General features: G+C 47.2%; 1 protein-coding gene across 2 annotated transcripts; it reads left to right on the top strand.

The window, feature by feature from the left end:
- The first annotated feature begins 29,066 nt into the window (after positions 1-29,066).
- On the top strand, positions 29,067-126,068 carry LOC142579724 (uncharacterized). Of its 2 annotated transcripts, none has more exons than XM_075690233.1 (9): positions 29,067-29,671; positions 51,374-52,214; positions 61,672-61,837; positions 72,526-72,643; positions 76,793-76,971; positions 114,392-114,571; positions 116,116-116,238; positions 122,775-123,083; positions 124,761-126,068. In XM_075690233.1, the coding sequence occupies exons 1-9, from the start codon at positions 29,664-29,666 to the stop codon at positions 124,781-124,783; spliced, it is 1,947 nt and encodes a 648-aa protein (XP_075546348.1). In that variant the 5' UTR covers positions 29,067-29,663; the 3' UTR covers positions 124,784-126,068. The 2 variants fall into 2 exon arrangements, with proteins under 2 accessions (XP_075546348.1, XP_075546337.1); XM_075690222.1 differs by having other exon boundaries at positions 114,389-114,571.
- The last annotated feature ends 18,111 nt before the right edge of the window (positions 126,069-144,179 follow it).

Below are 144,179 nucleotides of genomic sequence, written 5' to 3'. Positions count from 1 at the left end.
GGCGCAGTGATGGAACCTCATTGTGATCACGAAATCGTGACTTAGACTCGGAGCGCTAACTTGGTGTGCTTGAGTGTGCTCAAGTGTTTCTTGCTAAACTGCTAGACACACGCTCCGTACCACAGAAAACCCGCGCGCATTACACACAACTGTTTGGTGTTTTCTGGCAAATAGAAACTGTAACAAGAGAGAGAGAGAAACGAAGAGGGAAAGGTAGGGAGGTTAAGGATGTGCCCGGTTGGCTACCCTACGCCTGGGGAGGAGAAAGGGGAAGAATAGATAAGGAGAGAAAAGCAAAATAATACTCATTTACTGTCAGTCGCAGATGAACCTCCACTGTCACAGGCGTTCATACAATAGTTGCATGGTACCATGCCGCATTCGGAGATATGAATTGAACATGCAAGATTGGCGTAAGTAGCTTGAAGTCAACACAGAAATGTCACCAGCGACGTGGGATAGCGAACGTCTAGAGGACATATACCGCTCAAAACGGCCACTTGGTGATGTTTAATATAGATCCGGCAGATGTCCTTGCTCCTAATCGGACCCATTAACCTCGACAGGATATACGCAAGAGTAGCTAGCCGTCTTTACGAGTAGAAAAATGAAAGAAAATGAACTTGCCCAAGGCTACGACTGTTTTCAAGTTTTTACTATAAGGGTAGACCGAAAGCGCGAAGGTTAGATATTTTATTAAGAAAGGTTCAATTAACTACCCACTGTGACAAATATACCCCACGCACAGCGTTTCCACCAAGGAGGCTAATTTATGTGTGTTCAGCAAGTACGTTGGAGGTAACGTACTCGGACGAGTGGCAAAAGACAAGGTTGAAGGTGGCAGTTTAGACGAGCACTAAATTGGCTTCGCGGTGGCTACTACAACCCGGCATCGGTAAACTGCAAGGGTTGCAAAAATCACTCGTGACGCACGCAGGTTTTACGCGAGGGCCTGAATAATTTGGCCTGCGGTAAATTTTCTAAAGCAACAACCAACAGCAGTGTTTATCCATGGCCACATAGTTGTTTTCGAAAATGCGCAAGAACGGAGCTTGTGAGCGTTTTGTTTGTTTTGGTTTCTTTGAATAAAACAATCAATGTGTTTACTTTGTTTCACGACTTGGCAGCGTTGTGTTGGCAATGACAGATGCTAATGCAGTCGGCGCTTATCTATTTTGGAGCGCTGAGGTTTGTTGAACATCAGGAATGATGATGAGTGCTTCGGGCGCATTTTGCGGCAGGCGAGCTACGTTTGTCATAATGTTGAGCTTTCGGACAACAATAACTTTAAGCCGCTTTCCTTCTATGTTTCATATATGCTGTCATTTCGAAGGGTTTCTGAATGGTATGGATAAGGAAAGAGATAAGAGGAGCACCTTGTTAATGCAGCTATCATTGAGACATTTATTTTATTTTATTTATTGATTTCGTGATACTGTCAATCCCATCAGGGATTTTTACAGGAGTGGGTTAGAAGGATCTGTAGACATTGTGGTACAGGCATTTACATAAGTATACAACAGGGTACCTATAAAGTGTTAATGATAATGGACCTATGTTAACTGCATTGAGGTTGGCAAAAAAATAACGCACAATCAACTTATTTAAATTACATATGATCTTCTGCAAAAAAAGAAGGGGACAAGCATATCAGATATAAAATGGATAACATCATCCACAATTTCACATCACAGATTTCCAATATACCTGGTAAGTAAAACAATGATAAACCCTATAATGATAACATCACTTACTCGTTGCTGACAGTACAGTTTGGGCAGCAAGTTCAACAAATTTGTCAACAGTCGGCTGAGCGACTACCGTCTGGGCTAAAGCATTCCAGTCACGAATAGCTCGCGGGAAGAATAAAAAACAAAATGTATTGTTAGCGCAAAAATATTCTTGGAGTGTAAGGTGATACTTATGACGGGTTTCTCTGGATGTGTTATAGAAAGAGTAGGAGTTAGAATCCACGTTAACCTTATTATGCAGCAAGAGATATAAAAAACTGAGTCGGTACAGCATCGCACGACTGCTTAGTGTATGAAGACCGATCTCGGATAGCATCTGCGTAGGCGAGTTGGTGCACCTATATCTGTTACAGATAAAATGCGCGGCTTTTCGCTGTACAGCTTCAAGAGTAGCTATTTGGTTTCGGGCGAAGGGAAACGACGCCACGTTCGCATATCCTAAAATAGGACGTATGATCGTCACATAGGCCAAGAGCTTGGCTTACTTCGTGGAGTATCGCAGGGCCCGCTTTAATAGCATTAGCTTTCTCATCGCTTTGCTTGCCGCGTGCTCTACATGAGCAGACCATCCTAAAGCTGATGATATGACGACGCCCAAGCACTTACACTGAGTGACAGTGTTAAGTATGGTGCTATCACAACCGTATGTAAAGATATATAAGTTTGGATTTCTTTTTTGTTACTGACATTGAAATTGTTTCATCAAAGTTGACGGCCATATGCCATTTTTCACACCATTGGGCTATCAAAGCAAAATCCTTGTGAAGACTAGTTTGATCTTCTCGATTTAGTACTCCTCTGTAAGGACGCAGTCGTCTGAAAATAACCTTATCTTGGATTCAACCTGACTAGTCATGTCGTTTATGAGTAAAATAGATAGGATAGGGACCGAAACGGTACCCTGGGCTACCCCTAGAAAATACTGGCACAAATTCGGAAGTGTGGGTGCCTAACTGAACAACCTGGCGGCGGTCAGATAAGTAATAGCTAATCCAAGAAAAAATTGGCCCACCTCCTATTATATGTGCTGACTTTAGAAGTAATTTAGTATGGCAGACAGGATCAAATGCCTTTGAGAACTCTAGGTAAATTACATCTATTTGTTTTTGGTCGTTAATTGCTTTGGCGAAATCGGGTAAAATCTCAACAAGTTGGGTAACGGTAGACAGACCACTCCTGAAGCTATCTATGTTGGTAGGGATGGAGGACATTATTTGCCTCAACGAACTCTGTAACACATTTTAAGATAATATGTTCGTACTCCTATTTAGGAGGCGTTGGCTGGATCGAAGACCTGAGACACTTTTTATAGCATTTGTAGCGTTTTTGTAGCACTTTTTGTAGCACTTTTTGTAGCTGCCGGAGCAATCGATCATCAGGCGCCTTTTTTGTGCTACGTATTCTACAGCATGCCTCCGCTATCTAACACGGGCTCGTCGTGTCTGGGCACGCTGAAGATCTTCAGGCGCAAACACTGTGCATAGGCCTTGGCTTGCCACGCGTCACCCCGACCAAGGGCATGATAGCGGAAACACGGGTCTGCCCAGTCGACGTATACAGGTCCTGTGAACCTGTGTGAACCTATCTTCGACTGCTTACTAGACACTCACACCACACTTTGTCATTACTTCCAAGAACCAACCCGGACTGCGAGTTATCTAAGGCAGTTAGTTGCATGTCATGTGAGAATTATACCCGCAAGCTTCCAGGCCACCGATATCCCCGAAACACTTCCCTGGACCAATATCATTAATGAGGCTTGAAATACCTGTAATTATGAAGGGGTTCCACGTTTCTTCCATTGGCCCGAAACAGCTCGGCATGTCCTATATATTTTCCGTATACAGATTATCCCACGTCGTCATCATCGCCATCGTCAGCCTGTTTTATGTCCACTGCAGGACGAAGGCCTCTCCTTGCGATCTCCAATTGACCCTGTCCTGCGCCAACCGATTCCAACTAGCACCTGCGAATTTCCTAATTTGATCCCTCCACCTAGCCTTCTGTCGTCCTCGATTGCGTTTCCCTTCTCTTGGTACCCATTCTGTAACCCTAATGGTCCAATGGTTATCTAACCGGCCCATTGTATGACCTGTCCAGGTCCATTTTTTTTTCTCTTGATCTCAATTAGAATATCGTCTATACCCGTTTGCTCTCTGATCCAAACCACTCTCTTTCTGTCTCTTAAAGTTATGCCTAGCATTCTTCGTTCCATCGCTCTTTGCGTGGTCCTTAACTTGTTCTCAAGCTTCTTTGTCATTCTCCAAGTCTCTGCCCCATATGTCAGCACTGGTAAAATGCACTGATTGTACACCTTCCCTTTCAATGATAATGGTAAGCTTCCAGTCAGGATCTGACAATGTCTGCCGTATGTGCTCGAACCCATTTTTATTCTTCTGTAATTTACTTCTCATGATCAGGGTTCCCTGTGCTTAAGTGACCTAGGTAAACGTAATCCTTTATACACTCTAGAGGCCGACTGGCGATCCTGAACGCTTGTTCCTTTTCCCGGCTATTTATCATTATCTTTGTCTTCTACATGTTAATCTTCAACCCCACCCTTACACTCTCCCTGTTAAAGTCCTCAATCATTTGTTGTAACTCGTCCGCAGTGTTGCTGAATAGAACAATGCCATCGGCAAACCGAAGGTTGCTGAGGTATTCGCCGTCGATTCTTACCCCTAAACCTTCCCAGTTTAATAGCTTGAATACCGCTTCCAAGCACGCAGTGAATAGCATCGGAGAGATTGTGTATCCTTGTCTGACCCCTTTCTTTATAGGTATATTCCTGCTTTTCTTGTGTAGAATTAAGGTAGCTGTAGAACCTCTGTAGATATTTTCCAAGGCATTTACGTAAGCGTTCTGTACTCCTTGATTACGTGATGCCGCTATGACTGTTGGTATCCTTACTGAATCAAATGCCTTTACGTAATCTATGAAAGCCATATAGAGAGGCTTATTGTACTCTGCAGATTTCTCGATAACCTGATTAATGTGATAACCTGATTACACGTCCCACGTAACTTGTGCCAAAATTTAAAAATATGCGAGTGCCACGTAGCTGGACAACATCAAGGTGATTTTGTTTGCCGTCGCTTGGAGAAAGTCATATTATTTTGTGTATTTCTCATAATTAAATAATTAGTTATTCTTAATTAGTTAACTTCACAGACATTATAATCAGCGCCAAATTGTCAATCAGAAAATTGTAGACCCTCATGAAAAATTTCCGATCCATCATTCTGTTGCTATATAAGCTAACGAATACATAAAAGTTGTTTCCGAGAGTAAAAGAAAGCCTGCAAAACAGGAAAAATTGCCGCGTGATAAGTCGCGCGGCACTTTTCGCGTGCTTTCGCGGACTTCTTTCAGGCCTGGAAAACGCCTTTGTTTAGCATGTATTGAGCAAGAGAAAGGCGCTCCATCTGCCACGATGGCTGAGTCTGCAACCCCTCAGCTGACCATTACCATTACCCGGTCTTTTCGATTGGACCACAAATTGACATCTACGGATGCAGAACTGGCTGCAGTACAGGAGGGTGTCCGTTTTTTCACAGCACAGACACCCCTGAAGTGGACGGTGTACTTTGATACCAAATCAGCCTTGCAGGCTCTGGAAGGCCTTTTGAAGGGACGACCCTATTTTACCCTCGTACTAAATATCGCAGACCTTTCTGGCAGTGCCCAGCAAAGCGGCCACACCACTTTTGTATGGGGGCTTGTCAGTGTGGCGTGGTCGGCAATAAACTCGCTGGCACTGAGGCAACATCGGCATCATCTGCGTCTGTAGAAGTGCGCATTGCCTCTCGCGACCTGCCACTTGGATCTTCCCATTACAGAAAACTTCGCAAAACTTGTTTGGTCCCATAGCCTGGCTGGCTAGTAACGGGGCCAATTGTTCGACGTACCTACGTAGGCAAGCGGTTACTACAGTGACAAAAGGAAAACAAAACTGAATACAAATATTAGAAAACACATGATTCAATTATGCAGCGGATAACAGCAAATTAGTTGACCATTTGTCCAATTATAACACTTATCCACTGAACATGAAAAGCTTCATGGCTGCGGAAACATTGTGTCCTGCTTTCACATCTCAGTCGGTATGGCATCCCAAATGAGGGCTCCGTGACACTACTCACTGATCAACGAGAAGAAAGGGGGTTAACCGAGGGGCCCGATTTGTATTGGTCATATTATAAGAAGCCAACAAACACTGACACCAAGGACAACATAGGGGAAATTACTTGTGCTTAATAAATGAAATAAAAAAACGGTAAATTAATGGAAATTGAAGTGGATGAAAAAACAACTTGCCACAGGTGGGAACGGAACCCACAAACGCATTTCGCGTGCGATGTTTTTCGTCCACTTCAATTTCCATTAATTTGTCGTTTCTTTATTTCATTTAATAAGCACAAGTAATTTCCCCTAGGTTGTCCTTGGTGTCAGTGTTTGTTGGCTTCTTATGATATGACTCACTGATCGAGGCACTCACGAATGCGGAAACACCCGTGTACCTAGATTTAGGTGCACGTTAATGATCCCGAGCTGGTCGAAATTTCCGGAGTCTTCCACTACGGCGTGCCTTATAATCGGAAAGTGGCTTTGGCACGTAAAACCACATAATTTAATATACGCCAGAGAGACGGACGCTAGACAGTCTCCTAGCCAGCGCTAGCTGGCAATCACGGTCGCAGGACGCTATTCTCGGCCCATGGTCCGATACTGCAGCTGCAAAGCCGACAACGAAAATATTGTCGGAGTTCCTGCGGGGCACATGTAGAGCTAGACGAGGGGCTTTAGTAGAGCACTTTCATTCCACAAGGGACTAACTGCAGGAGTATGCATCCCGTGTGCAAATCTTGAAGGGTACGTGTTAAATCCCTGGTTGGAACGAGAAAAACGGGACGATGAACGGCAATAGTTAGCCTCCGTGCACCCCGCTGTTTTCCCACGTGTCGTCGAATGAAGCGGCGGAAACGGTGCGTCTGTAAATCCAGAAACCGTAAATATTTTCAAGTTTATGCCTTTTTTATTGAACTACATACAGGGCAGCACTTTACCTCTTCTTCGGAAAATTCATCGTGGAATGCAAGTTGGGGAATACAACGAGCCAAGCACTCCATGTGCACAATGAAATAAATGCGCGATACCAATTAAATGCGCAAGTCATTGGTCCGCTGGCAAACGTTTTCGGTCAGTGGCTTCAAAGTTGCTTCGGTTCTAAGGAGATCACAAGCGTAACTGAAGCAATTTGTAACGCAAGGAGGGCACGCAAGACGACAGTTTGTCTTCTCTGTAGTCCTGCGTGCCCCGTTTCCGCTATTGCAATGTGTCCCAGGTTTAATCATCCGAAGAGCAATCGGGCAGCTTTCTTGCAGTCGAATGTGGTTGCATGCAACGCCAGACTCTTTCGGCTTAGCATAAGCAAAGTGACTCGTCGATATTGCATTGCCGAACCTGCGCTGAGTTGGTTACCATGCTCCTGTACTATAGTCTGCCACCTCGTGTTTCTCCTTTTATTCCCTTTACCCCTTTCCCCAGCGCGGGGTAGCCAGCCGGCACTTACATTGGCTAACCTCCCTGTCTTCCCCCCCCTCTCTCTCTCTCTCTCTCTCTCTCTCTCTCTCTCTCTCTCAACCAAGCTGCTATGGTGTACAGCATGAGCTTCAAATAAATGCTGCAAATACGCGTTGCAGTACTTGCAGACGAAGTCGTGAGCAGTGCGACACTTGCAGTACATGAATGATACAAGCAACTAAGAACACATTGCAAACTGAAGCACGGCTGAATACGGACAGACTGCGCCTCTTCATGACAGACAGACTGCCTCTTCAATTAGCTTTACAGCTTTACAGTGTATTTGTTCAAATTCTCCGGACTAATGAGGGTTGCTATTTCGATACTGTGAGATAGGATACTCCAAAATAGCGTAAATATTTTTACATTGAATATTGTAATCAAGAAAAAAAGATATCTGCAGGCCGCGGTGTAGCGGTTGAAGCATCCGGTTAGCGAACGCGAAGGCACGAGTTGGAATCATATTCTGGTGGTGATTGTTTTTTCAGCCGAATAGTTTGTTTATTATCGTATAAATGGCCATTGTTAATTGCTCCTTTGGCGAGCATCGGGGAGAGAACGTTGCTCCCTTGAGAAGCTTCAGAAAAGCGCAACTGTTGGTCCTCGAAAGAGTAAGCACATGGGGAGTATCAGTTCAGCCCCTCGCAGTTACGCCCCAAAGGGACGAATGATTGTCACTTACTCTCCAAAAGGTTAGACTAACCTCCATAACCCATGTACTCCCTTTTTTCTTATATTGTAATCGTGACACAGCTTTCCAGGGGTATATATACATTGACTATTTTCAGTGTATTCATATAAACAAACATTCACGACCGTGCGATGAGTTCAATGTGTCCGTGCATGTGTACCTTACGTGCATAGGTGTACACTAACAAATAAAAATAGCACAGAAGTGCTACCTTACCGTAATGAAGCCTTTATGCATGAAAAAGTAAGGTCTTTCTAATCCAGACCTCGGTTTGTTTTAATTCAAGACTCGGCTAAGCGCAGCAATTTTACAAAATATGTAAGGATAAACCACGCTAAATATTATCTTTTCACAGCAGTACCGTGGTAGATATAGTTTATCTGAAAATAAATGAGTGCCTGGGAATACAGATACGCTACAGATATTAAGAAACATCGCCTCAAGCTCGCAAACGAGGTGGCACGCAATAGTAGGAGCAAAAATGGGATGAACGTGTGGTAAATGAAACGAATCTCTTGAATTTCATAGAACGTCAACCCTATTCGATTTGCCTAATTTCTGTAGCCTGCGTAGTTTCCTTTGTGGAGGGTTTCGTAAATAATTCTGCACACCTCGTTTTTGGGCTTCTCTGGGGCGCCTTGCCTACACACACAGAGAGATTGGTGGCGAATTCTCGCGTGCGTTCTTTGTGCCCCATATATAATGCAAGGACAAGGACGCAAGCAGGGCTCCATATATTATTCTACGATTATTTTTTTTTCTGCATACGCCTTGGTCCCATTTCCACCGCCGGCTCATCCGCTCGAGAGACATCGTCCGCCACTGGTTCGCGGAAAAGAGGGGAGACGTGTGACGGAAAACACATTGCCGCGTCTCCTCCCTGGCAACGAATACACGGCAGCCTACGCCTGACGTGGCGTCAGACTAGCAGTCTCCAGTTCCCAAGCGTACACAAACTGCCCCCTCCCCCACCCCCATACACAGAGAGACGCACAGACACGCACACACACGCGCATGCACACACTTCCAAGCTTTTGCCCTATACGAATCATGGCGACGCCATTGCCACTCCGTAGCAGAGAGGGTGTTGGTGACTGCCGAAAGAGAACGCTGCGTTTGGAAGTGTCTCTCGGCGAAGCAGCTGTCGCTGGTCGCGAAATGCACTGCTTCAGACGACCGTCCGTGCGGACCAAGCGCATCGCTCCCGAAAAACGTCGAAAGCTTAGCAGAATTTTCGAGTGGCGACGACGGAGGCGGCAGCAGCAGTGATGCCTCGTGCTGACGACAGCAGGTTTGTAAGATTGCGTTTCAAACCTCTTTCAAGCGTGAAGCAGCTCCTGCGTGTTCGTATTATTCGCGTTGGCTTTAAGCGGCTTTCAGGTAATCCGTCGGGAGATGGATGCCCGAGAGTACTGCTTCTGTACAACAGGACGTCAAAAAAAGAAAAAAAAAAGAGAAAAACTCAACCGATACTTATAGATGTGCCCCTCGGGACCATGAGAAAGAAGTTGAAGAGGAGAAGGTGGTAGGAAAGGGAAGTTAGAAGGGAGAGGGGACTTCTAAATAATTGCACTTGAGCATGTCGAACCTCCGACTGCAGTAATTTTGTATGAAATTCTTGTAGCTAATGGGCTTACACTTGATTTTGTTCTTTTAGTATTTATTCTCCTCGCAAATTCAATCCTTAGTTTTTGTGCTTCGCTTCTCAAACTTCACCTACTTGACAAATACTGTCGCAATCAAAATTATACACATGGGGATACGGGTCGAATTAGAGCTGTGAATAATAAACTCGTTTTCGTAGTTCTTTGGCCATTATACATGGCGTCAAACTCGGTTGATCTGCAATATCGCGAGAAAATGTTATTACACGTAGAAAGAAAGAAAGAAAGAAAGAAAGAAAGAAAAGCACGAAGCCTCTGGCTGCCTGCTGATTACAAAAGTTTTCGTTTCGCCTTTCATTGAGACTTTAGGGCCTTGAGGTCCCCAAGTGAGACTGACGTGATATTATTTTTAGCGCTTTTTTTCTATGGTGCTTCTACATGTCTTCTTATTCTTAGTTTCTTGCGCCGTTATGTTATTTGAGCGCCTATTATAAAATACAGTATTTTATGTTGACTGAAAGTGCAGTTGAATCTTAACTGATACATGAACTCTGGTTCACATATATCATTATATATCAACTGAATAGCGCCGAAAAACCCGAGTCGGGAAATGCATAACTCGTCCATCCCTTGCACTCTCTTGAAATGAGCAAAAGAGCAATGTTGGCTGCTCATGAGGCTGAGGGCTTGCAAGTCCAAGAGCAATGATCATTGCCCCTACGATTACCCTCCACCACACATTTCTCATCGTGGTTAAGGCTCCCGTCACTACTAAGCTGAGCAGTGCAACTCGCATATCGTGTCCTTAACTCCTTCGTGACCACGCCTTTTCTAATCGGTCATAGGTGGTCGAATATTAGAAACGTTGAAACCTGTTCTAAGATACATAACGATGTTCGGTACGTAGCCCAGTGAAAGGGAGGGCTTTATAATATGTTTAGGTTTTGTTTTTGGGCCAAAACTATGATTTTTGATGCAACTTTCGGTAGACTGAGGCATGCGCATTGTGGTAATAAATTTACGTGGCCTTTGCTCTTTGCAATGTAAGAAAAAAAAGGAAGAAACGCACAGCTCGTGGTTATGGCGCATAAGCATACGCTTTTTGTGATCAGAGCTTGAGCAGTAAGTCAGAGGGCGACATTACATCGTTAGATTAGCGATCTCACAGCACTGAAGGCTGTTAAGTGTAAAACAAAGTCGGCAGTTGTTCGCCAGTAAGTCCGGGTTTCGAATATGAGCGAGCGTTTGCTCTCTAGTGCACTCGAGGTGGTCTGTCGCACGTCCTATATGCAGTACTAGGCATTCTCATAATGTTTATAGCAGTTTCGGTTTTATTGTTTCTGAGCCGAGTTATTCAAAATTGAGCTCTTCCCAATGTAGCCGAGGTTTGCGAGTTAAGGTCCCAAATACCTTCATTCTCCAAAAATAAATACGAGAACTTCAACATCACATCAAGAAGAGGCAAAAGAGGCGAAGCTTCAAGATACGCTACCTCCAGTGAAAAGTCGAACAAAAGACGAAAGTTTGCTGCCGAAAGTGCTGTCTACCTTTGCCTGACGAAGCCAATAAGCCGCTTGATGGCAAGGCATGGACACCGGAAACGATTACCTTTTCCGGTTCGTTGTCCAAACGAACAGTTTTGTGCGGAAAATTTTGTTTCGTTTATTTTTGTTTTATTTATTTTTGTTTGTTTTGTTTATTAGTCCAAACGAACAGTTTTGTTTTATAGAAAATTCTGCCTTGCAACGTCAATCTGGGAGGCGTATATCTTGAAGTTCCCCTATCTTTACTTATGTATTGTTTTTTCATGTCATGTAGTCATCATGTCGCCTTCGCGAATTGTCAGTCATTTACTTTATTTATTGCAGCTAACTATGCATTTGGAAGCAACAATTAGTCTTCTAGAATTTATAATGCTGCACTACGTGCTAAAGCGTAGTTGGTGGCGGCAAAAATTGTTTTTTTCTTAGACTCAAGAAAATGGTCTTTTTTTCCTGCGTTAACGACAGAGTTAAGATGGAAGCAACACGCTGCTCGTCCATTGTCGCGTTCCCACTCTGAATGCACGTACTATCACCGATGAATTCCTTTTAATATTTTGAAGACCACTGCACCCCTGGACAAGAGTAACGAATATCCTTACCTGAACTGTAGAAAAAAAATATAAATTAAATTATGGAGTTTTACGTGCCAAAACCACGACTTGATTATGAGGCACGCCGTAGTGGGGGACTGGAAATTTGGACCACCTGGGGTTCTTTAGCATGCACCTAAATACACGTACACGCGTATTTTCGCATTTCGGCCCCATCGAAATGCGGTCGCGCCGTGGCCGGGATTCGATACCGCGACCTCGTGTTTAGCAACCCAATACGATAGCCACTAAGCAACCACGGCGGGTGCAACCATAGAAAAGCTGGCAATTGCTTCGCTATAAGGATACTACTCAAGCCACATGTCTATGCCGTAAACAGTGTGTGTTTGTGTTTGTGCGGGTGTGTGTGTTTGTCTGTGCGTGTGTGTGTGTGTGTGCGGGGGGTGGGGAGGAGTAGAGAATAAACGCCAACCACTGCAATGCGCAATCGCACGTGGAAAAGTTGTGGAAGCGAGTTCCGTTATGCTTGCACGTGTTTGTGCATTACAGAACCTTGGCTGAGCGTTTCTACGGTTCAATTCTGTCAAAGACCACGTTCAAAGCTTGAGATAAGCGCTGGCTAGACTTAACTGGGTTTTACAACAAATTCATTAGGATAGCGCGGTTGGCGCGGCTGCCAAATTAGAGGCACGCCGGTGGACGCTCGGGGTTTCGTTTTAATGGCCAGTGGTCCCCGCAATCCCGGCTTTGAACTAATCGCGCGCGCATTTGCCTTGCGGATTAAGGAACGGGCAGAGCGAGGCTTAAAAGCCCTCTGCGGAAATGCGCTTTCTGTTACTACCTCAAGTACCCACTCACCGCAAAGTCGACGAATGCCTTCGCGGGCCACCTCCTTGGGCGTTTGGCTTGATCACTCTTCGCTGTCCACGCCGCATCATACTCGGGCGACAGAACGTTTTTTGCCAGCGTCATTATATTGCAGACACGAGCGTTATCCGCATCCGTCTTCGGCAAAAGTGGTGAATTTTTGCTAATAAATGCGGCGCCGCGCTTGATTTAACGAGAAATGATCTTCCGAATTTTTTTCTCCGCCTCCACAGGCGCTGATGCACGTTATTATATCTTGCCGTTGAGTGCGGGAGTTGGCCGACGTTGAGGTAGACTTCGAGAACGGAAGGCCTATTTACCTTATGTACAGGATTAAAAACAGGTAAAATCACAGTAAATGTTCATCGACGGCCGGCAGCAAATCATACGCTGCGGCCCGTGGCAAGAAGAACGCCTCCCCCTTTCCGACGATTCTCTGGCTTATATACCCATTAATTCCTCGGGGTCACGTCATTTTCAGCCATTCCTCGAGTTGGTGCAGGTGTCGTCAGTTTCATCCAATCGGCGAGCTTGTGTAGGTGTCGTCATTTTCATTCAATCGTTGGGCCCGCACAAGTGGCGTCATGTTTGGCCAATGGGGACGCTCCCTGGGCTCTATCCTGCGATGGCCGCATCCGTCCGGCGTTGCCTGCTCGCCTGGTCGTTCTTGAACGGTCGTCCAGGATCTCCTGGTCGTCCATTGCTGCAGAGAAGCTTTTCTCGGAACTATAGGTCAACTACATCGAACCGTGCCGGCCTCCAGGTGCGCGTTCGGGAAGTGTAACACAGGGGAAGGGAGAGGGGGGGGGCAAAAGCTCCACGCGCGACACAGGAGGGCGGGATAGCCAGCCTGCCTGCCGGGTTCGGTAGCATGGTCGACGCGCACCGGCGTACCATAATTTGAATGTGACGGCTAAGGGTTGCGCTTGGAGAAGTTGACCGATGCTAATTAATAGTCCGTATCTAACAGTGTATACACATTTACGCGCACAGGCGCACGCTTTCTCTTCACGCTTATCTACCTTCCAGATTCATGCACGGGCTTTTCTCACAACAGCGCGTGCCCTCCGCGATCTTGCTCTAACTTTCCACAACACCCGCAATCTGTCGACTCTAGCGGCCGCGACCATACACCACGCTACAGGTGCCGAAAAAAAAATTCGAATGAATAATTGACTGTTGCAGCAAGCGCCCATGGTGACGAAACTGCTGGCAGTACTTATTTCATGCGCAGTGCAAGCTAACGAAAGTGGATGTCGGCCTGGCTTGGTTGGTTCCTTTGAAGTGAACAGAAAGTTGATTGTGTTTGCAGCCAACGACACGTAAGAAGAGAACTGGCTTAATCAACGCCGACGACTGTTCGCGATAGGTTATAGCCTTCGTGGCTCAAGTATTGGTATCGCGATCGTACACGGGCGCGAATACGACTTGCGGCGCTCTGCTATGTATGTGTGGAGCAGCGTAGCACCAACGCAGTCGGGCTCCTGGTCCATTCGGAGGACCGTGAGTGTCCTGCGGTCGGGTCAGACTAAGAATCGGGCAAATCGATTTAATTATTTTAACGCACGTGAAGGCAGTCTGACCACTGCGCTGCAGCGGCGCACGAGCAGAAAGCAGCGTGGCGGTTTCGCGTGTTCGCACGTTCCTCACTCGACGTAGAAGATGGACTACTCAAAGGGCAGCATGATACGAAAATCAGCATACACACAGTGATCCCTGCGGCTCTGAAGTCATTTACTGTGACTGCAGCAAGCTCTCCCGGCGGACACCACCTTCTTCTCGCGAACAAGTTCTGCCTGGCGATGCACGCAACGTCGTTCTTGTACGCTACAGTACAGCTGTTCGGGCCTCAATAAAAAAAAGAGAAAGAAGAAAGCAGTAATTTATTTAAACGATATGACTCTAGACTTACTGGGGGAGTGGGTCAGGGCAAGGGCGATCGGGCTAAGTGTGGCTCATTGTGAAAGCTTCACATGAGAGTTCGCACGGTGAGTGGAATGCTGTTACGATTGGCGTCTGGTACTACTTGCAGAAAGGAATTTCACTCGACCTTCTCTCACTATGCCTCGTCGAAATGAGGCGTGACTTCTCCTGCTACGGTTGGCGTCCCGCACATCGTGCGGAAAGGACTTTCTCTCACCCGACCTTCTTCGTCGAAATGAGGCGTGACTTCTCCTGCCACGGTTGGCGTCCTGCACCTCGTGCAGAAAGGACTTTCTCTCAGCCGACCTTCACCCACCAGGCCTTGTCGAAATGAAGCGTGACTTCCTAATTCACCATGACCATTTCCAGTCTCTGCCGGTCTGGTGGAAGCCACGCAGTGTTTACAGGCCTCTTTTGTGTGTGTGTGTGCGACATTAGAGGGAGCCTTTCCTCGAACGGCCGAACTCTACAGGAGAACTTCCACGAACCAGCAACGCTCAAAAGAGACGGACGAACGTCTACAATTCCAGGAGGCTCGCTACCACCAGAGGCGTGGTATAACGGGAGGGGGGCCCTCTTTCCGCCAATCCGATTCTGTGCCGGTCAGGTGACGTCGACGGAAGCAAGATCCCTCACACGATTGTAGAGAGACTATTTAAGGGGCTCCGAAATGTACTTTTGATCACTTCATTCTCTTCTCATCTTCTTTCATCAACCTTTCAATAAACCGTGCAAGTTTCGCACTAGAAGTCGTCTCGTCCTTGCCCGGTCGCCATGGTCTACCGGATGCCTGCAGCCCGCCCACAACGCCACGCTACCCAATAGTAACGTCGGTCGAGCTTCGATAGGCAGGCGTCGCTACAACTCGGCAGCAGTACGATACGCTACCCTGGAGTACGGAACAGCGTCTCCTTAACATAAGCCCGTGGCCGGGACCTAGTCCTCGAAGGACGTCACTGCCTCGGGCAGACATAATTGTCCCGGAATGTCCTTAGTCCTACCATACGGCATGATGGACACTCTTGCGGTTACACTACCTTCACATGTGCGAGTGAAAGGCCTCCAAAGCACACGCACAGACGCCAGCAATCTCTGAATCTGTGTAGGGCGCACAACCCGGCACACATTACGAGAGCCGTAGCTGCGCTATAGCGCCACGGTCCACCCACTCCCAACTGCACATTGCCGCAGGCACATGAGTTTGAATCCCATTGGTGGCGGTGGTGTTTGAACCCTCGTTTTATTTCGCCCTGGAGTGAGAATGAAGCTCGGGTGAGGGCGGGGCCCAGGGACGACGACGATGGTACAAAGACGCCTGTGGTCGTCGGCGCAACGAAAGGGAAGAATGCGGGGGACGCCGGAGGAAAACTGGATGCCCCTGGGAGGACTACTATTCATGTGTGGACAGTATATATATATATATATATATATATATATATATATATATATATATATATATATATATATATATATATTTATCAAGTTGTTACAACACACATTAGATGTCAAAGAACATTAAGCTCATAGGACATTAAGTCAAGCCAACATACTCTAGACGTCCTGGGTTTCTCTGGCAAAAAACGTGCCTGTCTGTGACGTCTAGCAGATGTGTTCTTGGGCTTCGACATTTCGAGCCAATTCGTACATCGCAGAAACATTTGTGGTCTTACTGGGCAATGCGGTACATGCGCGCGCGTGTTTGAACCTCTATTCAACCTCGAAGATCAATTGTGTGTATATATATATATATATATATATATATATATTCGTTACGTTGCAACATTCGCACAGTAGTTTGCCTAAGTTGTGCTTTCGTACCAGGGTTATTCCATGCCAAGTGTCCGAGGCCATCTCAAATTTTCCTTTTAAAAGTTATGGCTATTTAATGCCTTGCTCAGAGTAATTTCGCAGGTTATTTTTGCTGAAAAAAAGGTTTCCTACCAGTTGGAGTGCTTTCGACGTTTGTCAAACATGGCTCTGCAAGAAAATTAATGTATATGTGACTTATATTAGTATATTATTTTTATTTAGCTAGCTCTGAAACCCCTAACGCTTCACAACTTCGCCTACTGAACCTAACCTAATCTAAAAGAATTTCTTTTCAATATGTGAAAGTGCGTATTGGCAACTTTGCTCATAAAATATCCCTCAGGTGTCCCAAATTTTGACAAAAATGTAGCAAATACGCCATTTTTTCCCTGGCAAAACTATTATAGATTTGTTTATCGTAAATATTTTTCGTGATTGTACGAGAACTGTAAATTACACTAAAATTATTTAAGCGCCCGTACACTGTAGGAACACTCTCAAATTTTATTTATTTATTTATTTATTTATTTATTTATATATTAAATAACATGCAAAACACAAAAATTTTCGTTTTTGACCACTTCGATACACGATTTTCACAATGAGGTAGTCTCCGGTAAAAATATGACACAAAGTGCATTCAATAATAAGGCTGCTCATTGGCGTTCGATTTTCGTCGTTAGCTCATTTCGATTTTTCTTTTAAGCGAGATATCAGTTTTTGAATGTGGCTCCTGGGCTCTGCATAGTTCCATGCTAGCACTTCACCGCAAAGCGCAGAGCTTGTCGGGCTTCAGGAAATCGGCGAGTGTAGTTTTGTTGTACAACGCTGCTTTCCTCAGCACGTGAGGGCTCAACTGAGTAGCCCAGTCTCATTAACTATTATAAAATTTCTAATTTTGTTGTCGTTTTGTCCTGCTTGCCAGACTGCGCAGGTAGCTGAGAGGTTGTGCGAGAGCTTTCAGAGCTGACTTCATTTATTGGGCCCTTCGTTATTTTTTTTCGTACGTTGCGATTAACGCGCTTGTATATGAATGTTGAGGACACACACGTAGGATAGCATTATCGAGAAACTTTAGTGCACATGTAGTGTTTATCTACGATAAACGAGTAGAAAACGGCGAAATGGTGCCAAGAGTATGTGGAAACGGCGAGTAGGGGCAGTTGGGGGGATGCCCGTGGGTCAGTTAAACTGATTCTAACGTCACATTCAAGGTAGCTTCGTAATCGTCGTCTTCATGATCGCCATATTTTTCTTGCCTTTATTTGGCTACAGTACAGAACGAAGGCATCTTTAATTTCTTCTAAGGAACTGTGTCCTGTACGGAACGAACACACTACTATAGTACCGCAAGTTTTCACGTTTTATTTAGCCAGCTGCAACCCGGTTACAGACTTGAATATTTGACTTACGTTTGCTTATAAAAACTCAATTTCAAGCCAGTTATCTGAAAGCGACGTTTTTACTTCGACCCTCTATAGTCTTTTTTTCTTCCGCCGCCTACAACATCAGTCCCGTCACATGAACTCAAAGCCCACGCCTGTTATTGCGCCTGAGCCGACGGGTAGCCGATTCTTTCCATTGACCCTAGGTACACGCGATACTCAAGTGGTATCGACTATCGAGCTTCACGTAGTTGCCATCACAGCATTGAGCCGAAATGGGCATCTATCGTAGCCCGTAGCCGCCGTCGTCCGATTCTGAGGAAAAGAAGAACACTCGTTGGTGATGCTACGTAGTTTCATTGTTTGTAGGAACACTTCGATGCGGCTACTACAATACAAGAGACACTCGCCTTCTCATTAGCGCGCCTTCTAATCACCTTTTGATTACAGCTGCGGGCGGAAGAGGTAGCCGTCGCTGCCTTTCTGCTCATCCATTTGGAATAAATACGCACTCGTACTGTATACATAATCTATTCGTACGGGCGCTCAGGTGTGTGTTTTGAAGTTTCTGAGGCAGGAGTGTGCAGAGGAATGTAAAAAGATAGGACACTATAAGAGAAGTAAACTCTGAGAGCTCTCGCACAACTTCTGAGCTCCTTGTGTACTCCGGGAGGTACGACAAAAAAACAACTCAATGAGAAATTTTATAATAGTTAATGAGGCTGTGCAACTCACTCGAGCCCTCACGTGCTGAGGAAGGTTGCGTTACACAACAAAACTGCACTCGCCAATGTTACGAGACCATCGTAACAGCTTGGGTTCCGTTCTGCTGTTTAATTCACCAAGTGTTCAAACTAGTATCTGCAGACAGATTGCGTAGCTACCGTATTTTCGCGCTTCTAAGCACCCCCCGATTGCGCGCTTGCTCGCTCTGTCATCGAGCCGGAGCCGTCGGAGTCCCGAGGTGGAACGGCGTCCGCGGCGCGATCTTGCCGCAAAGCCGGACCGCAGAGCCGCGCGGACTCGCGAGTGGCAGTGATAGTGACTGAGCATCCGACACAAGCGGTGCATTCACTGTCTGCACCGATTTTTCTTTTTGATGTTTGCAAAATAAAATGTTATTTTTCGCACCCGTCTCGTCGTGATGTCGCAGCGAAAAGGGGGAGGGGGGTCATTCTAGATTTTTCGAACCTAAGCACCCCCCCTCACTTTGGGCATCGCGATCATGAAAAAAGGGGGTGCTTGGAATCGAGTAAGTACGGTAGTTAGTCAGGAAGAACGCGGGTTTCGTTCCCGAATAAGGTGCTCTTGCTTAATAAGACAGAATTCTGTGCAAACTGCAAGGTGATAGAAAACTAAATTTCTGTTCGCTCTTTCTCGGCCCGTCCTCTTTGGCGCACCCACGATTTATTTTTTTCGGAAGTTGTGTCCTCACAAAGAGTTGCCACAGTCTTTTTGTCTGGTGTCCATTCGATATTACTGCGTTGCAGAGCAAAGAGCGCACGCTGAAGCGCAAACCATCATGTTGGTCTACTGTAGCCGCAGTGACCACTGTGTTGAGCCACACCATTGGCCTCAGACAGGAAGCCCTACGTAGACCTGCAACAGTAGATTTGAAGTGCTTGAGTACGATACAACTGGTTGATGCAGTTATATTCACGCTTGACGCCAAGGAATTTGTAGACTTGTATATAACCTCATTGATTGGCGTTTATATGTACCCGGCTCGCATCGAGTTGGCAGTATAAGGGCACTTTTATCTTTCAGTTCCAGCGCCAAGCGCTTAGACGGTGAGATTTTCTAGTCCACGCTGGCAATCCACAGACACCGCTGCTTTTCACGTCGTGGGGAACCAATGCAGCCAAAGCAGCTCGCATCCACGCGCATATCGCGGCTGGTGATGTATATACGTAGCACGTTTGCGCAGACGACCTAGCTTACGTGCATCACCGCCTCCAACAATGACTACTTTCTGTGGTAATTGTCGGAGCCAAATACTACACAGTGGCTACCTGACTCGTGCGAGCTGGCAACACGCAACTACCTCACAGAACGAGCTAAAGAATCTCAAAACTGATCCTCACTGCGATGACAACGCATTCAAGCTGCGCCGGCTCGTACAGGCCAAAAAGAAGGAAAAGCTCGCCACGCGCTGGTTGCCAGACCTTTCCTGGTCGCCCAATAAATAAGTCTATAAGGAAACACACGTTTCTCTCTGGCATAGTCGCATAGGGTGGAACACGGCGGAGCCTCACCGTTTAATAGCCATATAATATCCAGAGGTGGTCCGTGCGCACTCGGTGAGATCGTTCAAGCATCGATCAATGCAAATATAACAAATCGGAGTCGATTCAAGGAAAAGTAAATTAAGCGCATGTCGTGCATATCAGGCTAATGTCGAATGAAAGGAACAAGCGACTGGACAATATAGCATAATAAAGTTAAGTATATAAGAGAAACAACAAAGACTTCATTGAGAGACATAACAAGCGACAAAGTGACTGTGGTCTCCTTTCTTTTTTCTCGTCTTCGCCACAGAAGGAGCGTTTGAAGGGCATTTATGGATTTGCTATCTTCATCTTTCTTTTCGTTGCGTTTTCGCTGTGCCTCAATTATGGCACGTATATCCGCAACAGGGGAGCGAATTGACATTCGTGCGCCGTGAGAAAATAAAATAACAAAAAACGAGAAAAAAAATAAGAACAAAATAAATATTTTATTTCAGGTAAAATATTATTGCACAATTTAATATGGAAATGCGCATTATAATTAAGAAGGATTAGCAAGCGGGAGAAGCTTATCTGAAATTATTTGGAACATAAAAAAAATTGGCAGAGTTACACGAAAATATAGTGTGGTAATCATTTAGTTTCTTGTGGGAAATCGGATATACGTGGTAGTATCATAAACACCTTTGCGGATGAAACCTAAGGCAAAGATCAAGAGGAAGAGCGCAGCGCGAACATGTAAACTTTGTTTAACCTGGCGAAGCGAAGTTCCGAGAAACTCCGTTCTCTTCATTAAAAAAAGTCAGAGGCAAAATAAAAAGTAAATGTTCGTAGATTCAATTACATTTCTTGTGAGATTTGTGAAGCAATGTCTTCACATCATCGTCCTGTTCACCTTCGTCAGGACCGGGTGATAGCCATCATCACTCTCGCGCACTCATCACATGTGTGTACACAACCAGAAAGAATAGTAACAAAAACCGTAGTCATGTGATATATGCGCGTGCGATGTCGCATAACTCGAAGAAAGTAGCCGGCAGGTTAACCAAGGTAAATATACCTGGTAGCGAAGCTTCCATAGGAGCCCATACGTTCAAAACATGGCGGTCCATCGGAGGTTCATGGGGCTTAGCGCCATCTGTATGTGGTGGGAACACTTCCGGCGGAAGAAAAAATAATGTGACGCCATGTCCGTTAAAAGCAGAAATGACGTCATTTTGTTTTCGAAGGCGCGAAATTTGTTTTGTTGTCCTTCCTTTGGAGCTATATATTCAAATGCCCCGCCATTCGACTTGATGGGCGTTTCGAGCTTTCAGCGTGGAAAGCGATGCAGGAAGAGGGCAGCCGTACGGTTGTCGAAATCGCATCCCTGCACAGAACATACTTTCTTTGGAGGCCGACGAAAGCTTTAGGTGTAGAGTGCTGATCCTATTGTCGGATGCCAAGCCCGTCGGCCAGCGCAGTCTCACGAAAACAACTACACAATTATCTGGCGGTCGTAAGCCACTCCTTTTAACTGAACAGATTAAGAAGCGATGAAGCTACCCGCGTCACCAAATTCAGACAAACTTCGACAAGCAAGAAAGCACAAACTGTGAGGGGGGCGTATTTCAACAGGTGAACTTTACGAGTGCGCCTTTCTGCCCATTTCAAGACGTGCATTGCATTGCGAGTGATAGTGGCGTCAACGCCCCCTGTAGAGATGGGCGCTGAAAAGAAATGCATTTATTAATAATAATAAAATTAAACTTGTATTTTCTTAACTCGTCACGAATATATAAAAATGACTAGGAATTTTATTTTCGTTGAATGAATCTAACTGTGTCTCGTTTGAATTAAAAAACGCGTTTTTCTTTCCTAATGTTTGTTCCCTCCAAACATAGTCGCGCTTCAATTGCTGCTCCCATAACCCGCCATGCTGATGTCGGTGACAATCTGTACTGAACCGCTTTTCGCCCGAAGCTTCGCGACCTATTTGAATCGACCTTGGGTTAACTGTGAATACAGTGTTTTCCGCGCTTCAAAAGTAGCGAAAAAGCTTTAAATTCGCTTACATTTTGCAGGGTCACGCCTCGGATGCGCCGAGAAGCAACATTACAGTTCGTGCTGTTTGTCCGTAACGACGTTTATCGGCAGCCTTCGGCGCGAGCACGGGGAAGTTTATGTATGGGTCGGACATGCACAGTGTTTGAACGGTAGGTAAAGGGAGCGTAAACCAACTGCCGGCTGCTATCAGAATGAGTGTACTTGTCAACGCAGTGTCGCGAATGCGCTTGGAAGTCGTCATTTAATGATCCTAAAAATTAATTCTGGAGTTTTGCGTGGAAAAACCACAATATGATGATGAGGCATGCAATCGTGGGCGACTCGCATTTTATGTTGACCACCTGGGGTTCTTGAACGTGCACTTATAGTCTAAGTACACGAATGTTTGCATTTCGCCGCAAAAAAAGACGCAGCCGCCAAGGCCAGGATCGAAGCCGCCACTTCAGCAGCACGACGCCATATCCACTGTACGTTGGGCATGTCTGTGCACAAAGGAGACTGTATACAAACAGGGTGAAACGGCAGAAGCCGCTGCAGAATAATAGCCAGTCGGATTTTTAAAAAATTTTATGCGGAGGAGATGTGTTTTCTTGATACAGCAGGCCCTTAAATGCTGATTTTTTTTACCTTTAGGCGCGTTTGAGTGTATCGATTAGGAGCCCTCAAATAAGTCTGCATATCTCGAAACAGACTGCAGTTTCGAGACGTTGAACCCGATTATTTTGTTTTATTTCCTCTTTCGCACATGTACATGACGGGTGCCTCAAGTAAGTTGCCCCGCATTTCGTGTTTATTTTTGTCCTCATTGTTTTAGTTTGTCGAAAGTCCGGTGAAGTATGCCTCGCTGCCAGGCGATACCGTGGTATCCCTGCAAGACGACATCCTTAAAGATGACAAATTCGCCTCGACGAGTTATCAAATGTGTTAGCTAACGATGGGTTGGTTGCTTCCCAGCGTAACTGCGCAACCCACTCCTCTGACAGCGGAGACAACAGTCAGGCGGAGGAGGGCTCAAAATATAGATGTGATGAAGTTAACCGCACTTTCCTTCTTTCTTTCTTTCTTTCTTTCTTTCTTTCTTTCTTTCTTTCTTTCTTTCTTTCTTTCTTTCTTTCTTTCTTTCTTTCTCTTTAAGAACGTATTGTAATATGCCACAGGGGATTTGACGTTTATGAAAAAATCAGTATTCATTTCTTCAAAGGCTGGAAATTTCGAACTTATTCCTTAGACGGTAGCGCTGTTCTCTTACGTATTGCCAAGGAAAAGCTCATTAGCCCTCAAGGTGTTTTATCTATGGAGCAAATGAAGTTCTGGAACAAAACAAGTTGCTCGGAAATAAATGCTTTCTCCCCTTCGCTGCTTTCGTTGTCGATTGGGTTCGCCTTGCACAGGGTACACCAAGCTTTGAGTCTACAATATATAGACGGTGGAGGCGTTGCGGTATAGACGCCCCCACGGCAACATCTTTCATTGAAGCAGACCAGTCGTCATGTCGATAGCCTCCGGGAGCAACAGGTTGACGTGGCCACTCTGACCTGGTGACATGCGTGTTGTCGTCATTGTTGGGTCAAAAAATTGGCATGCACCAACTTCGGGGGTTGGGCCAAGAACCGGATGCTAGGAGAAAACGCTTTCGCGGCTCTCGTCTTTCTTAGAGGCGTGACAGGCGATGGTTTAGATATTCAGATAGACAAGACAAACCGAGGAAAGGTAGAGAGTTCAGTATGACCACTTCAAGACAGATACCTTTGCAAGATGTCTCAATTTACCCCAGTACTGCGTGCACCGGACTTGTTGTTCCCTCAAATTTCCTAACTTGGCCACTCCATTACCTTTCCTCCCGCTGCGGGCCGCATTTTTGTCTTGTTTTTGCACTTAATTCTCTCAGATTATTAGGACACTTGTGAGTTTCACTACATTTTGCATGACCTGCTTAACTAAGCTTCTTTCTCTCAATCGCAATTAGAAGATCTACTCCTATTAGCCCCACCCCAGTGCAGGGTAGCAAACCGGAAACTCGCATCTGGTTAGTCTCCCTGCCTACCCCCCCCCCCCTCTCTTTTTCTCTATAATATAACTACATTGGCTCTCTGATTCATACTGTCGTTTATTTCCCTTAAAGGGCCCCTCACCAGGCCCCATAACAAATTTTGGTTATACGCTAGAAGTTGTTACGTGTCTTCTAGGGAGCGTTCTTCCAAAACAAATTTTCAACTCCGCTCATTAATAGCCTAGATAGAAATATTTCAGTGCCGCGAACCCATGATTTCAGCAGGCGAGCTCCACTGCAAAGCGAGACACTCTCTCTACTCGCCCCGTGTAGCCTCCGCAAGCGAAATTCCTTCCCTACGTTCTCCCATACCGGAGCTCGAGGATCGCGTGACGCATACGGCTTCCCCTCTTGGCTGGCGCGGTGTGCCGTGCAGTTGTTGCTCTTGATTTCAATAAAACTTGCAGTACTTGGAAATCGGCGGTCGCTTTATCTGCGTAGCCTAAGCAAGGACCGTGGCCGCTCGTCTAGTCACCATTACGCACGCGCACTGCCCTCCGGCATCTCAACTCGCGTCGTTCTCTCGGCATGGCAGCTGCCGCCATCGTTACAGGCTGCGCGGTCGCGTGTTACGACAGCGGTTCCGGGTTCACCACCGGTGTTATCTACGACATCGACGAGGGCATTTCCAAAGCAAATTTACCGATACATATTAAGTCAGCTGCAGATGGAGCTATTACCGCACACGTTTCTCACATCGACGAGTCACTTTATATTCAACTGTGGATGTCTCCTGTCACACGTCAGGGTAGTCCAGTTCTTGCATATAGCCCGCTGCTTCATACGAAGACCACTACAGTGCAGGAAACGCATGAAGCTTGGACACGTGAGCAGTGTGTACACATACGCGATGGCGTGCCCCCGCTGCTCCGAGCGTCACAGCACTGACAGCTGCAAAGCCCCCGCTCTGAAGTGCGCTAAGTATTTCGGACCCTATGATGGCTCTTCTAAGGAATGTTCCCTCATTCATAAAGAAATGGACATGTTAAAGTAGGAGGTGAGGGGCCACTTGTCTCACCGAGAAGCTGCAGGCATAGATCGAAAACGACGCTGACGGCGCTCCCATCGCCGACGTTCATCAACGACCACCATAGCTTTTGTGATTCGCATGCCACATCCCTCAGCACCACCTACTTTGCTACCCAAGCCAAGTAGACTCCAGGAACAAAGAAGCTAAGGACAAGGAAGCTGCGGAGAGCGTGACTGCTTGTTCTTGGCATTTACTCGCAGGGCGCCATTCATTATCTGACTCACAAGGCACAACGACTGCATCTAACTCCCCGTCTGTTCCAGAGAAACTGCCAGAGCAAAACCAGCACGTCGTGATCATACTGCATTCACTGGTTGATGTTCTTTGCATGCTTTTTGCTAAGCAACAGACACCGTCAGCTCGAAGCGCTTTACAAGTACTGGAGGCCCTGCATCCAGTGCGTGCATGCCTTCAATAAGTATTTTGGCTCGCCAGTTCTGATTTAGGACAGGATTCAGAAGTTTAGCGACGTTCCAGTGGAACGCTAGATGCTTCATGTCTCGTATTTCATCCATACGTCGTTACGTGTTCACAAATCGGCTTCCAACCTAATCTATCAAGTTCCATTACACTAGCTGGTTACGAATCTATCAACTCCTCAATATCCGGTGAACACAACAGTGGTCAGTTATAGCTGCACAGACCACTGTTGTGTTCCAGCAACTCTCCAACGTGCGGCGATCACAGAGAAGTGTGCATATATATCTGCACAGACTTACAACATGCGGCGTCTACAGCGCTTATATCTGCACGGATCTCACACATGTTCCCCATGCGGTGCAGCCCCCTGCCAAGAACGAATACCTCAAGCGGAGAAACTGACCTTTACGGATCTGCAATGACCAACTGTGGTGTCGGTGTGCGCCTCCAGATGAACCAGCAGTCTCGCTGCTCTGTCTCCTTCCTTTCCATCTTCTTATCTCTCAGCCCCCCTCTGCCCTTGTGTAGGGTAGCAAACCAGACGCGCGTCTGGGGGACCTCCCTACCTTTTCCTTGTTTCCCCCAATCTCCCTCTCTCTCTCTCTCAACTTAGGTACAACAGTGGCCGCTTAACACTTCGGTGTTAAGAAGCCACCGTTATAAGATAACAATGTTAACAATAATATTATATAATGACATAACATTATTAGCCAAAGTGTTATAGCATTTCGGCTAACATTTGAACTTTATCGAAGCAGCTGTTTCACGGTGCGTCAACAGTATGTATGTTTCCCAGTACAGGTGCTGTGAAAAGTGCTGGGTAAGAGGGTATATCATCTGCTACTGCGGAACGGAAGTCGCCAAAGCGCGGGGAAAACTTTTTATTGTGAGCATCAATCGGTGTCTCTTATCAGGATAATTTTAGCGTGTGCTCCACGACGGCTGCATCCACGGTAAACGCCAGCTGTGACTCGGTGCAGACTTCCCGCTCCTGCGTATCGCGCTTTGTGACGTTTGATGAATTGAGCAGCTCTCCTCAAAATGTTGGCAGGAAGATGCCTACAGCACTGAAAATATCACGCCACCGCGAAAGCTGAGCAATATCTTCAAGGGCTGAGTTCGCCAGTCCACCGTATCACCAAATTAATCGCCCTGCTCTACTGCCACCAGCTTTACGACACAGATTTTCTCAATCCTCTTAAGCATGACGGTCACGTTGTTGCACGATAAACACTCCGCGATGCAAGTGATTTCCTTTTTTTTTCGGCACCCTGCAACTTGCGCAAATTTAGAATGTTACCTTCAGGAGAAAGCTTTGATTCTACAGCCGCTCAGTTTCAGTAGTAAAATAAAAATAAAAATATTCATTGTCTGGCAGGTACGCATCGCAATCGACGCAATGATCTCCACCACTTATCTGCTCTACGCGTTATGTGACGTGCCAAACGCCACTTCTTTCCCTATTGATCTAAACTAGAATATCAGATACCCGTGATTGCTGTCTAATACACAGGGTCACTTTCATGTCTTTTGACGTCATGCCCACAATTTTCCTTCCATCGCTCATTGCACACTCCTTAGCTTCATCTAAAGTTGCGTTGTCGTCTTCCAGTTTTGATCCTCTAGGATCAAAACTGGCAAAATATGCAGATATAGTTATAGCTTCCTTCTCCATAATATCAGGCAGATGGGGAAAAAAGAAATACATATCAAGGTCTGGTCTATGCGACTATCTTTTTCTGAATCGCTATCTTTCGCAGTGTGCGGTGTTTGTAAGTACGTACAGCATTTGCCCAAGCAAGGCTTTACTCTCTAAAGATCGACCTCATCTCTTCCCATAGTACTCCCCTATTGTGCTTTGTTAGAACAAATAGACTAAATATTGTCGGTTACCTTTTAAAGCAAGTGAAATCATGCATCACTAATTAAAGAAAAATCACCGCCCGAGCACTCCGTACAGATTGTTAGCCAGCGAAGCTGAAACGTGTGGCCCCGGTGTTTATCACTGGGTTAATTCCGACGGTTCATTAAACCGCGGCTGCCGGATTTTCGGTGCGCAGTTGCTGCTTGCGCTCGGCTGCACAAGCCTGTTCTTGCGCACGGGCTGCAGCATCGGCACAGCGTAGACGAGCTCGTTCCTGGTTCTGCTCGCAGCGTTGCTGATCGAAAGATGCCTGATCCTCAGGAGTGCGTATGACGCGTGGCCTGCCCATTTCGGAGCCGGAGAGAAATTGCTGCGTGTACGCTCGGCTCGATGGAGTGCAACGACGCCTATACTGGTACAACTAATCCAACACCATCTAGATAGCGCAAGGCCTTTTCACTCTGATCCATGACGTCATGTTACCTGGCCCGACTGCCATATAATCTAATGGGGATGCTGACGAGTAGGCAACAGTGATTTTGGCGTCACCGTTTTCATCACGCCAGCCTTTTGATTGGAAATTTCGGGCCAGGTAGCCTGACGTCATGAATTGGAGTAAACAAGCCTTGTCCTATCTAGGTGGTGTTGATTAATCGCGCGCCTCTCTTTTTCTCTCTTTTTTTTTTTCGCGCGTACGCATTGGCTTGCGCCGGAGGAGTTTTCGGCGTACAGGCGGCTGACAGACGGACGGACGGACGGACGGACGGAGGGACGAATCGGCTAGCCATATACAGCTTCGCTGTAAAAAAATTGAGTGAGCTATATTCTGCTGACACATTATTGTAACACGAGTTAAATTCCCAATTTTCTATGCTGCATAATGATTTTCGATAGTTATGCATAATATGACTGCCGTGGCGGGTAAAGGTTTGCCGCTAATATCTTCTACTATCTGCCTGAATGCGTTCGATATCGCAAGTCTGCCGCTGCAGAAAGTCCTTATGCCACAAAATAGATGTAAATATCGACTTTCCTAGTGTAGAACACGTACACCTGTTTTGGGAGCGACGATGCAAACATGTTCGTACGTTTTAATTGTCATGATGATCACCGGGTGTGTCTAAATAACTGTTCGCTGATGATTTGCTCTTTCAAGTATTCTTGTCCGTTTAATAACTGTGTTTTTCGATAGTGTGACTGTTCTTCTAAGAAATTTCCTTAGCAGTATACCACTGCACTTAAGCAAACGTCTAAGTCAGCCAAAAATGTCCTATTTACTTGGTACGCAGGGACTAAGGTCGTCACATTAACCGTAGGCCTTGTCCACTGGTTGGCAGTATCACCTTTAGCGCATGGAACGTACGTTAGTGCGTTACCGTCACGTGCGACGAGTGCACCACGTGTGTTCATTGCCACTGCCTCCCATCTGATAGTCGTGGCCTGTCTAGACGCACGTGGCTACAAGTACGAGTGCGCATGAGTGAGCTGCCGTATATCGAGAGAGACTCGCGTCGGGTCACGGAGCCGTCACCGGGAGAAAGTGCGGCCGCCATTCTAGCCACAGCTTCTGCGTAGAGAATTTCGGGCAGCCCGAGTCTCGAGGAGGGGAAAACCCATGGCCCGCCGGCGGTGGTGGAGAGAGAGCTCGGGCGGCGCGTCTAAAAATAGGGCCAGCGTTACGGTGCTTCTGGCCGGGGCAAGCCGCAACCGGCACCCGAGCCGACCATTTCTCCTGGACCCGCACGAACCCCGTCTCTCGGGCGGCAAGACAGAAAGAAGCACCCGAGCCCTCTGCTGCGAACGTCGTCTTTGTGCGCCCGCCACTCGTGGCTGCAGCGACCGGGGAGACGCCCGAAGGAGCCGACCTCCTCGCCACGCTCCGTCTCCCACCCATCCCCTGTGCTACCTTGATCATACCCCCCTCTCTCCCCCAGCCCGCCCTCGCACCCACGCCATCTTTTTCGCAGTTCGGTCAGGGTCTCGGGTGAATCCAAGAAGAAGGTTGCGAACCGGGGGTGCTAGGACCGCGATACCCGCTGCTATACGCCTCGGCAAGAAACGCCGCGGCGGCTTCTCTTCGAGGGAGGCTCTACTCGAACCAGCCACTGGCACCCGCAAGGACCGGAACGGCTCCTCCATCGTAGCCCGGCGTTTGCCGACCTGCGCGAGTCCCGTGAATCATCGTCGTTGCAGAGCGGAGAGCGCGTCTCTACAGATGTTCCCGTCCACAGATTGCCTACCGAGTCCTCTCTGAGTCGAAAAAAGCGTAGCGGAACGCTTTCGGGACATCGCTGTCCGGAGATCTTCGAAAGCAAAGATGTCTTGGTAAGCGCTTCGTATCTGGCAAACGTACAACAACCGTGCTATAACTGTTACTCCCTGAGCTGCTCTGAGTGTCGGCGGCTGATGTGATTCTTGGCTGTACAGGCATGGCGGATGTTTTGATACGTATTAGCTTTTCCATAAGCTAGTGCGTATCAACATGCTCTTTGAGTTACTCTGCTGTGAATTTGGGAAAAAATTATCTATCGTGCATTACGCGTGGCTAAACGAAACCAAGGGCCCGAACGCGCCTTATTGTCCTCGAATAAGAAGATTCGCTACCTGAGATGGGTTGCTTTCATTCAGAAAGCAGTTTCAAATTTAGACCCTTCCTCTCGAAACGTATGCATTTGCATGACATCATACTTATTGTATGAGGTATTGATGCATGTCATATCCGCTTTATTTGTTGTCTGTACTGTCGAGCTGGCTCGTTTTGCTCTTTGGAGTCGTGGTTTTGCAGAAACTCAAGCGTGGGCAGATTCTGTTTCCTGTAATGTACTCACTGATGGAGTAAAATCAGCAGTACAGATAAAAAGAGACAGTATATGTTAGAAACGGTATATGCTCTCATATTCAAATAACCCAGTTTTTGTTTCTTTCATTCATATCGTTGTATGCAGCCGGCACTGCGCCTTTCCTGAACGGGAGTGTATTTCAGTAACACTAACTTTGTCCTCTTTCTAGCCGTCTTATTTTTCGCGCTTAATAAATGCCACCTATACTCACTGCGATAGCGTCAGAAGAGACAATGAAAAAGCGTTACCATCTTAGGGTCTCATTTTATGTTACTAGCTCTTTCTAAAAATAAAATTAGCACTCCCCCCCCCCTTTATTTTTTTGAAGCACAAAACCGGAAGGCGAGCACGGCCATTTTTGCCTGACAACGAAGGGGCCACCTTGGAAGGCAGAACCGGTTGCGCCGTATGGCAAAAAGCCAGAAGAAATCAGGGGCAAAAAAGTGTCTATCTGCGACGGTGTCACAAGTATAGGCAAGAGTAGTGGCAAATGGTGAAAGTTCAGCAGCTTATTGATCACCCGGGGAAAAGATAGCTAAGAAAAGCGAACACGGCTGCCGCCTAACTTCGGCTACTTTTGTCTCTGATGCAGTTAAACTTCGGTAACACGTCACTTTGGGCTATGCTGCCTCTCATCCAACCTCTCATCAGGACCGCAGTTAACACTAGCCTATTCTACACTCGACTTGAAGCACCGTGAGTTCTTGCAAGTTGTTCTAGAGTTAAGTCTTTTTCCGCTTTGTTCCCGATGTATACCTCGTGTGGACATGTCGCATGGCGACGTTATTTGACAAGGTGCCAAATAATGTACAAAAAGGACAGTACTAATGAAAAACAGAAGAGCTCAACACACAGAGAGAAGGACGTGCGCAAGAATCAAAGACAGGTCCAAAGGGTCTAAATAATATAGAAGGTTTCGAAGCGTTAAATGTTATCGTGCGTTTTTTAAAAAAAATAATGTACGCAAGTCCAACATGTTCGGAATCTTTACGTTGGACTGCTTGCCGCACAATCTAGCATGTAGCCCAGATACAGTCCACTTCGGTTTGGTGACATTGAAAATTTTCGAATAGTTTCGAACACAGACAGGAAGTGTCGCGGGAGAATCCAGCCATACGCATGCAGGTCAGCGCGTGTATGAGTGGAGCGGTTGCCCCATGGCGTGGCATACCGCAAATGCAAAGTTTTCCCGGTGGTTCGAAGCTCTATGAATTGAGAAACAGAGTTATATATACGTTCTCTATACTTTTCCAAAGCGGGCTGTCACAGGAATCCGGGCGCATTGTCAGAAGCACCTACGCTAACGCTCACAATGACGTGTGTGCTTGAGACAAGGGCTGTAACATCGTATCTGTGAGCGACAGATGCGGATGACCTAGCACGGAGGTTAACAATCCTATGATTGTTATTCTATTTCTTCCGTAAATGGAGATGTGAGAACAGAAGCTGCTTTTATGTGCTATATGCGACTTCACTGCCTTGGGCCAAGCGTCTGTGTTACTTACAGCTCGCTTCCTCTCGGGCACACATACAATATTCTGCGCATCCAATGAACGAAATGTAGACTGGAAAGTATGAAGGTCTATTTGCTTTAAAAAGAGTCTTACAGCAAGGTGCACCCTTCTCCGAAACTTAAAATTGAAGGTTCCAAACGTATTCTCACCGCCCCCCCCCCCCCATATTCAGGCGGAACCCATCTCCTAATGACTGTCGACGTTAATGCGACGTTTGGCATTTAGACAATGTAGCGGCACACCGCATTGCTGAAGCCATGTATATATATGCTCTGCAGTGGGATATGTAGGCTTAGAATGCTAAACACATTATTACATCCACGTGTCACAGCGCCACGACAGGCCATAGCGTCTAGAACTTCGGACGCCACAAAGAGCGCGTCACTAAAGGCGACCTCCCAACCAAAGCCAGTTTTGTACCACTGGCATTACAGAATTGTGCTTCAGTATACGCGACTTCGAATGAACTACGGGGCGATTGCATAGGGGGACGTCTATTGGAGGCGTAAACATTAATTTAGCCCGTAGCCATGGAAACCTTACTACATTATGTTCTTTGCATGTACTGGTAAAATCTAAAAATCTGAATACCGGACTGAAGGCCTAGGATGCTGAAATATTGAGCTTTTTCTCGCATTCCGCGGCTCATAACATTTTGACGCCGACTGTACAATTAATGCTTGCTCGCACAATTAATGGGCACACACGCGCGCGCGCGCCCGCGCCCGCGCGCGTTGCTATGATGCTTGCAGCATCATAACACTCTCCAGAAAATCGCAACACTTCTGTTTAATTATTATTCGCTTGACTTGCTGCAAGGCAGATGTACAAATTTTAGCAAAAAGGCCTCAAATAAATGCATGCAGCCCTGTTTGATGCAGGTACTGCAGCAATGAATTTGCTCCCTTGTAGTCCGTTATCCGGCGGGTAAAGTCCTCCGGGATATTCCGCTTTAGTTTGGCCTCCCTGAGCATCTTGTCCCTAATCCCCTTAGTACCAGGACGCAACCGCAAGAGATGACGGCTGTCCGCCGTAGACACTGGTGCCAGGAACTTAAGGCACGTTGTAGGGTTGTCATTTGCATATCTCCAGGCGCAGGTGACAGCAGCTGCCACGGCCAACCCTCCCAGATGTCTCCTAAGACAAACTTCCTCCACCCGGGAAAGGCTACGGGGAAAGTAGCGTTTTCCCTTAAAGGAGGAGAACATTTTATTCTTTCCGCCACTGATGACCGCCAGAATGTTAGTACAATTGGTTTCGAGCAGAACGTACTGGAACAGGCAGAATGGGACGACGACACGCACTGGACTGGAAACTGAATGTTTATTATCGTTTTTCCACGCTTCTATAGCACAAGACAGCCAATGCTTCTTTTTTTTTTGTCATGCCGATTATCCGTCTTAAGCTTAGGGTGAAATAATTTCTTTGTCCAAGTAGCCCTTTTCTTTTCCTGTTAGTAGTATCGATGGTGTACTGATGCGTGATTGGCAGCTTCTTTCAATGGCCATGGCTTCTAAAATTTCGCGCGTCAGCTTATCTTCACTTTTTCCTAAAACGTTCATGTTGTGAAATAGAATGGTGCAGTGGTGCTGCCGATAATGAAAAGTGAGATGCCTAGCGGATATTCTTTATAAAGATGCTGCATGCTCCCTTGTCCTGTCACTGATACACCTGCCTGTTTGTCCTATGTATCGTCGGCTACATGATGAAGGCATATAACACCCCTGTCTTGCAGGTAGTGTGCTTCTTCTTGTGGTTTATTGCGCATTGCTTACTTTTCTATTTATTACTGACTCGTGCACACATTGAGTACACCTTGTTTGGTGCTGAACATACAACCGCGATGCCCTCCTTTCCGGCTATCTTCTTTAGCTTGTGAGGTAGGTCGTGTACATAAAGCACAACGGCGACTTTCTTCCTTTTCTGTGGAACGTTTGCTTTTCCTTGAACCTTGCTGCTCAGGAGTCTCGTCTTCTTCAGTGGTCGCTCGAGGGTTTCTAGAGAAGACGAGACTCCTGAGCAGCAAGGTTCAATGAAAAGCAAACATTCCACAGAAAAGGAAGACGCTCGCCGTGGTGCCTTATGTACACGACCTAACCCACAAGCTAAAGAAGATAGCCGGAAAGGATGGCATCGCGGTTGTATGTTCATCACCAAACAAGGTGTACTCAATGTGTGCACGAGTCATTAATAAATAGAAAAGTAAGCAATGCGCAATAAACCACAAGAAGAAGCACACTACCTGCAAGACAGGGTTGCTATATGCCTTCATCATGTAGCCGACGATACATAGGACAAACAGGCTGATGTATCAGTGACAGGACAAGAGAGCATGCAGCATCTTTATAAAGAATATCCGCTAGGCATCTCACTTTTCATTATCGGCAGCACCACTGCACCATTCTATTTCACAACATGAACGTTTTAGGAAAAAGTGAAGATGAGCTGACGCGCGAAATTTTAGAAGCCATGGCCATTGAAAGAAGCTGCCAATCACGCATCAGTACACCATCGATACTACTAACAGGAAAAGAAAAGGGCTACTTGGACAAAGACGATATTTCCCCCTAAGCTTAAGACGGATAATCGGCATGACAAAAAAAAAAAAAAAAAAGAAGGAAGAAGCATTGGCTGTCTTGTGCTACAAAAGTGTGGGAAAACGATAATAAACATTCAGGTTCTAGTCCAGTGTGCGTCGTCGTCGCTTTCTGTCCGTGCCAATACGTTCTGCTGGAAACCAATTGTGCTATGTCTAACCAACGAGCTCAGGCAAACACTATTCTAATTTTAGTAGTTTAGTCATCTGTATAAACTGCAGTAAACATTCGCTTACTAACGAAATTCAGAAGTATGGTGTCACACGTGCAAGGCAAACGTGAAAAGATCTCACTCCATGCGCCTTTAACGTAAAACCAGTCCAATTTCATGACGTCAAACTTACGTAACTGCCGACGCAAGCATCGGGCGGTGACTCGCAGAGATTTTTGAACAGGTCAATGTAATGCTCTCCTCTTTTACAGGAGGTCACTTTTGTTTGCTTCCAAAGCAAATACCGTTGCCTAACTTGACAGGATTTTCTTAACTAATTGGCTGAAGAGAGGCGAGGAGCATGAAAAAGTGTAGAGAGTTTCGGAGGGACCGGGCGTTTGCGAAGTCTATAGCCGGATGAGGGGGTTGGTGCAGGCGTTTGCGATTGGTCCGCTTCTCCTTGCTTAGCTGTCGGGGTCTGGTAGAAAATCGCGGCAACGTGCAACGGAAAGGTAAAAATGTAGCTAAAACGGATTCTCAGCTAGGAAAATTTGGCAGAGTTACGTCATGTACGTGCCGAAAGCGCTCGACAACGTTATACTGGCTCGGAAAAAAAATTAATATGTGCTAATAAATCCATTCTTCCCGGCAGCTCTAAGTAGCCAGTGCCAGAGCGATCGGCGGGCAGCCATCTTCTATTCATTTCGTATCGGGGCAGTCTCCGGCTATTCAGAAAAAAATTCAGCTTTGTTCAGCATGTTAATACATCTTCCATGCGTACACATCACTTTGACGCAGTAAGTTCTCGCGGTTTTGTGACGTTGCGTGACAGACATGCGAACTTGGCGCAGCCCGAAAACTTTTGATCAATTGCGGAGGGCTCATGGTGAAAAAGGCGTAGAATCGGAAATAATTATTTTGTTTTGTTCAGCCTAATCATGCATAATCAGTGCGTACACGTTATAGCAGATGAGGAGCATTCAGGGTTATTTTGGCGTTGCATGACAGACAAGCGAAGTGGGGTCTCCCGAAAATATTGTGACTAATCGGGGAGGGCTGATTGCAGAAATGGAATAGAAATGTTTAGAATAGCTTTACGTAAGTGCCCCATGACTGCGGACGCTCGTGGTCAGAACACTGGCTTGATGAAGAGCGGCAGCAGTGGCGAGCGAACATTTAGTGCTGATTCTAGCTTCAACGCATCTCCGGAACTTGAGATTACGTGACCTATAACACTTGGCGCGCGAGACCAGAGCGCACACAAAGCCAGGAGTCATCTCGGCCCGCGTTGGATTTTGTACCTGCCGCTGATTACCTCCATGTTATGGCTCGTACCAGCAACGGGCGGGCTAGAATTGGAGACGCACACTCACCTGCTCGCCCCCCCTCCCCCGCCCTTAGTGCGCGCTCACCATCCACCTCCCACTGCCTTTCGCTCAGAACACCAGGTGAGCGGCAAGACGGCGTGCATCAAGCCACGGTCCTTCTTGGCTCACCCTCTCACTCTTTCCCTCGCACCTACAGCATACGACATAGAAGCTTATCGCACTTGGACTTTATACGGAACTTCACGGTGACGGCTGGAGTTCGCCTGGAGTGTCCCTATAATTTATATCGCCATAAAAACAAAATAATATGTCCAGCATCAAGACTGGCTGTAATGTGCTCTTGCGGACTGGTCTAGCGTGAGAGCTTTTTGTGAATGCGGGTCTTGGTTTCGTAAGAGTGGAATTCAACTCCACACGGAGATCTTAAACGTTTTCGGGGCGTTTGAGTCGTGATAAAAACGCACTGCGTGTGTTAAAAAGAAACTGCATGAGAAAATTTATCGTACGCAGCACACAAACTTCAATATCCCCGAGTGCCTATTAAAACACGCGTTGACGCACTTCAATACTAGGCCCGTATTCACAAAATGTTCTTTCGTTAGAATCCTTCGTTAGAGCGAATTCCTGCCAATCGTAACGCTGAACCTTTAGTTAGCGTGGGCTACCAGCCAATAGCGAAGAGCACTTACGAACGAAAAGCTTTTTGAATTTGGCCCCTGTTCTTCCGCGTCCCTTAAAGGGCTTCGCCTCAGTGAAGATGCAGAGGCAAGCTGGCATCTGGATGCAACCGGAAGATTCCCTCCCCACGCTCCTGTCGCGAGTGTTGCGTCCCTTGGCGTAACTACACGGCACAAGAAGACGCAGTCCGCGTGAGCTCCTTCCGACGGCGCCGCTTACTTGCATTGGCATCGGGCCAAATATTCGGGCGCAGCGAGCTCTCGAAGTTGGCGACACTATCCCAGGAAGCCGATTTATCGGTTGTGGCGTCGGGCTGGGTCGCCGGGTAACTCGTTGCCATTGACTCAAGATGACAGCTGCCGAAGAAGTGCCGCCACGCGGAGCTGCTGCTTCCCTTCGCGTGTGCATATACACGACCGACTCGTCACAAGTGGCAGGGCTCTTATTTCTTTTTTTTTTTTATTGTCTTAGCCGACTCGATGCGGAAGTGCTGGCCGCGACTCCGGTTATTAGCTGCGGATCAGCCATCGCAAGCTTGCAACTGCGCTCCGGTTTTGACGTCTTGACTGTTTTACGAGAGCCTTGCAGATTTTGCCTTTGTAAGGCCACTAGGTTTGTAAAGCGGGAATCTCTCGAGGTACATGTTCGCACTATCTCTCGACAAGATGCTTTGTGCGGTGGCGAGTCGGAAATAGTATTTTGCTGCAGCGTCATCTCGCTTTTGCTTCGACGGACTCCACACGCCTGTCGCGCGGTAACCAGCAAGCAGCCTCTATACTGTGCTGTTAAAACCATTATCCCACTTTCGTCTTTCTCATTTCTAAATGGGCTCGCCAGTTTGTCCTTTTCGTCTCGAGGTACCATAAATTTTCAACCATTCTTATTTACCATGTACATGTAGTGTGTGGCAGCCATGCCTGCGTATGCTTTGTATTTACCGTGGCCCTCGAAATATAAGCAGCAACACCACCACCACCACTGGATTCTGCACTCCGAGGTAAACTCCACCACGCACGTTTCACACATTGCACAAACTCCGAGCACTGAAATTGCACCCGTATGTTTTGTCGTTGGTTGTGTTTATTACAGTGAATAAACTATATGTGCCACGAACATCATTCACTAAGGAAACTAGTGATGGTCATAATGACGGGGGCAATGACACGCTCGCTAGGTGCGCTGTCGAATTTCTAGATCAAAAGTTTCTGGAAAATAACTAAAAGTACATACCTGGTACTAAAAGGGTGTCACATAAAAGCCTCTTGCCAAGGCGGCTTTCCAGTCCGGTCGAAAGCTTTATATCTGGCGCATCCGGATCAATGCTTCGCTTTGGCTGCTGCAACTTTCTTTTATTGTGTCGCTCGAAGTGCGGATGTTATGGGGGATTCCGAGTGACTATAGTTTGATCTCGAATGACTATCTTTACGACTGACCTTCGTTAGAATTTAATCAGATTTTAATAAATTGCAGCTTAAAACTATAGAACTGGTAGGCTCCGTGAAGTTAAGGGATGAGCACATGTTTTGAGCACATCTAGCTATCCAGCCATATATCATTGGATCAGAGGAGACTGTAAGTCTCGTTGTCGACTATGTAGGTGCAAACTCACGCAACGACGCCACCGCGGGTGCGCTTCATGCTTAAGACCACGCGACGCTTCGAATCCACAGTGAAACATCCCGCGAACATTCCATTCGTTGTAAAAAAGACAAAAAAAAAACTCTTTAATTCTACAAAAGAAGCTGGTGAAAGAATGAAATTGGGGCCGACACAGAGCATTGAGTCACACAACTACTTACTTGTACGCAGTCTAAAACATGGTGCGACCACGGCAAAAGTTCTCTAGTTGCGGTGGCGCGGTGGTCATCAAGCTAGTGAATGGGATTGGCACTGTGGTTGTTCATAGAGATGGCTCGCTATGGCAGGTTGTGTTGAAATAGATAAATAGTTCCATTCAGGCGTGGATAAGAGCAGGAGGAAACTAGAACGTTGGGCAAGGCATCCTGTAGAGCAACGCGTGCATCGCCACGCACCTAAGAGTAATATTAGTGGATAAGCAGTTTTTGTAAAGCGGCGTGCACCGCAGCGCAAGCCTGTTATGTGGAGTGGCACGCGTGACGAAGTCGTCTGCTGCTTGAAGACACAGACTTGGACGCTTAACTCCCTTTTTGTATGAGAGCCATGTACTTTACTTTTTTTGGGGTAAGAAAGCGCTTGTCGCTCCACTACATTAAATACCGCATAGACTCGTGTAAGAGCCGCACCCGTGTAAGGCCTCAACTTGGCAGCCTAAAATTAAAAAAAAAAAAAATACAACGGAGAAGCAATCGCGTTCGGTGCCCGGATGCCGCGCGCGCTCCGCACTTCCGCGTGCCACTACTAGATGGCGATAGCCATCTAGTAGCAGTAGCTAGCATATAGATCCATCTAGTAGCGGCCCTTAGACGGGGCAGAACCAAATGGTTCGGTCCTGTGTAAGGGCCGCACCTCGTCAAAATTGTGAAAAAGAAGTGCGGCCCTTAGACGAGTCTATACGTACGCTTGTTTCTTATGGTGCCTAGGCTACTTAATACCTGTAATTCACAGGACTTATTTGCCTGATTACGAGCACGTGGCCTAGGACTGCTCGGGTGAAGGTAAGATCACCCATCGAACAGCTGGATTAACAGAAGCACGTGCTGTTTTAGCTATACGTTCTGGTACTTTATTCCTTCCTAGGTTAAGGGACGAAACGAACGCTGCTGCAGGCTGCTGATAAATAAATATAAGGGTACTTTAAATCAACTTTGAAGGGGCTTCTTTTACCCCGGCGAGTGAGAAAGAAGAATGCAATGTTTATGAGTCGCCTATTGGTGAAAGCGCACTTGTAGATTTTGCCTGGCTTGCGATGTCGCGTCGTGAAGTGATGAACAACCGCACGTATTCACACTGATAGTACCTTCTTCCCTCCCTCTCCTTTCTTTCTTTTATTCCCTTAAACCCCTTTCCTTGTGTAGGGTAACAAACCGGACGTGCGTCTGGTTGACCTCCCTACCTTTCCTTCCTTCTTTTCCTCCTCCTCCTCCCGTCGCTCGCCGCACCCAACCACGCATGGGTCCAAAAGCACCGGCCATAGTTCTGGTGCGGCGGTTCACTCGCTCGTTAGCAACCCGACCCGGGATTCAGAGGCCATTTTGCAGTAAGAGGGAGAAACCGGGGTATTTGGTTCTGATCGAGATTGAAGATTGCGCTAGCGGACACAGATAAAGATAAACGTGCGTCCTATCGTCGTCTCTTGGTTCGGGCATGTCTGTTTTGATACTACCATGTTTAGTCTCACCTTGTTTCATATCCAGCATATCATCAAAGCTCGCATCCTTCTCTCACCTAGGTTGCGGTAGAGCGATTTACCGCGCAATAAAGCCCGTTTCAGATCCTATTGGTCTTTTAGGCGTAAAGTTTACCAGCTACCATAATATACAAGATTTCTTTTAGTACAGGCGAGTCGTCGGAGTCCTGGACGCCTCATATAAGAAGAGTTGTTTGAAAGAAGGTGTGTCTTAACCATGACACTTCGGGGAAGTCGAGGCTAAACACGGAGTATCTACACTTGTCCGCGGTTCCTTGTGCTCCGTGACGTTCTGATTTCATTTGACTTGGGCTGTAAAAGAAAGTCACGTCTCCTTGAGAATATCTTGTAACTTTGGAATCGAAACAGGCAGTAGCAGTGAAAGAAAAGTGCGTCTATTATGCATATATAGCTTTCCAGAGAAGCAAACCTGCAAATGGCCAGATGTCAAATAAATGCATTGCAGCTTTATGTGGTGTATGGTGTTTGTCTCATCGATATGATTAAGGAATCCGTATTTTCTCTTACTTCTTTAATTATTTCTAGTTTCTAAGTTGTACCAATGCAACCTAACGGATCAGGTAACGACGGCAACGACATTTTCAATTTTTGATACTATGTTTATCTTACTATCCGTGTAGTGCAAAGCTGCCTACTCGTTTCTTCTGAGACCCTTCAGCATCTTGCTTCAGATTACCGCGCCCGGAGGGGACGGGAGTATGATGTGCTGAAAAGTGACGATGACGGTTAATTCTTATCACTCGTTGAATCAAGAGATCCTTCTGCCAGGCCGCAAGGAGGTGTTAGGTGGTGTGTTTTTAATTCCGCGAGCCAGGTTGTGCAGAAAGCACCATATTTCCCCGTCATTTGTACTCGACCGTCTTCTGTGAAAAAAAAAACATTAGAAGGAATAAAAAATAAAATGTTACAAAAGGGAAAAGAAATAGAGCGATACGCTGGAAGTATAGCACTGGAAGAAAATATTCAGAGGTTCCTCCCACACCACTTTCTCTTGGCGAGCCACGCCCACGGACCAGAAGATGAGTCTGCGTCCTGACGCGCAGCTTGGGTGTGAGTTTTTATAGGGACGATCTTCGTTCACATGCCGAGATACATTATTCAAGGAAGAGTTATCACCGGCGCTCAGCCTCCGCTTCTTTGACGTGTTCAATGCGTTCCGAGAGAAGCGATTGGAATGCTGCGTGTTTCAGGTGCGCACCAGTCCTAACAAGGCCAAGTGTACTACGAAGACTCGTGAGACAATGTTCGAAACGTTACGTTCGTGCGCAGGTCCACGTGCTGTGTTTTTATTTGAGAAGATTCAGGATACGTGCAGTTCATGGTGATTGGTTTACACGACACTTAGTATGTAAGCGCTATTCGATGGAAGCTGTTTTACTTTGATTAGGACGCGCGCGCACAGCATTTGGGCTCGTATTAGTAGGTTCGGCGAACACAGGTGGGTATAACGCAGCATGCTGTTCCTCCTGTTGACAAAAATATTCGCAGACGTTTCGCCTGACGTTTCAGCACGTAATATTGTCCTATAAACCTAATCGGGGGCCGAGTTGAGGTTTCAGCACGTTGAGGCGTCTGCCCGCTGCAAAGCCGCTATAGAGCACAGACGCTGAAGATGGGGAGCTGGCAGATCAAAGTGGAAAACTGTATAGGCATACACTATACTGGCGTGGAGGTTACATATTACGCAGGTACAAATGCACAATTTCGCAGACTCTGTAAGCTGTATTAGGTACAGTAACGAACAAATGAATCGAATGACACGAAGAGGCGAGCGCTGGTAAACAATGCCCGCGCATCTGCGAAATGAATCAGTTGCTGGCTAATACCGAACGATTTCTTGACAGCTTTGCGTCAAGGAAAGCAGATCACTTGCAGTACATCGGTATTCTAACCAATGACTAGGGATTGCTGTCTAATCAAGTTGCTCTTTACACGCCCAAGTAGCTGTGAATATTTGCGCAGCTCGAGATTTACATCTTCCATTGTCGGGAACAGCCGCTAAGTAAAGGTGCATACTCGTATCGAGATGTAGTAAAGATGGAAGCGGAAACATTAAAGCCTTTGGGTGTGTACCACGGGGCTCCACGAAGAAAAAAAATATGGGTTATGGGTTGAGTGATATGCAAAGTAATATTGAAGCGTAGTTTTTTTATTTGCTTGCTTGCTTGCTTGTTTTTATTGCTATGTGTTAGTCACCTGAATGGAGCTCGGGCACTACGATGCACATAAATTTCTGTGCGCAGTATTCCTGTGAAACCATGTGTTTGCAACGTACTTGTCGAAATCTCCGCATGAAGTCCTTTTTTTTTTGGGTGGTTTACGCATCTAAACCTGTTGATTAACATGGCTCCATAACATACCATGCAAGATTTTCATTTTTTTTTTGAAGTTGAAGAAAATGTTCTGAAAACTTGTTCAAAATTACATATTTGTCATCGCCTCCGGGCTGCTGCTGAACAGGAGGTTGCGGGTTAGGGTCCCGGCCGCGGCGACCGCGCGCTGATGGGGCGTAATCGAACAAACGCTCAACAGGCGGCGGAAATTAGTCTCCAGCCATCCACTGCGGCGTCGCTCGTAGCCTATTGTGCAGCTTCTGGACGCCAAAATCAACTATTCAATCTTAATTTTTAATATTCTTCACATTGGTTGAAAAAGACGTGTTTAGTTGCCGTGTGTAATTCATTAGAGCCATTGCCAATAGCATCCTCTTTGCAGCAGTTCGCCCTGTAGCGCAGAGTGTTAAAAAAAGTAACGTAAAAGAAAACAAAGGAAAAACAATTAGCAGGGACTCGACAGAAAGAAAAGACGTGCTTAGTAAATTTTATTTCGTTTATGTTGTTTTTGCACTTGGATAAAGTTTACTGCAGGGGCTCTGTAAAAGCTTTCAAGTGTTGCCAAGTTTGCTCTGCTCACCCAAAATTAATTTCCTGTGGCTGACACGAGCGTAAAAGTGCCGCAGCAGCAACAAATACAACAACAACAACAACAACAACAACAACAACAACAACAACAACAACAACAACAACAACAACAACAACAACAACAACAACAACAACAACAACAACAACAACAACAACAACAACAACAACAACAACAACAACAACACACATACAGAGGAATATCGTGCACCATGTAGGCAAAATCCGTTGAATGCGCTGATTGAAGTTTGGGCCGACAGGAATAAACGATTGCCTGCTGCATTGGGAGTGAAAATCAAGGCTAGCTTGTTCTAGTTTGAGACTGAATATTGCCCCATCAGAAAAATATGATAAAGTAAAACACACGAACGAGCGATAAGGTGACTACAGGTCACACCCTAGACTTTCAGCTTGTGGTATATGTTGCAAATATAGCGATCCCACTATAACAAGAAGGAAAGAGCAAAGATTTATGGAACGAACCCCCACACCACCCCTTCCACCCCCACCCCCTCGGGTGGGGGGGGGGGGAGGCAAGTGACTTCGCAACAAAAGTACTGCGGCATCCATAGGCCTGACCACGGCGCTGCGTAGAAGGCAAGGACAGCGGCTAAGCAGCGCGAAGTTTTTACCGCCCACTCCGAAGCTCGAGCGTGTGCTGCCGAGATATGGGCGCACATGAACGAAGGCTCACACAGACCCTGCTCTCGACCGTGCGAAAAAAGTAAGATTGTGCACACAAATCGAGGTAACAGTAGTGTGAAGTAAAGTTAGCGCCCCTTGTACAGCTTAGCTTGCAGGAACTCTTTTAGTTTAAAGCGAGATTTAGAATTCTGAAGCACAAATACATTGTTGCACACAATACTTGCGAAAACATGCGAGCAAGCTTCAGTTCTTACTTCCAACCACTCAAAAATTCAGCACGTGCTTTAAGACGCTTCACAACTAACTTTAGTGCAGAAATTCGCCGCCGCGTGGTGCTATCCTCATGCTGCTTGTGAAGTTTTGTTCAACACGTTGCAGAATCCACTTAATTAGCTGCCGTTTAATATTTAAAATGCAGTATTTGCTATGCTTTCGTGCAATGCTGATATTGTGTGTCGCTACTTTATTCTCTTCACAACTAGAAGTTGTAACGCCAGAAAAGCGTTTTCAAAACTCTGTGCTTCACACGAAACACACTATGTTACATTTTGACTTGCTAGCACAAATCCTGACGCAAAATAATTGTATATTTACTGCGTGGCGCGTTTGAGCTCGATTACTGTTCTTTATAACTTTGTTAGGAACTCAGATATTACTGCACAGCTTAAGAGTAGCTTTAAGAGGTACTTGAGTCCCTGCATTTATTAAGATTCCTTGAAAAATGTTCTCTTACTTCGTTTAAGGACTTGCACAAATGAAACATAAGGCTTCATTTTCTTTATATATGGGTAGGAACAATTAGTTGTCCAAATTTATTACGATTTGCTAGGCTGACTGAATCCTAGGAAGCCTGAATCCTGCACGTGTAATTAAGAGTGTAACTTGAGTGTGAAGTGCATGAAAAATTTTGTGCTTCACCGTAGAAGCTTTTCTGGCAACAGTTCTGGCGCTTGTTAATGTGAGCGGGATAGCTGTCTCAGTAACTCTACAAAATATTACAGAGCCCTTTATGCCGAAGCGACGATGAAAGTTTACAATACGGCATCAATCTTCAGAATCTTTAATCGAGTTACCTATTACATTCGATGTCATCGTGCATCCTTCGAGAGCACTCATTGAATCAGGTTCCTCTGAAAATTGAGCACATTAGTCATCACACGACCTTAGGGCGTCCCCTTCCTTGGGAAACCTTCTAAATTTTAGTTTAGTAGAATCTCGCGTGTAACTAGCTATCGGATAGGGACGAGGTTTTGCGACCTTCGGTCCATTATGAGCCAAGCAATCCATGCTGTCTTCAAAGCAGCGCATGCGCAAGAGTTGTTGTTGGGGGAAAACAATGTTTGTACCCTTGGGCGTAAATGCTTTCCAGGGCCTGAAGAACTTGCGGGAAAGCACTCGTCGATGTAGCACGAGTATGCCTTTGTGTTTCAAGGACCACGCACTCTATAACTCCTACGGTTCCCCTAAGGAGAGGGAAATGATTTATGTTGAAGTACACACACACACAAACAAGGAGTAATGTCGGCCTTGATTGCGAGAACACCGTTTAGCGATAAGAGATCACGGAACTGAGCAATCTAAAGAATAACGTAAACATTAGGTACAGCTGCCGACGGCTGCTTACTTTTCAGCACTATCGCTAATGAAGTGACGGCGGCTTGAAAGCGGTTTGGGTGAGACTCGTAGATTGTGTATAATAAAATGCAGACGTTTTCGTAAGAAGCTCTCCATACAGCGGTAATGCCAAAATATGAAAATGCATACAAAATATAAGAAACACGAAGTAGCGTTTACAACATGCTGCTTCAGGCGGCAGGATAGTTGGACTTTCACCAACGTGTTCACATTGAGACAAAATAGTTGAAACAGATTAGTGGTGAGACAGACTAGTTTGTTCATCCCTTGAGGTTCACCAGGTATCAAAACGGCGGCTACAGCGAATACGCATAAAGTCCACTTCCACAGAGTGATTAAACGGCGCAAAATATATATTGCGATGCGCCGCTGAATACTTGCGAAGCTACGCAGACGCAGCAGCCCGCATCTCAGGTCTGAAGAGGTCTAAAAGGAGCATTTACCAAGTCTTGCAAACTACCTTGTAGTGTACGATTAGAACGGTATAGATAGCGCCACAGATCTGCGCACTGAAAGGTGAATCTGAAGCTATCTCTATGGCGTGGGGGACCGCGCATCTGCATCTGGGTCGGTATAATATGGGTCAGAATAACAATTTTGGGAGTGGGCTTTTACATTGGCTATTAAAAAGTTGCTTGCGATTTATTCGGCATTCAGAAACCGAGAGCGATCGAAACGTTTAAAAAAAGTTCGATGTCCTCCTATTGCTAAATGTGTTTCTTTCCCCCCTTCACTCCCCCAGACAGCTTCACTGGAGTCGCTTGTCATATTGCCCAAGATGTGTCATTCTGAACTGTAAAGTTAGTGAGCACAGATGGGCGGCCCGTTGCTGACAGCGATTTCTTGTTTGCATTCAGCAGTGCAGCATCATCCGTGCCTGCTGCGTTGGCCGACCCATTTCCGGCCCGCTTTTACAATATTACGCATCTCACCTAACATAACATAACGTGATACGGCATCGCGAGCAGGTTTCACTGCCGCAGCTCAGAATGAAGTCACGACAATAGCCCTTCCTGACGCAATACGGTATAAAGCCTGTCTGAACATAGCCGAATGTCTGACAAAGCGCGACCTTATGCTGCGTCAAATTAGAGAAGTTTTTTAGCATCCTTGTAATATTACTATTTTATGCAATATCTGGTATATGATCTACATCGCGGCATGCCTTTTAAGCGAATATGTTACATTGTCACTGACATTTTGATGACATCCAACACGCGACCATTGTCCGGCAAAGGCAGTTCAACGCCTATCTTTCCTGCTAAAGTTCTTTAGCTGTCTCTTAAAAGGAGCAAACAACGTCATCATAAATGCCAAGTAAGTGCACGAAACTTCCACTCGAGCTACGGTGACTGATATTTCCGAGCCTCTTTGGAAAGTCTAATGGATTTCGGAGGAGACGTGACAGGCAGCGTAGTGACCCGTCAAAAGTGACGTCGTCATTCAGGGCGGCGGCGGCGGCAGGCACGGGATCGAGCCAGGCATTGTGCGCTACTCGTGACTGGGTGGGGGGAAGGGGGGGGGGTGTTGCGAACTGCTCAACAACAAAGAAACGGCAAACGGGGCCCACTTTGTTACGAAGTCCATACGCGCTCCAGCTTTGTGCGCTTACCTTTTGTTCGTTTTGATGCGTTCGCTTTGCGCAAACTCGTGAATTTGAACGACGAACGAAAGTAAAGAAAACGCAACAAAAATAGGAGAAACGCAAATGAGACATGCAAGAGAGCAAAGGCAGGAAAGAAAGGCGAAATCAGAGAGTAGGAGGCAGAGCAGAGAGGAAAAAAGAAAAAAAGGAATGAAAAAGAGGGAGACGAATCTTAGCACATGCAAAGTGAACACTCATTGTGCGCGTGTGTGTCTCTAGTAATGCCGTGCGTCCTTCGTGCAGGCACGCGTGTGCGCTGGTTCCGAATGAGCCGAGCACTGGCGTTTCGTTCCCCAGTTCTCTTGTTCCGAGTCATTGGCGTAACGCGAGCGTGGCCCGTCTGGAACGCTACGCTTGCCAAGGCGTTCCCCGCCCTACTCGAGAAGGGGGCTGCGCCGCGGTGCAAGCGAGAGCGTGACTTCGTACACTTGCCGTCTCCTTGGAGCCGCCAAGGTCGCGCTTTCCGCGTGCGCCCGGGCCGACGGACAATTTCCGAAACGAGCCCAGTGGCGCATGTGTGTAACGCGATGCAACATTTGTCCAAGTAGTGCTACGTCGTAGTATGCTTGGCATGGTGGTTAGAATGACATCACTCTCGCAGCATTGCTTACAACTCTCAAGAGGCGGTCGTAGCGGAGCTAAGGCGGAATACTGATGACACCTGGTTATGTATGTTTTGGAAGTTCGCCATCGTATACACGAGGGACGCTGCAATGACTCGACTGTGCAGTATTTCTGCAATGCTATAGTATTTCCAATACGGCACTCCATTCCAGTATACGGACCAGCGTTGATATAAAATGTCGATTTGGTATTCGCGTTCACACGAGGTGTAAGAGTACCGTAGGGTGCCCCCGTTACATCTGCCACATCATCGCATTTATGTAATGCACATCTGCTCGTGCCACCATGGCTCGCACGTAGAACGACAGGTCTTGGGTGACGGCGGCGCCGCTAGTGTCACGTGTTTGAAATGCGAATTCGTATGAATTCGTATTGCCTACCTAGACCCAACGTGAGCGCGTCGCTAGCGAGTGGTACAAAACGCGCACAAACCATTTGAAAAGTGATTCCCCTCCCTTCAGTGCAATGCCTCATACTCGATGCGATGTCCCTGTTCATTTACCTCTGCATGAAGTACTTATGAGATCACGTTCTCAATACGTGATGCTCATTTTTATGAATCCGGCGTCCCTCAACTAACATGATGTGGTGCCCAATACAGGCAATTCATTCGAATGGGGCTAGCGACGAAGGGGGAAGGAATACGCTTTAAATAGAATGGGAATAATGGACGGTTGTCTTACGCCAATCCTAAGGATTTTAACACTGTTTAAGTTAACAGCACACAAACGTAAAAGAAAAGAAGGGAGGAAGAAACGTTGGACATCACCCACATAGAAAAATCAGTGCGCGGGGAAGAGAGGAAACCGTTTATTACAACATTTACAGGCTGCTGCTACCGCAGAATGGCTGACATCTCACGTAGCATGTCCAGTCTTCTTTCTCTTCGCGGAGCGAAGAGGTCTTTTAACGGCATGCTCATACGCGATGCCCCGTAACAATATAACGCAGCCGCTTCTCGACGTCAATTTCTGGTCGATGTGAAACTTCAACGAGCTCAGTCGAGGAAACGCGTAGAAACCTGTCAGGGCATGGCAAGCTCAAGGCACGGTGTCCATACCCCATCTCAGGAGATAGGCCACGCGCTGGTGAGACGCGTGATGACGCCCTGCAGTTCAGTCATCGTGCCAGGCCCCCTTTTTCTTCAGCCACCAACACCCTCCGTTCGCGTGCCCCCTCTATATTTAAAACCGCGCCCAGTTCCAAGCTGTGGTCGCTGCCACTGGTTGCGCCTGTTCTAGAGCTGCTTTGAGCGAACTCCAGGCCCGTCGGTTCAGTTCCAGCGTTGCCCTCTCAACAACAACAAAAATGAAGAAACAAAAAGTCAACAGTAAACGCGGGCGCGCTCTGGCGCGTTAACCCACTGGCCCGGCCTCGGTGCCCCAAACAAGCGACGGCTATAAATGCGCGCATCTGGCGCACGCTGCAATCGCAGTGTGCTTCGCATTGCGTGCGCAGTCATTTCGCTCTTCGACTTCTGTGTCGGCGATTGCACGCTTTTTCAGCCGGCGTTCGCCGCGCGCCGCTTGTTTTTAAGAACGAGAGCTAGGACGGGACTTGTCAGCTCGCGCTGCAGCGCTTGCGTTATGCGTTCAACGGTTGCGCTGACAGTCTGCTGCGAGCGGAACGAACCCTGCGCGTAAATTTGTACGCCACCTATGGGTCTCGCGTGCGGCTGGCACGCGGAGGAAGGAGATCCGGTGGGGGACGACCGCTTATTTTGAGGGACGCCGAAATGCGGGGGCCGTATACGTATAGTTCTCAAAAAGGACACAACATGCGCGCTCTGTCTTTCTTTTCTCTCGTAAAGGACAAACAAATAAATTCGTTGTCTACATTGCAAAGAAAGAGAGAGAGAGAGAGAGAGAGAGAGAGAGGGGTGGGGAGGCAGAAATAACGGACGCAGAAAAACTGGACGAACATTAAGACGAAAATTTCAGGCATTGAAAGATATCCCCTCGCGAGTATGCTATATGAGGTTTGGTGCTTTTGGAAAGGGATCGTACATATCATGATTACGCCTTTTTTTCTGAAAATGCTCGCTTTTAAATTGGTTTTACTAAAGCTGTGCGAAGTGGCATACACAGTAAATAGCGCTTGCAATGACTACAAGTTGATGGGCCATCCATGAATGTTCAAAAGAAAGACATTGTATTAAAGCGTAAGATCTGTGTTCCGTCCACATCACGCCGGTCCGTAGGCAAATTGAATAAATAAATTTGCAACAAAACTAAGTAAGGCAACACACTACAAAAATGCAAGCTTGGCTATGAAACGCAAGTTGCAGTACTAAGGTGTTGCCCAACTGTTCCTATCGGCAATTACCCCCCCCCCCCCAAAAAAAAAAAGAAAACGGAAAGAAGAAAAGCAAACTTCTCATCTTCGTTTTATTACTATTCATTTCGTTAGGAGCTTCAAGCGCCTTAATTGCGTATCTGCGCGTGAGTGCACAAGCGATAACGGAGAGCTTGTGGGTGTTCGCGTCAGTGTTCGTATGCTGGAACGGCAGTTGATATGTCTCTAAATCCTAAGGCAGTTATGGCAAGTTCTGGGTCAGTAAAATGGTTGTACTTGTAGCTGAAATTATAACGCTACTGTCTCAGTGTGTGCATAGAAGCTTCAGCAATGGTCATCCCGAAAGAAAGCGATAAGATGCCAGCGCATGCATGCACACGGGTGTGTTCTGCTTGGAGTACAGGTAGCGTGTCATACCATGCACTCTGTAAATGACCTGGGTAAACGGCATTTCGCAGCTCACTTAGCAATATGAGTGCCCAACGAAGACAAACAGAAAACGAGCGTAGAGTTTTTTCTAAAGCAATCCCCCATACAGGCTCCACAGAAATTGCAAAACTTAAAGCCAAACTGTGGGGCTTAGCATCCCAAAACAACACAACAGCCCCCATCGGAATGTGTGCCACCGCAGCCGGGAATCGAACCTCCAGAGGCTTGCTGCTATGCAGCTCAACGCCATAACTACTGTGCCATCACGGCGGGTCCCCAGCAATCACACATCCAGTTAGCGTATTCGAGAAGTATAACTTTCTTCACTTTATGCGTATAAAAAAAATGCTAGCTAATAATCCACCTGTTTCGAGTTAATTCTGTCACCAAGAACGTGGCTTGCTATTTGATGCTGCATAGTGAATCCATGATAGAGTGTATAAGTGTGACTGAACGAGGACGTAGAAAGAAACAGATACACAGAGACAGCGCTGTTTCTGTGTATCTGTTTCTTTCAACGTCCTCGTTCAGTCGCGCTTATACACTCTATCATGGATTCTATCCAACTACCCCGCCAACGTGTTTTAACAAGGTTCATTTGCAAAGTGAAATATTGTTTCTCACTAGTTTACCTTGCAACCCGAACACTTGGCTCCCAGCTATATACGCCGGCAAGCCAGATTACTTTCCAAGTAAAAAATAACTAAAGAATGTATACAACGAAAACGATGATAACGACAAATATACATAGTGACTAATTGTAGCCTCTTGTTGCACGCTTTTTACAAGCGAAGCTTTTCTTTGCGAACTTCGTCGGGTCTTCGTGACCGTGAGTGCTGCGTGGCTGTTCTCTTGCGGAATAGACCAACCAATCACAGCGGAGGACGCACGCGATGTCGCTGCCGCTTGGTCCCTTGCGCCACCACCAGATGGCGCTCACCTCCGCGCATCCGCGGCCGCAGCGGCCCTGCGTTGGAAAGAAAAAAAAAGAAATAGAGAAACGTTAGGACACCCCTCAATCCTTATCGTCAGCCATTGCACCACCACTAGGTGACGCTCGCCTTCACGCATCCGCGGCATGCAGCGGCCGTGTGGGGAAAAGAATAAACACAAACTCGTGTTTCGACTCTTTATGCACTCACAAAAAGCTTCGCTGTATGTAAATTCCAACTCGTTGGATCTGCTGTTTATTTTTGTATTTCTGTCGCCATTATTCCTGTAGTGAATTCACTGCCTATAATTCAGGCTTCCATCGCGTACGCTTTTTCTTGATGTTCTTGAATCGCCTTTTCTTAATTTCCAATTCAGACATCATATCTTTAAACTTCATAAATTTGCCAGCTGAGTAATCATGTTTACTACGACACTCCTAATCGCAGGCAGCAACAAGGTGGGCCGTTTGGCCAAAACATGCCCATGACTCCGGGTGGATCAAGTGATCCCAATAGAATGGCCTTCGCTTCTAATCGCACCCCGACTAGCCCACAGTGGTCTGCTCCATCATGGCCACCAGCGCCGGAAACCCCAGACGCACCAGTCTACTGCAGCACGGGCGGACTGTTCCCCATGCAAGGTGGCGGTCACACGCCGTCCACGGGCCAGAGGTCGGCGTCGCCCAACGGCCGGTTCACGTCGAGCGGACCCAAGTTCCCCATTCCGCCGCCTCCGCCCGCAGGCGCCATGTCCCCGCCGACACAAAATACCTTCGGAATACCGCCGCCGCCACCGGCTGGACAAGGGAGGTCGCCAACGTCCAGCGGCGGCTACAGTCCCAACACCTTCCAAATACCTCCGCCACCACCACCCGGTGGTCGACCGGGAAGTGCCTCGCCTTCTGTCTCTGGCGGTGGACGCAGCCCCGGTGCTTTCTACATACCGCCGCCGCCATCACAGTCCCTGGGAGCCATGGTATCCTCGCCAACGAGTGCCACTGGGGGCTACGAAGACCAGTCGTACTCGTACCCTCCGCCACCCCCGCCTATCGCATCGTCGTCGCCGGTGCCGGGTGTTTATGCTAGCGGCGGACCATTCCGCCATGAGCCGGCCACACCACCCCCTCCGCCACCTCCGCCTGTTTTGCAGCAGGTTCCTGCGCCGCCGCCACCACCGCCGTTGCCTCCAGTACAAGGAGGCGGCCCAGGAGGACCACCGCCGCCGCCACCTCCACCGCCACCTCCACCACCACCGTCGGGTGGTGGACCTACCTGGAAACAGAAGCAGGTCAGTATATCAAAGAGAGAGACTTCGACATTCCTCTGTGACTTGTTCCTCAATCTGGCCTCCCTACTGATATCATAGAACAGCAACCATACGGAGATCGTGGAATCAAGGTCTGAGGTACGAGCAAGAGCGTGGGAGACGGAACTCAAGAACAGATAGCAACGTAGGCGCTGAGTTCTTTGTTGCTCTTCCTAGCGTCCCGACTTAGCACGCGATGCTGCTCCAGATGGGGACGGTCGGAAACGTATGGGAGGGCTCACAAAGAAAACTTTCCTTTAAAAAATGCACAAATTAGGACAGAACCAAGACCATCCCCGAGTTCAACTACGTGATCCCCGCGACGACTGAATGACTATGGAGTTCAGCCTTTCGGCACTAAGTCATTTGTTCGATTCCCCACCGTAGCAGTCATATTGCAATTCAAAAATTGTATTAAATTGTCCTTTCCAACAGCAGAGAATCCCGGTATAGTATGGTATAATATGAAAAAACTTTATTCAGGTCCTTCAGGTCGCGCTGGATTCCTAGCCCGTAGCGGGCCAGTCCCACGTCGGGACCGAAAGGCCTAGCCTCTCGGCCGCATCGCGGGCCCGATGGACTGCCCACGTCTGTTCTTCTAGTTCGGGGCTACGAAGAGCCGCGTCCCAACGTTGTTAGGTCACAAATAATCTAGTCCGGATTCACAAAGCTTTCTGTTTGTAAGCGCTGCTTGTAATTGGCTGGCCGCCTTCGCTAACAGCATGTCCGACATCACGATTGGCAAGCAACTTCTCTTACGAAAAGGAATAGCGTAAGAACATGTTTGCGAGCATGGGTTTGAATTCACAAAGCTTCTTGTTCGTAACTGTTTTTTTGCTATTAACGGACCGCCTTTGCGAATATATGTCCAGCACGAGGATTGGCTGGTATTTTCTCTCACGAACAATTCCAGCGAAAGAGCTTTTTGCGAATACGGTCCATGGATCGTGCAGCCTTCCACAACGGCGTCGCTCATGTGGCGTGAAATCTGGTCAGTTATTATCAGTATATAGAAGTACAGCATTGCACAAACTTTTGTTCACCATAAAAAAGAAGAAAGCGTTTTATCGCAGAAGTGGTTTTTCTCGAGGTTATCAGCGGACATTCGGCATGCCCCATGATCTGCGCACTTCAGCCCGAACGGATAACCGTTTCTTACCCGCTTGCCCCCTTCACGGGAGGGGAATGGTGTTGCACACTTTCGCTACGCTTTGTCTCACCTGGGCTTCAAAGTTCAGGCGTTATTTCGGTGGTCTGCTTGAGAACTTGGGCAAGTCGGAACAGATTCATCATAAACGATGCGCAACAGAATGTAGACACAAGCAGAGAGCACAAGTGCTGCATACTTTTCATTCTTTGTCCACGTTCTTTTGCACCTCGTTTATAATGAAACTAGCCTATAGTCACACACACGGAGCTCGCGATGTCACTGATTATTATTATTATTATTATTATTATTATTATTTATTGGCATCTCCTTCGAAACGAGGCGGCTACAAATAGTCATCTAGCATGCTTGAGCTAATCAGGTTTTACTGTACTTTTATTGAGGTATAGTAAAATATTGCCATTTTGCCTATCGAGTCGGTGCATACGTATTGGCAACTCCAACTAAATGCTCGCCCCCTAGCGGCCGCGCCGAGAAACAGCTAGTCCAGGTTCAATCTTGAAGCGAAAGAAGACCTCCTATCACGACAGGCACTGAATGCCTCGTACTTCTCAAATCGTCGTGGGTCCGCCGGGCACAATTCTGAAAATGAAAAAAATAAAATATGGATGTTGAAAGACTTATGTCATTATGCGTGTTATCGCGGTGAAAAGACAGCAATGTATGATTTCGTTTTTTTCGCGAAAGAAGCACACGACGCGCATCGGAGAGTGATTTGGATGAGAAACTTCGCATTAGGAAAAGGTGACGACTGATACTATACTGGTTTGTTCGAAACACTTCACTCGGGACTTCTTTCTTCCCGGCGAGCACAACATTGCCTTCATTACCTTGCTGGCGTTTCAAATCGCAAAGTGTGCTTTGTTTAGGCAGGCACTTTAATAACTTAGAGTGACGTACGTTTAAGCGTCATTTGGCTTTGTTTGTTCATAGCTTTCTGCCCCAGCATTAGCGTTACTAGTGTTTTAAGCAGCAGGAATATTCTCGCTAAGGTACTTTTGTCTGCAGGCATGGTAGCAGGAATGATGACTGCCTCGGAAGGTCTGAAGTTGCTCATGACACATGCCGCGAGGCGACATATCGCTTTCATAGCGTGCTTTAGTTTAGCGGTGCAAGCAGAAGATGCTGTATTCTCATTCAACGTGTTGAGTTGTGAGTTTATTTGCTCGCAAGAAATTTAGGAGCAACAGCAAACAGCGTTCGTTCCAGCTTTGGAGCCTTCGATCTGCGCACAGTGCCGCCAGTTTGCTTTCCGACACTGTGCACACACCTCAATTCCATTACAGCTGGTTCTGTTCGTTTCCAAGTCACGCATTTACACTAGTGCAAGTGACTTTGTCCAAAGAAAACGTTTGCTAAATTTTGGAAACATGTTGGAAGAAATTCAACTTGGGCCGATTGGTTGTTATTCACTTCTCGCGTTTCACTACGCTTTGCGAATTTCTACGGGCGGCGGGTGTTTCCTGTGTTCTCAAGACCAAGCCCTAACTCGAACACTTCGTACGGCAAGCATGAACAAGCACCACTCATTGGACACAGACAACCTTATCACACGCATCAGCTAACTACAAAAAGAAAGGTGCGGTCCCGACTCACAAACGGAACTCTCGTTCGTTTTTATCCCAAGACACACTGACCAGGTAAACATTACAGTTTTTAGCCTGCGTGCAGAATATCCGCATTTATCTTCTGAAAGCAAGACAGATGTTACTGCCTGTATATTGTGAGAGGCTATATGTGATACACTGCAACAGGGGTCACAGTGCGGAGTTGCCTATGAAGATGGAAGACAGTCGAGTATTGTACCTTTACCATTGGAGTAACTCCGCGAACAAGTTCTTGCACATTTCGGAGGCCTGCTACGCGCAAACACCTCCCTTTTTTAAACCTCCAGCTCGCTTGAAAGGCTCTTTGTCCTTAAAAAAAAAAAAGTGATGCTGGCTCGTTGGGCAGGCCGGACTTTGGCACGCGCAGCGCAACGATTGCCGATCAAAATAAGGTAATCGGCAGCAAGGACCCCTTCGGCGTCGACGAAACGCCTCGATTCGACGCCACGAACGAGAAACGCGTGAGCGCAGCACCAAGCGAAAGAGCCGTCGAGAACCTGGATGTCGGAGTCATCTTTGTTTATTTGGACAGTGTTACCGGAACAAGTAACGCATGCCAGAGTTTCCCGTATCCATCTGTACTAACACTACAGATGCGCCCTTCTTTGTTTGCTACAGAATTACGTAACGAAACAACGAACAATACCTGACCGCAACATATGTACGCCGTCAAGCGCGTCATTTTTTTTTTAAAGCACAGATGATTTTTTGTTCACTATTTCTCACGTTTTAAAGGGAATAACTTTCTTTAGGTAATTGCGCCCCATTTTCGTACTCGGACTTTTTTCGCTAAGGGAACTTGCTTTCACGCAAACGAGTTGAGGGGCGCGTTCATTGCCGAACCCCAACTACAGCTCCTTTAGACACACTAGTTTTCGCGCGAGACCTTCATGACGTCTGAAGGTTTCGATGCTGCGGTCGGTGGTGGCGCTGTTCGATCCTCTTCCGCCTGAGCTAACGGCCGCGTTTACTGCGAAAATCCGCTGCGTGTCTTAAGTCGAGATGCGCTGAAATGTGCTCTTCTTCCATGACACACTTAAAATCCATATCATTGCAAACCTATTTCTGATTACTTTGAATATTCCTATGGAACACAGCGGCCGCCGCTTCTGCGGCAACCTACCTTGGTTCAGAAATTAAATAATCCCTACAGCGAAGCTGTTAGCCTCTAGTTTGGCGGCACTTTTCGTGTCCGCGTCCGTCAGCAAAAATGTGGGCCGATTCCGGCGACATTGCAGGGCCAGGAGCAGTGGCTCGTACCCCCGTAAGGCAGAGGCTTCAAGCAGTCAGCAAAGTGAAGCGAACAGTGCATACATTCATTGTAATCACACATTCATTGTAATCACACATACAACATACAGAACAGCATGCGTTTCCACAAATAACAACCACAAAACAATTATCCGAACCACATAATTGATGATGAGGCGCTTCTGATAACAATGCGAAGCACGTAGCGCTCCCTGCATACGTTTCCCGGTAAGGATTACTGATGCGCAAGCTGCCGCGCCAATGGCAGCTTGCGACGTGGGGAGTGACGTCACGTCCCTGGCCTTTCGTGTGTAAAAGAACCAGCCTCACAACTGATTGCAATGTTGTTGCTGCGACGCTATGGGTGGAGGCCTGCTGCCAAAATTACCATAACTCCCATTACTACCATTACTCTAAATTACCGTTACTACCATTTCCCTAAAGCAGTAAAGCATTGCATACCCCTCCCCCCCCCCCCCCTCAGCATTTGTAGTAGTGGTTTTCAACAGCTGGCTGGACATCCACTTTCGCAGGGCCGTGATGGCTAGTCATTTTTTTTTTTCATCACCACTGCCCTCACTCGCTTGCGCCTGATATGGTGCACTACCGATAAATATGCATTCCTTTATTGCTGAGGACAGCCAGTTAAAGATACTTTCAAGGCTCATGTCATGGCTTCGTATGCGAACACGGAGTCAAGGAGGACGGAGAGCTGCATGTTTGCAGACGTTGTTGCCATGCTGTACATTTGGTATGGGTACCAGAGCACATGGGACTCACTTTAAACGAGTCAGAAGATACACTAGCGTCGACATCTCTTAAAGGCCCGGTACTGAGAACCTCTAAGACCTTCGGCTTCACTGCTGCAAGATTTAAAAAAAATTCAGTTCTATAGGAACATGCCAAATCGTGTGTATTAAATAACACTGATTTTCAACATCTTGAATTGCCTCAGAATAGCAGACGGTGTTCAACAAGGAAATTTGAAGTTTTATTTACGAGACTGCGTTGCATAATATCAGTGCTTAATTTTTATTCCCACAGGTATGGTTTGACTCCTCCACCTCAATGTTTCTGTTGCACCTAAACTGAAGCTATAGGCATTTCTCTATAGAATGTCGTAGGTTCGAGGTGCACAGACAGAGACTTCTAGAAAGTACCCTTCGCCAACTTGGATTTGTCATTACGGTTCCTGTGATACTGCCTCTCGAGGCGTAGGCACAAGGAACCTACGTGATGTCATATTAACTTTGTAAAGGAAACAGATGCTGCTATATTAACTTTATCGTTTTATTTTTCTCGACATGAAAACAAAAATATTAACTTCAAAATTTAAAATGACATAGCCTGAAAATTTATATTAACAATTAGTATTCATTTGATATATGATTCTTAATTTACAAAATTTCATTTAAGTTTCTTTTTCCTTTTTGTCTGCGGCCGCCTGATTCATGGCCGATTCCCCGTAGTGGGTTGTGCCATACCCATAGGCGCCAAACCAAACCAAGCTGTCCCATTTAAACCAGGTAGCTTGAAGTTGCGCGCTTCCGGGTTCTGCTATGAGGTCTGGTGATCTCCTTTGTGTTCCTACTGGAGGTGAACCTGAATCAAGGCCTTCAAGGAGGCAGACCATTGAAAGCGTTTGGCCATTTTCGCACAGCTTATTGATAGACAGCCTAAAAGAAGCTCGGCAGGCTTATCTGTAGAAGCGTACACAATACGTTGAAGTTGAAACAGCAAGCCTTTAAAATTGTAAGTTTTGTCTGGTGTTCCGCAGGGTTCAATGTTGGGGCCATTACTGTTCCCGATATACATAAATGACATTGCAAATGATATTGATGATCATGTGACATTGAAATTGTTTGTGGATGACTGTGTTGTGTAGGCTATTATGGACAGTGTCTCTTCACACTTAGAGCTGAATAAAAACCTTTGTAAACGCGCGGATAATGGCAAACGAAAAGGAGTGAGTCATATTTTTTCTTAATCAATATTATCGCCTATAATTACAAAAAAATAACCGTTAAATTTTTGCTTGTTATGTTAAACGACAATATATTCAAGCAGCCTCTTCTGTCAAGTATCTGGGTCTAATGATCAATAATACATTGAACTGGAATGAGCATATCAATGACGTAGGCACGAAAGCGCATAAGAAACTCTGTTTCCTGAAAAAGAAGCTCAACTACTCTCCATCAGCATATCTGGCAGCGTATCGCACCCTGGTTCTCCCGGTACTTGTGCACGGTTGTTGTTCGGTACCCCTATGTTAAGGCTGTTGCGAGGGTGGAGCGAATTCAGGTCGAGGCTTGCAGTTAGATTCATTTTAGCTAACTACTGCAGTACGTCATCGGTGTCAGCAGCTCCAAATGGAACCGTTCCAAGCTCGGCGATGCATAGCAGGACTAACTGTTTGCTCTACAACGGCAAAACTGGACTGCCACTGCTTCTTCCGTCGGAAGGGTCGTACTACCTGAATCATACTAAAGTTGTGCGTTCTTGTTTTCCCAAAGCGAAGCTTTTTCAGAAATCCTTCTTTCCATACAAAAACGAGCAATGGAACAATCTGCCGGAATTTGTTATTAACTGCAGCGATGTTTCTGCATTAGAAGATTACTAGAAGATAGTTGCACCTTCTGTAACGTCTCTTCCTTGGAAAACACAGCTGTCCGCAGTATTATCAAATCAATCAATCAATCAATCAATCAATCAATCAATCAATCAATCAATCAATCAATCAATCAATCAATCAATCAATCAATCAATCAATCAATCAATCAATCAAGAATTTTCCGCGTGCAAACCTTAGCTTCATTTCTTCGGTACGTCCATGCTCGGGCAATCAAAGCAATATCCGCGGCGCCATGGAAAACTTCCTTCTTGAATTCGATTGACCGCTCTTGCAACATTCGTTTGCTTAGCCCTTTTCTCCGCCACGTACATTATGGATCTGTTTATATCAATCTTTAAAAAATTCAATAGCTTTTTTTTTTTTTTTTTTGCAAGGGTTCTCGCAGAGAATTTTATTTCACTTATCGTACACTCAGGACCAACGCATTAAAAACGGTAGTAGTTTAAAAGAACAAGATGAATTATATCTAATACATCGATCAACACAATCTCAGAAAAAAATGCAATAAATTTGTGTCGTGTTACGGCTCTTGCCGCATACTGAGTAGTATTCGAATCAGCTAGGGAAAGAAACGAGCGCACACAAGGATGGCGGGTGTGATGACAACTCTGTATTGTAAACGGCATGCTTAATTAGGAAATAATCAGATAAGAAGTGACGTAACACGCTGTTAATAGACGCGTTTACATGTATGCGACAGTGGCGTACCGCATTTCCAGCGATCGCGTCCTTGTAAATGATGGCAATGCGCTAGTTAGTTAGTTAATCGTTGGTTAGTTAAGCGTTAGTTAGTTAGTTAAAGTCAGTCAGTGAAATTCGTTTTGAAACGTTGGGGGTCACCTGTGTCGGCTGTGAACGCACGAAGGTGGTCTTCAGGGGACAAATTCACTAAGATTTTCGATCACAAGTGCTCTTTGTCATTGACCGGCCGCCTTCGCAAATGATCATGTCCAGCATCAGGATTGGCTGAAATTTTCTCCTACGGACAATTCTAGCATAAGATTTTTTTTGTGAATGCGGGTTCAGGGCCAGTATTCACGGTAGAATTGTTCGTAAGTGAAAATTTCAACCAAACTGTTGCTATAGACTAACCATTGGTGAAGGCGGCCGGCCAATGGCAAAGAGCACTTAAGAACGAGAACATCTCTGAATTCGGCCCCATGTTCTGTTGGGAAGGTTGGGAATTCGGCCTGCTTGTGGAATGTCAACATTTTGCAGAGTGGGATCGCAACCTTATGTCGATGGGCAATGCGCGATGCGACGTACTGAGGAGGAGAGACGAATTCGTTAGTCAATGATTGATTATGATGTATGAGGTGAAAAAGGCACGAACGAAAAACTTTACGACGAGATGCGAGTGATGGTAGATGTAAACTATATTTCGTGTCAGTGACGCTCGCGGTTGGAGTATAGTTAGACAGGATGAAACGCATGGAGTTATGTTGAACCATTTCAAGGGAGTGAATTAAATTGTCGCGAAAATGGCGTCACACTGACGCGGAGTATTCCAGCTATACGCGCCTCACCATCTTTTTCAAATTTCCGCTTTTTAGTTACTGTCAGAGGATATGTATCTCGTGCCCGCACCCCCCCCCCCCACCCCATACACACACACACTTTTTTTTTTACCACTCGCCTAGAGTGGCTATGTACCGTGCTCTTTGTTAAAAACGATCACAGCACCGTCACCTGACAAAGAAAGAAGCAGCGCTGCGTTCGTGACTTGTCACACACAAAACTTGCTGTTTACATATAATTACAAATATTTTTATTTCTGTATCTGCCAGGTAATATTTCCTAATTATCATACACGTTATACTTCACCCTGATTTGCTTTCCCGTTTAGGTTTCTTTCTCTCTCGCCTTCTCTTTAACCTTTAACCGCCGGCTTCGTAGCCAATCCCCTGTTGTGGGTAAGCGCCGCAAGTGAGGAGCAAGCAAGCATGCAGCATCATGAAAAGAGCTGTAAGGAATCAAGGGCAGAAAAAAACATGGTTTGTGGCTGGAGCATGGTTACCCCAAGGTTTGTGTGGACTCTGGAGGGTACTGCGCCGCTTAAAGCCAAAGGTGCCGAAGCTAACGACCGCATCGTACCTGGCAGTGCTATGGTATAGTGTGCAGCGGCAAGTGTCGAGAATGTAGTGACGCACTGAGGAAAAAGAAGGAATATTACCGTTCGCTCCTTTAAAGAAAACGACTCCAAGCGCTGATCACTGCAGAACGCACCGAGAGTGCTAGTAGTGTGATGCCAAAGTGACGCTCTCCTGTTTCAAGAGTTCCGCATACACTGTCGTGGCCTTATACGCTGTGGCGGGTAGCTTATTTCGCTTTAGCTTATGACACAAAGAACCGCGTATTTTTTTTTTTTACGTAGTACTAGCCGTGCTGTGGTCATTCGCTTTGGACGTTTCGTAATACTGAATGCTTGGTAGACTTAACGACCCTGGTTCATTTCCTTAGGAAAATTTGATGAACGACGTTTGCACTTTCACCGGCAACAGTCACCGGCAGTCAATGCCTGAACGGCTGCACATTGCTGTTGTAGTGTTTCGTCGATTGACCGCACCATCCGTCCAATGCATCATTTACCACAGCGCGAGTCCCGTTCATTCCTGCAGTGTTCTGACCAGTGTTCATTCCATTCGTATGCACACTGGATGTCACTGCACTGCCCGTCAGTGTTACAAAAATCTGGACGAACGTACATGGTTGCAGCGTTCCATACAATACCGTGCCACTTTTTTTTTGTGATCTCATTACCCCTCACTTCCCCTTTTACAGGAGGCTGAGAAGGCCTCACAGAGGCAGTCAGGGTGTGGCTACGACCCTGCCCAGGTTGCGGCGCAGGGACCGCAGGACGGCACCCAACCTTTCTGCTACCTACCTCCGCAGCTGGTCGGCACGCTCAACAGCAAGGATAAGAAACCCTTCACATACACGCCAGGCGGTAAGTACAGGGCACAGCTGGACACAGTCGCACACTCACTTGCGTACACGTGTACCTCTATGGTGTTTGATCGCGATCATCCACTAATTATGCACTACGTGTTTCTGATGGATGTAAGCGCTGAGTCACCCCTGCCCATTCGTCGCGGCTCAAAGCCATTGTGGATTTTCATCTTCTTTTCTTGTCTGGTTTGTCGAATGTAAGACTTATTTTTTGTGTAAAGTTTTGGGCGAGCTGAGAAATTGCAGAATGATAATGTGAATGTCTGATGGTGCCATGTCTTTCTGCGCCGTAACCTCTTACTTACACGTCAGCCTATACATCTTATACATATATATATATATATATATATATATATATATATATATATATATATATATATATATATATATATATATATATATATTGTTATGATGGGGTGCGTTTATTTGAAGATGAATTGATGAAAAGGGGCCGCGCCGACACCAAGCCGCTGCAGAGACAAGCGCACTTCGTTCTCCTCTTCCTCCGTTCTTCCTGTAGCTTTAGCGTAACACTTCTCCCTTCACAGACGAAGCCCGCTGAGCGAGTAACTGTTACTCGGAGTAGCGGGGATGACAGCGTTTCAGGCGGGCGATGTGAACAAGCTGCGTCTTCTTAGACCGGTAGCCATTAGAAACGAGACGAGCAATCGAATAGGTCACATAACTTATGTTGAATTCCAATGGCGGAGTCGGAGCAAGTTTTTCTGCTTGTTTCGGAGCAAGTTTGTTCCAATGACAGAATGAGGGCGGGAGTAAGGTGTTCCAATGAGAGAGTCGGAGGGATTCAGAGCGGGAGTCACTCCGTGGAGCAGAAAAAGATGCTCCGCCAATATCGGTGGAGTGCACCGGAACTCTGCGTGACGTATTTCCTTTACCACGTTTGTCTGCTGGGAGGCGCCACCGGTCAGGACTCGCGAGGAAGCAAAAGCTGGTACACGCTTGGCGAGATATCCATTCCGCACTTTCAAAAATACAACAGGTGAACGGCGCTGAAGAGACAAATGACCGGTGCGGCGGTGCTGGAAGCAAACAGCGGAGGGAAATGACAATACGCATGGTATCCTGGGTAACTCTGCGATAGAAGTTCCGCTTACGCCTTGCTCCGGCGGCACAGATTGTGTTATGGTGGCTAGAAAGGGACACTAGACACCATAATTGTGTTCCACTCGCGGATTTGGAAGCGTTGCTCTACGCCAGATTCGAGTGCTCGCTCGCGGAGTACGTCGGCTGCTCCGACTCCGCCATTGGAATTCAACACAGAGACTTCTAGCACAGGCCGCGCTTGCGAAGTGGTGTCCAAAGCCATACTATGTCCCCTTTGTCGTACGACATATTCTTATGGCGTGAATCGTAGCTGATCTTGGAGCGGTCCTGGGATGTTAACGTACGGAGCTGAGCTATGCGGCGTGCTTCCTCAGTGTGGCAGAGAGCCTGGGCAATAGAAGAGTCCGCATGAGGAGTGAAAAGTAGAATGGTGTCAAGGAAGCTGCGTGGTGGTCTGACATAAAGAAGACAGAAAGGACTGTAGCCGGTAGTTTCATGCTTTGCAGTGTTAGAGGCGTATGTGATAAAAGGCAAGATATCATCCCAATGTTTGTGCCTGGAATCGACGTACATCGAAAGCATGTTGGTCAAAGTTCTGTTAGTGCGCTCGACGAGTCCATTTGTCTGCGGGTGATACGGGGTCGCGTGGCGAAACTGGCAAGCACAGAGACGCAACAGCTCTTCGACTACGTCGGCCACGAACTGGCGACCACGATCGCTCACAATAACACGAGGGGGTCCATGACGCAGTATAACGGAGGACAGGAGGAAGCTCGAAACATCAAGAGCCGTGGCCGTTGGCATCGCTGCGGTTTCAGCATAGCGCGTCAGATGGTCGACGCAGACTATAATCCAACGTTTGTCGTTTGTTGAGCGCAGGAATGGGCCGAGAAGGTCTACTCCAACTATTTCGAAAGGAGATGATGTTAGCGCCACAGAGTGAAGGATTCCGACCGTGGCAGTATTAGGGCGCTTGAATTGCTGGCACTTGTTACAACTGGGGCCCTATAACGTAAAACTATTCCAATATGTTTCTATTCCAATCTCCTGACGTCAAATTTGCGTAACCACCAACGCAAGCACCAGGCGGTCACCCGCAGGGTTGTCTGAACAGACCAATCAAACGCTCTCCTCGTTCATAGGAGGTCACTTTTGTTTGCTTGAAAAACGAATAACATTGCCTACACTGAGCGGCTTGACGTATCTAATTGGCTGACAAGAGGCGAGGAGAACGCTCAAGTGGAGAGGGATTCGATGGGGCCGAGCCACTGCACTGAAAGTCGATAACCGGAATAAGAGGGTGGTGCCGGCGTCTACGATTGGTCGGCTTTCCCTTACTTAGCTTGCGGTGGCTGGTCGAAAATCGCGGCGGCATCCAACGGAAGCTCAAGAATGACCCTAAAGCGGACCCTCAGCAAAGAAGAGTTGGCAGAATGAGGGGGTAAATGTGCCGAAAGTGCTCGAAAACGTTACATGGCCACGCAAGAAGTTTTATTATACGCAAATACACCCAAGCTCTCCGGCAGGTGCGAGTAGCCAGCGTCTGAGCGACCGGCGGCAGCCATCTCTTATTCCTTTCGGAACGGGGCAGCCTGCGGTTATTCCGAAGAAAATTCAGTTTTGTTCGACATATTAATGCATCTTTATCGCGTACACGTCACTTTGACGCGGTGAGTTCTTGCGGTTTTGTGACGTCGCGTGACAGGCAGGTGAAGTGGGTGCAGCCCGAAAACTTTTTACCAATAGCCGAGGACTAATGGCGAAAAGGGGTCGAATCAGAAGTAACTGTTTTTCTTTTTTCTGTCAAATCATGCATAATCAGTGTGTACACTTCATATCAGATGGGGAGGTATCGCGGTTTTCATGACGTCGCGTGACAGACAGGTGAAGTGGGGGTGGTCGAAAAAAGTTTTTGACCAATCGTGGAGGGCTGATAACAGAATTGGAATAGAAAAGTTTGGAATAGTTTTACGTTATAGCGCCCCTGGCCACATATTTTTCTATATCCCGTCGCATACTAGTCCAGTAGAATCGGCTCTGAATGCGGCGGTATGTTCTGGTGAAACCTAGGTGCCCAGTGGTCGAGTCGTCGCGCATAGCACGGAGCACGCGGGTTCTCAAATTCTTAGGGACCACTAAGAGGAGGCGGGCGCCATCAGCCGCATAATTCTTCTTGTAGAGCAGGCCATCTTGGATGACAAAGCCATTTTTACCTGTTGGTTGAGCAGCTGAGGCGAAGAGGTCATCCAGGCTGCGGTCGTCACGCTGCTTTTCCCGGAAAGTGGCCAGGTCGGGAAAAAAAATTTCGTCGATGGCGGCCAGAAACTCATCGAAATTGTTGGAGTCACATGCACTTGTTGGTAGAGGGAGCCTCGAAAGACAGTTGGCTTCCGCATGATGTCGGCCTCTCTTGCAACGGACTGCAAAGTCAAATTCCTGCGAACGTAGCGCCCATCGAGCAAAGCGGCCAGACGGGTCGTGGAGACCAACCAACCAACATAGTGAATGGGGATCAGTAACGATCGTGAAGCGGCGCCCGTAGAGACATGGGCGGAACTTCTGGACTGCAAAGACGACAGCGAGACAGTCTTGCTCAGTGACGGTGTAATTCTATTCCGCCTTGCTCAACGAACGGCTGGCATTTGACGTAGTAGTTCTGCGGAAACCCGCAAGGTGGAGAGATGTAATGAATAAAGGGAAAATGAGACATCCACCCGTTCGTAGCAATTGCTACAAAGGAAACCCATACGGGTTCCTCGAAAGAAAAGCCTCCCGGACCAGGACGAATTTTTCTTCAACTATGAGGCTTTTCTTTCGAGGAACCCGTATGGGTTTCCTTTGTAGCAATTGCTACGAACGGGTGGATGTCTCATTTTCCCTTTATTCAACGGCTGGCATAGTCAATGGCATGCTCGGCGTCACCAAAACGCTGGACGAGGACGGCACCGAGGCCGATTCCACTCGCGTCGTTGTGCAATTCTGTTGTGGCCGAGGGGTCAAAATGGCGAAGTATAGGTCCGGAAGAGAGTAGGAACTTCAGTTGACGAAACGAGGAATCGCAATCTGCTGTCCAGGTGAAAGGATTATCATTGCGAAGCAGTGAAGTCAGCGGGTAGGCAGTATCGGCAAAGTTGAGCACAAAACGTCGGAAGTACGAGCAAAGACCCAAGAAGCTCCTCAGCTCGCGTTGTGACTGCGGTTGTTTAAAGCCGCTAACTGCAGCGACCTTCTGTGGGTCTGGTCGCACCCCCTGCTTGTCCACTAAATGGCCAAGTACTAGCGCCTCTCGTAGGTCAGAGTGACATTTCTTGGAGTTGAGGGTAAGGGCAGCTTGTTCAAGGCACGACAGAACAACGTCCAGCCGATGGTTGTGCTCTGCAAAAGTGCGGCCAAAAATGACGTCGTCGTCTAGATAACACAAACAAACCTCCCATTTCAGGCCGCGCAGTACCATGTCCATAAACCTTTCAAATGTGGCAGGCGCGTTGCACAAACCAAACGGCATGACGTTGAATTCAAACAAGCCGCCTGGGGTCACAAAAGCGGTTTTCTCTTTGTCAGCTGAATGCATGGGTATCTGGCAGTAGCCCGATCGGAGGTCTACTGATGAAAAGTAAGATGCGGAATGAAGGCAGTCGATAACGTCATCGATCCGGGGAAGTGGATACACATCCTTTTTCGTCACAGAATTGAGACGCTAGTAGTCAACACAAAACCTCCAGTACCCATCTTTCTTTTTGACGAGGGTGACCGGCGCAGCCCAAGGGCTAGAGGAATCTTGGATGACACCCTTGGCTAGCATGTCGTCGACCTGTTGAGCGATGATCTTGCGCTTTGACGCTTACACCCGGTAAAGCTTATATCTGATGGGATGCGCGGACCCCGCGTCGACCCTGTGGCGAGACCGCGTATAGTTGGAACGCGAACTTTGTTAGCGTTCTGCGCGAAATCAAATAATGACGCAGGCTTGCTAAGGACGCTGACCAGGGCTTGACGCTTCTCTGAAGACAGTGACTTGTTGATCACTTTTAAAAAAAGGCGACGAGTCTTCAGCAGCACCGTGGTCAGCCCCGTGCTCTCGGGATTCGTGTGACGTGTCATCAGTTGAAACGCCTATGCTCAGACTGGGATCCACTTCAAAAGAGGCAACCCGCATACCGCTGGGTAGCACAACAAACTGGGAGCCTAAATTTGACACCCACAGTGTAGTTTTTCTGCAGGCCACAGAGAGGACGCATTGAGGTACGAGCACACTTTTCTTCACAATCATCGAAGGCACGGACTCAATAATTGCATCAAATGTATCGGCGTCGACACGGCAAGCAGCAACTCGAACTCTGGATAAGGAACGTGCCGGTAAGATATCTTCAATGACGGCGAGAGCGCGTGACCAGGCAGTAGGTTGGTCGGCAACAGGAGACAGGAAAAGCTCACCAGTAGCGCACTCAACAGTGGCACCGCACTGTTGTAGGAAATCGAGGCCAAGAATTACGTTGTGAGTGGATTGAGCAAGCACTGCAAATTCGGCTTGATAGACGTTATCGGAGAAATAAGCGTTCGCGCTGCACACTCCAATATGTCGGAGCAACTCGCCATTCACAACACGAAATGTATTAGCGTTATCCAAGCGAAACATCACTTTACGACCTAGTCGGGTTTTTAAATTCAGGCTGATAACGGAGACACTCGCTCCTGTGTCGACTAAGGCCAACGTAGCAACATTGTCCACTGAAACACGAATCTTGTTATGACACATGGTGACTGGCGGAGGCATAGGGGCGTGTAGTTGATGATGACTGGCGACTTCACCTCCATTGGTCACGCCGCCTAGTTTCCCGGTGGCGGTGACGTGAGACGTCGTCGGGGAGATGGAGACCTCCGCTGGCGTGAAGGCGGCGGCGTCAAGCTCGACACAGAAGCTAGTGAGTCGCTACGGTAATTGGCCTGGCGGTTTGTCCTGCTATCGGAGTTAGAAGGCCCGCGTGTCCCGTCGCCGTGCCGACTGCTACGCCGATAAAAAGTGCGCGGTCGCTCAGGGACGGTGGTGACGTGCGACGGCGATGAGGACAAAATCTGGCGACATGACCGCGAATACCGCAATGGAAGCAGATTGGGCGCTCACAGGACGCGCCGGAATTGTCAGTAGCAGGATAACTGGCACTACCGTCCCACTCTTGAGAAACTGCAGGTAGTCTGGGTGAAGGTAGTCTGGGTGAGTAACCATCGTGGAACTGATAACTGGAATCCACGTTCATAGTAGGGTTTGGCGCTCTTGAACGAGGAGCGAAGTTGTAGGCGTCTACGGAGGGGGAGTTGATGCACGTCTCACGGAAGTCGCAGTGAGAAAAGGGCTCTCGAGCCCAGGGATTCGAGAGCGATGCCGCCTCACATCGATCAAGCTCTTCGTGCACCACTTGCTGAATAACTGACACAAGGTCGGATCGAGCTGGGACCACGGCAACTCTGGCGACGTTAGTTACGTTGGCCAGGCGGCCGAACTTCGGTGTGATACGCCGAGCTTTGAAGGCTTCAAATGTACGGCAGTGCCGAATGACGTCACTTACGGCGTCCAGACTGTCTTTTCCGATGAGGAACTGGTACATGTCCTCGGCGATCCCTTTTAAAGATGACCAATTTTGTCCTCCTCTGTCATCTGAGGGTCCAGGGCCTTGCACAACTTCAGCACTTCCTCGATGTACGTCGTGCAGGTTTCGCCGGGAACTTGGGCTCGCTGCATTAGGGTTTGCTCTGAACGCTTCTTTTTGGCTGCCGGATCTGCGAAGCACCTCCTCATTTCGTCTACGAACATTTCCCACGTCGTCATGCTTTCTTCGTGGTTTTCGAGCCACACAGACGCGGTTCCCTTGAGGAAGGAGGCAACATTGTTAAGCTCGGCGGTGGCATTCCAGCCATTGAACCGACTTGCGCGTTGGTGAAAGCTGAGCCATCCGTCCACGTCTTCCCCGGCTTTTCTGGCGAAAGTTCGTGGTTTGATGTAGAGCTGCCATGGGTAGCTGGGAGAAGGCGGCGGGTTGTCGCCGTCAGAAGCCATCTGTGGTGGCAGACCGGCAATTCGGCGACTTCAGCGAAGCTCCACGGACTGCGCTTCTGCGGGTGGTTCGTCTTAGTTCTTTGGGAGCGCCGTTGTTGTACCCCGCACCTCCACCAAAACTGTTATGATGGGGTGCGTTTACTTCAAGATGAATTGATGAAAAGGGGCCGCGCCCACACGGAGCCGCTGCAAAGACAAGCGCACTTCGTTCTCCTCTTCCTCCGTTCCGTTCTTTGTGTAGCTTTAGCATAACAATATATATATATATATATATATATATATATATATATATATATATATATATATATATATATATATATATATATATATATATATATATATGTGTGTGTGTGTGTGTGTGTGTGTGTGTGTGTGTGTGTGTGTGTGTGTGTGTGCATACATTACGATGGGGACCGAACCCAGAACCTCCGCATTAGGCGTGTGCAGTTATCTCTTACCGGAGGACAAGTAATCTTTTCGTTCACTTTCTTTCCTTTTCCCCCCTTCGTTGTTTTCTACATTTCAATTTCAACCACAGCCAATTACCCCTATGCTTTCCTTGGCTTCATTGCCTGGTGGCTGTATATGGCCGTGATTAAAAAAATCGAGCCCCTCTGTTTGCCTTAGAACTGAGGTGAAACAGCGCGAAAAAGACGAGGACACAAGGAAACAAATACATCAGACAAGCGCTGTGGTATTTGTTTCCTTGTGTCCTCGTCTTTCTCGCGCTGTTTAACCTCAGTTCTAAGTATGAACCAACTAGCCCTCATCAAGATCTGTTTCCCTTCTTCGCATTCATATATTCTTCTCGTACCTCTATGTGCAGCTTGCATGAAGAAATGCGGGCCGATCATAGAGTCACACGAGCGTTCATAAGCTCTGTATATATAGTCGTTTTATTGTATACTCAACCTCATACGTGTTTGTACAACTTCCAATCATCTGCCAGGGAACGGCACACAGTAGCCGTCGCATCGAGGCACGAAGGGTTGCGACGTTTATGCTGGGCAACGGCCATAAGAAAGGATAATTATTACGAGGAGATACTTCAAGAAAGTGGATATTACGAGGATTACGAGGATATGATTCTAGGAAGAACCATTATCATGAACGTCGCCCGAGTACTTTAACGCAAAGTGATCGAACCGAGGTGGGGGTCGGTATTTGTAGATAAGCTATGGGGGCAGCGAAGAAATTAAAGATCCGAGGCACGAGCCGTGGGCGGGGCGTATACGATTAATTTCGAAACCAGCAGGTTAGCTCTCACTACAGTCTTCTTCATTTCCCGTCATTACGGCGTTCGCGAATGGTCCGTCCTATAGGTGTGTCTCAGCAAAACGTGTTTCCTGCAACGGAAGGACGAAGCCTGTCAGTCTCTGTTTAGGCTTGTGCGACTACCCCATGTGTTAGAGCGATCAATGACTAGGTACATGAAGACTGCTCCCCGACTTTACTATTTCACGGCGTTTATTGCTTGTGACTACAGCCACATTGATTTCAATGAGAGACCATTACTATACGCAATACTGCTAAGCAGACAGTAGTTCACTACTGCTAGGCTTCAATTTCACAATTGCAACATGGGTCATGAAATGAGTAGTTGAAAAGTGAATTAGCTATCTCTTTAACTAATTGCCTGGACTTCCGATTTGTCGTGCAAGTAATGTCCGCCTCTTTAGGTAACCCACTTAAACAGGTCTAATTGTGCTATCTGCGCCTTGCGAATAAAAAAAAAATTACTGTTTGACCAAAAAAGAAAGAAAAAATGCAGCTGTTATAGTGCGTCAATCGAAGTGAATGCTTGCAAATTATTTCGCTGAATTGTGTATAAAACAGAAGTTCCAACTTCATACTTAGTGCACAAACCAGAGCGCTGTGAAGGTGGTCTGTATATACGTTCTTGCTACGCATAGGTAAGCTGTTACTTACACTAGTCTTACTTGAAGCTCAACGAATATGTGATAATTATATGCATAGAGTATAATAATAATAATAATAATAATAATAATAATAATAATAATAATAATAATAATAATAATAATAATAATAATAATAATAATAATAATAATAATTATTATTATTATTATTATTATTATTATTATTATTATTATTCTAATACGCGTCGGTCGACTGGAATGGCGTTTGTAGATGTGTGACATTACCAATCGGGTCCAAGAAAGTTTGTAAGCATATATCATCACCGCTTTGCTAACACGGACACTGGACTTTGTCCCAGCCACTGTTCCATTATTGTCATTGCCCATACTTCGCTGCCGATGTAATCGCGGTGGCCTTCTATTACTTTTCAAACTCCTCCGACCTCCTCGGTTGTATCATGTTTCATATTCCACGCAATATCACCATAGAACATAAACCTTTCCATGTTTCTACCTGTCATCACCAACGCTCAACCGTCCATAGAATACTGAGTCTTTACAACGCTTATTTTCATCATCTTGATATTTATCATAACTCGCTGTTATTGTTATTTCCCGAGCTTTGCGTTGTTGTGTCGTAATTTCACACATTGTTCAACTGCCCTAGCTTCTCCTCCCTTTTCTTTTATAGTTACCTTGCGCTTTGTTGTATGTACACTATTCTTTTCATAATTTTTCTTTTCATTCATTCTGCTTTTTTGCTTATATTCCCCTGCAGGTTTTTTGTTTGTTTGTTTTGGTTTTAATGTATGCGTGCGCCAGCGCTCAGACCTTACTGTTGTTCCTGGGCGCGGTAAATACATCATTGATTGATTGGTTGATTGTTAATAATAATGGTGAGTGGAATGCCACAGTCTTACGCACGTTGCAATTACTGAGTTACAAAATGCTCCATTTCTATCTGTGTTTAAGAGACTTGCAGAAACCCAAACGAGAGTTGTACGGGAAGCAAACCAATCCACAAATTGCACCTGGCGCTTGCTTTTCACTGTGCGCCTGTATCGCACGTGCCTTCAACATTACGAAAGACCAAAAGTACTTTTGAACGCCCATTCTACAGTGATAGCTGCATTAGACACACATTGCGAGGTCATTTTTTGTACCGCTGTGAAGGGCGTAAGAAGGCACTATCCCAGTGCTTCCAACAACGTTTCTCTAAGGCTTCTACGAAGCACACGCGGAAGCTGCTGCCATGGCGAACTCTAAACCGAAAGAAGGTGATGAAGCCTTGGATGGGGACTCTGTATGATCTCTTCTATGGATGTGATGCCGCCAGAGCTTGTGTGGCTGCAGCCACACATCTATATATAGCTGCACGGATCGCATTGCTCCGGGTTTCTTCCAATAGCTGTCGCTTGGCTTCCCCTTCTGTGTAGCCAATGTTAAGAAGCCTTCGCCTTTATCCGTCTTTTTTTTCTTATCTTCGTTCTTTTTATCCTGCGTTCCGCGTATCTCACATAGTTTAATGTGCTTGCGAAGAGGTGAACCTTAAATGTGGCCATTCGGCAAGAAATTCGGCGCGCAGTTCTCCTTCCGCCAATGCAAAGCTTAAAGTGCTCGAGTACACACCGCTCCCATAATGCGCAACGTCGAGCACTCTGTCTCGTGCGTCACGGTTTCTTTTTCACGCAGGTTTGGACCTGTCCGAGATCAAGTCTCCGCGCATCCAGAGGCGCATCAACGCTCGCCAGGAAGCGGCCGCCGCCCAGGGCGAAGGATGGGGAGACCCGCCCAACCGTCAGATGGAAGGGTGAGCGCAAGCCCTGCGTTTGCCTGTCGAGAACGAAGCGGTTCTTTTCTTTAATCGTATACTCGTATAACCTCTCCGAACGAAGGGTTCTCCCTCGCGCTGCACGTGCAGACGCACGTGCAATTCTGAATGCGCGCCTTCTTTTTTTCTTCTTTTTTTACTTTTTTCTCCGCGGCGTAGCGACACAAAACCTTAACGGGACCATTCCGATAATACGACTCGAACCATTCAAGGAACTTCGCAGGGCGTCGCCTGACTTTTTTTCTGTGCATGAATGAGGTGGCCGTTGTGTCGACGCTGCCATACCAAATGTCTCCGCTAGTCGTAGAACAGAGACGTTATGGACGCTCGAGGAACACGGCGGAAATGACCCGAAAGAACGACCCGATGCGACGCGGTTTTGTAAACTTGCAGCATTTTTGCTCATCTCCTTACGCACCGTTGCAAGCGCAGCCACTTCAATTCCGTCACCTTATCACTCTTCTTATCGCGAAAGCTCTGTGCGTCCTGCCTGAAACGGAGGTGCGCTCAACTATAGCTGCCTTTGTGCGTGAGTGTGTGCGTGCGTGTTTGTGTGTGTGTGTGTCCCAGGGCGTCGTTTCACCGTCTTCAACTGCCCACTGTGCCTCTTGGTAAAATGTCGTTAGGCGATGTTCACGCTCAATGGAGCGTTGAATGTCTCTCCAATGGCAAACGTATTTTGTGACTCCTTTTTTTTTTTAGTCTTTCCAAACAAATTAGGTAAGCATCAGCGCCTCACATAATATTTCGTGAAGTAAGCCATAAAATTTGATCACATTCCTCTATACGCTCTAGCAGGAACAGACTAGTCGTTAATGTAAAATTTTGCCTGAAAAAGTATGCGTGAGAGTTTGCGGGGAAGGGTAAATGACACCGTTATGTGCAAAGAAAAGCTCTGTACGCTCGCTGCAGGATTCGTTGAGACCGAAGTTTGGGGAAAACCGAGAAACTGTTCCTAACTTTCACAATAACTCCTCGATGGCGGATGCTGCTTTGCATTTGCAAGACGCGGGGCAATGACAGGACTGTTTATCACGCACTCGCACGGCGTGGTGACGGTAAGTGCCGAGATAAATTCGGTAATGCACCCGTGGTTCACGGGGCGCGCTGTAGTGGATTAATTTTAGCAGAATGTTCGACAGCTACTCGGGCTCTTTCATGTGCAACGAAGTCCTAAAGGGGCCTTGCAACACTTTCAAGGAGGAGGAGGAGGAAGACGTCGGCCGCAGGCGCTTCTCGCCCTGCTGGAATTGCCCCAGCGCTGCCTTTCCGTGGAGATTGAGAAACCTGAGGTCTACACGGTGCCCCACGCAACCTGAGCCAAACATTAAAATATATGCAAATACCACGTAGCTGGACAGAACCAAGGTAATGTTGTTTGCGGTTGCTTAGAGATACTCAGATTATTTTTTGCATTCCGCCTAATTAGATAAGTAGCTTTAATTAATGAATCAACTTCTCAAATATTATATTTAGATGGAAAGTGTCAATGAGAAAATTGTACAGCAACATGAAAAACTCCCGATACAGCTTCCTGTTGCTCAATACGTGCTGCATAAAAGTGTTTTTCTGAGCGTGAATGAAGCCCGCGAATAGACGTAAAATTGTCGGGCGACTGGCCGCTCGCGGAAGTTTGCGTGTATTCGCTTCTATAATGCTTGGAAAAACTCTTTTACGTAGCACGTATCGAGCAACTGAAAGCTGTGTAGTGAATTTTTCATGTCGCTCTACAATTTTCTGATTGACACTTTTAATATAATTATAATAATTGACAATTTGGTTAATTAATTAAAGTTGATTATGTAATTAGGTGGAATGCAAAAGATCATCTGAATATCTCTAAGCAACCGCAAACAACATTACCTTGGTTCTGTCCAGCTACGTGGCATTTGCATATTTTTACTGTTTGGCTCAGGTTCAGTGAAACACCCTGTATAGGTACGTCGTTCAGTGCATCTCCATTCAAGCAGCATCGCGAGCGCTTGTGTATCGTCCTTGTTCTTTTGTGGTTGCATGTGTTAGCGCTGTTATAATCTTCAAAACAGCATCGCGAGTTGGGCGAACAATGCGGTGCGCACAGCGATGCGGAAGAGAACGCACGCCGCATAGCTTGTGAGCCATTCAGAACTCGATGCTGCGCCCCCCCTCCAACGCCCTCCCACTTCCCCCTACTCCCCACTGTTCCACCTACCTTCCCTTCCTGACACAACTCACCGAAACGAGTCTGCTAAGCAATTACCAGTTACAATCTAAGCCCGCATCAGCTAAAACTTCACTACGAGCCGGAATATGTGTCGCCTGAATGTCCAGTGGCCTCGCGGAAACATGTCAATATTAGCATCTCCACGCTGAAGTACTTCAAACGAGAATGTGTCCTGGACTCTTAAGCGAGTCCGAGACACGGCAACAAATAATGTGCAACGCTTCCTTGAGCCTTGGAATTCACACACAATGGTGACGCTGCAAGTCCGGTCTTGCCTATAGCCATGTAGGAGTATGCACTGACCCCGTGCGGAGTCTTTAGGGTCGCCTCTTGACCAGTCCTGTGTGACGACGAGACAAAGCAGGCCGGACGCCTCCCTGTCGCACGCGTTTTGACGGGATAAATAAGCTATACTAACCGCAAAACAATGCTGTCGTGAACACCTGACACGAAACTCTTGCTCGTATCAGGTAACGTAATATATTAGTCTATATAGATCGTTAGTACTTTCCTGCCGCTTCTACAAATTCCCGCTATGCTACTGTGTACCTGATGACTCAATAGGGATATTCTATGGTAATTAGCCAGATATCTGATTATGTCCGATAAATCATTACTTTGGCAAAAAACAAGAAAATTGTCAACACTGACAGCATTCTTCATGTGAATTTGCGATATAAGAATTACGTAAGAGCGTGGAATCAGAAAACACAATATCTAATTTTTATTTTGTATTTCGGGCCTTCAGTGACTGTCGTATGCCAGCGTTATGTCACTCTTTTTCTAGTACGAGATCGTGGTGTCACAGCTAGAATTTCTTGAATCGCGTCGTTTAAATTGCGTTTGCGTGCTCTGATGAACGTTCCTTGCTGCCAATTCTTCGCAAGCTCTTGCAACCTTCTGAAGGCAAGCCACGACGTCATCATTGATTATTCTGGGGCTTTCACTTCAGAACATGAAACGCTGATGCTGCGTTCGCCTTGTTGCAGCGCTACGAGTTTCAGTGGCACGCAAACCGACAGCCGCGGTGCTCATTCCAAGGTGAATGCGAAATTACGACAGTCCTGTGAATTCGTTGGTGTCAGAGGCGCACATACGCAGGCATATGCTGTTCACTAATCATAATTAACGACGCTCACTGCGGCGTCGCCCGAAGCCATTTTCTCAACGCACCGATATGTCCTCGACTTGTCGACAGTGATTTAGAGGTGTCGGCCTATAAACAATGCTCACCTGTTATGAGCGTCCAGACTACACAATTATTCACGTACCACTAACGCTATAAGAACTATAGCATTAAGTATCATGTCTTGCATTTGAAGAAACTGTATGGGTTTAGATTTTATGTTTTCGTTACTGCGGACAACGTCCTCCACGAGACGCCTTAAACGAATTCGTTTGCTCCATTGGGTATCCCTAAACCTTTGTTGTCGTTTACGATGCATCGCCATTTAAAGTAATGGTCACTTTTTCTCTCTCTCTGCTCTTGTTACACTTTAATTTTTCATCTTACCCGCCGCGGTGAGTAAGATGAAAAATTAAAATGACAGACACAATGTGTGGCTTTGGTGTTGTGCTGCTGAGCACGGGCTCGCGGGATCAAATCTCGGCCGCGGCGACCGCATTTCGATGGGGGAGAAATGCAAAAAGGCCCGTGTTCCGTGTATTTGGGTCACGTTAGGGATCCTCTGGTGGTCAAAATTAATCCAGAGCACCCCAGTAAGGCGTGCCTTATAATAAAATCGTTGTTTTGCCATGGAAAGTCCAAGAATTCATTCATTCATTAAATTTTTCATCTTCAACTGACCATCAATTGCCACACATGGTATCTGTCAGCGTTTATGTACGTGCTGGCCAATACATGTTCTTTCCAAGTGCAGGTACTCTGTATTTGCCTATATATCTGATTCGCGTGTGTCGTACAGATTGAACTTGGATGGGACGCCGTCACAGCAGCAGGGCTACATGGACCCTAACCGAACTCACTCGCTGCCCCGCCAGGCGCCAGGACAGCGCGCTTCGGACCCAGGCGACTTTGTGCAGTCGCGATCCTTCCGCGTGCTGCAGAAGATCACCGACACCGACTCTCCGGACTACCAACCACGTGAGTCTGACTGCTGTGCCGCGCAGATTGTAACGTACTGGGAACTGGCTCATAAAAATCGTATCTGAAATGCAGTACCCGCACAAAGGGTCGCCACGGGGGGCCACGATTCATTGATGCGCTCCAAAGCACGCGCTCAGAGCACACCGTAAACTGTGACCTCGCGGTGTTATAAAATGCAATGTACTGGTATGATAGAACTAGCAGCAACGAATGAAGGTTGTGGCTTGCCCGTATTGACGTTATCACCCACTGGTCTCCGTTTCTATTTTTATTTTGTTTTCTAGCAAGCCACATTCACGAGGATGCTGATGGGCCCTTGACGCCGCCATCGTCTTCGAAGTTGAAGCCATTGTCACTGAATAATTGTCCACGTGACATTATGGATGAGCTACTGCGTGCTGTACAAAGCAGTCTGCTTATGGCGCTTTTAAGTGCGCAGACGGGAGTTATTCCAACTGCACGAAAAGTACTTTTACGAGGAACCACTCCCGTATACATAGGCAGCACAACTAAAACCGCGGCGAGCCCCTGATAGCGCATTTTAGCAGAATGAAAAATTGCTTTTGTTGGCCATTCGGAAAGCTTCACTATACTCGTTCGGCACAGTCCCGTGTCATCTGTGTAGCGATAACGTTGGCGATTTTGCTTGTCGTACGCTGAACATACCTCGGCCTTAGCATGGCTAAGCCATGCTAAGGGAGGATCGTACGCTTGCTGATCGTTCGCTCTTTTCTGCTACTTTTCCCCCGTAGCCGGCTGTTACCACTCGAGCGCAAAGATATCTGCGCAAGACCAAGCAATTGCGCAAATGGTTGCCGCGAATGATACTTATTTAATGCGCCGTTTGGCGGGGTCCTTGTTCTGCGCCGTTACACCAGCTACCTCTCGCTTCACTCTGTATTTATCTCCCCAGAGAAATGCGTTCCGGTACTAACTCTCAGACTGATTCTGCTGCTTAAATGGCAATCCTGCTCTTGCGCTTTGTTATCTCTTTCATCCATACGTGCGAAATACGGTCACTCAGACTAAAAAGAAAAAAGGCACTCAGTTGGTAACCACTTTGACTGCGCAGTTCGAGGACTATGGCGGATATTTTCTTTTTTTCTTTCAAATACTTCCTCAAGTTGCATGCAGAAATGGTGCGTGCTGATGGGCCTATACATTCTCAAACCTGTTATTCTGTATTTGTGGGGCTGTGTACCTCACGCTCTAAGCATATTGCTTTTCTTGCATGTATCGAGCAGTTCATGAGCTAGAAAAAAAGAAAACAAGCCAAAACGCAGGGAGTTTTTTTTCTGGAACAGGTTATCGAAGAGACACTTAAAAATCAACTTGCCGTAAAGAAATGATGTCTCAATATTACCGCACGACAAACAGTCTATTACAGCCCCATGCAAGTTTTAACATCCCTTTCATATTTTATTCCTTGAGAGGCTTGTCAGCTGCGTTTACAAACAGGGCGCGATTATGGCCTGTATCTTTACGAAAACGCAAAGCCCTGTTGGCATGGGCATATGATTAAACTTTCACTACACAGTATTCGCCTGTGTACGTACGGTATTAAGTATTTTCTTTTGCTTTGCGAAAGAAAAAAAATTATATGCCAAAGCTGAAAAGCGGCCAAATTTAGTTTTCTACGTTATTCAAAGTTATTGCCCTGTGCACTAGAACACTCAAGAACCTTTCCCTCTGTAGATACTTTCGCGCTGTTAAATCAAGGACTATAAAGTAATTAACAAAGAGGACACCAATGTATTCTGAAATTTCTGAGCACGTAAACATGACCATGCTGCTAAATTGTGACTGCGCCTTCAAGGTCTCACGTTGCAGGCGGCATATTAGGAATTTTCGGTTTCCGACGCATGATGTTACTAGGAGGGCGACATTTTTGGTGTTTCTGATGTCAACAACGAAGCAATGAGCACCGAAGTGTACTTTTGCACATAGTATTTCTTGGCGCCCTAAGTACATCAACTTCGCAACAACTTTCAGATGTTCCATAGCACTAAGGTTAAGATATACCTTGCCATGTCTCCAGACGTTTGAGAAGGCTCCAGTTTTTTTGGCAGTATGCGTACAACGGTCTTTATGTTACGGCAGCAATCCTTCTTTCTCATTGTCATAAAAAAAAACAAAAAAACGTAAGTGTTATACGTACGATGTAAGTGCAATAAATGTAGGTGCAGATGAAACAAACAAAAAGGAAACCCGACAGAGATGGTCATTCGGTGCTTACTATGCACATTGCGAATTTAAAAAAAATGGCGTTAAATCCTTACGGTTTGATAATGAACGCATAGTTGAAACGTATTGTTGGTTAATAAAATGTAGAGAGATGCGACGCTCCAACACTAGATTTTTCTTGTCTATTTTTGTTTCACTGACCGTGCGTTTTATTTCTTGAGTACTAGAAGTCGGGTATACCAGCATATGACAAACCATCAAACAAGTAAAAATTAGTACAGAGCATTGTTGTGCGCAAGAACTTGTGCTGCAACAACAATTAAATTAACTTTCATCCCATTCCTCCGAGTTGTCAATCTCACAGCCAGGCCTATCCTCTTATATCTGTGCCTGTCGCTGGAGGAAGTGTCCGCATTTTGTACGGCAATTCTACATGTGTCAAGGTTTCGCAACCCAGTTAAGATGACCGGTAGTCAACGTGGTGTTAAACATACGCTTATAAGATGCTATTCAAGGTTTAGTTCCGAGCTTGTAATAAACATTATTTGCAAGATCTGGAATGCGCCTGCTTGCACGGATGCAAGAGGAAAGTTTTAGAGCAACAAAATTAGTGAGTTCAGTGAGAGTGGTTTTGCATCGCTGAGACCCGGCCATTTCGGAAAACAGTTTCTTTGCCGCGTGTTGCTACTTCGCATAATAGCTGTCCGTATTAATCTTACTGAATGAAGTTCATTAAAGGAAATATTCCAGTGCGCTTTAGCACGTTTTTGTCAATGCACACATTGTTGTTTTATGTTCCCGATAATGTAACATCTTAAAATGACGTACGGTGTGACAAATAGTTTAGCATTTAGCAGGTACAATGTCCCAAAAACTTAGTCGAAACATTTTTTTTTTTTTAGAATGTTTCAGCGGCACTGAAGCCGCGTCAGGGCGCTATCGATGTCACGAAGAGAATCGTTTTTCTTGGTCATCAGGAAAGAAAAACCAATCTTCATCGGGTATCTGGTCAACACACTGCAGCGGACTCCCGAGGAACTATCCGCCTATACTGGCTGGCAGCGCGCATCATCAGCGACGTCTGCCTAGGCTGGTCAGCCTTCTCCCTCTTAAATTGCTGTTGTTTGTCCTGTGAAGAAGACTTGCACTCGTTGACAGTAGTGTGGCAGACCTGTTGGACTGGCCCCGGAGTGTGCATTAGCAAAACAACGACGCTTGAAGATCCATCGCTCGCAAATCGTTTCTTGAATGGGCCTCCGCGGACTCCTCCTTTTTGCTCTCTCTCTCTCTCTCTCTTCTGTCTCGAAAGTTCTTGAAATTTTGCTTTTTGTCGCTGACTTGCTCTTCCGGCTGCATCCTGTTCAAAAAGCATTTTCGTCACAGGAACAGGATACACGCGTACGAAGCGCAAACAAATGTACGCTTTAAATGACGGTGCCTTCTCTCGGAACGCGAGGTTCTATTGTCTCCCTGGCTTACTTATTCTGCGCCCGTCCTGCCTCTTGCTTTTTCCTGGGCCGGACTCTCTACCTGTGTAGGCGTAATGATGTTAGTAAAAGCGAAGTAATTCAAACCAAGTGCCTCCCTACCCCAACCCCTCACCCCTACTTCCCCTCTTTTTCTTTCGACAGCATTCTTTCTTTTTTTTCTCTCTCTTCTGTGCGTTGCGCAGTGCTTAAACGGGCTCAGTCTCCGCACAGGTTCAACTCGATCGCTTCATCGAAAAAAGCGTTCCCGAGTTCCTGCTGGACGCTTGAGGAGAACGATTACATAATCTGAAGTATAGCAACTGACAGTGAGTCGATTGCCTTGTTGCGTTGCTTCAAGCCGTTTTGACGCTGCTAATGGGCCTCTTGCAAATGACGACGCCTGGTTGAAAAGCGAAGAACAGACAGTCGCCTACGCTCTGAAGTCTTGCGTCATGAAATGAGCTGCTATAGGCTCGCGGGACTTTTCCTAACCGTATGTGCTGAAACACGTCATTTGCCATGCGCCCGTTATGGACACTCTTGTCTAAGTTGGACTGAGATGCTGGTCCTTCTTTTCCGTAAAATTTATAGCTCGTCAGCGTTTCTAAAATGTCGCAACGCTACAACCTTCCTATCCGTTGAACACGATTTAAGTATAGCATCACAATGGGTGCGTTTTAAACTCGTAATTGACCATGTTGCACCCGTGAAGACAGTGATCGACCGCAGTGCTCAAAGCGCAGCTCATCGTGAACAGCTTTGCTATGGAATCTCCTGAAAGTAAGCGACAAGGCCATATACCTCTTTGCTTTCTAAGTGGCTTGTCACCGTACTGAGTTCTATATATGTACGCAGGTGGGTGGCGTTCAATGTGTTGCTGTTTTCGGTCCCTGACCCTAAGTATACCTACGTGCATGTACGTTTTGCAGAGTGTACACTCTACTACTCAAGCTGTGTTCGGCAGTATAGGAAACATCGCTTCAGCTCATCACCACGATTTCTTCGGTAGGATAACATCACAAAGTTCTTTATGATTCATCATGAGTAAAACACGGGGTACCGAATTCATGAAAGGTACTTGCTATTTTCAGGGAACTAAATACAAGTGGTCCTACCGCGCCGAATTAATACTAAAACGACGCCAGCTGGTATTCAAGAGGCAGTTATGCTAGAACGATGCATATAACAAAAGTCACCGTCCAATATTGACAGAACGTAGTATTAGGGATGGCGGTCAGCGAACTACAAGCAGCTTTTACGATGGATGTTTACTCGCCGTGATTGCTCAGAGGCTATGGTGTTGGGCTGCTGAGCACTATAGGTCACGGGATCGAATCCCGGCCACGGCGGCCGCATTTCGATGGGGGCGAAATGCGAAAACACCCGTGTACTTAGATTTAGGTGCACGTTAAAGAACCCCAGGTGGTCTAAATTTCCGCAGTCCCTCACTATAGCATGCGTCATAATCAGAAAGTGGTGTTGGCACGTAAACCCCCTAATTTATTTTTCACGATGGCTGTTTTGTGGATTCGAACTCTTGTTATTTGCGACGCCCACATTGCTAGTAATGGATTATCCCTTAAATACTCGACAATTCATTTTCAGAGATCAGCTGTTTCGAAGCTGCATGCGTAGGTTTTGCATGAGCTTTTCGGAGAAATACATCTTCGCCTTCACAAATGCTGGGAGCTTCGCATGCGTCGGCGAGCTCTTTGACCACAGGAAAAACATTGCGCAGCTGCACTGTACTAGTGCAGCCGCGTAATGAGGGCTGCACAGAGAAATGCACCACTTTGGGATTAAGCTCACAATTTTTTCGGTACATCGTGAATTACAGCAGTGAGGTGGCACAGCTGCATGACAGCTTTACTCTTATAGGCTCAGTTTGCACTGCAGTATACATCAGCACTCACGGGCTGATGTACACTGCAGTATGTATTTTCGGCACGTTCAGGAAATCTTACTGCTTTTGAATCAGATTACCCGCTGGTATCACCCCCCCCCCCCCCACCCACCCTTATTTATTAAAATTCATTTCTTGCTACTGCTTTCTTGTTTCACTCATTTCTTGTGATTATTTATCGCCATTTGATGGGTTCCAACAAAGTGGAGCATGCGTCGCATCTTGCACCTACCACGGCCTACATACGCGATTTTCGAAGCTGCCATTTCTTTTTCTCAAGTGCCCCCTTCGCCGATATTCCGTTTCCGTAAACCCCCCCTTATGTTCCCCCTCAGTTTTTCTGATGAGCTTCACTTACGCAAGCTGGAGCTGTCCGCAAGGCCAGCAGTTACGTCAGCGAGAGGGCGTGCGTACTACGGAGAGAGCCGCGTACAGTTCGCGTTGCCGCGCGTATTCGCTCGCACGCTGCACCCACGTTCCGCCGGCAACCTTATTTCCGCGAGCGCAGAGACAACAGCAAGCGGCGAGCACGCGCGCCGGCCTCGAGCCGCCGCTCCCGATCGGCAGCGGCTTTATACGCTGGCGGAGCGCCACACCTCCGCGGCACGCAATCGGTTCCCGCGTGCTGACGACCGGAAGGCGCATTCGCTGCGGTGTTCCGTTATTCACCGCGAGCTCCGCATTATAACTAATCTGATCGAGGCGCGGGTGTGGCGGCGGCGGCGCGGGCCGCAGTGGCAGCTCGTGCGGTGCGCCGCCGCGCGTGCCCTATCTGATAATCTCCGCGGTCGGCGGTGGCTCGTATACGCGTCACTAGAGCTGCGTCTGAATCGGCGTCCTCCTCTCCGCGTTTTCTCCCTTCGTCGTGGAGGAGGCGAAGAGGCTGCCTCCTGTTGCTGCCACCGCACCGAGCCCCGCTGGGTCGCCGGAGAACCGCGAACAACGTAAGCACGGCGGGCCACGGCCGCAAAACTCTGCCTGCGCGCACGTAATGCCTGCCGTGTTGCCGGTTGCTCAACGCGGCGTCCACTTTTCGCTAATATGTTCAGAGTGCGCGCTTTCTCCGCGCTACTGCCGCTGTACTTCCCGAACTGCGCGCGTGGCGTCCGGAAGCAACGAAAAATGTGGCTGTCGCGAAGTGGGCCTGCATGGTGTTCTTTCAGTAGGCGTAGGGCGCTGCATCATTACTGCTGCCGCTGCCTGCGGGTTTCCGCGTCGATTACACGCGCGTTTCACGATGGCGGCAGGCTGTCAAATAATTATCAGTCAGTCAGTCAGTCAGTCAGTCATAGAATCAATCAATCAATCAATCAATCAATCAATCAATTCAATAATTATCCTATTAATTACTTTAGTGTACATGTTGCAATTTACTAATTGTAGCCGGTAAGTTTGCAAAGCGTGTCCAAGAAATTAATTTCTAGAATGGCGCCAGTTTTGAGATATGCGCCATCAAAGTCGCTGTAAAAATGCACTGCTGTCCCACTTTTTTAAGCAAACGTTCTTCTTTGTACAGCAGTAATTAGAACGCCCATGTATTTCGTCCTACACTTTGGGAAATAATATATCGAAACTGTTTTCATCCAGGAAATTCATTTCAAGTGGATACGTCTTGCAAGCTCACCGGCTACAATTCGTAAATTGCAATTTGCGTCTAAAGTAATTAATTAAGGAGTTAATGAATCCGTGTTAATTAGGTGAATAGAATTATGTTATCTGCAACAGGCGATTTTTAAAAATTTAGTAAAACTTTAAAATGATCACTCTGTTGTTAGACCTATATGTATCTTGGTTAGACCTATCTTGGGCTCACATATCGGAACGCCGGCTACTCGGCCTGGCGCATATGGTTCAATTTCACGTTTTTATTCTTATTCGGGCGCTGTTCGTTGTCCATCCCTCGGCCTCTTCACTTTGATTCTGCCTCCGCTATAGACAATGAGCTCTTAAGCACTGCAAACCATCACAGCAGTTCACTACTTTTAGCTGGGTTATCCCATAGTGCTGCTATTTCAGTACGCCACAATGCTCGGAATCTATTAGCGTGGACTTCCTGCATGAACTAACTGTCGTTACTTGCCCTTTCTACCTGGTTAGCGCTTATGTGCTAATGATTTTCAGTTGCGCTTCGTGTTACATGAAAATGCCGTAATTAGAATATTATCTATTTTTATAACGTGCCGTCCAACGTGAATTTGTGTATGTATACTGCAGGGGCGTAGCCGGGGCGGGGGGGGGGGGGGGGGGGCTTATGGGGCTTCAGCCCCCCCTCCCCCCGAAATTTTTTCGTGCTGTCATGGCCCGCCGACTAACGCAACCCTCGGCGCCGGAAATCATGCTCGATTTTGTCTAGAGTGTCCTTTTCACTCTCGAAAAGACATTTCAGCGCGAACATTATGAAATTGGGCTGGAATTCACGGCAACGCCAATGCACCGGGAGTCACATCGTAACGCCCCCCTCCCCCCCCCCCCCCCCTCCCAAGGAGCTCCATCCGCGCACAGTTTTAAAGGCGTTTTGATGGCTAGCGGGCTTGTCACTGCATCTCGCGGAGGCCGCGGAATCTAGGAAGCGCTTGAATTTCAATTCTGAAACTTTGTAGATATAAAGTTCTCATAAACTTTTGATGCGAAAGGTGCATTGACATTTCCAAAGTCGTGCTTTAGATTTTAAATTCCGGAACTTTGCCGGTTTAATGTTGTTAAAAACATTTCACGCCAAAGGTGCATTAAGTTTTCTAAAGTCGTACGTCGGACCATACAATGAGACAGAGAAAATCAACACACTATCTGACAAGTTTGCGAAGTACGCAGCGCGGTCCGATGAGTCGAAGCGTTGTGGGGGTTCATTTGTGCCATTATGTCACAGAAAAGAATATCAACATGTTTTTCACCTGCGCCAAAGCATCCATGTCAAGACACTAAACCCAGCGAAGGTAACTACGTTCTCATTCATTTTTCGACTTTGACTTTTATTCGCGAGTACACATTTAGCCTCTTCACTTTTCTTGTTCTCGTTACCCGCGGGCTGCCAGAGCCAGCCAGAGCGCATGCGTTTTTCTCGTGTTGCCCCGGCCACCGCGCGGCACCACACTTCGGTGCGTATTCGTTTGTCTGACCGAGTGGCTTTTTGCCTGGCAGAGTTTTGGACGCTTTCTGTCTAGCAGACGAGTAAAAGAAACAATGGTTCCTCGCCACCATCACAGTGGGAACTCGACGGATACCAACGCGTTCGCTTGAGCGCAATCTGTCCGGGAAGTCCTGTCTCGCCGGTGTACGATGCCGAGGAGTATGCGTATGGTTCTCTGTGGGTCAAGCGTCTCACGTTTTCTTCGATATTCATTCGGTAGCCACATGAGGTGCTCAAAGTGGGCATTCGATTGTGGCCAACATGCTTTCCTTCGCGTCTTTTTTTTTTTCATTTCGGTGCCTGCGCCCCACAAAGGAAAGAAAGACATTGTTGCGGCGCAGCGAATTGCCGCATGGTGAAAGTTCGATTTTGTTACTTCTTTTGCGGAGGATAAAGGACCACGGGTCGCTTCAGTTGCCGGGTACTCTTATTATATTTTTGCGATAGCAGTTATATGGAAACTCCAGGCGCATTCCTGCCGTCGCCGTCGAACTCATGTTCTCTATGAAGTTAAAAGGCGCTAACATCGCGACCGCGCTCGTCATGTTGCATGTGCGAGTGAAAGCGAAATGGGGGGAAGGGGGGTCTGCATAGGTGAGCCGACGATGGTTGCTCAGTCTTGTGTGTGCAAGGGAGAAAATCGGGGAGGAAGCGCGCCGCCTTCCGTCGCGCGCGATACATCGGGGGATTGGAGGGAGGGGGGGCGGTGATCTTTGAATCTGTGGTTGCGTAACATGTTTATTTGCCTTGGTTGACGCATCATATATAGTGACTTTTGCTTAGATACGTAGATTTACTGGATAGTTATACGTATATTTAAATATCTTATTGCGAGGTTTTGTGTATATGTGCAGTGAACTTTGTTTCCAGTTACACATTTTTGTCATTTATCAAGGTGTATCTTCGCATTTGTGTATTCCATTGTATCTTCGTATTTCTAATTTACGAAGGCGAGTCAAATGAAAGTGAGACAACCCGCCCCGCGCAATAATGGTTCGGTTGATTATTTTCGAGGCATGCGCGTAGCACATACGCATCTCATTTACAAGTGACATGCAGAGGTGAGGTTAAATGTTCTTTAATGCTCTCATACACTGGGTTGAACATGGTTGCGTCACCTAATGGACATTCCGAAGTTGAACGGTGGGGTGTCGTGAGGTTCGTGACAGAGGAAGATGTTTCCTAAAAAGAAATTAGTTGCCGTATGGCTGCCGTGTACGTTGAACATTGCATTTCATTGGCCACTGTAAATCGTTGGAGCAAACGGTTCAAAGAAGGACGGGAAAGTTGCGAGGACGATCCAAGACCGGGCCATAGGCACCGTGCAATCACCTCCAACACAATTGCAAAGGCTGGTTAGAAAAGAGCGGATGATAACCATCGAAGAATTGGCATGGCGTGTGAACATCAGTCACGGTTCGGGTCCCACCATAATTCACGAACATCTCGGTTATCAGCTCTTGTGTGCGCAATGGATGTCCAAGATTTTGAACCACCGCCAGAAGATAGAGAAGTTCGGCGCTGCCTTTACTCATCTAATCCGGTATCATGATGAGGGTGACGCCTTTTTGTCTGCAATTGTGACCAGGGACGAATCATGATGCCACTACTACGAGCCTGAAACACGACGGCAAAGCTTACTGTGGAAACATTTGAATTCACTACCCCTAAGGAAAGCAAATGCCGTCATTTCTGCCGGAAAGGTGTTGTTGACTTCTTTTTTTCGATCGTCAGGGGCCATTATTCATCGAATTTGCTAAGCCTGCAGAGACTATCAATCGTTTCCCATGTTATGAAACGTTGGATCGGCTGCGTGTCGCAATCAAGAACAAACACCGTGGAAAATTGAGGAATGAGGTCATCCTGCTCCACGACAATGCCCGTCCCCACGTCGCTGGTGTGGTTAATACAAAACTGGCAAAGTTCAAGTGGGAAACGCTGCAACATCCGCCATACAGCCCAGACCTATCGGCTTGCGACTTCCACATTTCGGAGCATCAAAAAAAAAAAAAAACAGCTCAAGGGAACCATATTCGTGTCGGACAATGACGTGAAGTAGTCAGATACATTTTGAAGCAACAACCCAAGGAGGTTTATTAGAATCACGATACTAGTTAGTCAGTGGGACAAATGTCTAAATGCTCATCGAGGCTACTTTTAAATAAAGTACCCTGTTTGTTATATATTCGCATTGGCTCACTTTCATTTCCCTCGCCCTCATACAATTTGCAGAACTCCTCGTCACCATTTAGCCTCTCTACCTGCGGACAGACCACACACATCTTTCAGCCAAACGATAACTGCATATGATGAATCATTGCGAGCTGGTTTCACTCCGGCTGCGGGACCTTCGATCCCTCCATGGTGCCTCGCTCAGCCAAAAATCAACCTCGCAATACCTGGTATCTCCAAAAAAGCTGATCTGTCATCACCAGTCTGTAGACAGCTCACGCTACTATATTTGTACGAGAACTACCGTGACTCTACGCATATTTACACTGATGGATCTGTCCTTCCAAGTAGCTCCGCGGCGGCAATCGTCATACCAGCGAAAGCTACAACAATCAAATTTAAGACGACCCACGCAACAACATCGACGGTAGCAGAACTAGCAGCGCTCTTTACTGCCCTTCATCACATTGGTGATGAACCGCCACACAAGTGGACAATATTCTGCGATTCGAAGGCGGCACTGCAGTCTCTACTGTCACCTTTACGACGCGGACCGCACGAACAATATTCCATATTACAGAGACGTTACACCATACAAGTGATGCAGGCCATGAAATAACCTTCCAGTGGCTTCCAAGTCACTGCGGGATTATCGGCAATGAACGGGCCGATCAAGGTGCCTGCTCAGGTACCACGTCCCAGTACCACGTCCCAGTTCCTCTTTCTAGAACTGACGCGGCACGGAAGCTCCGCCTACTAGCTCGGCAGTGCACCGCGTCGCAATGAAATGAGCCACATTTAAGAAATACGCGACTGTACTCACTTGATCCACTGTACTGATCACTGTACTCACACACTAAGTCTTCGAGCGCCATCACAGCTTCGCCGTAGAGACGCCGCGCTTTTATATCGACTTTGGTTGGGCGTTGCCTTTACCAAAGCCTATGCATTCCGCATAGGGATGGCCGACACCCCAACCTGTGACCACTGCGGCCATGAAGAATCAATTGGCCACATTTTGTGCGCCTGCCCGCAGTACAGTCCACAGAGGGCATGCCTTCGCCACGAACTTGACCAGATGGACGACCAACCGCTATCCGAAAAAAGAATTCTACAACATCGAAAGGACCTACCGTCACAGAAGAAGGCCGTGCAAGCGCTATTGCGCTTTTTGCGATCTACCGGCCTGTGTGAACGAATTTAACTGGAACGCCTTTTGTGTGTGTGTCTCCATGTGTGCGCGTTCCTTTTCTTCTCCCCCCCCCCTTTTTTTATAGCGTTTTCCTCTCTGTCATCTTTCTAATCCCTATCCCCCATCCCCAGTGTAGGGTAGCAAACCGGAGACTCATATCTGGTTAACCTCCCTGCCTTTTCTCTTCATTCTCTCTCTCTCTCTATCTGCTTTCTATATAATCTCTCTGCTGAGACTATAATTTTGGTGCAATTACTCACAATACACGACCAGTGACAGCTGCTTCTGCACAACACACTGGAACCAGCGCCATTGAGATTTTTCCCTGGTCGTTGCATATGTACAAAAATGTAAACAAGCTTCTTGAATGACAGAGACAGAGAGAGAGAGAGAGAGAGAGAGAGAGATGCAACTGAGAGAAAGGCAGGGAGGCTTATAAAGTTTTATAAAAATATTTGTCCTCAACTTGTTTATTTCATGGCCTTTACATTTTTCATATCAGCGCCATACACTGCTTTGTTGGTTTGAAACTGATATAGTTCTAAAGTTCGTGTGATATTTGCTTTACGTATTAAATATACAGAAAACATGGTAGGATTGATATCAGTTATTTCCGGCACAATTTTTCAGACATACGTGTATATTCTCTTATGAACAAATACACATTTTACTCGTCTTTACAGTGCGTAGCGTTCAAGAATTCGTTTGCAGCATCTTTGGAAATGGCAACGCACTTATAATTATTGTTTAATGTATTTGATCCCTGGACAACTTCTATAAGGAGGAGACCGAGCTGCAAAGTGAGCCCCCCCCCCCCCCCCCCGAACGAAATTTCTGGCTACGCCACTGGTATACTGCACTGGAAAAAATAATAAACACGTTGTTAATTAACAGTAGACATTAGCATTTAGCGTTATTATTATAATGTACTATTCATGGCACGGGTCTTCAGAAGCCACTTAATGCATTCGAGGTGACACCAGAATTTACAATCCACGTGCTAGTGCTTCAGAACGAGCACTGCTACAGAACCTCCATGTTTTCGTCGTGGCTCGAAGCGGTCTCCCAGAGAGGTTTCGACTCCAGTAGCCAGATTCTGACCATATTAGAAGATTTAAATCAGCGTGCTAGGAGGTTTCCGAAGCACCAACCGCTATGAGATTGAAGACGACGGGTTTATTGCGTCACAATGGTATGAAGTTGTCGTCATTAAGACGAAAGTCGGTGTTGTCTTGTATCTTGTTCTCGTGTCCCTGAACTTCTAAGGCAGTAAATTCTCCGATGTCGTTAGCTAAGCTTGGTCATCAAACGCGTTTTTTTTTTTCGTTGCCCCGTTTGTGCTCACATAATGTGAGGACAAAAGAGGTAAAGTAAATGAATACTCCGTAACGGTCATAATCTCCTTTTGGTCTCTTTAGTAGTAAGGCCTATGTGTTACCTTGCTTTTGAATATTCCGATCTCCTGGCATGTACGTCACTCAAGAATTACACAGCAATGTAAATTAACGAGTGTCGCTGTGGCAGACTGCACCCTGTGACATCGATAGCCCCTATGGCTGAGGGAAAATTACAGTTGAGACAGCTTAAACTATTTGGCAATGTGTTTACCGACCAAACCAGCAAGCAACTTTTGTTGCCTGTAGCTGTGACCACGGCCATCCGCGAAAGTCACCTATGCAGCTTTAATTAATGCTGTTTCTGTCTCCTCTCTCGTTTCGTGCTTTCGCACGCACGTTGGTCAAGAAAAAAAAAAAATAATTTCAGTCTTGTCACTCAGTCGCACGGAGAGTGCGGATAATTCTTGATTCTTTATTTAGTACGTTTAAGTGATCCGTGCACCCAGCTACACCTCCGGCTTGCACTTTGCGATAGAGGAAACTCGAAAGCACTGTCGCGGCATTATGACTGGCAGGTCAATAGAAAGTACGCTGAACATTTAGAACTCCTGCAATCTATACTGATCGAAGAACGTCGGTGCGGCACAAGAAATCAATAATTTCCACAAAACTAACCACGTTTCGTTGTAGGCTCTATATATAATACCGGAAAAGCTGCATAAAAAATGAGTCGTCGAACGAATACATCAGGAATGTTAAAGGGATAGAATTTACTCACTCTGAGAATGTTCGATAAAATACGCTTCGCAAAAAAAAAAAAAGAAACATTTCATCGCTTCAAGCTATCTATTGCTCTGGCCTTTAGCCACAATTCTTCGACTTGTTATAGCATAAGTACGGAACTGCCACTCCACACAGCTGATGGTTCACATGTTCGAGACCTCTTACTCAACTCCAACGTTCAACCTTGAGGAGTCACCTTTTTTTGCCCTGAATTTCTGATTAAGATTCATATCTTAAGGAGCATAAAATATAGAAGTGCAAATGGGAAGGGAGAGAAGAACTTCACAGGCCCTGGGTGCTGCAACTTGACTCGTTCGAGCAACGACTTCGCGCGACCTATCCGCGGCGACAATTATTCCTCCGGGAAGCTGCTCTTAAACTTTGTCCCAAACTCAAGTGTAGAGCAGTCTAGGCACGTACGCAGGCACACTCTAGCGGACACAAAAGCACGAACACATGCGCGCCTTACGCGCATAGCGACGGACCCCACGGCCCGGCTAGCTCGAGTGTATAACAGTCCTCCATCTCGCGTGTCCAAGGGCTCGCATTGCACAACGCATTCGACGAATCATGCGCCGCCGGCGTTACGGTGAGCGCTCTGTACCCGCTGTATAAATGCGCTATAGCTCCCCGCGAATCCTAGGGTATCGAGCGCAACAATGAGAAACAGAGAAAACGCCTTCTTCTGGCACCACTCCACATGCTTTTGGTTGCATCTGCGAACCTCCGCTCATCATCTGGAGAGCGTAATAAAAAGTAACTCCTCTCGCTTTACGGGCGTCATTACGAAGCTGCGCAGCCGTGACCTTCTGAGGATCAGTTTGCTTGGCATTAGAATTGTTTCGTGCATGGACGCCGGAGCCACGCGACGCTGAACCCCGTAATCTTCGGCGTTGCTCTACTTGAAGCACGTCCCGGACTTCTGAGACGGGAATGAAGCGCCGCACTTCCAGAGAACGAGTTATGGCGCTTCACTAAGGTTTCTCGGCGATTACTCAGGCAGACTTTTGCAAAGGGGCACTTTCGGCATAGACCATAATGTTATGGATGCGTTTCATCGCATGTTGCGCTGAGAGACGATCGAACTGCAGTGACTTCGATCGAGCGGTGGTGCTCCTCTCAGAAGTCTCAGAAGTCGAGGCTGTGCCTCGAAAGGTGGAATGTTTAAGATGTGGAGGTAGGTGTTCCTAGAAGTGCTTCTTGGGCCCTTCACTATATAGTCGAACTAGAAATAGCGTACTGCGATGCACTCCTAGAACATTGGTCGTGTAAATGTCCACGGTGGGTTAAAAAAGACACTGTCGCCGATGTCCTGCTTGAAGAGCTAAACAAGTGGAGAGGATCGGAAGATGGGTTAAGAGGAAGCTTTAGTTCGGGTCCAACTCCGATGCCGCCTATTCAAATACATGTGAAACGCAGAAACGCTTTTCTGAGATAACCGCTGGGCCGACTTCAATGAAATATGTGGCATTCTAGAGAAACAGTTAAATTATAGTGACTGTTGGGAGCATTTGAATTTAAGGCCTGAAATATTTAAAAGCATTTTTTTTAATTGGTAAGCTTGAAAAATATAGAGGCACGAAGTTTAACAATTTGTAGCTCTGCACCAAAAACAGATGTTGCAGTTCTGTAAACTGCATCCGTTAGAGCAACCAAATCGTACAAATTGGATATATCAATTTATATCTTATAAGATAAATTTAGTAGTAGAGTGTACACTCTGCAAAACGTACATGCACATAGGTATACTTAGGGTCAGGGACCGAAAACAGCGGCGCATTGAACGCCACCCACCTGCGTACATACATAGAACTCAGCACGATGACATGCCACTTAGGAAGCAAAGAGTTGTATGCTCTTGTCGCTTACTTTAAGGACATTCCATCGCAAGACTGTTCCCGCTGAGCTGCGCTTTGAGCGCTGCGGTCGATCACTTTCTTCACAGGCGCCAACATGGTCAATTACGAGTTTAAAACGCACCCTATGTGATGCTATACTTAAATCGTGTTCAACTGATAGGAAGGCTTTAGCGTTGCGCCATTTTAGAAACACTGACGAGCTATAAAATATACGAAAAAGAAGGACCAGCATCTCAGTTCAACTTAAACATAAATTTATTATATTGTTTGCAAGGGTGTTGCAAAAGTTCTGACCACGTATTAGTGGTCCATACTTGAGAGCCATGTATAACACATAAATTTTGTCTGTTCTAGATGTACTACTAAATGCTATTTACAGAACAGTGATATCGTATTTTTATTACTAAGTTAGAGAGTTGTACACTTGATAGTTACGATTTCTGAAAATTTGCGATTTTCAACAAGTTGAATAAGAAACTGACGGCGTAAATAAAGAATTCGCTACCAACAGTCTGTAGATATTACCTTTTTATTTTAAATGCAACAAACCTAATAAAATCTGGTGCAGTAGTTGCTGAGAAGAATGGTTTCTCCTTTCCCATGTATTTAGATAGCAGCCCCGGAGCTAAAGCTTCCTCTTAATAAAAGTACTGATTGAGAACAATTTCGCAATTATAAGACATATGTGGCAGAATTGAAGATGCAACGGTGATGATCACTGAAAGAGGAGAAAGTGCTGGCGCTCGACTGTCCAAGCTGCCAAAAAGGGACAAGTGGCCCGATCGACTATTTACGCAGGACTAAGGAGTTCCTGCGCAACTCAATTAAGTGAGGGCCTTCGAGTTAGCCATAAGAGAAACATGCGACATTGGCGCTCTAAACGATAGTTTAGAGAAGATGCGCAGTGAGACACGCTTATATGTCGGTGACATAGTTCAGTGACATTTACTTCAGATTACAAAATGCCCCCCCTCCCTTTTCCTTTTCTATGTGCACCGTTGTTCGCAACAAAAGATCAGGCAACGACCCTCCAGATTTTCTTCATTCACGCTTCAAATCCACCTTTGTCGTGAGTCAAGCCATAACATCGAGGACACAACGTAGAGCGCAGGAAGTACTATAGAGTGTAAGGAAGCATCAGCCCACTTTTATTGCGCACGAGCATTTTAAGGTTCTCTCGTAGTAAACTCTCTTTAATTTGCACGTGGCTTCAATTTGTATTTTCTATGTATTTAAGCCCGCAACACCTGTGGCACTAAGCGGTGCTCTCTCCTGTCTGCTCCTGTATGGGTTTTTCGTCTACTCGATGCTCAGTTTTTAAGCATGCACGTAATTCCTCTTCCTTTGCGCCGAATAGGCATCTCTCTTCTGCCCTTTCCAACGTGTCATTTTGTTTCTTTCCTGCCGCCAGCCGAGAGAAAAACGCTCACCACCTCCACAACCTCTCGAGACGGCATTTCTTATCCGCGCGTAGTCGGAGGAACGTACGCAGGGCACGTAGCACATGCGCGCGACGTGCCCCCTTCTCCTCCCGACAGACAGGAAGAGTACCCGCCTTCAGCTTGAGGTGGGAAAGGCGAGCCGCTGTGCCGACGCAACACAGTTCGCCCTTAAAACAATGCACCCAACGCGTGCACGCGCTTAAGGGCCTTAAAGTCAGCCCTTGAATATTAAATTTGCAAATTAGCATGTATCGCGACCGGCCATCGGTACCCAGATAAGCTTTGCTCTCACGGCGTTGACTTTCCCGCGGGCTGCTGCGTTCCCATCGTTGCTATACGCCGTCGCGCCAGGAATGCGGCGGCGGAAGGCTATCGGGAGCTTGATTAGCTTTTTTATCGATGCAAGCATAAATAAGGCCAGCTGCGAAGAGGACGGAAGCGCGCTTCCGATAGCAATCGGTGGGCGAGACCACTATACGATGCAGAGCAGGCGTCAAAAAGAGGGGCGTTCCAAGGGCTGCGGACCGGCATTATCGTCTGTGAAGAGAGTCCTCGCTTATCACCACCGTCCTCAGTGCTCCGGCCCAGAATGCGTCCAAAACATGTCTCGCTTATAGTTACCATTTTGAGGTTAGTGTGGCACAGTTTTACTGAACCTATATACAGCATATATCGAGTGGCGACAATCACTAAAGAAACCGATATCGTAATTGTATTTGTGTCGCTCCCATTAGAACAAGGCGTGTGCACCTCTTTAACACTATATACGATGCAGAATCACCTTTCTTATTTATTAAAAAAACGGGTGACTCTTCATTAGAGAAATGGTTATACAGTTTCTTGCGTTATTGCCGAGTGGCGGGACCTAAAGGAACACTAAAGCAACACTAAAGGAAAATATGGCTTGATCTGTACTCGTAACTTATCCAGCAGAATTAAAAAAAATGCCACTCTTAGAATGAAAAGAGGCTCGTGAAGCCAGAAAATACGCAAAAAATCGAAAGACAGGTAGCGACGCCGTCTTGAATTTCCCGCACTAGCTCGCGGTGACGTCACGAATTTCGATGGCGTCTGCTCGAGTGTAGTTCATTTTTTGTCGATAAAGATCAATTGAAATCTTTTCTAAAAGAGCCAGAGACTTAAGCAAGCAAGTTCCTAGAATTTTTTGTTCTGAGCGACAACCGCAATAATATGGAAAACAAATTAATTTAAAATTGTGACGTCAACCAGTGTACCAGCACCGGACTTTCGGCGCGAAATTAAAAACTGAAACGGAACTCTGTCGTCACTTTGTCCTTTAATAATCAACCTCTTACAGCGAAACTAAAGAAAATATAGCTTTGATAGAATACCTATTGAGGGTCGCTATAACGTAAAGCTATTCCAAACTTTTCTATTCCAATTCTGCAGTCAGCCTTCCACGATTGGTCAACAAATTTTGGAGCCACCACCCATGCGCCTGTCTGTCACGCAACGCCACGAAATCCGCGAGAACGCCCCATCTAATATGATATGCGCACCCTGATTATGCATGATTAGACCGAACGAAAGAAAAATAATAATTTCTGATTCGACGCCTTTCTCGCCATTAGCGAAAAAGGTGTTGTTTGACCAATTGGTCAAACTTTTTCGGTCTGCACCTACTTTGCCTGTCTGTCACGTGACGTCACAAAACCACGAAAACTCACCGCGTCAAAGTGACGCATACGCGTTAAAGACGCATTAATATGCCGAACAAAACTGAAAGTTTTTCTCTATAACCGAGCACTGCCCCGTTCCGAAAGGAACAGAAGATGGCTGCCCAACGATCGCTGTGGTACTAGCTACTCGGAGCTGCCGGGATGTATGGATTTATTTGCGTATAATAAAATATTTTGCGCGCCCGTGTGACGTTATCGAGACCTTTCAGCACGTATACGACATTGCTCTGTCAACTCTACCTTGGTGAGTATCCGTTTTAGCGGCATTTTTAACATTCCGTTGCACGCCGCCGCGATTTTCGACCAGCCACCCGAAGCTAAGTAAGTGGAAGCGTACGAATCGCAGACGCCGGCTTTCACTGTGCTGGCTCAGTCCCGTCGAAACTCTCTCCATTTGAGCGTGCTCCTCGCCTCTTCTCAGCCAGTTAATTAAGAAAAACTGCTCAATGTAGGCAATGCTATTCGCTTTGAAAGCAAAAGAAAGTGACATATCCAATAAATGAGAAGGGCGTTTGATTGGGCTTTTTAAACAACGCTGCTGGTTACCGCCCGATACGTGCGTCGGTGGTTACGTAAATTTGGCGTCAGGAGAGTGCAGTAAAAACAGATTGGAATAGTTTTACGTTTAGGGCCCCAGTATAAACTTATGTAATGTTTTTTTGGTCCCTTTTAGGCTCACGTGTACTATAGAACTGGGACCAAATTCACGAAGCTTGTGGATCGTAAGGGTTCTATGCCATTGGTCGATCGCGTTCGCTGACAATATTGCCAGCTTAGGAGTGGCTTGAATTCTCTCTTGCGAACAATTCTAACGTAAGCAGCCTTTTGTGAATACAAGCCCTCCTCCAAAGCCCTCTAGTAGGGAGAAGAGAGACAGCATTCATGAAAAAAGAAAAAAGAACCCTTAATAATACTGCCCGCAAGTGCTGACTGCATAAAGAGAGAGAGAGAGAGAGATAAATGAAGGGCAGCCCTTAGTGGGTCCTTCTTTGACTGCCTAAGGCTCTGAGAAAGCGCCCTATGCTCCGAAAGCTTTGCGTCCCTTTGCTATTTTCACGTTGCCAGAGGTGCATATTGCTCGCTATGCGGTATTCGCAGTCCTTTCGCAGGCCTTTGGAACGTTACTTTCAGTGTTTATTCCTAGTGTTCGAGAGCCCCATCCCCATGCCATCTTCGCTCACTTCCAGTGCCAGCGCACTTGCGGCATTCACGACATCGACGGCCATTTATTTCCCTTACTCGCGTGTCCGCGCACGTCTATGCTTTCATTTCCCGCTCTTATGCGGCATGTGGTTGGCACACGCTGCGAGCAAGCGCTTCAAAGTTGGCCGCAAGCTGACCGAGAACCAGTGATAAGGCGCCGTCGCTTTCGCCACGTTTGATATAAAGCATCGGGGCTGAGGAGCTTCCGCTATATATAAAGAAAGCGTAGAGATCTGAAGGTTATAGTCGCGCTCCAGCGGAAAGAAAATGTTCCAACATGGAACAGCTCGTTGAAGAAAAAGAAAAAAATATCGACATATATATATATATATATATATATATATATATATATATATATATATATATATATATATATATATATAGAGAGAGAGAGAGAGAGAGAGAGAGAGAGTAAAGAAGCATTACACACAGCAACGAAAGGGGTAGTAGCTCGAGCACTTAATTGAAGAACGGTTGTTCGTAGATCTAGGAACCCTGATAGATCAATTCAGGAGAACGTCAAAGGAAAACGTTTAGGAGTAGCGCATCTGCTAACAGGATCGTGACATGCGTATTTCAGGCTAAAATTAAGATACCGACTCTACAGTCATTGGGGCAGGGCTAGAAGTAGAAAGTATCAATAACTGGTAGCAACGACCATGCGTGTAGATAACGAGCACGTGCAGATAGGTGCCGCACGGTTCGCATGCAGCTTGATGCGAAAGCCACTTGCGATAACATTCAAGTGAGCCTACTGTTGCGTTTCGCCTGCGACACGTGGTTTTGCCGGCGCGACTGCGGCGGGGCGGCAGACATTTTGGCCCGATCGTCGTCGCCGCAACGCTCATCGGCAGGTGTTTCCAGGCGCGACTGCGGCGATGCGACCGCATAGGGATCATCCTCGCATTCCAGTCATTGTGCCAGAACCAGGCGATGCGAAAGCAGGGATCATCCTCTCATTACAGTCATTGTGCCCGACCGGCAGCGCTACAATAGGGTGCTACGAGATCGTGCTCGACATGGTGCTACGGCAGCGCTACAACAGGGTGCTACGAGATCGTGCTCGACATGGTGCTACGGCAGCGCTACAACAGGGTGCTACGAGATCGTGCTCGACATGGTGCTACGGCATCGCTACGACAGTGTGCGTCACCATTAGCCCATTGTACATTCACGTGCTCGTCTTTTGAGGGGTTCCTTCTTGCCCTCAACTGCGAGAGTATAAAAACAGCTGCCCCCGGACGCCAAAAGGAGGGCTCCGATTTCTTCTGCTGAGTAAAGTGCTCTCCCGTCTCTCTACTTCGGTCAACCTGACCGCCAACTCTTTGCGATGTTAAAATAAACAAGTTGTTTTGTTGTTACCAGTCGACTCATGCTTTGCCGGGACCTTCGGATGCTTCCAGTTGTACCCCAGGCCGCCAGGCCAACGCTACCCTTGGGGCTTGCGACCCAGGTACAACCACGGGCGTCAGCGCCGAGTTCCCAACAGATCGTACCAGCGGTCGGATCCAAACATCTGGTTGGCAGCGGTGAGATCGCCTCCGACTTCAAACAACTGTCTGCCAGCGGTGAGATCGCGACAACGGAGGCCAGCAGCGAAGAGATGCAGTTGACTGTATGCTGAGCAGCTCAACAACGATCCGGGAGCAGTGCAACGAGCCCTGTGTGACGACTGGTTGCCTGCAGCGGAACGACTGCGCGGAATTCCTGCCTGCGAGGTTTGGTGAGTGCGGGACTTTCTTCTTCTGAGCTTTGCCAGGCTTTTGTTAGTGTCAGAAACAGAGCTGGTAATTGTGGTTGTCGTTGCTGCCGGGTTAGTTTGCGGCAAGACAATAGTAAGCAGTAGAGAAAGCAGCATTCAGAGCAGCCATGGATTTGAAGTCGTTGCGCAAACCGAAATTGTTGGAGCTTGCAAGAGAGTTGGGTCTGGATGTCTCGGACAAACTCAGAAAACCAGAACTGATAAAGGCTATTCTTGAGTTAGAGGCTGAGGATGACGAGCTGTCGGAATGCCTTGAGACCATTGAAGAGAGGGAGACTGCAAAAAGACAGGAGCGCGAACTTAAAGAGCAAAAAGAAAAAGAAGAGCGTGAACTTAAAGAACAGAAAGAAAAAGAAGAGCGTGAACGTAAAGAACAGAAAGAGCGAGAGCAACAAGAGCGTGACCGTCAACACGCTTTGGAAATGAAGCGTCTTGAGGTAGAGATGGAACGCGCTCGTAATGGAAGTCAGGCACACGGTGCAGGAGAACGCGTATTGTTCAAAATGACTGACCTGATGCGGCCGTTTAAGCTTGGAGAGGACATTGGTTTGTTCCTGGTTAACTTTGAGCGAACGTGCGAGAAGCAGGGGTTCTCTCGGGAAACGTGGCCACAGCGCTTGCTCACTTTGTTACCCGGCGAGGCGGCCGACGTAGTCGCTCGCTTGGATAGAGAGGAGGCAGAGGATTTCGACAAAGTAAAATCGAGTCTGCTAAAAAAGTACCGGCTGTCTGCGGAAGCGTTCCGTCGGAAGTTTCGGGAAAATGAGAAAGGCAAAAATGAGTCATATACAGAGTTTGCGTATAGGCTTATGTCGAACATGCAGGAGTGGCTCAAAGAAGAGAAAGCGTTTGGTGACCACGATAAAGTTCTGCAGTGTTTCGGGCTAGAACAGTTTTATAGTCGGTTACCTGAGAACGTGCGATACTGGGTCTTGGATAGGCCAGACGTGAGTACGGTGGCTAGAGCCGCTGAGCTAGCCGAGGAGTTTGTGACGCGTCGAGCTCGCGGAGCTAAGGACGGTCAAAAGGGTGAATTTGGCTCGAAGTTTGAGAGGCCGAAGTTCACACCCATGAGAGCAAAGGGGAACACGCGTAGTGAGGATGCAAGTGAAAGCAGTCCGACCAAACGTAAAGAGACGGCGGCAGCCGAAGCCGAACGCAGAAAGCGGTTCGAGATGAGCCGAGCGGGCGTTTGTTATACGTGCCAGAAGCCGGGTCACTTTTCGGCGCAGTGTCCGGAAACAACACCAAAAGTTGTGTTTTTTTCAATAGGCAGCACTGACGAGAACATGAAGCTTCTCGAGCCTTACATGCGAGACCTCCTCGTGAACGGGAAAGAGTGCCGAGTGCTTCGCGATTCCGCAGCTACGATGGATGTAGTTCACCCATCTTACGTAGAACCCCATATGTTCACGGGCGAGTGCGCATGGATCAAGCAAGCCGTGGAAGCTCATAGCGTGTGTCTGCCAGTAGCAAAGGTGCTTATTGAAGGACCTTTCGGAGCGCTTGAGACAGAGGCGGCAGTGTCATCTATGCTGCCACCCCAGTACCCGTACCTATTTTCAAACAGGTCCGATCACCTCCTGCGCGAGAAGGGGCTTTTGTTTGGTGAAGCTAGTGTTCAGGCCTTAACCAGATCGAAGGTTCGGGAGCTCGCTGCAAAGGCGGTAGTTGCGGGGCCGACGTTATCAAACAACGAAAAAGGGTCAGAGGCGCAGCAAGCTGATATTCCGAGCACGCCCGAACTGAATAAACTTGAGTCTGTAACGTTAAAGGCGCCAGATACTGGAGAGGAAACGCCCGACACGGGAAAGTTAGAAGAGCTATCTACTGATTTGCTCATCGCGCCTACGTCAGACGGACTTGATAGGTTGCTAAAAGTCAGCCGGTCGGCTTTGATAGCCGAGCAAAAAAAGGATGGCAGCCTGGAAAACGTGCGCTGCAATGTCCAAGAAGGTATCGCCAGGAAAACTGCGCGTTTTGTGGAAAGGGGTGGAGTCCTGTACCGGAAGTATCTAGACCGCAGAGGAGTGGAGTTCGATCAGCTGGTCGTGCCTCAATGCTATCGTCAGGATCTGTTGCGCTTGTCACACGGGGGTTCGTGGTCCGGACACCTAGGAGGTAAGAAAACTAAGGACCGTCTCTTGCAAGAGTACTATTGGCCAGGGTGTTTTCGGGACGCAGACCATTTCGTGAGGACATGTGACACTTGTCAGCGGGTGGGCAAACCAGGGGACAAATCGAGGGCGCCGTTGAAATTGGTACCTATCATAACGGAGCCTTTTAGACGGCTCGTTATTGATACTGTGGGACCTCTGCCGGTAACAGCCACGGGGTACAGACACATTTTGACTGTGATCTGCCCAGCGACAAAGTTCCCTGAAGCAGTGCCGCTTAAAGAACTCAGCTCAGTTGAGATAGTTAATGCACTACTGTCCATATTTGCGCGAGTTGGTTTCCCTGCGGAAATCCAATCAGATCAGGGCACAGTGTTTACTAGCGCTTTGACGACAACTTTTCTCGAAAGGTGTGGGGTAAAGCTGTTACACAGCTCAGTGTACCACCCACAGTCGAATTCCGTTGAGAAGCTCCACTCCGTCATGAAGCGCGTGTTGAGAGCGTTGTGTTTTGAACATCGAACTGACTGGGAGCTGTGTCTGCCTGGGGTGATGTTTGCTTTAAGGACCGCGCCGCATGCGGCTACGGGGTTTTCGCCAGCTGAACTGGTGTACGGTCGCTCGCTTCGATCTCCGCTTCGCATGCTTCGAGAATCATGGGAAGGTAGGGGCGACGACCCAGTCGTGGTGGAGTACGTGCTTAAGCTCCTCGAACGCTTAAGAAGGGCACAGGAGTTGTCAGGTGAAGCAATGACAAAGGCCCAGCAGAGGGCCAAGGTTTATTATGATCGGACAGCCAGGGCCCGTCGTTTTGAGGTTGGCGATGAGGTCATGATATTGCGCACATCGCTAAACAACAAACTAGACGTGCAGTGGGAGGGCCCAGCACGAATTGTTCAGAAACTGTCGGACGTTAACTACGTGGTAAGTCTGCCAGGAAAGCGGAAAGCACAGCAAGTTTACCACTGTAATCTGCTCAAACCTTATAGACAAAGGGAAGCAGTGGTGTGCATGATGGTAAACGTTCCTGAAGAGCTTCCGGTCGAGCTTCCGGGACTAGGCTCAGTGACGAACAGGGAAGACACCGGTCAAGTCATTAGTGACCTTATCAGTAAAGCACCGCTGTCGCCCGAGCAGAAAACCGAACTACACCAGCTATTACAAGAGTTTCAAGGTCTGTTCTCTGAGAGGCCTGGTAGGACTTCTGTACTTACTCATGATATAGAACTTACCTCCACAGAGCCAGTACGATCCAAGGCGTATCGGGTGTCACCCCGCCAGAGCGATATTATGGAGGCTGAGGTAAAGAAAATGCTACAGCTCGGTGTTATTGAGGCAGGTGAGAGTGATTATACCTCCCCTTTGATTTTAGTTGAGGTACCGGGCAAGGAACCACGTCCTTGCGTCGACTACCGCAGGCTTAATTCCATCACTAAGGATCAAATTTATCCGATCCCTAACATCGAGGAGCGCCTTGAGAAAGTTAGTAGCGCTCAGTTTATTTCCACCCTAGATCTTGTCAGGGGTTATTGGCAGGTTCCACTTACAGAAGAGGCTAGTAGGTATGCGGCGTTCATTTCACCAATGGGAACATTCCGTCCTAAAGTGTTGAGTTTTGGTTTGAAGAACGCGCCATACTGTTTTTCAAGTCTCATGGATAAAGTGTTGCGGGGACAGCAAGAATTCGCTTTACCGTATCTAGACGACGTAGCGATATTCTCCGCATCCTGGTCTGAGCATATGACACACTTGCGGGCAGTGCTAACCCGCCTGCGCGAAGCGGGCTTGACAGTCAAGGCTCCTAAGTGCCAGTTAGCACAGGCCGAGGTTGTCTACCTCGGTCACGTGATTGGTCAGGGTCGTCGCCGCCCCTCTGAAATAAAAGTGGCCGCTGTGCGAGACTTTCCGCAACCGCGCACCAAGACCGATATTCGGTCGTTCTTGGGTGTCGCCGGCTACTATCAGAGGTACATCCCTAGGTACTCTGATATCGCGGCTCCCCTGACGGATGCTCTAAGAAAAACAGAGCCTCAAACAGTCGTCTGGGACGAGACAAAGGAAAGAGCTTTTAGCGCCCTAAAGAGTGCCCTAACAAGCCAGCCTGTGCTACGATCGCCAGACTATACAAAAGGGTTCGTTGTTCAGTGCGATGCTAGTGAGCGAGGCATGGGCGTTGTACTGTGCCAACGGGAAAATGGAGAAGTAGAACACCCCGTCCTGTATGCTAGTCGTAAGCTGACCAGTCGTGAGCAGGCGTATAGCGCCACCGAGAAAGAGTGTGCATGTCTCGTGTGGGCCGTTCAGAAATTGTCATGCTATCTAGCCGGCTCGAGGTTTATCATTGAGACGGATCACTGCCCTCTCCAATGGCTGCAGACCATCTCTCCCAAAAATGGCCGCCTCCTGCGCTGGAGCCTCGCTTTACAACAATATTCCTTTGAGGTGCGTTACAAAAAGGGGAGTCTCAACGGTAACGCCGATGGCTTAAGCCGAAGCCCCTAACGTAGGAATCAGCCTCAAAATTGTTTGTTACTGATGTTTTTCTTCCTGAGGCAGGATTTTTTTTTAACATATTGCTTTTGTTTAGTGTTTCAAAGTGATGATATGCTTTCTAGTGCAATTTTCCAATTTGTGGACGCGTTCTGAGTGATGCTAGACTACTGTAAGGAACTAGGCAGTGGTATAAAAAGGGGAAAGAGCCTGGCAGGGCTTAGTGAGGGTTGTGCCGTGCTCGCTGACTGAGCGGTTGAGTTTCAGCGTAGTTCTAACGCTTGCCGGGAACGAGAACAAAAATGTGAACTCTCCCGAAGTCACTTTGCAGTGTCCCGTGCGAACCTGAACAAGAGAACGAGGCCTTCTCTGTGCGCTGCGCTCAAGAAACGTCGAGGGACGCCCGACTTCGGTTATGAGCATCATCGAGCGACATCCCTCCGGACAGCGGATGCAGTCCCCTGTCCATCGGGATCTCCTTCCCCCGGCGGGGCGGTCTGTTGCGTTTCGCCTGCGACACGTGGTTTTGCCGGCGCGACTGCGGCGGGGCGGCAGACATTTTGGCCCGATCGTCGTCGCCGCAACGCTCATCGGCAGGTGTTTCCAGGCGCGACTGCGGCGATGCGACCGCATAGGGATCATCCTCGCATTCCAGTCATTGTGCCAGAACCAGGCGATGCGAAAGCAGGGATCATCCTCTCATTACAGTCATTGTGCCCGACCGGCAGCGCTACAATAGGGTGCTACGAGATCGTGCTCGACATGGTGCTACGGCAGCGCTACAACAGGGTGCTACGAGATCGTGCTCGACATGGTGCTACGGCAGCGCTACAACAGGGTGCTACGAGATCGTGCTCGACATGGTGCTACGGCATCGCTACGACAGTGTGCGTCACCATTAGCCCATTGTACATTCACGTGCTCGTCTTTTGAGGGGTTCCTTCTTGCCCTCAACTGCGAGAGTATAAAAACAGCTGCCCCCGGACGCCAAAAGGAGGGCTCCGATTTCTTCTGCTGAGTAAAGTGCTCTCCCGTCTCTCTACTTCGGTCAACCTGACCGCCAACTCTTTGCGATGTTAAAATAAACAAGTTGTTTTGTTGTTACCAGTCGACTCATGCTTTGCCGGGACCTTCGGATGCTTCCAGTTGTACCCCAGGCCGCCAGGCCAACGCTACCCTTGGGGCTTGCGACCCAGGTACAACCACGGGCGTCAGCGCCGAGTTCCCAACAGATCGTACCAGCGGTCGGATCCAAACACTACACTATATCTGCTGAAGCATGTCAGCAAGAATCATGCCAAAGTTTGTTCTAAATTGAGTGTATTTGAAGCCATATAAAAAGCGGGCGTTTCCTCATTAATCAGTGTTTCGGCGGGCACGACTCACGTGAGTTATCGCTGCGATAACGTGACGATCACCCTGGCGACGGGTAATCACGGATTAGTATGGTAGAGAAGTATGGCGAATGACGTCGCATATTCTTCCCTTAGGCATCACCTGTGTAGTGTCCAGTAAGTGCACCATTTTGCCATCTGCTGTAGCACGCTACCTCTATCAGTGAACGGAAAAAGTGCGCAATCCCTGTTATTACGTGACTTGGTTTCATTCTTACACACGGAGTTTGACATTTCCCTTTCATAGCGCCGACCAGGCCAAACGATGCACCCTGAAAATGTTCGCAGATTATAAGCAACTTCGTCTGTGACTTCGAACTCACGCCCCCTTGGAACCACGGGGCTGTCCGGCGGAACGCATTGGCGCAATCAATGCCCATAGAGCGTGCCTTGTGCTCATTTCATCGTTTTCTGACAAAGAACGACTCCACCAGCGAAGGGGAACCAGGCAACTTCAGCCCTAGAACTTGTTGAGGACATATTCTGCGACCGCGGTGTGGTGACTATCGTGGCTTATAAATGCAATTTTATTTAGTGTATTTTCTGAAATGTGTCTGCCATATTCGAAGAAAAGTATGCGTTTGGGGGGGAGTCACTGTGTGAACCATTTCTTCTTATATTGCGACACGAATAGCTCAGATACTTCGATCGATTGACCAGCGGCACATGCACACCGTATGGGGTTGTCTTGAAACCGGCTTCATCGAGAGCTTCACTGTGACCGGCTTCCGGCTTCACTGTGAGCAACAATATCTGCTAACTTTGCTTCTTAAAAAAAAAAAACGGTGGCGCTGGTCCGTGCTTCAGGCCTAAATGTTTCTTTTCTAAAGGTCACCTGCACGAAGGTCATTTGCAGAAAGCTCATCCACAGTGCAGCTAGCCCCTTAGCTCTGTCACATAAAGAATGACCCTGCCGCACAACTCGCTGTAAGAAAAAAGAAACTGCCACGCCGTGAATTCACTGGAGTAACCACAGCCATTAGGGCAATCACCCCTGCCTGGAGTCCTGTGGCGACGTGCTTCGGAGCTTTTATGCGCCGTCTACGGTAAGCGTCTCATAATTAATGAAGGAATATACTCGGACAACAGCCGCAGAACAAGTCGAAGCGACAACGAAGAGACAAAGAGCTCTACTAATGGCACATTTGCGTATTTGTTTGAGAGCGCCTTAGCCGTGCTTTGGTAAAAACTGCATTGCGAAAATAATGATCCTGCTTCCTTATTATCAGTGGCGCACTCTTATGCTAGCAATAACACTTAGTTGTTCTATTACATTACCGTTGTAGAGCCGCCCGAATGCTCTGAAAGTGCCACCCAAATATGCCATAAGTGGCATAACATGTGCGGAGCGAAGATCTTTATGCAAGAGAAAATATTATTTGCGATTGCTTATAGACTGGCGGGCTATTTAAAAAACTGCTGGCCGAACAATAGCAAAGAGACAAGCGACAATCAGCAGCAGAAACCTTAAAACAATGGAACAATTTGTAAATAAAAAGCAAGTGAAACGCCCGAGAGCGTTTTGCTAAATTGCGAGGTTTTTCTTTTTTCGTTTGCACTGAAAGTACCTTGCACGTCGCATTGGAACTGCAGCACCAAAGCGCTGCGAACCGCTTGTGTTTAAATTGAGAGCCGTCGCGGGCTCTTGTCTCGCGTGGACTCATCGTCGTCTCCTGTCGCTGTATGTTTACTAGTGCCTGCTAGAAGCCACCAGTGCTGCGTGAGTGCCGTATTTACTTGTATGTCTTAATCGTATAATATAGCTGCACCCCACCATCATTTTTCAGATATGCATTTGATTGCTCAAGCATGTGAAGCATGACCGCTTTATAGCATCTTTAATGGCAGGACGCACACGCACCTAAATTATTATTCCACGAACCGTGGCCATCATTCGATCAAACTACCATACAAAGACGTTATAGAGTGCATGTGCTTAATGATTGTGCGTTACACGATGCAGTCGTAACAGCCGACTATTGTGAGATCGGCATTGCATACTTTGCGGTTGCAGGGCCACTGTAATGGAATTTGCGAGTTGGAGAACTTTCTTTCATCGCAGGTCGTTCTTGTGTAGCTAAATAGCATCTACACCACCCGAGCCATCTGTTTGTGCCTCTGCAATGGCATCTGTTCTTGATCGATGAGCTCTGACCTCAATTCACAATCACAAACGTTTTTCTCCCAACCTTTCTTTATCATTTTATATTACTGGCATCCAAATAATGATTCCTACTACCGCTCATGCATCGGTGGCAAAGGCAAAGCGAAAAGTCGATACCGGGCTCTCCTGCCATAGAAATGGCGAGGCTTCCAGATCAGCGGTTCTTCTGCATTAGGCCAGGTTACAACCTGTTACATGCCGCTCTTATGGCTGCAAACGCCGTAGGCTAATTGTTCCAGGACCTCCCATGACACTGCGGCTTTCTAAACACTGTACTATGTGTACGTTACTTCCCTGAATAGTAGGCAAAACCGAAAGACGAGCACAAAATGAAACCAAGGAAGAGAAAGAGGAAGATTTACAAGCAGCCGGAAATTACGAAAACCGCCTCACAGGCTACCACCATCACAGACGGCTAAGAGCAGCTAATGAGGACGTGGAGCCTCGTACACTAGCCTGACTGCCGACAGCGATCTAGCGCCAACTGCCCAGTTTATTCCCTTTGCGTCAACTGTTTCCCAAAACAGGCTGATGAGTCATGCTTATCTGAATAAACATATATCGTACTAGTTCCCACTGAACTAAGCTCATAATACGGTCCAATACTACAATTAAACTATACAATGGGTAGTAGAAGCAGAAGGGAGCGAAAAAAAAGAACTTTTCGATTTTTGCTTTCGTTGGTAAGCGCCTTTTGCCGTTGGCAGGCCGCCTTCGCTAATATAATGTCGATCATCAGGATTGGCTGAAATTTTCCATTACGAACAATTTTAACGTAAGTGCTTTTTGTGCTTACGGTGCACAGACCTCAAGTCGTTTGTGTACTAAGGCGTTCACCCCGATGCTTTAGTGATTCCGCTTTTATTAAGGCGCCATTGAGATCGCGAGCGCTCTCTCCCGGACTTTCAGGCGCATACGCGCAAACTGGCCAGCCCGCAGGGTATCCCGAGTCCCGCCTGCGAGCTTTCTCGTTTCTCGTGGCCGGCTCCAACCAAGTTTCCCTTCCTGCGCCCATAATGCCTAAGCGAAACGTGCGGCGACGACACGCGCCAGGAAGCAACGGTTGCACGTGCCATAAAGCCACGGCTTCTGCGCCGTTGCGTCGTCAAACCGATGGCGCCGATCATTCCGCTCCGCTCTAATGTGGAACGCGCCCGGCGGGGAAAGCGGAGAAGGAGAACGCCCGTGGGGCCAACGCTTGCGCCAAGTTGCTTCTCTGTTTTCTTCCCCCTCCTCGCGATGGTTGAGGGGGGGGGGGGGGCGAAGCGGTGTGCGCGCGGGCGAAAGTTGCACTCTTCCTGGCTGCCGCCTCGGAGGAGGCCCTGTTGGCGACGGCGGAGTAGGACGCCACGCGAAAGTATACCGGAGCCGGCGGCATGGAGAAAGTGCTGGTCCGCGTGGTCCCGTATGAGCCGTACACGAGGAGTAAGTACGCCTTTCAGCGAGAGAGCGCGTCTTTTTTATTTTGGCGCGCCAGCGAGCGGCCTCGCGCGCATTTCCCCGCGCCGAAATGCGCGCGGTGCTCGTTTGTGTACATAGCGGGATGCACCGGAATGCCTTCGTTTTTAGGAGCGCGAGAACCGCTGGGTTGGACGAGTCGGCTCCAGACGCGAGCCGGGGTTTCTCTATAGAAGACACTGTAACGAAGTAGCAAACTGGATATACCCTCTCGGAGACGTGCTTTAGGGCCGGTGCGATGCTCGCGGTTGTTGACTGTTTTTTACTGCGTGCACCTGTTAGCAAAACAAACCCGCCCGGTTCCCAGTCTCGCCGTTTCAAACCGCGCACTGCTGTATTATGTAACGCCGTTCTTCTTCTGAATGGTGTGTCACGGTGTATTGGATACTTTTCCTTAGCATAGCAGCCCGAACAATAACCTTGGCAGCTGAAGCGCATATGCAAAGCGTAGGCGTGAGAGGAGTACGCGTGTGTCTTTCTTTCGCCCACGATTTTACGAGGCTATGTTCATTCAGTTATATTCCCCTCCCAGACTTGCACTAAGGAGCTATGAGTCATATGGGGAATGATGTAGAAAGGATGGCGGATTAAGCGCGATAACCCGGGGTTATTTGCGCACGAGCGCTCGCCCATCCATCGGTCCCACCGAAATGCGACCGCCGCGACGGAAGCTCAGTGATCGATCCCGTACTCGGCAGCAGAACGCCAAAAGGCCTACCGCAGTGGTTGATGGTGTATGTACTCGTATAGTCCTCGGTGTCAGCCGCGACTCCCTTGAAAAGCTACTTGCAGCTACGAGGATGCAATGAGAGTGCGCCAAGAACAGTTACAAATATGGCGAGAAGAATGTTTCAAAGCTCGAAGCGTTAATTATTAATATCACCTGCCTTCACATTACGAAAGAGTGTAATTAAGTAATCCGTAGTCCACACTTTCTATGGAGCGAGTATATATATATATACTTTCATATGTAGCACGGAATGACCCGGCTTTAATAGCAGCAGGTTCATAATCTCTCACTGCGCTGAAATGCCCTGCTCAATGACGATGCGAGTTGTATGGCTTTTTTGTTTCTTTTTATTCTTTTTTATAGAGCGACAGCGTCGTGTGTTGTGCAGTTGTGTATCAATAGCGTGCGTGGCGCCAAGCGCGGCCTGTAAGTGAGCGCATACATTATTGTACTTAAAGTACGCTCAACGGCGCCCGTTTCAGAGTTCCCTGTCTTAGCATAGACTGATATTTAAATGCCCATATTGAAATCTGCAAGTTGCTAATGGAGTGGTTTGTAAATATTGTCTGTAACTGAAGGTGTAAAACAATAGTAAAATTCGTTCGACAGCCAGAGCTACCAGTGCGATTATGGCCTCGTTCCTCGTATACCTACTATTGACGCTGCGTATAACAACAAGTTTGAAGATGCTTTGCTATAAAACTATCCAGTTTTCTTCCTGTCTTGCGTTTTGGTTCGCCACAATTTTGCAGTGGTAGCCATTATCAGCGCTAGAAAAGTTTGGGCACGTCCGTAGTCATTGATGCTTGTCGTAAAGCGTTGCAAAGGCCTTCTTAAGATAGCACAGCAGTTATTCATCAACCACACCACAATATATGTAAAGTATACGTTCGCACTGGCGTATATATCAGGCGTCTCGGGGACGGCTGTTCCTAAACATTGAAAATAAGGAAGCCGAGACAAAATGGTGATTTATTGCTCGCCTGCAGCGGGCATAAACTTTTGTACAATGAGGTGAATAATCAAGTGATTTCACTATTATTTATTTAATAATTAATTAATTTCTCAGACTGCAATTGCCGCAGAATTGGAGCTTTCTCACTGTCAAAGGGAGGTCCAATGAGTAGAAATCCCGTGAATACGCACCACCAGTTTAAAGACATTTGTTCCCCCAAAAGTATACCAGGAATGGTGCGAATGAGCTCTACGCCATTTTATCTCGCATTCATTAAAAGCGGAAGCGTTTCTGGAAAAATTACCGCGCAAGTTTGAGGACAGACTTCGAAAAGAGGCGCTTTTATCGCGATTCCTGTATAGTTAGCGCATACGTTTTGAGCTCTTACCAGTTTCAATTGCACGATTGCGATAGGCACGTTAAAGTTAATAATCATGGCTAATTGGTGACTTGTATAAATTTTTGAGGCTGTATTGGAGATTATCACGCAAATTTTTATGTCCTTCAATTTCATATTTGAATCTTGTCCGGCGAAGACGGTCTTCTCTCGAATCCGCTGGTTTTATGAGCGGTACACAGTCATCTATTAAAACATGCCGCAGAGTTCCTGCTAGAGAACCACTATACTGTTGGCTTCGCATGTACGTCTTGAGCGTCACTAACGCTTAATCTCCCCAGAACCATTCGATCGAATGCTACGTCTGTCCTTCCAGTAAACGCATATGACTTAACACATACACGAAGAGTAACTCCTAAGCGACGATAAAGGCACAAGGTCCTCGCGCGTCAGCTGCACCCCTCCGCGTCGTACAACGCACTGGATGCGTGTGTCCCTGGACGGCGAGGGCGTTGCGATTCCGCACAACCGTCGCGCGTGTATTGTCTAGCAGGTCTGAACAATCAACGCATTACAGACCTTCAGCTGTCGATGTCTATTTTTGTCTGTGAGATACGCAAAGGACGTATGAGTTTCGTTTTGTTAATATTTTTTTGCTGCAATTTTCACTTGATATACGTGCAGGTATGCTGTCGTAACGCACTATATAGACGTTCTCCTGTAGCTCGGCAACACGTGTTCAATGATGCCTGCAATGTACGCTGAAAGCCGTGAAATAGAAAGCAGTTCGTCGCACTTTAGACTGATAACAGCCCAATAGCTTTCCGAACCCGTGTGGCATAAATTCGCAGACCTTTGGCGTTTAGCGCACCTTTAAATTAGAGTGCGCGTGACGTATATAAGGCACAGATTCCTCAGTATAGATAACGCTTCTCACAGCCTCAGTGCCTGAAGCTGTGCGCATACGTGAGCAAAGACAAAGAAAAGATCGCGCACGCGTGCGTTATTGGGGCGCGACTTAGTGCGCGTAAAATCGCGCTACCGTCGTTATACAGTCATTCGAGCGTGCTTTGCGAAGCGGCGCTGTGTGGTTGCTCGTGATGCGTGATATGGGCGCGAGTCTTTAAAGGCGATTCGCGTGGCGAAGGTCGGCACCACTCCTTTAATTTCTCCGACAGGCATCGAGCGTAATCGAATGCCCCAAGGGCACTTATAGTTACTGCTTATCTGCGGGAGCCTATATATGAGTGGGCTGGAACCTGTGTACTCTTTGGCAGTATATTCTTATAGTGCATTGTCAAAGGAGCCAAAGGGCACAAGTTACCTGCGCTTGGTGATTTTGAGTACAAATAGACATTAATATGACTGATATAATGCACATATAATTTATATAGGACAGCAGGACATAAAATATTGCTAATACAGTGTTTAGCCCGTTCATCATCGTTATTGTCTCTTCTTCATGTTCCTTTTTTTTTCCGGTTGTTTCTCTGAAAACAGAAACTGGTGCATGAAAGCATTTTTTTTCACCATTTCTTTCCATACTCATCAACGTCCCTCTTGCCGCGAAAATTTTTCGCGCGCATATTGGTTATTGGCTTCATTCTGTAACGCCTTTCCGGTTTATCGCAAATTTATCGCACGATTGTGCCCAGTGCGCGTGCTAAATAGAATACGGCACGCTGGGTTTGACATTTATTACGTGACTGAAATCACGTTTGGCGCTCATTTGGCTTCACGAACCACTCTATACAGAGCAGAATGAAAAAAAAAAAAGATTTTCCGACCAGCGCCAGAGGTCGGAACGGCCAGGATTTCGACACCGCCACGAAGGTCAAACGCGTATAGGACATGTATACGTTTGCTGCATACCAAACACCGCAAGGCAGTGGCCGGCGGATTGAACGTGCTGCGCGCTTCTGAACCAGTATAAAATTACAAGCAGCGTAAAATTAAATCTATTAAATAATAAATGGAGACACGGGCTGGTTTATCGACTGCAAGGCGATCTTACCCTAATATTGATCATTCATGATCGATGCGGCGATATGGGAATGAGCGTACTGGCATAAAGTTTCTTTTATGCGCGACATCAGTGAGCACTGCTCACAGTGTCGATGTCATATTTACCCTGTTTACTTTTACTTTTATTTTTTTAGGTTGCGCGTTTGCATCTGTCGTCTCTCTGGTATGTGCAGCCCATTATATTGATTCTCCTAGTTCTGCCTAGATATTTCAGCTTGAGCACACCGCCTAATGTTAAGGAAACATCTTATTTCGTAGGTTACGTCTCATTACACGAGATCGCCATTGTTTCTTTTTTGTTTTTGTCTTCTACTTCGCTCTATCAGCCAGCTGACTGGTGGTGTATATACTTCGATGTGAAAACTTTTGACAGGTTGAGCGGGGAGTGGTTTCCCGAGCGTGGGGGAAACCGTAACTATCTCGCCCAATTTCAAAAGTTATAAGGGGGGGGGGACGAGGAGGGGGACGAGGAAGGGGACGCGCACCACTCCCACACTTTGGAAGCTATATCTAGATGACTCATTTAAAAAGATAGTAAATTAACAAAAAGGATAAATCACGCGGAGTACCAATGCAGAACAAAATTACATATTATAGACACCTTGCATTTTATACAACACCGCAGTAATCGTCCAAACAACGTGTGCAAGAAGTGTGCGTGTATCATTCATATGCAATCGCTCGCCTGGATCACAGACTTGCAAGATAAGGGTAGCGGCCAGCTGCCACAACCCAGGCGTATTGCATACCAACTACATACGCAGATTTCTGCAAACATGCAGAAACATCGGTGGTTGTGACATGCAAGTGACGCGAATACTTTTGGCTATTTGTGTATGTTCTTTTAAAGTGAATTACGATTCTCCACTCGGTTAGAAAAAAAAAAAAAAGATGACCACATTCGCGTGATGATTGCACAATGCGCCAGTTGTGTCTGTATAGTTATTGAAGTGAAACAACGGCGGCACGTTTCTGTCTTTAGGGGACGTGCTTGGCGACGACTTGCTTCTTAACCAGAGGTTCACGAAGGCGAGTGTTGGCGTTGGTGTAACAAGAGGAGGAGATGTCTCTAGCGCAATATTTATTCCTAAAAAGATGGTAGAGCTTCGCCTTGTTCATCACATGACGTAAGGAAACAAAACGCCACGTCATTGGGATGGGGTGCATTCCGTCCAGAGCTTCTTTCACGGTACACTCAACTGAACATTGATAGACGTCTCGTAGTGATGACTAAATGTCTCGTGACACAAGAAGTGACTGAGTTGTTCACTTCTCCCGCGCTCGCTGTTGCCATACATTTGTTTGTGCTACTTTGTCTTCCATTTGATGACTCGCTTGCCTTTCACTTTGTATCACTTATTCGTTATTTTGTTTAATCGACGGGCGCGATTGTTCAATCGACAGCAGCCGAAAAACTGGCTCTCGTAAGTTCGCTTCGGCTGATATGTTCTCTCATTATATCACCAGGCTATTCACTCCCTATATCAGCTCAGACCTCCCTCCTCTCGTTCACTGTGCTTCATCCTCCATTAGCCTTACGCGACAGTCACTTGGACACTTGCTCTTCGACCTAATTGGCGCTGGCTTCGTTTTTACTTCGTGTTATCGCAGCAGCGCCGCCCAAGCCTCGGGAGGAGGATGAGATGCGGTTCAGCGGCCTGCGAAGGGACCAGATCCCGTCGCGTTCCTTCCAGGCGCTCCAGAAGATGACCGGCGCCGATGACCAGCCCTACCAGCAGCAGCAGCAACAGCAGCAGTACTACTACCCGGCGCCACAGCAGGAACCACCCCCAGGTGAGCACATATACTTTGGTTGTTTCGCGTAACTTTCCGTTGTCGTAAACGTGCGCGTACGTGCTGTCAATGTTTGTCACGCAGAAGATAAGTAGAAAGAAGAACAAACGCACAGAAAAAGCGCCAGCTTTCTGCCCCGCTTGTTTTTTTCCTTCGACTTAACCTGTTGCGCCACAAACATTGGCAGCTATGCACCAGCCGGCCTGACATCGTACTTTGCTAATCGACATGCCAGTTGTGGCGCTTTGCGAGCGGCAATGTACTACGCTGCTTTACCACTTTGTCCGGCCCCGAGTGTCCCGATATGTGGCACACTGGCGACCGCGGCAAGAAGTAGCACTCACACATCTCGATCTATACAGGGTGCCCCAGCTAAATTTAGCCGGAGTTTAAAAATATGCACATGCCACGTACCTAGAAAGAACAAAGGTACTGTTGTTTGCTGTCGCTTGGAAATGCTAAAACTATTTTTTTCATTCCGCCTAATAAGATAATTAGTATTAATTAAGTAATTAATCAACTTCTCAAATATGATAAATACATGAAAAGTGTCAATGAGAAAATTGTAGAGCGACATGAAAAACTGCCGATACAGCTTTCTGTTGCTCAATACGTGCCAGGTAAAATTGTTTTTCCGAGCGTGAAAGAAGCCTGCAAATGCGCGCAAAATTGCCCCGCGACTGGCCGATCGAGGCACTTTGCGAGTTTTCGCGGGCTTCTTTCACGCTAGGAAGAACACTTGTACCTGGCGCGTATTGAGCGACAGAAAGCTGTATCGACAGTTTTTCATGTCGCTCTACAATTTTCTCATTGACACTTTTCATGTATCTATAATATTTGAGAAGTTGATTAATTACTTCATTAATACTAATTATCTTATTAGGCGGAATGAAAAAAGAATAGTTTGAGCATATGCAAGCGACGGCCAACAACATTACCTTTGTTCTGCCTAGCTGCGTGGCATTTGCATGTTTTAAACTCTGGTTTTAAACTCAATTAGCTGGGACACCCTGTATATAGTCGAGCAGGTATAACAAGAGGGATGGCGGGTACAGGATACACGGTTTGGCATTTTATTCATGGACTACAGACGCACACCATCCATCACGGCTGTCTGGAGAGCTATATATAGCTTTGTGACATAACTAAAAGAAAACGTAATCTCACAGCATTCTAGAAGTTCGAGATGGCGCACTCATTAATATGGGATTTGAAGATTCACGCGGCCTTCCTTTAGCTCTAGCACTGTACCACTGAAACCCTAAATCTGCCTTCGCGTATGTGACCATTCATTAAGCAGCACAGTGTTCCGTCGCTCTAGACAGAAATAACGGCATCTGTGCGAATGTTTCGCTGCAGAAGCCATGCAGCGTCAAAGGTATACCGGGGCATACATGCGTGCCAGGCGACTCGTATGCAACTGATTCGCGCCGGCACCGTCGTGCGCTGTCCCGCCGACGGGGCAGGCGCTGTGCTTTGCGCGTGTTGCGCGTCTCCTCATATCCTTCCGACCTTAAGTATTGGTGTGACCCTGCTGCGCGCAGACATCCGCGAGTACTGCAACCACCCGGAGGAACTGGACGACACGACCATCAACCCGCGCTACCGCGGCGGCAACATCCCCTCGCGCTCCTTCAAGATGCTTCAGGAGATGACTGGCGACGACGGTGAGTGCACGTCTCGGCGAGCATATTACGCACACGCGTTCGGGACGTGGGCTAATGACGTTCGGTGGCCCCGTGGCCACCTCCTTTTCTTTGCTCATGCCGACTCTCGCATGCCGGCGAACGAATTCTCTGTAAGAATTCGCTTGCCGGTGGAACGACGCTGGCGGGACTCCGAATGAACCAAGGGACAAAGAGCAGGGCGACGGTAACCGCTGTACGCGTAATTTCGCTGCCCACCGGCGACGGATTAGCGGTCGTTAGCGAACAATTGCAACCGCTCTACAGGATGCATTGTGTAGCGTAGACTACCGGCGCGTATACGAATATGCGGTTAACGGCATGTCACCTGTTTTGAACCATAGGGGAACGATATCGTTTTCTTTTTTTTTTTCACCTATGTTTAAACATACATTATCAAACACTCACCCGTGCGTTATTCTTCGCAGTTCTTCAAATTCTGCAACGGTGAGATCATTTTATGACATGCTATACGTATTGGAAGAGGCATACGCCCATACAAGAAGATTGTGTGGCGTATAACTGCAGACGCCTAAATTAGCAAATGTTCTCTTTTTAATTTTTTAATGAGTGACTGAACAGCAGGTATTCTTATTGTGCCAGTGAAGCCAGTCAGTTCTCAAGGCATATATATCTAGGGTCACTGAGATACGCGCCATGGGTGGGAAAATATAATGATTCTGTTTCAATGGTTTTTCTTTTCACTTCTCGTCATATGTTTTCTCTTTTCACTTATACGTTATCACTAGAATCAGCCTGTCGTGAGCGGTGGCTGATAAGAAAACAATAGAATCGTGCGAAAGTAGGAAAGGAATTCTGACATTACCCAGGCCCAAATGTTCGAGATGTTCTTTCCCAAAATCAACCACGCAACACGTTGGCGTTCCAATGCAATGCGTGAGAAATACTTCTGGATAAAATGATGCCTAGCAACTAACGTGTTTCACAGGACATTTTAACGATGGTCAAATCGAGAGTACACATTCATTGCTTGAGAATGATTGCACAACGATGGGCAAAGTTCCAACCATTGTTTAATTGCAGATGTGTGTTTGGCGTTTTGTGAATAACAGGCCGGGGCCCCACCGATTTCTGGTCCACTTCTAAGGAGCTTTAATATTTATTCTTCCTAAGCACGAGGTATGTTATTTTTTTTGTAATGTGGGAAACACGTAGCGAGCTTTTCTCAGGAGAAACACAGTTCAGTGTATGTAATTTAGCCCCTTCGTGGATAACGTCGAGTTGTATGACTAGATCTGGAACGGCGCACACGACCTCACCTATGAATCGTATTCGTTACTCCAGAGTTGGATGGCAAAATTATTAGCGGCAGGACACACTGCTAAAGCTATATCCGGCACGTTAATGCATCGAAAGAATACACCCGACCAAGAGTCACGAGGAGCCGAATGCGTTCGCTGCAAGGTCGTGACACTTTCTCCGTGTAAAACCTTAACCAAAGAAATGTAAGACGCTCCGTAATTTATGCGCAAAGTAATGTGCTCCGTGTATCCGCACATTCCGTAGTTTTGCGATGTACCCCCTGCTTTTCTTTTTGGAATGGGGAGGGCGGAGGTAACGCTCGCCTTGCCCGCCCGCCCGCATGTGTTTGACTTTTGAGGCTCCGCTATTCGCGTGCGCGCTTGTTTGCACACGCGCTTTTCCGCGTTCTGTGTTCTCTACGTGGAAACAGCCTCCGAGGGTCCTTTGTTCTGGCCGTGCAAAAAAGGCCCCACTCGCACAAAAACTCTTTCTTTGTTTGCTTCGCGTTCTCAAGTAGGTGTCTTTCGGCACACACGGCGGACCTATGCGGCGAATCGGGGCTAAGGACGGCGCCCATCACAGGCGGCGCCGCACTCTTCCGACTGTCTGAGAGCCGGCACGCTATAGGAAGGGAAAAAAAAAACAGTAAACGAAGGGCCAGCTGTCCCGAAGTTTGATCGGGAAGGCTATTCGCGCCTGACCGCGCCGCTCCGTCCCCCGCGCGCGAGCCGGCCGTTTATGTCGGTCATCCGAGATGCTTTTGTCTGTCTTCTTATTCAAAATTTCTTAGTTTGCGTGGATGTAATTTGCCCCGTGTCGTTTTTACGCCTGAGTGGCGAGGGCCGCGCGGGCCTCGCTGTTGAGTCGGCCGGCAGAAATGATGCCGTTTTATCTACGCCTCTCGTTCGTTTCCGCGTCGCGCAGCCCCCGCCATTCTCTGTCGCACACGTATAGCGCACCTTTGTACGTGCGAACGTAAAACACTGCTCTGGAAGTCGATAGCCGATGTGGGTTTGTCTTTTTTTTTTCTTTCGCGCGTGAGTGGCTTTGAGACCAGTTGCGCTGGCCCACCTGTGGTGCTATACAGCTATTCAAGCCGCTGTGTATGGCTGCAATACATCGGATACTTGTTAGTGGACCACTGGGGCGCGCACGGCGCTAGTCCGCCGATTCAATACTTTCCTAACCGAACGTGCGCTTCCGAAGTCCCGGCTTAGGAGGTGTGGTTGTCGTCACGAGACGCTGCCATATAACGAACTTCGCGCGCTATGAGGCACTGTTGCGTACAATTGCAAAGCGTGTCGAGTCCGCAACGAAGGAAACACGCGAGCGCGCCGTTTGTTTATACAGTGTGCGGCGTCTTGATAATGTCAGTTCGGAACAGTTCTTCTGTAGTGAGCTTTTAGGTGAGGTATTACGTTTGTTACGCGTAGCCTACCGAGATGTTTTCGGACTCGTTTTATTCGTACTGCGGACAGGGAGTGAAGCGGGACATTGCGAGGCACGTGTTCTGTGGGAACCCGCAGCCAGTGAGGTGCACGCGTGCTTCGGGTGGCAATGTGGGAAATGCGAATACTACGTATGCGTGCACCTTCGTGTACCCCTTTGACCTACATAGCAGTCCGTGATTAAAAAGTTTCGTATAACATTTTCGCGCCGTTCGGAATGTGCTGAAAGCAGCACGATGACGTTGTTCCCTTTTATTCGTTGCCGATAACGTGAAAAAAAGAAAAAAGCGTCAATTCATCGACCTGAATTATCCTGTCTTTGCCCCTATTTTCAGCGAACGAAGAGAAAGAAATGGCCCGTGAGGTATTGCTTAAATTTTGCCTCAATTTTGACAGACAATGTGTGTACTCCTTGTGAGTCCTCGCCGTATAAAGCGAGCATTGTGTTTTGTTATACGGAGCAGTTAAGTGGTATATTAGTTATGGTATGTTAGTACTTAAGCGTGCCGTCGTAATTGTGCCCGATGGTATCACGGTTACTGGTGATATCTGCTGCTTTTTCGTTCGACCGGCAACAATAAATTTAAAAAAGAAGAGAGAGAGAGAGAGAGAGAGAGAGAGAGAGAGAGAGAGAGAGAGAGAGAGCTTTGTTGGTTCCGGTTTCGACCTCCGGACCAGGACGAGTTTTTCTTCGACTGCGAAGCCTCATTTTCTTAAAAAGAAAGCTGTATGGGCTTCCTTTGTAGCTTCGGCTACTGGCCGGTCGACGACCAATTTTCACCTTTCATATTTCTTCCTCTACCTTGCGAGCTTCCGCACAACTGATTTGCAATTCCTTCATTCTTGTGCCGAGGTGATTTGGTCCCGACCATACAGGTTCTCATATTTTTCAATACACTTCTCACTAAATTGAAAATTGTAGCAAAACGGGGGGACAAAAAACAGAAATGCAACAACAACGCTGTAGTACGGTAGCTGGCTGGGCGAGTCGGTACATCTGCATTATTACTGGCAGCACGCACATCAAACACGGACAAAGAAGAGAGACGTAATACGAGCGCTCCTGTTACGTCTCTTTTCTTTGCCCGTGTTTGATGTGCGGGCTGCCAGTAATAAAACAACGCTGATATAAGCCGTACGCTCGCAGGGTGCATTTGTCGACTTGCAGTTGAAGGGGTGCTTATTAGTTATATTCTCTCGAATTCGGCGGGAAGAAAATCCCTCTTTGATTACACAGCGCTGCGCGGCAGGGGCTTTCTAATCTTTTATTCTCTGTGACTCAACTGCTGTTGCAATTCCCTGGCAGGCGCAGGCGGCAACTTACATTATTTGAGGACTCCATGTCACAAGCTTACTTACGATTTCATGATCTTTTTTTTTTCTGCCTTTATTTTTTTCCTTCGTATTTTTTTCTTCTTTTACTGTCGGGACACGATTTCTGAAGTTTCGCGAAATGAGCTCATTAATTAACAACTGCCTTCGTTCTTGCATTTTTAAACGAAATGCTTGATGTTATTGTTAATTAACGAATGTACACCGCTATTCACGCTTATCTCCTTCTTTCTGTTTACCTTGTAGCTGGCACGGGGATGTCCATTTTATTCTTCTTTTCAAAGTATATACGCGACAATGTCTTTCCCTTCGTTAATGGCTCAAGCTACACCTTCGACTTCTATTGTCGATACCACATCGCGGGAGAAACGACGACAGAAAAAAGAAAAGAAATAGTCTGAAAGACTCACACGCCGAGTCGCTAAAGCAACGAAGAGATTATAGACTACCGAGTTGAGAGAAGCGAAAATTGAGCGGCGATTATCTCTCGGTATCAAGGGCGGATAATTCAGCACACGCAAGAGCGGCCTACCTGAGCTGACAGGTAAAATAGGTACAAGCGTGCTAACCCTGACGCGCTTAGGACTTTGATTCGGGCAAGCAGCTTCGGAACTGGCTGAGGCGAACGCGGTGCAAGGAAGACAGGGCCGGATAACCCGCAGTGCACGGAACGAGCGCTGACTTGCAGCTGAATTTTGTTGCAGCCAACCACGCCTCCACATGCATGCACAGAGCCGTATTACATTTCCACACGCAATCTGCCTCACAAGATCCCCCGAAAATTGTGGCTATACCCTAACAGGCAACCATTCCACGCAACAACAGCCGCGTGCGCGCAAACGTTATAAACGCTTAAACCACAAGACCACACGCACAAAGAAAGAAAAGACGTAAACAACAAGAACTGAGAACTAATTAAAGGTGGAACCTCACGTACGTGGAAATTGACAGAGCTGATGCATGACCAAACGAGTGACACGCGAAAAAAAAAAACGACCTAAATTAACGCTTTGAAATACTCGAGCTCAGCCTCACTGTGTAAAATAGACGACTTGCTGATGCAACTGTCTCCCGCTTTACTTATAGAAATACGCTTCGGCAATTTCGCGCTCACTTTTGTACCTTCCCGTCTTTAAAAGCCAAAAAAAAAAAAAACGCTTCCCGCTTCGTTGCACACATCAGTATATCTTCTTTTGCTCTCTCATTAAAGCTTCTCCGAACCCTCTTCTTCGTCGGTGGTCTGGCTACAGCACAGTGCCCGCTACATAGTCAGTACGAGTAATTATCTGATCAATGAAAAAAATCACGTCGTTATATTCCAGGTTGTGGTCACGTTCTACCGCTGGTCGATATAGGCAGTTCCATGGCAAAGTTGATCAATTCAGGTGCAAAGCGAAACCAGACCAGTAGCGTCATGCTGTGACCAGCGGTGTCGACAAAGGTGCACATTTGAAGAAATAACCCAATACGTGGCTTTTTTTGTTTATTTTTGACACTTTGTATATTATATACGGTATTGATGGCATGCTAATAGTATTGTTACTTTGTTTTCTTTTTCTTTTTCTTTTTTGTGCGATATGCACTACACTACTGTCACCTGACGGCGTCCATTGTTTTTAACGCTTTTTAGCATTACGTGCATTCCGTTTCTCGGTTCCTTATGTTCTGTATTTTTGGTGGCCATTATCGCTTGATCTTCATGTTCGCCTTTGTGCCTGTTGCTTGCGTTCACCCGCCACGATCGCCCAGTGGCTATGGCGTTGCCCTGCTGAGCTTGAGGTCGCGGGTTCGATCCCGGCTGCGGCGGCTACATTTCGGTGGAGGCGAAATGCCAGAACGCTCGTGTACTTAGATTTACGCTCACGCTAAAGAAGCCCGCGCAGTCAAAATTAATCCGGAGTCCCCCACTACGGCGTGCCCCATAATCTGGTTGTGGCTTCGGCATGTAAAACCACAGAATTCAATTCTAATGCTTTCTTTTCAATATTATATGTACTCCCCGGCAGCTGCCGCTGACGAATGGAACTGGAAGCGTGGTGTGCTTCAAGCCAACGCTTTTGTTGGCTTTTCCGGCCCGCTTCCAGCATCCCATATATGGAAAGATGCGAGATAAAGCTGGAGTTGCATAGTGTTGGCTCTTATTTCGGCCCTATGCGTGCCGTTTCTGAGTCGGTAACTATAGGCGAGACTTTTTCTTTTTTTTTTTTTACGTTACGTGAGATACAGCGCTCAGCTTACTCACATCATCACGCGACGTGGAAGTAACGCTGAATGAAAGTGTGTGTTCCAGAAGATCTCTAATAACGCCGCACTCGGTTTCTTGGACCAACCGGCAGACACCTGAGGTAGCATAATTTACAAAGAATAAGGTCCCGATTTATGAAGCAGGTGGTGTTTCCAATTTTCTCCACACCGCTCCGTGCTCTAAGCTTAGCATTCACAGATGTCGTTCGACTGTTATGTGGTTCTACGCAGGTTCCGTGGCGCCTTCCGTTTTCGACCAGAAACGTCAGCAACAACAACAGCAGCAGCAACAACAACATGCGGGGCCCAAACCCCGCAAGACAACTCAGATGACTATCCAGTTGGGCGGACCTGAAGAGGGCGGCTACTCTGGCCCGCAAGCACAGGGCGGGCTGGTGCACGTTCCCGAGAAGGTGTTCCCCCACCCTAGCGTGCCGGCTTCGCAGCAAGAGGCCGAGCCAGACCCGCGGAAGTACACCGGCGGGAGCATCCCTTCCAGGTCCTTCAGGATGCTGCAGGCCATGACGGGAGAGAACAGCGGTGAGGCCCCAGGGACACTCTCTTCTTCGCACATCGCTTTCAGCCTCCGAGTTACAGGGAAGGCGATGTGATAAAGCAGCTCGTCACATTTGTACAGAACCCTGAAATCCTTGTTGGGAAATTGAAATACCGTGTCGTACGGGGCTATAGTGCGCGGACTATAGTAGTTTAATTAGCTCTATGCGTGCAGACTACACACGATATCATCTTTTTTTAATGATCACAGGCACGTTTGAAAACAAAACAAGGCCATACTGCAGCAGCAACTTTTTTTTGTTTTTCTAAATTACACAGTGAAACCGACTGTATGATGGTTGCGGACAAGTTAGTTGAACTTAGTTCCTGCGAACTATACAGTTGGCGAGGAGTGTCTAATAATGAACTTTTAATTTTCAAGCCACATTTGCCCCCTGCAGACTATTCGCCTGATGCCCAGTATATTTTGGGAAATACGGAACTTCGTTTTTTGTTTTCTAGACCAGTCTGTTAAGCCTGCTTTACTTTCAGGCGACCTCCATCAGATAAGTGACTTTTCGCAGCGTTTTGCCGGAACATTATCTCAAAAACTCTCTATCCACCAGAGGCTCCCCAAGGCATACATTCTTTATAACGCAGGTTTTTTGTTTAATTTCGGTTGCAAGGTCATGCATAGCCGCCTACGTTCTCTTGCTCACAATAAAAATTTCAACATGTTCGGAACATCGTACACCCGACGTCCGTTACAAGAATAAAGCGACCTCTGGCAACTCTTTTATGGGGGACGAACTCCTTGTCCGATATAACGCTCATGTTCGCGAGTTAACCCACTATGGTACAATATTTTCGCTCCAACTGGGCGCAATATTAGCAAACTGACTCCACACGAAGACTAAGAGAACTGCTTAAACGGCCCCTCACCTAGCTCCTTTGCAAATTTTGGTTATATACAGTAAGTTTCAGGGCGCCGTCTACAGATCATTTTAACACAAGGATTTCTTTTAATTGGTTCATTATTGGAGGAGCTAGGAGAAATTGAAATCTCACGTTGCCCCGCTGCCAGGAGGTCTGCTTCCCTGCCAAAACTCACGCTCTATCCATTTGCCATGACTATCGTCCGCAAGTCAAAATTCATGTTTCCCTGCATTCTCCCATAACGCAGCTGAGGAACTGCGTCACATTTATGTCACAGGACCCACCGTCTTTACGTTTTTCCTTATTTTTTTTCTTTTTTTCGTGGCGCATTTCTAGTGGCGGCATCGCGCGTTCTGCATTGCATGATTTACCAAAGTCACGTACCATAATCGGTGTCGCTGCAGACAGTGCGTCTTACGTAGAGTTGTACGCGTAGGGTTGTAATTGGTTGTACGCGCGACCTTGACTCTCTGGCTTGAAGTACGTGGCTCCCTCGACAGGAATGGCGCGTGGGCTTCTGTTAAAAATTGAAAACGTTTTCGCGCCCTGCAGCCATTCGATATTTTTCAGACACGATTGCTATCGGGGGATAAAAGCGCCGCACCTGTCTGTTTGCAATGCCCAAACCTGGTGAGGGTGCCCTTTAAAACGGAGTTTTATATGGGACCAGCAGTTCATCCCGTACAATGCAGTAACCAACACTATATTGTCTATAGAGTGTGCCGTTGCAAAACAAAGCTTCACTCCCAGTAATTTGCTCATTTTAGAATAACTTGTTTCCCGCAGGAGAGGGTGGCACAGACTTCTAATCTCGGAGGCGGGCCTACCATGCCGTGCGACGAAGGCAACGCCAGTACGGAGGCGGCGAAAATGCACTGGTTCCACACTGGCTCGAGCTCTCCACTCGCGCTATGAGGATCGCAGTACCCAGTTACGTTGCGACTTGAGTTCTTTTTTTTTCTTTGTTATGTTTTCTTTCGTTGTTAAAGCAGCACGCGTCTCTGAGTCTCAATAATGACCGTGATTCTCAATCATAGCTGGAAATTGACACGTATACAGAAAAGACGCCGCTCGAAGCGGGATACTAACTTTTACTCGCGATGATGCCTTCGACGCGTGATTGCACTATGTGTAACAACAACAACAACAACAAAAAAAAGGCTGTTATCAGACACGCACTTAAAACACAGACCGCAGCTTAAAGAGTGAATAATCGTAAAATACACGTATATATAGGCTAAGCACCACAGTGCTGACCTTGTAAATCATGGACGTCACGCACCATGCACCGAGTTGCTCTTTCCACATGTGGTTGTGCTGAGACAAAAAAGTTGCGGTTGAGAAACACGAGACGTTTGTCTGCGTCAACGCTTGTTTTCTTCGGTACGCGTTCGAGTACCTCGGCATGTCTATTGGTGCAAAAGCTGAGGGCCATGCGTGCTTAAGCGCAGGGAGTCCGTTTGCCGTGTTGTTTCTGCTTCGCATAGCGATATTCGTGAGCCACCTAAGTATGTATTTTGTTCTCTTGTTACACTGCAGAAAAAATTTCACTTTTTTTGTCAGCTGTATCGCCAACGGGATATCGAGCTGAGGCGTATCGTAATACATGTCGTTCTTAACTGGGTGCGAGACCCAGTTTAAGCGCTCATTGTAGTCTCTAGTCATCATGGAGCTCCGTATCTGCAATATTCTACTCGCTGTGACAATTGTCTCAGGTTGCGCGTTGTTTTACAAAAAGCGATATTCTTCTTGTTATTCGCAAAAAAACTCTAGCATAAAAAAAGTAGTGACCACGTGAATCAACAAGCTCTTATCTGACAACTGTCGGGCCAATATATGAACGGGCAGTCACGTTTATGCAAAGCCCCTGTTACGGAGGAGGTTTGGTAATAGCAATTGTTTGGTGCCGCAGGAGAGATAGAAAAAAAAAGACAATATTCTTCTACGTCTTTTCGACTTGCCATTTATGATATGTCAACATGTTTGTCAAAGCTAGCGCACGTATGGTGCGCGATATTGTCTATCGCGCTCTCTGATTCAAGTGCCTCTCACGTGTCGCAATGTTAGAGAATAAAACGAATGAAAAGACCTTGATACCTGTGATCAGTCTGTGTTCTTCTGACCGGCCCTTGTCCTTTACAGGCGCAATGTCATAATTGACGATGGGCTCCGTTTACATGATCCCGACACCATCCAGTCGAGACAGAAGGCGGGCTCAGACAGCTCGATAAGATCGCGTTTAGAAAACACGAACAGAATTTACGAACCTGAATTGCGTGCCCGCTTTCTCGATTTTTGTGCTCCATATATCGATTGGCATTCGTCTATCCTTAAGAACCACTCTAGCGTGCAAATTGCATTGTGAATTCGGCCCCTTATTGCTGACTGGCCAAGAATGCAGCGGGAAGCACAGTCCAGCAGAGACGACAATGGGTGCCACAAGTGTGCCGGATTTGTGTTGCGCCCCACCGACCGAACGAATCAGCATTTACACGTATTATTTCCGAGAGGGTTTATCAAACACGTATAAGCGGGCTGATACGGCCCGGTACGACGCTCGCTCAACTTGACTGGCTGACACGTTTGCGTGAGCGTCCGCCACGGGCTCTGCGGGCTTAGCGGGACGTTCTCGGCGTGTCCGCGAGAGCGCATTTTTCGATATGGCTCTTGTTGAAAATATGACTCCGGCTTGTGGCTTGACTTCGTGGTGGCTGATATTGGCTATACAGTTTCAGAAGGTGGCATATGACGGCGCTGGGTAGCACACTACCGGCTTCTGCGGGTGCAAATCGGCAATCACCTTATCAATTTTTGCGTCCGGCCAACTGTTGCCGTTTCGTGCGCACTTCGCTACGTACGCACGACCTCGCGCACTGCGTACGTGGGTGGTTGAGGACGCCGAACTAAAGCTGTCTACTTTCATTGGTTCTGTGTATGCGTCCTGAGTGAAGATGAAAACGATCAGCAACATGGTGTCCGTGAATGGCAGAGACGACGATCACGTTATGGGCCAAGCACAACTGGCCTGGCATCGCTGCCGTTTGTTGCAGGTACGTCCTGTCCAGACGCAAGGCATTTTTTAATGCGTTAACATTCTTGGGGCACTTCACGCACGTTGTGGGGGCTAAGCATCTAGGTTTGTATCTAACCATTTTCCCTCCTGCCTGGGTCAGTGATTAGTTCGTGGTCGAATGGGTAGCGACTCGGGCTGCTGTGGCGAGGGAACAGGGTTCGAAAGCAAATGTTGCAGCGACTTGGGTCACTGAGTATGTGGCAATGTGTAGATATGTGCCACTCTTCAACGACCCCCTTTCACACCGACATGGGCCACTATATATGCGGCACTGCGTAGGTACCGTTGTTCGAAGAAACTCTGTGACGCCGACTTGGAGCACTGGATATGTATACCAGTCGTTCGGTGTTGGTTTTCAATGAACCTCTTTGATGCCACCTTGGGTCACTGGGCATGTGTGAGTAAGTTTGTGGCGCTCTTCAACGAACGTCTTTGACGCCAACATGACATGCGCCACTGAGAATGTGTTGCTCTACAGTGATGAAGAAGATCCCTTAAATCGCCGATGCTGAGCGGAATTAAACCCACGTCACAAGGGTTCCTCAAGGACAGCAGCCTGACGCTTTAGCAGGCTGCGCCTTGAGTGCACTGAGTATCTGCCGCTTTTCAATACACGCCAAAGTACACGCCTGATACATAAATCGTGTCGACGGTGGTAATACGCTGTGTCGCTATACTGATTTAATGCTAAACACTTTACCGTCGACAGTCATCGTGAGATTGGTTCTGGCAAATTCTTCCTCTTTATCATATATATATGTATTCGTTCTGTCTTCCTGTTCTCTCTTAAATTGGGGTGTTCGCGAGACCCCAAAGTCAGACAACGGCCGCTCGTTCTGCGAAGAAAATGAGACGACACACCAAACGACAAGAGAGGTACTCATGCTTCATCACTGGTTTGAGTGTTACGCGCCAAGCTTCAGCTTCGGAATGTCCACTTGTAGCATGCGCACTCTGACATTTTCAAATCTAGGGCACACTTCATCTTTGCCTTGTGATATGCTATGATATGATGATATGTGATATGATGTCTCAGCGCATGTGCACCGCGGACCTCCCATTTTGCTTTCACCACAAGCTAGGCTATGTGCTAGGGCGCTTCTGCCGCTGTCAAAAGCTTTCAAAGCAGAATGTCATAAGACCTGCTTCTCCGATTCCGGACGTGCTCCCTGTATCTATACAAGATATGCATCTCGTGTGTAACGTCACTTATTTGAGGAGTTCCCAGGCCATGTGTAATCTAGAAGTTGGTTCAACGCGCCTGTAGTGACGAGGGGAAAGCAAAAGTCGCAGATATGCAGTAGATGTGCCTGCTTCAATGAAAGACCCTGTCTACCAAAGCCGCTTTTATTTCTTTTAATGCAAGAAGAGAAAGTGCCCTCCGAAAGCTACACTTGCAAAATGAAGCACATCGTGGTTCCGCCGGAAGACTTGGCGGAATGGGCCGGTATTGCTTCTGTGGCCAAATCGAACCAGTCCGAGGAGACGCGTGTTCTCGAAATGCATTAATTCTAGGCGCAGTCGACAAAAGCCGTCCGGCCGTCTGTCTCGCCCAGTTTTTAATTGACTCCACGCCGGCCAACATGCGGCTTCTTCCTTGCTTCCTCCTTGTTTCAGTGACGCAACGATGCGTTTCGAATCGGCCGAGAGATAAGCGTGAAGCAGCCGTCGCTCCGGCCTCGATTTGAAGCCTCGAGGGAAGGGAGGGCACGCGGCGAACGGGCATAGACGGCGGCCGCAGCAACAGCAGCAGCGCATCGCGGAAGCATGTCGCCATTGCGCAACTTATCAGCCGGGGGGTTACCGGCGAAGGGGGGTCGCGAGACACAATCGGTATGAGAGTTGCGAGCCAGTTCCTCAGCGGGCCGTCCCGCGGCGACATTTCCTCGTTTTTTTTTTTTCTTGTCTTCCCCGACCGTTCCTTCCTGGCATAGTTCTTTGTCTAATAATTCTTTTCTATCTCCTGCCCCCACAGGCAGCAGCACTTGTTTCCATCTTTCACTCTCAGGAGCGCTCTTCGCGACACAGCGTGCAACACGCGTCCTGATTCTTGCTATACAACTACTGTATACCGCCGTGTCTGGGACTGTCAGGTGTGCGTGCCTGTGCGTGTATATATATATATATATATATATATATATATATATATATATATATATATATATATATAGTTAAAGCAGCACGCGTCTCTGAGTCTCAATAATGACCGTGCTACTCGATCATAGCTTGAAATTGACACGCACACAGAAAAGACGCAGCTCGACGCAGGCCTTCGCCTGCGGGCGGCAATGCGGAAATATGCTCGCGCCCGCGAGCCTCGGCTTCCCAAATTGAAAAGCCTGCAAAGGCGCTTTTCGCTTCCGGTATTGGCTTTCATTACGACTCGAAGCGCCCCTCATAACACCTTTAGCTGTACACTAGAGCGCCCTCTGTTTTTTTTCCGCCTGCCGAGCAGCCGCTGGGCGTGTATACAACCGTAGCTGCTGCAGCTGCAGTAAGTGATTTCGGTGGCTCCGTAGTTATTCGCGATCGCCGTGCAGCCCGCAGCAGCGAAATTTCGAGGAAGGGAGCGTTGAGGGGAAAAAGGGGCCCGCGTAGCCATAAATGCTCGGATCGAGCCGGTCGATCATTTCCTGCTTTGTCGCACACGCGCTTCGGCTGCCATGTTTTCCTTCAGTTTTGTCGTTGATTGAGCATTACACAATCGTTGTACCCCTGCATGTCCCGGCCACGACGACGAATCTTTCGTGACTCGTTTCTCCTCTTTGCTGCTTACGGAGTCTGTCTCGCTGCTTTTGTTTTTGTTTTTTTCTCTTCTCCACCTTTGAAATGTCATTCAAGTGTAGTGGGGATCGCCCATTCGTAGCGACGGCAGCTGCCGGTAGTACATCGGAAGCATTCCTTGTTTACCGCGAGAGACACAACATCGGCAGTTCTGTTTCTTTCTGTTTTTCTTTGTTTTTGACTTCTACTTTTGTTGAATGGATGGCGAACAACTGCGAGCGATTATAAAAGGAGTGCCGCTATTTCTGCCTCTTCTCTCTAAAAAAACGGAGCACCTGCGCAAGCAACTGCGAACGGCTAACGACGTACGCTTTCGCCAGGTGTTTCAGGTCGTCACGATGGCATCGATCCGTGCCACCGCTGTCATTTCCGAGGAGGACAGTGCCTGTGTTATGCTGATCGTGCAGTGAGTGGGAGCCTGCGCTGTCAGCCACGCGTACAAGTAGGCGAATAAAATCAAACTTTTGAATGAACTGCGCCTATCTCAACTTTCTGCTAGTTCAGATGAAGGCTTGAAATGAGATGCGTGTTCGATTGGTTGAAAATAGGCAACGATGCAGTTCCTCGGCCGCTGTCAAGACTTTCACCTGTGGGGAAAAGTAAGAAATCGTTCCTCCACTTTTCCAACGATGCTCTTGTTCGTTATACTTGTGGAGTAAGGCTGTTCGTAAATAACATCCAAAGAGGCAGACGTCAGTTACAAGCTTTTTAATTGCGGTGGAAACAACGCGCGAAACTGGCGTCGAATGTCACTTCTACTTCTGCACGCACGTGTATTTGCAACACGATACGCGGACTTTTTGGATTGTTGCAAACAGAGTGGAAGTATCCCGCCATCTCAGCATACTCTACTCTGCATCTTGTGCGCTTGTAGGTGCAGCTGCACAACGGCAGCATGGATGGAACAGTTTTTAAAAAACGCTTTTAGCAACACTGGGGGGAAAAACCCATAAACTGTATAGTTGACTAGAGTACAGATACTCGAGCTAGTTTGTATGTGATTAGTACAGCGCGGGAACGTGGAACAAAGAGGGAGAACGGACGGCAGACAGCACTGAACCAGCGCTCAGTCAGGAGTCTGGACGAGTAAGGCTTGCACCGGTACAGTATGAGTGTGCCAGGGGTGTGGCTAGGGGATATAGAGAGGGAGAGAGAGAGCTTAATGAGAACTGAGGACAACTTCAACGGTTCTCGTTAATCTCTCTCTCTCTCTCTGTCACACAGCGTTCTGTGTCGTCCGCCCTCCCTGTTCGTCCTTTGTTCCAGCGTTTTACTGATCAGCTTTATTTTCTGTATGCAAAGGGCGCTTGACCAAATATCTTCGCGCGAGGCACGTGCTGGTCTCACGGCGAAAACGAACCGGTCGAAGGTGCCGATGCATGCGGCCGTGCTGCTCAAACACACGGGGCTCAAGACGCGTGTTAATGGGCCACGTTATTTCCTGGCGTTCATCTGCATCACCGGCTGTTATCTCATCCCAACAAATGACTACCACACGCCCCTTGGGCGCCCTGAACTTGAAAGGAAGACGTTAGCTCGTGTAGCAATAAAAAGTACGAGCTTTAATTCCACTCAACCGCCATTGGGAGCTCGGTTGGCGCCTGCTTATGAAATCCACCTCCATCCCCCCCTCCCTCCCCCCTTCATCGCCCCGGGCGCAAGCCTATTTTGTAGCCCTATCGCGGTGGCATCGTGAAATGACGGGCGCAGAGGCGTCTGATTACTGAGTGTCACACATACGTAGAAAAAGGGCATAGTGCTCGTTCCTGCAAGCATTGTGTATGGCTTACTTGTCTACATCGCTGTGTCCTCATCGCTTCCCGCAATTTTCTTACTGTGTCATGAATGAGATGAAATGAGACCGGGGCCTAGCTGTATGCACGAAGGAGTCCATAGGCTACAGCCTTCGCTGGCCAATCATGACAGCGAAGGGACAGCTAGTAGCTCTTAGTTCTTACAAAGGAAAGTTTCGGGAATTCAGCCCAAGTTTCTTGTACAAACATAGCGCTTATGCTGATGAGATATTTCGTAGAAATTACATACGAGCGTTATCACTTATTTCGCACAACCGTGTCAATGTTGCTTGTACATATTTTCTGTTCTGAATACTTCTGCACTTTGTTTTTTTCGCCACTCATGCGAAGCAAAAATGAGTGCATTCATTTCTCTCAACTTCATGGTGATTGTTTGTGGTACGAGATTGTGCATGATCCTATATTGTTCGCGAACACACGTATAAATGTGTTTAGAACAGTCGATATGGAGAAAAACAAGAACGTAACGTCTTCAGAGTTGCACTCAGAGATCTCTTGCCTCCTAACTCAGGTTAGCGGATAACCAGGCAATTCCTAGCGTGTTACAGACCCAATTCAAAGGTGGAACCATGCACCCAGTGTAAAGTAGCTGCCGAATGGGCAGGTCAGATGAGAACCGCACCTGCAAAAGAATAATTGGCCAAGGTGAGCGGAAGGTGAGTCTAATACTTTGCACATTGCCGCTGACGCGAGCAAAAGTTTGCTCTAAATTAGGGCAATCGACAGTTGACTTTCCGAATTCCCGAATTCATGGGCGCGCCTGCTTTCTCGCAGATAAGAGACCTCCTTTGAGCTTACGCCCCTTCGCCACTTTAATTCTTCTCTGTGAAAACTAGCGACTCTACATATGGCTGCGTCGGCCTCGGTGTTCTCCAAAGCTCTTGTCTAAAACACTAAAGCGCCCGCGGCTCTTTGGAACAATGAAATTGAATCCTAATATAAACTGCTGGCTTCCACATGATAATGGACTTGGCGGTTTTACGGCACTAGAGCGACAAAGGCTAAGTGGAACCCACTGGTCAGTTTAAAGTGCCAATGCCCATGGTACTCACCAGTTTGACTGCCTATCCATCCGAATATATACGTTCGAATTTCGTTGTCTTTTTGTTATCCTACTGCTCGCGCCTTGTAGAGAAGATATAGGAGCGTTGTAGCATCCTTGGTACTGCTTACTAGATGCGGGAGCTACCGTCACGCAATTGCTTCTTGTGGCGGATAAAAAGATAACGTCTAACACTACTTCGACGACATACTGAGATGGACAGTTTCCCTGAAGCCAACCATGGCATCAATCAAAGCAGCGTGAAAATCCGCGCTGACGTGATTTTCGTCTGTCTGGAGCTGTCCAAATACTCGCAAACATGCCACTTGCAGAGTTGCGCCTTATTCGACTTCTAGCAGAGCATTTGACTTTGAAGCATAGCGGCCAGGTTCGCTTCGTTTTGTTTTGTATCTTCTATTTTAAATTTACTATCTCATCTGTTACTTTAAGAGATTCGGTTGATATTCGATTGATAGCTATTATTGCTTTGTAGCCTAAGAATTTTCCTTTTTCATTTTGGTTTATAGTTTTCTTGCGGTATGTTTTTAAAAGGGAATAAAACGAATTAAAACGAACGACACAACCGATTTTATAGAAGCAATTGATTTTATTTAATCGAATTGCAGATGTTTATATATGGTGATAAGTGGCTGACGTGGGCAGCTACATCACAAAAATCAAGAAAGAAAGGGGGAACGTAAATATTAAAACAATACGCGACATTTTTTGTCAAAGGAATACTACAGCATCTGTTGGCTTACGATGCGGACGTTTTTGATGATTCAGAGGTGCACTTCGTTTGTTACACTATATCTCGACGTCCGTGAGATTTGGGAAGCGCTCATAACACCGAACAAAAAGACACGTGCTTAAGCTCTCCTTTGATTCTGCTCATAGACGTTGTAGTAGATTCTACAAACAAGGCGCACCTCTGAGCCATCAAAAACGTCTGCATGGTCGCACAGCAGATGTTGTCGCCTTCCTTTAGTTGACAAGGAATTTCACGTTTTTTTTACTGTTCACATTCGTTTTTCTTTTTTTTTTAATGCGAAGCAAGCTTTGCCTCCTTCCAGGCACTCTGCGTCTTTCTCCCCCCATTTTGAACCTCTGTAAATAAAAGGAAATGCACGACTGACAGTGGAATCAAACCTCTGCCGTCGACCACAGCAATCCCAGTGCTCCAATCACTGAGAAATTGAAAAGCTGAAGAAAAGCAATGCAGGCTAACTTGCAGCAGCTAATGAAAGAGGAATGCAAAAGCCCAGACAAGTTTAACGATGACATTCGCAGACTTAAGCATAAGTTAGAACTATTTGATGCAGAACGCTATTGAGGTGCTTTGGTGAGAGCTAGGGCTTAAAAAGTGATGATGGGTGAAGTGTCCATGCACGAAAAGAGCGCTAGGCACAAAAAAATTGAATGCGCGTAGGAAACAAGTGACGCATATTAAGTGGCAAAGAACTGTTACGAGTGAACGTAAAGAAATGCAACACCCTTTTGTTACTATTTTTGTGAGTTATTTCCGCGTAGCACCATGGACCTGAAACGTTTTAGGAGAGAGTTTCTTTCATTGATGCCGCATCTCAGGAAAGAGGTAGTAGAGCAGTTGGAATGTCCAATTGGTACAAACGGCGCTAAATGGACCATTAACAACCTCAATCCCGGCAAGTCCCCCGGACCTGACGGGCTCAGATTAGCTTTCTACAAAGCAATGACAGACAGGTTAACGAATCCTAACTATGATTTTAAATGAAGCATATGGTCATATTCCACTGTCCCCTTCCTTTACAACGGCACGCACAATTCTTATAGCCAAAACAGGCTACCTGGAAAAATTGCGCAGTTTCATGTCTTGTCGGCTTATCAGCTCCACCGATATAAAATCCTAATGAAAGTAATAGCTAAAAGACTGCAATCTATCAGTGTTGAATTATGGGTGCCACGCCAAACGTGTGGCATCAAATGTAGATCACTTTTTTACAAACATTAATGTAGCACGTTCTATTCTACAATGCTGTGATGTCGCTGGGCTTGGAGTGGCGATGATCCAAATTGACTTACAAAAGGCTTTTGACAGAGCTGGCCATGATCTTCTACTGGGTATATTAGACTATGTAAACTTGGGTAGTGTGCTCAGAGAGGGAGTCGCCATGAAGTGCAGGGCATGTACAACACAAATGACAGTAAATCAAACGGTGAGGGAACGCATAAACGTGCTATTTTCTCTTCGCCAAGGGTTCCCTCTCTCGACGCTTTAGTTTTCTTTGTATTTAGAGCCCTTTTGTTTGAGTGTCATTGGAAATGAACAAATAAGGGGATTTAGGCTGCAACGGACAGAAGTAAAACTCATAGCTTACGCAGGTGATGCCGCGGCGTTCTGCGTTGATTAAGAAGCCTCGTGCGAGTCCTTGCTGCTGTAAAAAGGTTTTGTGCAGTGAATGGGAGCGCTGTTGACTAGGGGAAAGTGCTTGGTGCTTTGGCATGGTGACTGGCCGCAGACCTTAGTTAAACCTTCTCTTCTTCGTCGGAAAGCTCGAAGCATCTGATAGCTGGGAAGTCGGAGTCTCGCAGCAAGAAATTTAACAGAATTCACATAACTCTGATAAAGCACAGAGGACAGCCAACTATGAATGTTAGCAACTGTCTCAGAAGTCTAAGGGTGACTCCATTTCTAAAGGAATTAAATCTGAAAATGTTTGGCCGAAAGCAACGTATTCTTTGTTTTGATAGCGTCTCTTATTCTCGATCGAATCTGACAACACCAAAGCATGATCGGATATCGGTTTCTTTCGTGATAGAGAAATCGATGTGCAAAGCCTTACGCTTATAGTTCTGAATTAGTTCAACTGTAATAAATAAGCGCGCGCACGTGCGTGTGAACATTGATGGGATGGTTCTGGCAGATTGACAGCTTGGCGCGCTGCAACGTACCTTGAGTGCTCCACGGCGAACTGCATGCACGGTCTGGCACCGGTCAGAATTTGGGTTTGTAGGTGTATCACAGCGGTCGTGAGACCTCACCAGTCTCTCCCCCTCCTCCCCTCCCTCCTCCCCCTAGCAATCCTTCACGGGAACCTTCTGGACTCTCATGCCCTTTATGTTAGCTCGCATCGCACGGCCTTCGCTGCGGCGACAGCCGAAATGGGTCTCGCATGGCCGCGCAGAGGCGACAAGCGTCCGCGTCTTCTCGTGCGTGTGCGGACAGGTCGGGGGCGACCTGTCAGATTCGCTGCTTCCGAGAACATTGTTTTGATGGCGTTGGCGGATATGCGCGACCTACATCTTCCGACGCGCCCGCGAGGCGACGGGCTTTAAAACGGAGCGCAAGATGAAAGGACAGATAGGCGTGCGAGGACGGTTGAATGCACCGTTCCGGAAGAGAGTCCGCGTTTCAAGAGTGATAGATGCCCCGTCGCGGCTGTTGCTGACGTGGTCACGACTCAGTTTTCAGAATGAGCTAGAGAGGAGTGGAAGGAGCACGTAAGAAAAGAGAAAAGACGGATAGGTCGTTTCGTTATGATGAAAGACGCTTCGCACTCGCGGGCAGTAGGCACGAACTTTAGAAACGAGCCTGCGCTGTAGCAAGGAGAGGGATCGGTGGCGAGAAGTGCAGTAAGTCGGGTGAAATATAAATCGTCTACACACAGGCGAGGCGCGCGTTCGTATATAATGACGGAAAATGAGTAATTTATCTTGTAGTAAAAGAAAATGTGAGCGATTTGTTTGCGATATTGTTTATAACTTTCCTTCGAAAGCATAGTTGATAAGTTTGCCGCTTAATGACTGAACTAATGTAACTGCGTCGGCATATAGGGAACTCCCTGAAAGAGAAGCGTGCGAGAACCAGTATTATAGTTTTTATACATTCAAGACATGTTACTGTGGGCCGAGCTCGAGGGTGCCTGTTCTGAGTGCATGAATGATAGATGTCTGCCGGAAACAAAGACATCAAAAATTTGTAGAATAACGAAAGGGGCAGAGAGGAGAGGCACGATAGGGACAGGGAGGCGTGCTATCTTTCTACCTCTGCATGTCCCAGCACCGATCAGGGGTATACATTTATTGAAACAAAAGCTTGAGAGTTTGGCTGGAAACGCCGTCTTTGTTTAAACCACTCATTACTGCATGCTATAGAGGGCGTCAAAGGATAGGATGGCGTGCCAATTCCACCCCCTCCCCGCCCTCGCTGACCATACCTCCTTAAATAAATAAACCCACGTAACAGTAGCAATAGCTGTCAAAATAGCTGTAAAAGATGTTGCATTGCTACTTGAGCAGATTTAATTTATGAAAAGCGTAATTTGCTTCGAACAGCAATTCAAGCAACAACGCCCAATAAACGACACTTGTTCCAAATGGCGAACGGCGAGTTCAAATACGCACCCAGGAGGTCGAGTAACCCCCCTATTACCTCACTTAATGGAAAATAGCTTGGGAAAGCAGGCCTGGAGGTTTCAGCAATCAGGGTACCCGGGCAGTCTACTGACGTCAGTAGCGGGAAGCTTGAAAAAGCGAAAGGAAACCAGCAACCCCGATTCTGCCATACTGAGAAAGAGAAGCTACGATTGAGTCTTGCAAATTTGCGCGAGGCAGCGGCCTATAGTAAAGAAAGCATACACGGAGATGACGTTGCAAGTGTTTTAGTGACCAGCATTTAATTACACACGTTACAAAAACAGGCTGAAGCCACACAAAACGGACGCTGTAGCGAACATAGTATAGCATGCAAAAGTATTGAATGAAGAAGAATGGGCGAGTATCAGTTTAAAAAAAAAGAAACTGAAGTCGAAGGACACCTAGTATGGCCTGGGGCCCAGTTATCTTGATGGCCTTCATTGGAGTGGTAAGCAAAAGCATTGCAAACAAGCTAAACCACCAAAGCACCCCACCTCTTCACTCTGTGCTTGAAAGGTTACCCCTTGTGGTTTGTACCACCTTTGCAGAATAGAAGATAGAAAGTAAGAAGGAGGACATCTGTAAAAGCTTTCCAGTCACATCTGGGCGCTTATGGCGCAGTCTTTGTTCAATTCACGTGTCTCTGCTCCCCACAGTTGTCTGCCCCACACACAATTGCTCGAAAAAAAGCAGCATATCGCCACAGACGCGCAGTATGACCCCGGTCGAATGCCGGCCGCAGCGTTCTGTAAGTGGGCGATAATGCTGCTCCGTTCCGATAAACTCACTGAAGTCTTTTCCGGTGATGATCATCATGCTGAAGGAAGTCGCTGCTGCACCCTTGGACGCGGCTGCGCGGTCACTGCAGCAGACGTGTCGCGGTCGCCGCCGCCCTGAATCGCGTCCTGATGCCGTCACTCCACCCTGGACATCACCTCGAAGGCGTCCTTGACGCTCTGGACCCAAAAGGAGACGACCGTATTATTCCCTCGGACTGCGAGGTGCGTTCCACGGCCACCGGCGTCTCGTCCTCCCCGACTGCCTGGAAGTGGGGCCTTGACGGCGTCCGTATGGCCGTCGCTTCGGAGGCCTCTACCCTACACATCACCCCGAAGGCGTTCTTGACGATCTGAACCCCAAAGGAGACGACGGCATTGTTCCCTCGGATTGCGAGACGCGTTCCGCGGCCGCCGGCGTCTCGTCCTCCCGACTGCCAGGAAATCTGGCCATGCTGGCTTCCGTGTGGCCGTCGCTATGGCGGCATCCACCCTGGACATCACCTCGAAGGCGTACTTGACGCCCTGTACCACGAAGGAGACGACGGCATTGTTCCCTCGGGGCTTCGAGATGCGTCCCACGGCCACCGGAGTCTCATCCTCCCCGACTGCCAGGAAACGGGGCCTTAACGGCGTCCGTGTGGCCGTCGCTCCTCCTGAAGTTGCCAGCACTCTGCTTGCCACCACCGAGTTGGTCGGCGGAGTTAGCCCGGGACGCGATGTAGTTGCGTACCTCTTCGGCATTGCGTTTCAGCTGGGTGAAGTTGCTGAAAGAGTAGCCCAGGACGCAGGCGCAACTCAGGATGGCGATGCCGAGCACAACCACGATCGCGTATAGGTCGTGGCGGTTGACGAAGACGACGGGGATGTTGACCCGCGTCTCCAGCTCCGACTCCATGGTAGCCGCTCCTGGCGACGCCGGCGAGCCTAGGCGCACTGCGGCGCCATGGCACCACTTCGACCGGCGGCCGCGCCAGGAGCTGCAGCCGTCTTCGCCATCGGCCCGCAGTCGAATGCCGCGTCACCGTCGTGATTCCTCGGTGCACGGGCCGAGCGCGCGACCTCGGGCGCTGTCTCGGCTTCTTCGTTTTCCACTCCACGGCTGCTGTAGGGGAAGTCTGAAAACGGCTTCTAGACGCGTTTTCGGGCAGCTTGTCCCACTGCATTAGGTTTTTTCCTCAACTAGACGTTGTTCACCAGCGAGCAGCTATGCTTCTTACGGCACACTTGCCGTCGCCACTACTTTTTGCTTGTTTTTTCAACTTTTAATCTGATCTTTTTCGCCTGATCGATACAGGATACCGCCACGCAGTGGTGAAGACAGTAGGCGCTGCCACGCGCAACTTCTTTACTGTCTATAAAGTTTCACAAGTAAAGGACACGTTTTCATCGGTGATTCGTTGAGATCTTCGTCTTCTACTAGTGTTTTTGTAACCGCAAGTGAAAGTACTACGCTTACTGGCGCGTGACGGTCAACTTGCTCGCTGGCGAATTGAAGGAAACGTTGTCAGTGGGAAAATATGTGTAAATGATAAGTTGTTCAAGTTTCATCGAGGCCACAATAATTGTATTTGAATTGTCAGTTATAACGTCATTAGAGTTCTGCAAAAAAAAAAAGAAAAAAAAACAGGAGCCATTCCACTCTGTGAAGGTGGATGACTAGCGAAGCTGTGTAGCACACGACAAAGAGGTGACACAAATTTTGAGCAAAGGTACGATCTCGCTTATTTCTTGATCTGTGGTCATCGTGACGAAAGGTACGCGCACACATTTATTTTTATACATTCGCGTTCATTCGTGGTATACATTGGTTATACACACTCGTTATATAGATTCGTGTTTTCATTTCGCGATATATTGGGGCAAAAAAATTGGACCGAAATTGCCGCACCGACTGGCAGTGGGCCAATGCAGTCAGCACCTTCGCAGAGAGGTATGAGCAGCATGGGAACGCTAGCATGATGAGCGGCATCGGAGCCAACTGTGGAAGAAGACGACGATGCACGCGCGAGCAGTGGCACGAGCCATTGGTGATGATGCTAGTTTTCGCTTGCACACAGGAAAACTTCACGGAATCCTAGCCATAAACTGCTTCGTTGTAAATGTTGGTATTAGGGGAATAACAGAGTACTGGCACCTCGATATGGGAGGCAGAATAAGAAAGCTTTATTAGAGGAAAACCATTGTTTTTTCATCATATATTACCACCCAATTTGTGGCCTATCTCCTGTGCAGTCGGTTTGGGTCATTAAGTGAGGCATCATCATCATCATCATCATCATCATCATCATCATCATCATCATCATCATCATCATCATCATCATCATCATCATCATCATCATCATCACCACAATAATAATAATAATAATAATAATAATAATAATAATAATAATAATAATAATAATAATAACAGTAATAATCAGCATCATGGTGCTCTCGCTTTGCCCTGTGAGCCCTTGGCCGTTCTGGGAAGAAGCGGACGTCGACGTGAATCGTTTCATTGGAGGGACCCTAGCAACAACAACAACCCTCTTCCTTGTCTCTTGGTGTACTCTCTCAGAGGTTACGGCTGGATAGCGGGGGGTGATTGACCTAGGCATAGCAGATTGATGTCTATTTTTTCATTCACCCGGCCAGGCAAACACTGTCTGGTCGGCTTCTCTTGCCCTTAATGATCTGCCAATTGAACTTTTCTCGCGCAGTGGACTGACCAATGTCCCTGCGGCCCTTGTACCGACCAATGGGGAATCAATTTGCATGAAAAAAGTTAGTCAATCAGAAAGAGCTTCGGAAGGAGACACCACACTACCAATAGATCACCGATGTACGCCATCAGTCGCGGGGGTATTCTCTGCGGTTCGCCAGACCAGGCCTGTATCGCTGACATTCCAAAATGTACAGCGTTTGCCTCACATCCGGTCAGCCACTTTTTATGTGCACACCTAACTTGTGTTAAAGGACTAGTTCGTCTGGTTACCCCTTGAGACATTTTAGCAATGTTTTCTGTAGCGGGAGCAGTTTCTGTATTTAGTTACTCTCGTTTATCTGAGAACGAGAAGATCGCCACGAAATCACTCATTGCTACTTCCGCTGCCACAACTTGTCCGACCACAATCACAGCGTAGCCACTCGCTTGCCCGGCTGCATTGCTGTTTCGTCGCACTCTCCAGTGCATTAGATGTTATAGCTATAGTTTCTCGTTGTGAAACGTGGAGAAAACCAGGAATCAATAGACTCTACACCACAGGAAGAACAATTTTATCTATGCAGTGGTTCTCACCCAGCTGACTACGGTAACTGCTCTGTGATGGCGCAGGAACTGCGAATTGTAGAGATCAGTGAGCAAAAGAAATGTTCTCGGCGCGAAGCTAGTGCTGCTATTTCAAAGCGATCTCTCGGGTATGCCGGTGCAGCAAATCGTCTTTGTAACATGGTACACCCATCGCTTTCAGATGTCATAGCGTCGACAGTAGAGAGAAAATTGAAAAGGGCAATAAAAATTGATACCTGAGTATCTCGGACTCATTGACACTAATGGTGAATACACAAGTGACTGAATTCCTTCAGGTTGTTGCCCGCCCGACTGTGGCCTCTAGAATTTCGTTGCCTTCATATGCGACTTATGCGGATACACCGAAACCAGACCCTTCTAACATTCGGTTTAGTGAACAATTCCCTGCGCATCATGCAGAACAGGAATTGGATTGGAGCTCTGACTGTAGTTCACATGTTACACACGGAGGTTGACTCCGGTGCCCATAAACGCCATGCGTCTCCTAAAGCACAGGGATATCTACTCTGCTACATAGTATAACGACTACAAAGTACCAGGAAGAATATTTCTAAAAAAATTTTATGAAGAATACTACACTGGAGAAGGCAGTTACTGCTGCTTCTTCCCCCCCCCCCCCCCCCTCAACCCCGGTGCAGTAAAAATATTAGAGTAGAAATGCCTTTCCATTCATTTCGCTGCCATTGACACATTATACCTGTGTACTCTACCCTCCCCTGTGTACTCCACACTTCGAGAAACTTGGCTGTCAGCAGAGAAGACGTTTGTCATTGGGAATTACCGTACATTTCGTTTCGACCGTCCTTCTCGTGGTGGTGGCTTAGCTGTATATTTGCAAAAATTACCACCTTATACTACCTTATGACTTCAGAAAGTGAAAGTCTCGATTTAGACATTTATATCCCAGACTGCCTCCCGTTGACAATACTTACTGTTTATTTTCCCACGTATATTCAGAATAGTAGTGTTCATGGTTTAGTAATTGCGTCTTGTAAGAAAGAACATTTTTGCTCGGGATTTCAACTCTCATCATACTTCGTAGGGTATTATAGGACTGGTTCGAGTGGTAAACTATTGTGGGACTGGGCTGCTAACAATAATTTATCATGCAATAACGCACGAACAACTACTTCTGTTTGTAACCAGTCACTATTTGCGATACACCTTACTCTCCGCACTTCTAATCTGTCTATGTCCTCGTGGCCTGTTCTGAACTCGGGCACAAGTAGTAATCACCTTCCTTTGTTTTTTGAGCTTGTATGCCCGTCGACTTCAGTTACTATGCATTCGAATACTTTTGTTAATTTCTGCATATCCAGCATATTCAGCATATTCAGTGAGCACTCAGACTTTCTTTCTAAGGCTACCAACAGAAGAGCACTTTTTGTTTTGTTTCGTGAGAACTGAAAGGACGATTCCGGCGCCAATAAACATCGAATGTGTATGTGGCTCCAACGTCCTGTGAATTGGCTAAATTACTGGAAGTTGTTGCAAAACGTCTAGAAAGTCGCTTTAATTCTATCTTGCCCTATCACGCCCCGCCGCCTATTCATGGTGAAGCTTTTGAAGAGGTCACAGTTTCGGAGCTGGCACATGGTGTAAGCCAGCTGCCCAATTCGGTGCCAGGCGCTGATGGCATTGCTACGTCAAGAATAAAAACGTTATTTAAGATATCGCCTCGCACATTGTTTACCATCTATAAAGCATTCTATTAGAAACTCGGCAATTCCTACTCTTGCGAATTCCTTCGCAAAAGAAACTGCCCTATTAAAAAAGCAAGGTGCTGGTTAGGTCTTAGACAACATTAGGCCAATATATCTTACATCTAACCTGGTAAAACTCGTAGAAATAATCTGACACCGCCACATAGATAATTAGGTGATAGACAACATAATTGTGAACCCATGCCAAATTGGATTCAGGCGTGGGAGCTCCACGTGGTGCGGCCATGTTGACCTAGAAAGTCGATTACAGCTTGCTCGATACCGGAGATAATATGCTGCCTCAGCCACCTTGAATCTGGCTAAAGCTTATAACAGTGTCGAACATGTCAGTATAATAAATGCACTTCAGAATGCAGGTCTGCCAAAGTATGTTGTGGCGTGGGTATATCGGAGGATAATGTTTAAGTCTTACGAAAATTTTAAACATCGTCTGTGGCAGATAGCATAATTCTTGTCCTTGAGTTCTAATATATGAAGAGGCCGACATTACTAGCACAAAAAGTAAAAACACATATACAAATAATTAACGAAAATTCACAAATTAACTTCCTAATTATTTGCTTTATTATTGGTCACACACAGAGCAGATTGCATCCAAGGGAGCACGCGCAGAAGGAATGGTGTGTAGACTTAGCAACAGTCGATACGGATGGCCAGGCATGCCCTGGTTGTGGTTTACTGTATGTGTGTTCGCACGATATTAGAATTTGGCTGCGTTTTGTTTTCTGGCCGACCTTCTAATTAAATTAGGCCTCTGTTCCTGTTAGAACGAGATGCGTTACGCTTATATCTTATGCTTCCTAAATTTGTCGCGAAGAATATCTTATTCCAAGAAGCACGCCCGCCATATCTTCTCATGCGATTTCATATCCTAACGCTACAAATTTTCCTAGAAATCTGTGCATCCCCACAGAGTAGGTAACCATATGTTTTCATTATTCAGTCGGCCTGATTTTTTAACGATTAGTGGTCTTGCTTACGTTGCCCTCAAGTCGTTTTCGTGCAAAAGCTTTTGGACCCATCAAAAGTTCACCTACGTGAGTTGATCTTATTAAACTCCTCTGTTCCAGTAGCTAAAATTAAGTTTTGTTATATTTTTCCATACAGTGCTAAACGTTTGCCCTATCGATACCTAAATGGCATTTGGGAGGGCCGTTTAGCACACTTAAAATAAAGGGTGCGACAGGGACTGATGCCTCCGTCTGCGAAGAGAAGGCAGCTGTGGTCCTTCTATTTCCATTTCTGAATCGTTCTTTCCCCATTCAACTACCTAACTTCACGCCTGCCTTTCAGACTGAATTACTG

The sequence above is a fragment of the Dermacentor variabilis genome, chromosome 1, assembly GCF_050947875.1.
Source record: "Dermacentor variabilis isolate Ectoservices chromosome 1, ASM5094787v1, whole genome shotgun sequence".
Lineage (NCBI taxonomy): Eukaryota > Metazoa > Arthropoda > Arachnida > Ixodida > Ixodidae > Dermacentor > Dermacentor variabilis.
This window is presented reverse-complemented; position numbering and strand designations above follow the sequence as displayed.

Coding starts and splice junctions, on each gene's coding strand:
- LOC142579724 (XM_075690222.1), top strand. Junction 61,838..72,525: donor CTTCACATACACGCCAGGCG/GTAAGTACAGGG, acceptor TTTTTCACGCAG/GTTTGGACCTGTCCGAGATC. Junction 116,239..122,774: donor GGAGATGACTGGCGACGACG/GTGAGTGCACGT, acceptor GGTTCTACGCAG/GTTCCGTGGCGCCTTCCGTT.